Raw genomic sequence first — 144,179 nt, 5'->3', positions numbered from 1 at the left:
AGCTCAGAAGGCCTTTCCTGCTCTGGCCTCCCAGGTCACGGCCACACAAAGCAGCTGCTTCCCCACTGAGCTAGAATCTCCTCAGCTTTTCTTTCAAAAACCTCACCAGTAACATTGAGTGTTTTTGATGCCCAAGTCACAGGTATTTCTGTTTCTGTGACTGAGCACATGTGCACGCACACACACACACACACACACACACACACACACAGAGGTACAAAAGCAGCCAGCAAGGATTCAGGGCTGCTTCTGCTCAGGATGCCGGGTCCAGGGGGCAGGACCAGCCTTTGGGATGCTGATGTCCTTACAGGTAGAGCTTGTCCTGCACACCTGCCCTTCCCGGACACTCTTCCTCACCTCCAGCTCAAGGGTTCACCCTGGGAGGCAGACTCTGCTTCCTACTGGCTGCCTCCATCACCAACTGCCTGTGAGTGTGGGGGGTGTGAAACAGGCCCCAGACCACCAGCTGTCTCAGGTGGAGCCATCCCTCCCGGGGTTTGTGGAGCAGGGGAAGAGGCTTGTGAGTATCAGTGAGGCCAGCTGCACAGCATCCCGAGATGTAGGCAGCTGTTCCTCTCCATAAAGATCTACCCTCCAGACCTGTCAACAGAGCCACCGGAGAGGCACAGCCTTAGGTGGAACCTCACAATCGGCTTAGAAAGATGAGATCTAGTCACATGAGGATTTTCCCCGACACCACTGTGAGATGTAGGGGACTGACGCTGTGGCCTGAGGATCATGCAGGGCACACCCGTGGTCAGGGGCATGAACAGGAGTGTGGGATGAGCCCAAAGCCCCTGCAGAGCTCAAGGACAGCCCTGATGAGGACAGAGGTGGAGGGTCGGGGTCGTCACAGATACAGGCTCTGCTGAACAACCACCAAACCCACTTTTAAAATGCAGTGACCATGACACCTCTCTGCCCAGAGCCCTCCTATAGCTGCCATTTATACGTCTTTCAGCATCACACTGAGTCCGCCATCTGCTTCACCCACCACCCCAGCATGGCTACCACCAGTGTCCCTTGCATTCCACCTGCAATGCAGGTGACCCCAGTTCCATTCCTGGGTCAGGAAGATCCCCTGGAGAAGGGATGGGCTACCCACTCCAGTATTCTTGGGCTTTCCTGGTGGCTCAGCTGGTAAAGAACCCGCCTGCAATGTGGGAGACCTGGGTTTGATCCCTGGGTTGGGTAGATCCCCTGGAGAAGGGAAAGAATACCCACTCTAGTATTCTGGAGAATTCCATGGACTGTATAGTCCATGGGATGGCAGAGAGTCAGACATGACTGAGCAACTTTCACTTGCATTCTCAGACCTGTCCTGATTTGGAACTATTCCATGGTCACCCTACACTTGAGGCCACAGGTGATCTGACCCCTCCTATCCCTTCTCACCACTTGCCTGAGTCTGCAGTGAGCAAAACTTGCTGTCGCTCCCAACTGGACCGCTTGAGGTTCTACAAGCCCAGGGTGGACACTCTCACCTTTAGCCCATCTCGGGAAGCATCTTGTTTTCCTTGCTGAGGGAAACATGGAGCCCCTCCACCCATCTAAGCAGAGTTTAGTGCCAGGCCAGGCAGGGGTTCTCACCCAACAGAGCCAGGAGCTGGGCTTGAGGAGGCCCCGGGGAGAGCAGCCCGGAGGCTAGGGCTCCCTCTCCAGGCCAGGTGGAACCAGCAGAAACAAAGCCAGCAGCTCTCAACAGAAGCTGGTCTTGTAAACCAGGCCCCGGCTTTGGGGTGCAGGTGACAGGTGTAAATCAGGCATGTTTAACACGAACTGGTAACTCAGATCCTTCATCTTTGAGAAAAGCCTGGGCAGAGCGTGCCCTGTGGTGGGCCTGGGGAGGAGGGGCAGTGGGGAAGGAGGGAGGTGGGGTAGGATGCTCCTTGCTCCCTCAAGTCCTCCTCCAAAGTAGACCCAGCCTTGCAGTTGTCATGCACCCAATTCTTGCAAGACCAGGGTCCTTCCCTCAGAGCTGGCTGGCAGGGGAGGCAGGCTGGGGTGCCCAGAGGACACTGAGGGGGTGACCGGTCCAGAGAGGAGGAGAAGCAGGGGTGGGGATGGGGGAAGAATGGAGTGAGCCAGAGGACAGAGATGCAGAGGCCTTGGGACTGGGGCTGGGCCTGAACCCCCTGGTGGAGCATGGGGCAGGGACCGGGGACTGATGTGGAGGGCTCAGGGCGGAGGGACGGTATCTGTTGAGCCCTGTTGCACAAGGGGCCGTTGTCGGTTTTGAGAAGGGTCCCACCTGGTGTTTGCTTCACAAGGCAGCCCTGACCAGTGGCATGGACAGACACCACACGCAGAGGCTCTGAAAGAGGTGCTGCCTTTTCAATGTCTTGTTTCCGTTATTATTATTATTTTTTTTTAGGGAGAAGAGAAGAAAATGAACAAGTTTAAAGTAAAACAAAATAAAGAACTGTTTTAAACCACATGTTCAGCAGTCCAACACGGTTAGTCACCAGTCAGCACCCAGGGCGTGGGGGGCAGTGCTGGACCTTTGAGGACCAGAGACTTGCCCCGGCCTCCAGAGTTCACCGCCCGCAGGGAGACCGCCTCTGCGATGACAGGAAAAGCTGAGTTGTCATCAGTGCTTTGTTCTGGTAAACTCAGCCGGCTGATCACAGAGAACGCACAGATGATTACACATGAAATAAACAGGGAGCTTTAGCTCAAACGCCTTTATGAGTCAACATAAGTAAACACGTGGAGTTGGACGCGATGTGACTGCAGAAGAGGAAGCGCCCTCAGGCCCACGCGCGTCCTGAGGCTGTGCCTGGTTGTAACCGCGAGCACTTCGCGGATCCCTTACGGCGCTCATCTCCCAAACACTCACTTCCTGCTTGGATTCTCTGCGCGGGCAGCTCTCCCTGCAGCTTGTAAAACACGAGACCTGAGGAGCCGGAACCGGAATAGGAGTGGGAGAGGAAACCGGAAGAGGAAACGGAGGCTCGGCCTGGGCAGCATCGTTAGCCTGCCGGGCTCCGCACAGGGTTGGGGTCGGCGCTGTATGTGGGCGGCTGTGGCCAGAACGCGTGGGCGGGCAGGTGTCATGACGTCTGACGCCCTCACCTGGGCGCGGTCCCTGGGAATCTGCAGCTCCACCAGGTGCTTGCCCCACCAGGTGTTTGCAAACCCACTCTGCACCTCAGGCAGGGCTCACATTTTCTTCCCTTTGAGTAATATAAAAAATGTTCCTTTTAATTTTCCCATTTTCCTTACAGTTCTGTTTATGAAATGCTTTTTTGAAAATGCAATTTTAATGCCATCTTCTTAGAATTTAATTCCAAAGAAGATAGAAAAATAAAGTGCTGCATCTCCGGTTGGAGACCGAGACTGGGGACTCAGGAGATGGCTGTGGTGAAGATGAAGCGACAGGGACTGGGGAGCCCTGCTGGCTCTTCCTCAGGTGTTTACTCAAAGCAGCGTCCCTCAGCGCCAAGAGCTGCCTTCTTCTCTCTTCTCCTAGCTTCTCCACCAAACTACACGTTTTTGTTGCCTTCCCACTCAAACACTTTGCTCAGTCCAGATAAAAGTAGTGTATTCCCTCAACTCTCTGGAGACATTTCCCATACTGGGATTCCTTCCTCACCGTCCCTTCCTTAGTAATACTCAAGACCAGCCCATCATGAGCAAGCCACCTGGCAGTCACTTCTGCTCTTGTCCACCCTCTGCATCCCAGACACCTAGAGCCCAGAGAAGTGACCCATTAAGCCAGGTCTGAATGAGCTTGGTAAAGCTCCATGAAAGAAGAAATAATTTAGCAGTAAATTTAGAAACCAATGAAATTGTAACTTATTTTTGAAGTTAAAGTTCATGACACAGTTATGAGATGGCAGAGTGGAAGTATGTGTGCTCATCTTCTGCAAGAACTCCAGAACTGCAGCTAGCTGCTGAACATTCCATTACAGGAGAATCTTGGATCCCACCTTAAAAAGGTACTTCACACCCAAGGGCAAAGGAGAAGCCCCAACAAGACAGTAGGAGGGGCAAAACTGCGTTTAGAATCAAACCCCATACCCACCAGAGATGCTTGGAGGACTCAAATAAAACCTTGTGTGCACACCAGGACCAAGAGACCCCACAAGAGACTATGCCAGACCTGCCTTTGAGTGTTTGAGTGTCTCCTGTGGAGGCACAGATCAGCTGTGGTCTACTGCAGGGACAGTGGCTCTGGCTGCAGCAGACCAGGGAACTGTGTCATATGGCATAAACCCTCTTGGAGAAGGTCTCCATTAGCCCCACCATAGAACAACCGAGCAGACAACCCACAAACTGGAGAACAATGATATCGAAGAAATTCTTACACTGTTGCAAACTTCTAGGGCCTGCAACAGATTCCCCAGCCTGGGGATTGGCAGAGGGGCTGAGGCTCCCCAGGGAATTTGACTTTGAAGGTCAGTGGGATTTGATTACAGAATTTCCATAGGACTGGGGAAACAGACTCTTGGAGGTACAAACAAAACCATATGTGAACTAGGACCCAGGAGAAAGGAGCCATGACCCAAGAGACTGAGCCAGACTTGTCTGTGAGTGTCTAGGAGACTCTGGCAGAGGCATGGGTCAACAGTGGCCTGCTGCGGTGGCCTACAGCAGTCCTGGGCGCCACGGGGCATGCTGGCATAAGTCCTTTTGAAGGATGTTGCCATTACCACCATTACCCCTACCATAGGCCAAACTATAGGGAAGGAACACAGCCCCACCCTTCAACAAAAAATTGGATTAAAGATTTACTAAGCATGGCCCCACCCATCAGAGCAAGACCCAGATTCCCCTACAGCCAGTCCCTCCCATCAGGAAGTTTCCACAAGCCTCTTTTTCTTATCCATCAGAGGGCAGACAGAATGAAAAACACAGTCACAGAAAACTAACCAAACTGATCATGTGGATCACAGCCTTGTCTAACTCAATGAAACTATGAGCCAGGCCATGTAGGGCCACCCAAGGTGGATGGGTCATTGTGGAGAGTTCTGTCAAATCGTGGTCCACTGCAGAAGGGAATGGCAAACCACTTCAGTACTCCTGCCTTGAGAACACCATGAACAGTATGAAAAGGCAAGATATGATGCTGAAAGATGAACTTCCCAGGTCAGTAGGTGCCAATATGCTACTGGAGAAGAGTGGAGAAATAGCTCCAGAAAGAGTGAAGAGACAGAGTCAAAGAGAAAACAACGCCCAGTCATGAACATGACTGGTGATGGAAATAAAGTCCGATGCTGTAAAGAGCAATATTGCATAGGAGCCTGTAATGGTAGGTCCATGAATCAAGGCAAATTGAAAGTGTTCAAACAGGAGATGGGCAAGAGTGAACATTGACATTTTTAGGAATCAATGAACTAAAATGGACCAGAATCGGCAAATTTAAATCGGATGACCATTATATCTACTACTGTGGGCAAGAATCCCTTAGAAGAAATAGAGTAGCCTTCATAGTCAACAAAAGAGTCCAAAATGCAGTACTTCTGTGCAATCTCAAAAACAACAGAATGATCTCTGTTTGTTTCCAAGGCAAACCATTCAATACCACAGTAATCCAAATCTATGCCCCAACCAAGCACTAATGCAGAAAAGGCTGAAGTTGAATGGTTCTATGAAGACCTACAAAACACCTTCTAGAACTAACACCAAAAAAAGATGTCCTCTTCATCATAGGGGACTGAAATGAAAAAGTAGGAAGACGAGACACGTGGAGTAGCAAACAAGTTTGGCCTTGGAGTACAAAATGAAGCAGGGCAAAGGCTAATAGAATTTTGCCAAGAGAATGTACTGGTCATAGCTAACACCCTCTTCCAACAACACAAGAGACAACTCTACACATGGACATCATCAGATGATCAACACCAAAATCAGATTGATTATATTCTTTGCAGCCAAAGGTGGAGAAACTCTACACAGTCAGCAAAATAAGACCAGGAGCTGACTGTGGCTCAGATCTTGAACTCCTTATTGCAAAATTCAGATTTATATTGAAGAAAGTAGAGAAAACCACTAGACCATTCAGGTATGACCTAAATCAAATCCCTTATGATTATACAGTGGAAGTTACAAATAGACCCAAGGGATTAGATCTGATAAATAGAGTGCCTGAAGAACCATGAATGAAAGTTCATAACATGGTACAGGAGGCCATTATCAAAACCACCCCTGAGAAAAAGAAACACAAAAAGGCAAAATGGCTGCCTGGGGAGGCCTTACAAATAGCTGAGAAAGTAAGAGAAGGGAAAGACAAAGGAGAAAAGGAAATATACACCCATCTGAATACCAAGTTCCAACTAATAGCAAGGAGAGATAAGATAGATTTTGTAACTGATCAATGTAAAGAAATAGAGGAAAATAATAGAATGGGAAAGACTAGGGATCTCTTCAAGAGAATTAGAGATACCAAGGGAACTTTTCATGCAAATATGGGCACAATGAAGGACAGAAATGGTATGAACCTAACAGAAGCAGAAGAGGTGGCAAGAATAAACAGGACTGTACAAAAAAAGCTCTTCATGACCCAGATAACCATGATGGTGTGATCACTCACCTAGAGTCAGACATCCTGGAATGTGAAATCAAGTGGGCCTTAGTAAGTGTCACTATGAACAAAGCTAGTGGAGGTGATGGAATTCCCACTGAGCTATTTAAAATCCTAAAAGATGATGCTGTGACAGTGCTGCACTCAATATGCCAGCAAATTTGGAAAACTCAGCAGTGGCCACAGGACTGGAAAAGGTCAGTTTTCTTTCAAATCCCCCCAAAAGGCAATGCCAAAGAATGCTCAAACTACTGCACAATTGCACTCATCTCACACACTAGCAAAATAATCCTGAAAATTCTCCAAGCTAGGCTTCAACAGTACGTGAACTGAGAACTTCCAGTTGTTCAAGCTGGATTTAGCAAAGGCAGAGGAGCAAAAGATCAAATTACCAACATCTGTTGGAGCATAGAAAAAGCAAGAGTGTTCCAGAAAAATATTTACTTCTGCTTCATTGACTACACTAAACCCTTTAACTGTGTTGATCACAACAAACTGGAAAATTCTTCAAGAGATGGGAATACAAGACCACTTTACCTGTCTCCTGAGAAATCTGTATGCAGGTCAAGAAGCAACAGTTAGAACTGGACATGGAACAACAGACTGGTTTCAAATTGGGAAAGGAGTATGTCAAGGCTGTATATTGTCACCCTGCTTATTTAACTTATATGCAGAGCACATCGTGTGAAATCCCAGACTGGGTGAAGCTCAAGCTGGAATCAAGACTGGAAATATCAATAACCTCAGATATGCAGATGACACCACCCTTATGTCAGAAAGTGAAGAGGAACTGATGAGCCTCTTGGTGAAAGTGAAAGAAGACAGTGAAAAAGCAGGCTTAAAACTCAACATTCAAAAAACTAAGATCATGGCATCTGGTCCGATCACTTCATGGCAAATAGATGGGGAAACAATGAAAATAGTGACAGGGTTTATTTTTGGGGGCTCTAAAACCACTGCAGATGGTGGTTGTAGCCATGAAATTAAAAGTTACTTGCTCCTTGGAAGAAAAGCTATGACCAAACTAGAAAGCATGTTAAGAAGCAGAGACATTGTTTTACCAACAAACGTCTGGCTACTTAAAGCTGTGTTTTTTCCAGTAGTCATGTATGGATATGAGAATTGGACCATAAAGTAAAACTGAGTGCCGAAGAATTGATGCTTTTGAGATGTGATGTTGGAGAAGACTCTTCAGAGTCCCTTGGACTGCAAGGAGATCAAACTAGTCTATCCTAAAGGAAATCAGTCCTGAATATTCATCGGAAGAACTGAAGCTAATGCTGAAGTTCTAATACTGATGTGGTGACATGATGTGAAGAGCTGACTCATGTGAAAAGACCCCGATGCTGGGAAAGATTGAAGGTGGGAGGAGAAGAGGATGACAGAGGATGAGATGGTTGGAGGGCATCACTGACTCAATGGACATCAGTTTGAGTAAACTCTGGGAGTGGTTGATGGACACTCCTGAGGCTTATGTCACGTATCACAGAAGGAGCGCAGACAGCAGGGAAGTCTGGTGTGCTGCAGTCCATGGGGTCGCAAAAAGTCAGACACAACTGAGAGACTGAGCTGAATGGAAAGTTCATGAAATAATTTTGCTCTTTAAATTTTTATTCACTGTATTTTTATATCGCCTGCCAATTTGCCCTTAAAAGTCAAATGTGACTTATTTTTACTGTTTAAGATCTGGGTTACTATGGTTTCCACCTGGTTCTCCTGGGACACTCCGTTGGGGAGCCAGAGAGGGAGGCCATGTGAGGAGTTATCCTGAGCCATCCGCAATGATTTGGGCCTCTGTTCCACGCCCAGAGAAACCCCAGGAGTAAGCTCCCACCATGGGCATCTGGCTCCAGGGCCAAAATTGGTCTTCTCTGCCCACTGAACGAGAATGAAAAATATGGAGACCGAGTTTGGAGGAAATAGAAAGGTGGCTTTAGTTCTCAGCGGACCAAGAGGGGAACCCAGCAGGCTCATGCCCCAAGAACTGTGCCCTGCCATGAGGAGTCTAGGGGCTTAGAGAAGGCAGGGCTCGCAGGCAGGAGTCAGTGATGAGGACCAAAGGGGATGGTATCTATTTCTCCCTCTTGCATTGTTTCAAAGACAGTCATAAACTGTCAGTAGTAACCCAGTAATTGAGTCTGGCAGTTTGGTGGCTCTGCGGCCTTCTTTCTGATATGGAACTACAAGGGGAAGAGTGTTGTAAGGGTGAACACCAGATAGGGGATGTACTTAGCATAGAGTCAAGGAAAATAAGTGCGAAGTGCAGCTCCTGCAGAGTCAGGCGGCAGAAAAGCAAATTTAGTTATAGACATGCAGAGTTAAGAGCACTTAGAGTAAAAAAAAGGAGTGTTCAGGCCTGCTCACTGTTCTCTGTATATTCTTTGTTCTCGGGAAAGGGAGGAGAAAAACTCATTCCTCTTTTTTCCTTTTCATTGTAACAGGCCCTCAAACAACTGTGGCCTCAGCTGCCAATGGAGCATAAATACATTAAAGATCCTAAGTGAGAGGTGCACAGCTATATTCCTACCAAATTCCTGACCCTCAGTTTTGTGTAAAAGCAACATCAAGTACTTGTTTGAAGCCCCTAAGGTTTGAAGTAATTCCTTCTACAAAAGTAGCTAAATCTTAGTGATGTTGAACATCTTGCAGCTGCAAAGAAACTTGACGGATGATGCCTTTCCTCCCCCGACCTTCAGAGAGGAGTCCTGCTAGGGCCACAAACACAGAGCCTGCAGGTGAGCAGGGAGCACAAACCAGCACCTTCATCAGGTCAGCCTCTGGGTCAGCCTCTGGTCCAGATGCAGCCCCGAAGATGTCACCCTCATGCCTCAAGCTAGAAGTCCTTAAAAAGAAGACTCGCCTGTAACTAGAGCCATTGGTTGCCAGGGGGGTCATTGATCAAGGCCTTCACTGCACCCATGTATCATGGTCTCTAAGAGGGGAGCTGAGAACCTTGGTCTTCACTTTGCTGGAGGAGCTGACAGAGCCCACAGCTGTCCGATTGGAGGTCCTGCTCAGCTCCCACAATGCCCACTCCTGAGGCTTATGTCACTTATCACAGGAGGAGTGCAGATGGCAGGATGTCACTGAGCCCCAGGCAGAGATCCTAGTGCCTCTTCTGAGATGAAACCAGTGGTTAGGTGTCTATTCCCTGCCGTATTCTGCACTCAGAAAAACACGTGGGTGGACAGCGCCCCACCCCACCAGAGCGTGTTCTGGTTATTTACTGCTCTGTAACAAACTACCACAAAAGTTAGGGCATTAACACAGCTGTTTTCTCTTGCACATGGCTTCGGGTCAGACATGCAGGAAGGACAAGACTGCTGTCTGACCCTCTTGGCTAAGGCCAGAGGAGCGACCACTAACACGGCTTCTCACCCGAGTGTCCGGCCTCTCTGTCTCTCTTGGGGTCTCTCCTGCCCACGGCCTCTTCAAGTCCCTGAGCTGGGGGGTGGGCGGTGCTGAGAGTCTTGCCCGGAGGAATGGGTCCACCTGGTGCTGCCTGGGGCAGAGAGGAGGGAGGCCAAGATGCTTCCCCCCGCAGAAGCTGCTGGAGTTGGATTTGCATGGGCCTTTCTACAGCCCATCACGCATGCCCCTCAGGTTCATGTCGGCCAGGAGCCTGCTCTTCATTTCTCTTTGCTTCACCAAGGGGATAATCCACGTCAGGCCTGCCTGGCACAAGTCCCAGAGGTCACCGTGGGAATATGCTGGGTCACAGGGAGGTTGTGTTTGGGCAGCAAGGTGCTCTGGAAATTGGAACAGAAGCTGTTTTCTGAGAGACAGGTGAGGCGGGAGGGAATCTGAGGCCCCATGTCTATAAGTCAAGTGCGGTAGCCTCGAGCTGTGAACTCCTACACAAGAGAGACCCTGTGCCCAGCACGTCCACGTGATCCGCCACAGTCACACGCCGATAGGACCACAGATGACCGGGGCAGAGGCTCTGTGCTGGCAGACCAGGCCGGGCTGTTTTCAAGCAAGCTCTCAAGGGTGGGTTTCAGCGGTTCAGCATTTATGACCATTTGGACACAGGACGGCTCATTGTCAGCTCATTACCTTAAGAACTTTCAGGGTGACATTCTTGAGCAAGGAAATTCATTTTTGAAACTTTCAGGTAATTTTTGAAAATGAGATGTATTTGACATCTATTATTTTTCATAGACCATTTTTGTTGAAGGCATAATGATACCACTTTAAAGGCAGAACGTGAAGAGGAACTAAAGAGTCTGTTGAAGGTGAAAGAGGAGAGTGGAAAAACTGGCTTAAAACTCAACATCCAAAAAACTAAGACCATGCCATCCAGTCCCATCACTTCATGGCAAATAGGTGGGGAAAAAGTGGAAATGGTGTCAGATTTCATTTTCTTGGGCTTTAAAATCAATGCAGACTGTGACTGCAGCCATGAAATTAAAAGATGCTTGCTCCTCAGAAGAAAAGCTTTGACAAATCTAGACTACTGGAAAAACCATATCTTTGTTGGCAAAGTGATGCTTCTGCTTTTTAATGCACTGTGTAGTTTGTCATAGCTTTTCTTCCAAGAAGCAAGCAGCTTTTAATTTCGTGATGTGATCTGAGACAAGATGGACATGAGTTTGAGCAAAATCTGGGAGGTGGTAAAGGACACGCAAGCCCGGCCTGCCACAGTCCATGGGGTCACGAAGAGTCAGACCTGACTTAGTGACTGAACAACAGCTTAATGTTATATAATACATTATATAGAATATATATATATATATATATGTATATATGTATATTATATATACATGTTATAGAATTAAAACCATGTGTTCTTCACTTGCTTTCAAAAGAGGATACCTAAGTGGCTAATGAGCATATGGAAGTGTGATTAAATTACTTACTCATCATTATTTATCAAAGAAAAGTTCTATATACTCAAAGAAATGGCTGAAATTAAAAACACCAACAGAACCAAGTCTTAGCAAGGAGGTGGGGTAGGGAACTCACATTGTTTGTTGGTAAGAGCGTAAGTTGGTACAAGCCCTTTGGAAAACCGTTTGGAGTAGCTACCGAAGACCAGACCTACGTCTGTGGGTAACCCGCTGGCTCCATCTATGGTGACACTGAGATGAATGTGTGTGTGTGTGTGTGTGTGTGTCCACTGCAGCACATGTACAATACTCTTGGCAGTCTTTTAATAGCATCCCTAAATTAAAAGCAATCTCATTTCATCAGTAATAGGAAAGATAGGTAACCTGTGCTATTGTTGTGCCCTGGGATAATCTACAGCAACAAAGAGAACTGACATACATGATGTGACAAATGGGGAGGAAAGCAGACCCAGGACTGTCCAAGAAGGATGAGCCTGGAGGCATCAGGCGTGAAAACACGATGCTCACTGTGGTGACAGAGGTCAGAGTTGAGATCCTTTGAGGGTCGGGGGTGTCAGAAAGGTTCTGTGTGTTGATCTGGTAGTTGGATCCAGGAGGATGTGTGTGTATAAAATGCATTGAGTCATGTACTTAAAATTCACTCAATTTATGTGCATCAATGTTTCCCCATGAGTTTGAAGCAGGGATTTATTTTTATTGCCACACAAAAGTGGCTTCATCTCCCAGACCATGGGGTCCACTCAAGGCCACCTGGAGAAGGACTGAGAACTCTAACATTTAACTTTTGGAACCCTTTTCAGTCAGTTAACTGGATTTTTAAAAAATGTGCATGTTTTATACACTCATATCTTCACATGGCTTTGAGTGAAGCTCAAAGCTTCATTTTGACAGTGAAAATGCTACAAAAGTCAATCAAAAAATAGTCGGTACTGATGAAGCTATTTGTAGGGCAGGAATAGAGACACAGGCATAGAGCGCAGACTGGCAGGAGGAGAGGGAGGGCCACACTGTGAGAGTAGCATTGACATCTACACACTCCCATGTGTGAAATACACAGCCGGCGGGAGGCTGCTCCATGGACACGGAACTCAAGTGCTCTGTGACAGCCTAGAGGCGCGAAGGTGGGAGAGGCTCAAAAGGGAGGGGCATATGTAATCATGCTCATTCACATTGTTGTATGGCAGAAGCCAGCACAGTATTGTAGGACAATTATCCTCCTATTAAAAATAAGTTTTTAAAAAACTAAAAGCTTTGGGTTAAAAAAACCCCAAAGAACAGTCCTTGAAGAAAATAGCAGGCACTGTTTCTTAACAACACCCTTCTTGGTTCCATCAGGAGGAGATTACAACTTTCTCTCTCTGTCACAAATAACTGCAGCTAACTCTGAGCAGCCAGTTTGTTCAGGAGGTGGCCCCGGAGTTGATGGGGTCATGGGGAGGAGACACGGGGAAGAGAAGGTCATTAATAAGCAGATCATTGCGGTGAACACCTGGGGTGTGCCCCAGAATTGCCCCGTCCCGGGGCATGAACGCCAAGGCCTTCATCCTTCCGTTCTCCTGTGCCACCGGGGCTGCCTTGAGGTCCCAGGTGGAGGCTTGGAGTCGCCTGGGGGCAGGGGGCGGCGTACCCGGGGAGAGGCGCTGAGGTCACGGGAGCGCTTCCGATGCACCTGTGTTCAGACACCAGCGGATCATCCAGATTGACCCCTTTCCCTTCATCACTTTTTCTTTAGTCACAGATTAGGTGTTTGAAACTGAAATGAAGTAGAGATAGTTACTCAGATATTTCAGGCAATATTTCTCTACCCCTGATGTAAAAAAGAAGGAGAGTTTGGAGCAAATGCAGTCCTTTCCTGGACATCTCACTTATGGGGGGCGATGGGGTGTCCGCCTCTTCTCCCCACTCCGGGCCTCCCTTCCACTCAGAGTTTCCAGTGCCTCCCACAGCAAGGTGAAACCATTAGGACTCAGTGAAGACCTTCTCCCAGCCTCAAGTTTTATTTACTTCCAGGAGAGGCAAACATTTTGAAAATTAAAAAGAATTTTTTTCTGTTTGCTCTTACAACCAGAACTCAGTTCAGACTGTGTGTACCTGCCATGTGTAGAACATGGCCCCCACTGCAGGAGGTCTGGCAGGACCTGGACCAAGGGCAAAGGCCAGAAGTACAAGCCGCTGCTCAAGTTTATCTCTCAGGCCAGTTTCCAAAAGACGTCTGTGTGGCTGGAAACTGCAGCGATGCAGCTGTTGGCACTGCTGCCGGTTCCCAAACTGACATCGTCGCGTCCTGGGGTAAACTTAGAGGCAGCACATAAAGCTCCCTTCCATCCTCTAAAATGAAACCAAGGATCTGATGCTAACCCTGGTACTTAAGTCTATTTTTCTAGCGATGGAGATGGATTTGCACATGGCCTTTCCTATGGCATTGGCTGTGACTTTCAGTGTCATTGAGAGTCATTTATAAAGATTTTCCCCTGAGAGACAATAGTCTGAGGAGTTAGCATTGGGGAGAATCATTGCATTTGCCTGCTTTGGCAATGGAGTGGAGCATGCCTTTTGGCCCAGAACATAACCTGAGTTTATCCAACACTGTCTGGTTCCTGTGTGTTGCCATGTACAAGGCAGCGGTCCTGGGCTGCAAAAGGAAAGACAGTAATAATATCATTGACATAGGCTGCTGTGAAGGTCAAATAAAATGAAGCCTAAGTAAGAATGGTCCAGGCACAGAGCAAGGACCGGCGGGAGTCAGCAGTCGCAGACAGGGGTCTAGCTTCTGTTAACAGCCCTGCTCTGTTTCCCCACCTGCATCCTCCCCACCTGTTCCAGGACTTCCGCCTGGATCTTCCTTACGCTGAGCCTTTCCCAAACATCCCTCAACTGGACAAGCTTCAATCCAACAAAATCTTCAACATCAAGCTCTTAATGGTGGTCACAGTTTAATACCAGCTTCCAAGGCTTTAACCTAGAGCTGCTGCTACTGCTGCTAAGTGGCTTCAGTCGTGTCCGACTCTGTGCGGCCCCATAGACGGCAGCCCACCAGGCTGCCCCGTCCTTGGGATTCTCCAGGCAGGAACACTGGAGTGGGTTGCCATTTCCTTCTCCAATGCATGAAAGTGAGAAGTGAAAGTGAAGTCGCTGAGTTGTGCCTGACTCTTCACTACCCCATGGACTGCAGCCTACCAGGCTTCTCTGTCCATGGGATTTTCCAGGCAACAATACTGGAGTGGGTTGCCATTGGCTTCTCCATAACCTAGAGCAGTGTGTTTTAAAACTTAAAGCCAGAAGAGGAAACTACGGTAGTCTTGCTCATGTATCAAGCTTCAGGATTTCACTCTGATCTTGGAAAACTTCCTCCCTACCAGCCCGGCTGAGTCCGACACAGTCTTTGCTGCAGGGCCGCTATCTCAGCTTTAAGCCTGTCGGCCCAGTTGTGCTTGTGGGACGCTGTGCCCTCCGGCTCCTTGTCTGTCAGATAAAATGAAGAGAGCTGGAACTGGCCCACACGTCTGGAGGATCACAGCAAATTATTTCACCTCCCTGGGCCTCATCAACAGAGCAAGGGGCTTGGTCCCTGCTGGTTTCCATCTTCCCTGAAAAGCAGTGGATTGCTGGAAGCCTCGTCTAAGCCAGAAACCACTACACACCAAGCCAAGGAGAGTGCTTCTGAACTTCCTTTGGGTGGACTGACACACAGCCAGGATTTATGATTTTATTTTCCAGACAGAAGAAATTCTGGCTTCACAACATCTGTGGATTTTCCATCCAAGAAAGCAGGAGACTCTTGATGTATTGGAGTCAGTCATGGGCACAATTCTGAGCAGGTCATCATGACTTCTGGCTCTTGAGCCTTTCTTCTCAGAGCTACTCAGGACACCTGTGCAGGCTGAACTGCCTGCGGCCTCAGGGTGTCCCCAGGGGAAGCCCACCCTGCCCTGCATGTTCCCTCTCATCTCTCGGGGTCCATCACAACTCTCTCCTGCTTAGGAAATTGAGGAGACTGGGACTACTAGACTACTAAAAAGTGAAAGCAAAATCGCTCAGTCGTGTCTGACTCTGTGGCCCCAGGGACTGTAGCCTGTGAGCTTCCTCCATCCATGGAATTTTCCAGGCAACAGTGCTGAAGTGGGTTGCTGTTTTTTTCTCCAGGGGGTCTTCCTGACCCAGGGATTGAACCCCGGTCTCCAGCATTGCAAGCAGATGATTTTACTGTCTGAGCCGCCAGGGAAGCTCCTGGTGAGGACATGAGGAAACAGACTAGTCTACTAAAGCTCTGCAAGAACACTCATTGTTGAGATTTAAGTGTCTGTCGTGACTTACTATCATGGTTTCTGATTGAGCCTCAAAGGGCATTGGCCAGAGTGGCTTACCGTTTCTCTGCCTGCTTCTTCCCATGTTAAGATAAGGACACTTGAACCATGACCAGGCAGATCACTCTCGGCCCCCAGGTCTGTCTTGCAGAGGCGGCGTCCTTGGCAGGTGCAGCCGAGCACACAGGCGCCGTGTTTTCCTCCCCGGGAGGAGAGCTGCCCTCACTCGGCATCCTCCTCCTGCACCACGTCACAGAAGCCTCGCCCCCCTTGGCTCCCACCTGGAGGAGGGAAGCCTTCCCCGGCACGGCAGGCTGACCCCGGGGTCCGCACCCCAGCTCCCTCGTTCCCCTCCAGGCGCCCACTTGCAGAGCATGGGTGTTGCTGCGGGAAGAGAAGTCCGCTCTCCACCCCTGCGCTGGTGCAGCGGGACTGGAGGAGGCAGGGCACGCTGTGGGGGAGTCCCGCCCGCGGGGGAACAGGAGCCTGGAGGGCCTTGTCAAAGGCGGAGTCAGTAACTATGGGGGTCTGGGCAGGGGGAAGCTACCGCGGGGCTGGTAGCGCCTCAGTGTGAGCAAGGCGGCAGAGCTGCCAGAAGCTTCTCAGACGGCTCGGAGGGAAGGGGCGAGGCTGGATGTGGCTGAGCCTGGCACGTGTCCTGAGCAGCAGACGCGAAAGCGTTTCCCGCCACACACAGACCATCACCAGGGCAGGAGTCACACTGGGATGAGGGTCTTGTGACCAAACTGACCAAGTCGCCCTGACCCGGGGTGGCTCCTAGGGAGCCGGGCCTGTGAGGAACGGCAGACTGCTCGTGCTCCCGCTGCGTCCCTCGGGAGAGGTCAGCGAGGACGAGCACGGGCCGCCGCCCGCTGGGCGAGCGGGGGGTCAGCGAGGACGAGCACGGGCCGCCGCCCGCTGGGCGAGCGGGGGGTCAGCGAGGACGAGCACGGGCCGCCGCCCGCTGGGACGAGCACGGGCCGCCGCCCGCTGGGCGAGCGGGGGGTCAGCGAGGACGAGCACGGGCCGCCGCCCGCTGGGCGAGCGGGGGGTCAGCGAGGACGAGCACGGGCCGCCGCCCGCTGGGCGAGCGGGGGGTCAGCGAGGACGAGCACGGGCCGCCGCCCGCTGGGCGAGCGGGGGGTCAGCGAGGACGAGCACGGGCCGCCGCCCGCTGGGCGAGCGGGGGGTCAGCGAGGACGAGCACGGGCTGCCCCTCGCTGGGCGAGCGGGGGGTCAGCGAGGACGAGCACGGGCCGCCGCCCGCTGGGCGAGCGGGGGGTCAGCGAGGACGAGCACGGGCCGCCGCCCGCTGGGCGAGCGGGGGGTCAGCGAGGACGAGCACGGGCCGCCGCCCGCTGGGCGAGCGGGGGGTCAGCGAGGACGAGCACAGGGTGCCGCCCACTGGGCGAGCGGGGGGTCAGCGAGGACGAGCACAGGGTGCCACCCGCTGGGCGAGCGGGGGGTCAGCGAGGACGAGCACGGGCCGCCGCCCGCTGGGACGAGCACGGGCCGCCGCCCGCTGGGTGAGCGGGGGGTCAGCGAGGACGAGCACGGGCTGCCCCTCGCTGGGCGAGCGGGGGGTCAGCGAGGACGAGCACGGGCCGCCGCCCGCTGGGCGAGCGGGGGGTCAGCGAGGACGAGCACGGGCCGCCGCCCGCTGGGCGAGCGGGGGGTCAGCGAGGACGAGCACGGGCTGCCCCTCGCTGGGCGAGCGGGGGGTCAGCGAGGACGAGCACGGGCCGCCGCCCGCTGGGCGAGCGGGGGGTCAGCGAGGACGAGCACGGGCCGCCGCCCGCTGGGCGAGCGGGGCGTCAGCGAGGACGAGCACAGGGTGCCGCCCGCTGGGCGAGCGGGGGGTCAGCGAGGACGAGCACGGGCCGCCGCCCGCTGGGCGAGCGGGGGGTCAGCGAGGACGAGCACGGGCCGCCGCCCGCTGGGTGAGCGGGGGGTCAGCGAGGACGAGCACAGGGTGCCGCCCGCTGGGCGAGCGGGGGGTCAGCGAGGACGAGCACGGGCCGCCGCCCGCTGGGATGAGCACGGGCCGCCGCCCGCTGGGCGAGCGGGGGGTCAGCGAGGACGAGCACGGGCTGCCCCTCGCTGGGCGAGCGGGGGGTCAGCGAGGACGAGCACGGGCCGCCGCCCGCTGGGCGAGCGGGGGGTCAGCGAGGACGAGCACGGGCCGCCGCCCGCTGGGCGAGCGGGGGGTCAGCGAGGACGAGCACGGGCCGCCGCCCGCTGGGCGAGCGGGGGGTCAGCGAGGACGAGCACGGGCCGCCGCCCGCTGGGCGAGCGGGGGGTCAGCGAGGACGAGCACGGGCCGCCGCCCGCTGGGTGAGCGGGGGGTCAGCGAGGACGAGCACGGGCCGCCGCCCGCTGGGTGAGCGGGGGGTCAGCGAGGACGAGCACGGGCCGCCGCCCGCTGGGTGAGCGGGGGGTCAGCGAGGACGAGCACGGGCCGCCGCCCGTTGGGCGAGCGGGGGCAGAGGAGGCGGGCTCGGTGAGCTGCCCCAGTCGTGCAGCGTGTTACAGGGGGGAGAGTGTCACTGACCTAAACACAGCCATCGGCCAAAACGTGACCTGGGCTGACCCAGGGGTGAAACTTCCGTAGCCTGACTAGAAGATGGCGGAAATCTGGTTGGAGATACTAGTGGTTGCACTCGATGTCCAGGGGCAAGCTGGTGGGGAGACGGAGATTAGAGGACTGGTTCAGCCAAGAACAAGACAAACAGCCAAGCAAACACCACCAGAGGTGAGTCAGTATTCAGAGTTGCTACAATAGATTATCTGAAATCCTGTTTTCAACCAAAAATTCTGAGATGTGCAACGAATGGGAAAGTGTGGTCCATACACAGGGCAAGAGAAGAAAAGCAGGCAAGAGAAACTGCCTCTGAGGGGCCCAGAGTGTAGACTTAGAGACTTCAATGCAGCTGCAATAAAGATGTTCAAAGCACCAAATGGAACCCTGCCTAAGAAACTCAAGCAGGATGACAATGTCTCATTAAATAGAGAATATGATTCAAGAGAAATCATTGTAAAGAATAAAGTGAAAATGTTGGCGATGCAAATGATAATAACCAAACGAGAATGTCCCTAGAGGCTCACCAGTAGGTCTGCGCTGGCAGAAGGAAGACCAGGAGCGATCACGCAGAGAGGGGATGAAGAAAGATTTGAGGCTTGATCAGGCGCATAGCAAATGTGCAGTGGAACCAATAGAGGAGAAGAGAAAGAAAGTGAGATAAGTGTTCAGAGAGATAATGACAACTTCCCAAATATGATCAAAAATATTGATCTACTCATCAGAAAAATTAAAGGAAAAGAAAAGATAAAAACCAAGAAATCCACGTGTAGCTATATCACAACCAAAATGTTGGCAGCCCAAGACAGCCTCAAACTTGAAAGCAGACTGAGAAAGTCTACTCACCCTAAAACATTCAGATACTGCTAACATCTCTTCAGAAACAGTCGAGGCCAGAGGAGGCAAAATGACACATTCAAAGTGTGGAAACTAAAAATAGTTCAGCAAAACTAGCTTTAAAATGAAGTCAGGATATAGACCTTGGTAGATAAAGAAAAATAGGCAGAAGACCTAAATAAGACTTTTCTCCAAAAGAACATACAGATGGCCAATAGGCGCATGAAAAGAAGTTCAACCTTGCTACTTGTTAGAGAAATGCAGAACAAAACTACACTGAGATATCACCTCACACCGGTCAGAAGGGCTATCATCAAAAGAATCCACAAACAACAAATGCTGGAGAGGGTATGGAGAGAAGGAAACCCTCCCACACGGTTGGTGAGAATGCACATTGGTACAGCCACTCTGGAGAATGGTGTGGGAATATAAAAGCTGCTACTTTCTCAAGGGGACTGTTCTGTCTTCCCCTTTCCTTATCTGCCTTTCTCATGCTCTTAAGATAGACACCTTGGTGACATGTCAGCCTCAGCAGATGTTCTGCGTATGGAACAAGCTCCCTTATCTTCAAAGCTTTCCTGTTGCTTTGCTGAGCTGTGCTGCCGAATGCCAGATAAGTTCTCAATGAGTTTGCGCTCAGCATTTCCCAGGGAGTTGGTCTTGCACAGGCTCTCCCTGCGCTGTCTCTCATGATGCTGTGTGTTTGTGAGAATTAAGTCAGGGTGACATGGCCACAGAACAGTATAGAGAGTCCCTAAAAAGCTAAAAGTGGAGCTACCATATGACCCTATAATTCAACTCCTGGGCATCTATCTGGAGAAAAACATGATCCAAAAGGGTACCTGCACCCAAATGTTCATCACAGCACTGTTTACAGCAGCCAAGGCATGGAAGCCACCGAGATGTCCATCAACAGAGGACTGGATCAAGAAGATGTGGTGTATATATATGATCGAGTATTACTCAGCCATTAACAAGGATGAAACAGTTTCATTTACAGCAACATGGATGGACCCAAAGAATGTCAAACTGAGTGAAATAAGTCAGATAGAGGAGAAATATTGTCTGACATCCCTTGTATACCAAGTCTAAAAAAAATGATACAGATGAACTTACTTATAAAACAGAAAGTCGCAAAGACTTAGAAAATGAACTTATGATTGCCGAGGGGAAGAGACAGTTAGAAAGTTTGGGAAGGTCATGTACACATTGCTATATTTAAAATGGATAACCAACAAGGACCCATTGTGTAGCACATGGAGCTCTACTCAATGTTATGTGCCAGCCTGGATGGGAGCAGGGTTTGAGGGAGGCTGGATACATATATGTGTATGGCTAAGTCCCTTTGATGTTCACCTGAAGCTACCACAACAATGTTAATCGCCTATTGTTATTGTTGTTCAGTTGTTATCATGTCTGAGTCTTTGCAACTCCATGGCCTGCAGCACACCAGGCTTCCCTGTCCTTCACCATCTCTCAGAGTTTCTTCAAACTCATGCCCACTGAGTCTATGATGCCATCCAACCATCTCATCCTCTGCTGTCCCCTTCTCCTCCCGCCCTCAATCTTTCCCAGCATCAGGGTCTTTTCCAATGAGTCAGCTCTTCACACCAGTTCTGCGCCACAGTTCAGACTTCTCATGGGGTGGCAGACTGAACCCTCTGCTGCTCGGCAGAGAGGTGATGTGTGTGCCGATCAAGGGCGAGACCGACCTCAGAGCCCGAGTTCAGGTTGCAGTTCTGTGAGGACCCACGCCCACCTCAGTTCTGAGCTGAAATCGGGGTGTAAGAGCAGCAGGTGGGGCAGGGCTGTGACGCTGAAGGACGCGGAGCACTCACAGCGGAGCCTGTAGGGACCAGCTGGCCGGGCACCTGGCGTTACTCTGATTCTCCCTGGGATGTCTCAGCCCCAGCTCATCCAAGGCCGAGTCCTCACCTGCGTTCTGGGCACCAGGACCCCATCCTGCCCAGCCCATCCCCCATCACACACAAGGCCTGCCAGTCCCGCCTCTCTGCCCTCGTGGTCTCAGCCTTGCCACAGGGACCCTCGACTCGTCTCCCTGGACTCTGAGAGCAGAGCTCCCTGCCTGGTTTTCAGGTTCTAAGCCACCCCCACTCTGGATGTGCTTTTCCCAAAGCAAATCTCTTGTTCTCGCTCTCCTCCACTTAAATCCTACAGCAGCTTTAATCACCTGCACGGTAAAATCCAAACTCAGCGCCACATGGGAGGACCCTGCCTTTCTCTGAGCCTCAGTCTTAGCTGAGCCCAGGATTCACAACTTACACAACAGGAATGGGCTCCTCGCCTGCCAAGCAAACACCTCCTCATCCTTCGAAATCTATATACTAAGGCCTACAATCTGAGAAGGAGTCCATGAGCTCACCCCACCCAAGACAGACTAGATCACTCCTCTCCTTGAACTGTTCTTTCCTTGGAATGAACCATCTTCATTACTGTTTTGAGGTCAGATTTGTAGAGAAATCATCTTTTTATATTCAGTGTTCAACATCAGACCTAGAACAGCAGCCCCCAACCTCTGGGACCTAATGCCCGATGATCTGAGTTGGAGCTGATGTAATAATAACAGAAATAAAGTGCATAATAAGTGCAATGGCCTTAAACCAAAGCAGCCACCCCTACCAACCCAGGTTGTGGAAAAATTGTCTTCCTCAAAACCAGTTCCTGGTGCCAAAAATGTTGGGGACCACTGACCTAGAGCATAGCAGGTACTTACAATTGAAAAAAATGATTATGAAAATAACTAAAATTAGCACGCTTCGTAACTGAAGCCATTTTCTACTAAGTTAGGCCTGATTTAGCCCTCCTCTGCATTTCGGTCTCCAGGCTCTCCCCTGTTATAACTCTGGAAACTCCCATGTATCTAGGGAAAAGGCTACAGCTTCTGGAGGGTGGGCTCTGCGTTAAGCCCAGGGCCTCCTTCCATGAGGGGTGGGGGGAGTCCTGCTCCCACCCACACAGTAAGCTCCCAGGGCCCCAGAGCCCGGAAGGACAAATGGCAGTTAAGTGAGGCGGGGCTCAGGGGGGGAAGCCTGGAGCCTCTGTTCCCGCAGCCGCTGGACTAGCTGCCCCGGTGGTGGGGCGGGGCGGACGAAGCCCCCCAGGATCAGGTGTCTGCCTCACCTCTGCTCACTTGCACCAGCCAGCGGCCCTCCAACAGCCCCAGCTGGGTGCGCAGGCTCTCCCGGCAGCTGCATGCTCAGTTAAACTCTGGAGTAAGAGAAGGGAAGGGTTCTGGTGGAAATGGGCTCTGTCTCAAGTTACTTTGGCTGGAGTTACTGAAGAAGTTGACAGTAAATTTAAGATTTAAGATTCATGTTTACCTACAAATGCAGTGCTTTTCATAACAAAGTTCAAAATTACATTCACTTTATCACCCAAGTGAGCATTTTCATATTTTTGTATACTTGTCAAAAATTCCATGAAAATAACTGTTGTGTCTGTTCGGTTCCTTCACACAAATACCAGGACACACAAACCCTGCAGGTCTGTGTGTATAACCAGCCATAAGGCAGTCACGGATGAGAAAGAGGAAAAGCTAATTAGTTGAGATGATAGCATTGTCTCTGTGGTGATAATTTCCAAAATAGGCCATTTCACACATACCAGCCTTTTTTCATATTTTTTTTATGACAACAAACATTCCACTTTTTCCTACTTAATTTTTTTAAGTGTCTGCAAGAAACTTTTCTGTGGATAAGTTTCAGCATATTTTATATGGAGAGCTGGCTTTCTTCTGGCCCCGTTTTCACAGTTACCTCTAGTAATGGGAGATTATGCTTCAAAGTAAAATTTATAAGCAAAACATTTTCTGCCTGCATCTCTCAAGTCAGGTTTCCCTTCATGAAGTTTCCTTCTTGGAAAACGGTGAACTTTTGTAACAAATACTTTTCCCATCTGGCAATGTAATGATAAAACCTGTTGGAAGGGTAGAAAAAATGTTTAAATCATCATAATTTTCCTCTGCATCAAACACTTTGGTTTGGTTTCTGACTCCCCAGTGGCAAAGATTCCACTGACTGCTTTCCTTGTTGTTTTCCAGTTCTGAGGATTTTTTGAGTGGTTTTCCACAGCATGATCTGGAAATCCTCCATCTCAGTTCTCAAACTCTTGACAAGTGTGTTAAAGCAGAGCACACCAGAATAAGGTGATTCAGGTGGCAACTCATGGCTTAGACCAGTCCTTGGATGACTTCAATTATCAGAATAATTACATATTTATCATTCTTTGTAGGGTATTCTCTGATAGCTCAGTTGGTAAAGAATCTGCCTGCAATGCAGGAGACCCTGGTTCTATTCCTGGGTCAGGAAGATCCGCTGGAGAAGGGATAGGCTACCCACTCCAGTATTCTCAGGATTCCCTTGTGGCTCAGCTGGTAAAGAATCCACCTGCAATGTGGGAGACCTGGGTTCGATTCCTGGGTTAGGAAGATCCCTTGCAGAAGGGAAAGGCTACCCACTCAATTATCGGACTTCAATTATCAGAATAATTAAATATTTATCAGGTTCATTCTTTGTAAGTTTTCAGCAAATAGAATCCAGTCATTTTGCCTTGTTTTCAAGGGCCTGTTCAATCACACACCAACCAAGTCTTCCAGCCACATTCCCCCACTGGTCCTCAACTGGAATCCTGCTGCTTGTTCTACCAGTGTGTTCAGCTACCTGGTCATAAATATGTCTTTAATCTGCTCATTGCTTCATTCCCTCTTTTTTGCATATGTAAATCCTACCCCTCATTCAAGGTAAAGCTGAAATTCTTCATCTCTCACTAAAACTTCAAGTAACTCACAGGCCCCTAACTACCTCCTGTGAGTTTTAGTATTACTTATGATTTAATGTCACTTATTTGGTAATCACCAAGTCCCACTTTTGTTAGCTATTCTTTTAATTAATGCATGGAGATAACCTCCCTGGGGGCATTTTAGGCACAGGTTACAGAAAGCAAGAGAGGTTTAGGTAAGACAGGTCTTTACTGCTCGGCAACATCCCAGAAGTCCCGAAGCGGTCAACTGAACATTGTCCCGACAGCTGCAGGGACACAGAGCCGGGCTCCTCTCATTCTGCTGTGTTGTCCTGACGGGCTTCCACTGCCAAGGTCGCTCCAGTGTCCACGGCGGCTGAAAGGGGCTCCAGCCATTGCGTCTCCATTCTGGATAGTAGCATGGGAGAAGAAATGGAAAAGTGTGTGTCCTTTCCTTTCAGGACACTGCCTGGAAATCACACATACATCCCACTGACTAAACACTACTCAAGCACACCTACCTCTGAGAAAGACTTGAAAAATTAGGTTATTTTAGGTGGCTGTATACCCATCAAAAGAGACAGATGTTGTATTCATGGAAATTAAAGGGCAAGTGAATATTTATTGTCTCTGTCCCATAGGGTAAAAATTGTATTTTTTCAGCACTGCAATGTGGCTAATGCAGAATCTTATAACTAATACAATCACCATGCAATACATTTGGAAGTTTCCTAAGTTACATTTAAAAGTTATTTTGGGGGAATTCCACTTTTGTTAGTGGTAGGCTAGGTAACAAGAAAAAGCCTCCTGACAACAACTAGAAAAGCTGGACAAAGATAAAAAATACTTGCTTGAAATCCTCAGAGAGCCAAAGATATGGGGCCAAGACTGGGAAAAAGGAGGTAATCCAGTGATGTTTTTCTATAGGAACACTTTCCTCATTCTGAGACTGCAAAGGGAAATGAAAGACTTCAAAGCTTAGCAGAGCCTTTAAGGGAAAGAGGGGTGAAAATTGGAATATAGTGTCTACCAAGAAGATGACAGAAAAAGGGCAGAAGACAGAGTCAAATCCTCTCAATCCTTAGAAATACCTTAGTTAAGGTGCTCTGGAATTGTTATAGCTCTTAATCTAGCTGACTGCTAAAAATAAAGAAAAATTCTCTCAAAAAGCATTTCATCCTAGGCCTTAAGCATTCTGTTTTTTTCCCATATAAAATGCACATCCATAAAAAATAAACTTGTCCCCCCCCCAAAAAAAAATCTTGTCTCAAGGAGACAGATAATGTGATTGAAAAAATAAAAGAGGTAATACACAATAACTAGAGACACATGACTTTAAAATAGCTACCTCATAATAAGATGATAATTAAAGACAAGGTTGATATTTTGGCAGAGAAATGGAAATAAGACTTAACCAAATGGAAATTCTAGAATTAAAAAGTACTACAACCCAAACTAAGAAATTAATGGATGAGATTATTAATAATCAAAACATAGCTAAACAGACAATTACTGGAATTGAAAGATAATTTAGAAAAAATAAAAGAATGAAGAAACAAAAATATGGAATATAGAAAAAAGAGATTAAGAGTCATAAGGAAAATAACAAAAACAGTAAAAATCTAGCATGGCTACAATGGTAATTGTGGAAGGAGAGTGGAGAGAGAATGAAGCAAAAAGAGAACCTAAAAAATATTACTAAGAATTTTCAAAATATGTTCAGTTCAATTTAGTCCAGTCTCTCAGTCGTGACCAACTCTTTGTGACCTCATGGACTGCAGCATGCCAGGCCTCCCTGTTCATCACCAACTCTCAGAGCTTACTCAAACTCATGTCCCTTGAGTCGGTGATGCCATCCAACCATCTCATCCTCTGTCATCCCCTTCTCTTCCAGCCTTAAATATTTCCCAGCATCGGGGTCTTTTCAAATGAGTCAGTTCCTCAAATCAGGTGCCCAGAGTATTGGAGCTTTAGCTTCAGCATCAGTCCTTCCAATGAACCCCCAGGTCTGATTTCCTTTAGGATGGACTGGTTGGATGTCCTTGCGGTCCAAGGGACTCTCAAGAGTCCTCTCCAACACCACAGTTCAAAAGCATCAATTCTTCAGTGTTCAGCTTTCTTTATGGTCCAACTCTCACATCCATACATGACCACTGGAAAAACCATAGCTTTGACGAGATGAACCTTTGTTGGCAAAGTAATGTCTCTGCTTTTTAATATGCTGTCTAGGTTGGTCATAACTTTTCTTCCAAGGAGCAAGCGTCTTTTAATTTCAAGGCTGCAGTCACCATCTGCAGTGATTTTGGAGCCCCAAAAAGAAATTCTGCCACTGTTTCCACTGTTTCCCCATCTGTTTGCCATGAAGTGATGGGACCAGATGCCATGATCTTAGTCTTCTGAATGTTGAGCTTTAAGCCAACTTTGTAACTCTCCTCTTTCACTTTCATCAAGAGGCTCTTTAGTTCTTCACTTTCTGCCATAAGGGTGGTGTCATCTGCTCATCTGAGGTTATTGATATATCTCCTGGCAATCTTGATTCCAGCTTGTGCTTCCTCCATCCCAGCGTTTCTCATGATGTACTCTGCATGTAAGTTAAATAAGCAGGGTGAGAATATACAGCCTTGACTTACTCCTTTTCCTATTTGGAACCAGTCTGTCGTTCCATGTCCAGTTCTAACTGTTGCTTCCTGATCTGCATATGGATTTCTCAGGAGGAAGATCAGGTGGCCAGGTATTCCCATCTCTTTCAGAATTTTCTACAGGTTGTTGTGATACACACAGTCAAAGGCTTTGGCATAGTCAATTAAGCAGAAATAGATGTTTTTCTGGAACTCTCTTGCTTTATTGATGATCCAATGGATGTTGAGAATTTGATCTCTTGTTCCTCTGCCTTTTCTTAGTCAAGCTTGAACATCTGGAAATTCTTGGCTCATGTATTGTTGAAGCCTAGCTTGAAGAATTTTGAGCATTACTTTACTAGCATGTGAGATGAGTGCAATTTGTGGTAGTTCGAGCATTCTTTGGATTGCCTTTCTTTGGGATTGGAATGAAAGCTGACCTTTTCCAGTCCTGTGGCCACTGCTGAGTTTTCCAAATTTGCTGGTATAGTGAGTGCAGCACTTTCACAGCATCATCTTTTAGGATTTGAAATAGCTCAGCTGGAATTCCATCACCTCCACTAGCTTTGTTCATAGTGATGCTTCCTAAGGCCCACTTGACTTCACACTCCAGGATGTCTAGCTCTAGGTGAGTGATCACACCATCGTGATTATCTGGGTAGTGAAGATCTTTTTGTACAGTTCTTCTGTGTATTCTTGCCACCTCTTCTTAATATCTTCTACTTTTGTTAGGTCCATACCATTTCTGTCCTTTATTGAGCCCATCTTTGCATGAAATTTTCCCTTGGTATCTCTAATTTTCTTGAGGAGATCTCCAGTCTTTTCCATTTTATTTTTTCCTCTATTTCTTTGCATTGATCTCTGAGGAAGGCTTTCTTATCTCTCCTTGTTAGTCTTTGTAACTCTGCATTCAAATGAGTATATCTTTCCTTTTTTGCTTTGCTTTTGACTTCTCTTCTTTTCTCAGCTATATGTAAGGCCTCCTCAGACAGCCATTTTGCTTTTTTGCATTCCTTTTTCTTGGGGATAGTCTTGATTCCTGTCTCCTGTACAATGTCATAAACCTCCATCCATAGTTCATCAGGCACTCTGTCATTCAGATCTAGTCCCTTGAATCTATTTGTCACTTCCACTGTATAATTCTAAAGGATTTGATTTAGGTCAAACCTGAATGGTCTAGTGGTTTCCCCTACTTTCTTCAATTTCGGTATGAATTTTGCAATAAGGAGTTCATGATCTGAGCCACAGTCAGCTCCCGGTCTTGTTTTTGCTGACTGTATAGAGCTTCTCCATCTTTGGCTGCAAAAAGTATAATCAATCTGATTTCGGTGTTGACCATCTGGTGATGTCCATGTGCAGAGTCTTCTCTTGTGTTGTTGGAAGAGGGTGTTTGCTATGACCAAGGTGTTCTCTTGGCAAAACTCTATGTTAAACATATTTTAACAAAATATGTTAAAAGACATGAAATCTTAAATTTGATTCACTATAAATCCCAAACAAAATCACATTTACACATATTATAGTAAAACTTGTCAAAACTAATGTTAAGAAGAAACTCTCCAGTATTCTTGCCTTGAAAATTTCATAGACAGATGAGCCTGCCAGCTGCAGTCCTTGGGGTCACACGACTGAGCACACATGCATGAGGGAGATGAAGGGAGGTGGGTTGGTAGCAATAAACAGAGGTAGAACAACAACAAAAAGGTCTTCCAAGCAGTAAACTATTGAGACAATATTAAATGGGATGATAATTAGAAGATACTCTACCTCTCAGGAAAAAAAAGTCCAGAACAAAATAGAATTCTATTGCTAAGTGCAAAAAGAAATAAAAATACCAAGCTGAAATTTTATATTCAGTAAAATATTATTTAATAATAAAATTAAATGTTAAATTATAAATCTAATTTTAAATTTATTTAATTTAAAATAAAAAATATTAAAACTTTGACAAACAAATTTGAGAGATTTTTTACAAGAAGATCTAATTCTCTAAAGAAAATATATACAGTCTGTTTAAATATTTTAAGTAGAAGTACAGTGATACTAGATAATAGCATCTCAGAAATTCAGGGAGGAATAAAGAATAGTGAGAAAAAGAGTGTATATGTATGGTAAATCTGCATGAAGATAATTTTTAAAATAACAACAACAGCAATAATGTATGGAGAGTCTCAAAAAAATATATGATATGAACAGCATTTGATTTGTGAGGTGGCAAATGAAGTAAAATTATTCAAAGTTCCTCCAAATTTTAAGAGGAAATATACTAATTTAAATTTGAATTTTCTAACTAAAAGATGCTGGTGGTAGTCTCAAGTATAATCAGAAAGAGAATAGTAATAGAATCTATAATTACTAATAGTTAAAAGGATAAAAGAAAAGAACAAAAAAATAATCAATCTTATGGAACATGAATAGAGAAGTAGAGGAATATAAATCATATGTGACAAGTTGAAAGCAATTAATAAGTTGGTAGATTTCAAATAAAATAAATCAATTACATTACATGTAAATAGAACAAATATTTAATTATAAAATAAAGTTAAAATCCAAAACTTACATGCTTCTTCCAAGAGACATATATAAAATGTAAAGATAATGCCGGTTGAAAGTAACAGGCTGGGAAAGAATTTGATGCAAGCCTAAACCAAAACAAAGACTATGTAGCTGTATATCAAAGCGGACTTTATGGAAAAACAGGTTACTTGAGATAAAGAGATGGACTTCTTTTTCTAATCATTTTATTTGTTTATTCATTTCTTCGCTCGCGGCTCTGCTGGGTCTTTGTTGCTACACAGGCTTTTCTCTGGTAGCAGTGAGCTGGGCTGCTCTTCACCGCGGTGCTTGGCCTTCGCGTCTGGTGGATCCCCTTGCAGCGGAGCATGGGGCTCCAGGGCCCACGAGTTTCAGCCGCTGCGGCTCCAGGGCTCCGGAGCGCAGGTTCGGCACCCGCGGCCCATGGGCTCAGCTGCTCCGTGGCGTGCGGGACTTCCCTGGGTCTGGGGCGGAGTGCGCGTCTCCAGCACTGGCGGGTGGGTTCTTTACCACGGAGCCACGGGCGAAGCCCCAGACATCTTAGTCAAAGTACAGTTCACTGGTTCACTCTAGTAATTACAAATGTGAATGCCCCAAATAACATAGATTCAAAATATATAAGGAAAAACTATACAGAACTACAAAAGAAAAAGCCCTGAAACCTGTAATGATATTGGGAAGTTTTCAAATACCTCTCTCAGTTCCTGATAGAAGAAGCAACCTAAAAATAATAGAATATAGTTTAATAAACTACGCCTAATTAACATATGTTAATTAGAAAGTATTTTGGACTAAATGAAAATAAAAATAAGACATGTAAAAACTTAAGGGATCTGGCTAAACTGATTGCTAGAGGGAAAATTTCTAGCGTTAAATATCTATATATATATTTAATATCTTATTAGAAAAATAGAAAAAAATTCACCTAGGAAAAGAGAACTTTAAACACAAAGGAAGACAAAGGAAAAAATATGAAATAAAAAATCAGTAATATTGAAAACAAAAACAATACAGAAAATCACTGAACTCAAAAAGCTTATACTTTGCAAAAGGTCATTGCAATAGATAAACCTCTAGGTGGACTGTTCCACAAATAACAAGAAAAGACACAGATTATCATTATCAAAACTTAATAAAAGGATATTACTAAAGAACCTAAGGACATTAAAAGGAAAATAAGTGACTGCTATAGACATCTCTATGCCCATAAATTTGACAGTTAGGCTAAATAGACCAGTTTATTAACAGGTACAGACTACCAAAGCTCATTCAAGAAACGGCAGGTAGTCTGTCAACCTGGACTGCCACGTTCAACAGTCTGAAGTGTTTGCGTTGTTCATCCTTCCCTCCTGAACGGTTACCTCCGTAACCGGCTGAAGCTCCTTTGAGGCAGGGACTAAGAAAATCAAATCCATGTTCTCTTGCGACACTGTATCCGATTCCTTCCAGCTGGAGGACTGGTGACTCCTTTAGATAGTGGGGTTTGGGGTCCCCAAACTGCGGTTCATCAGTGGACATCCTTGATTTGAGCTCACTGTGCCCTTGCTTAGCGCTTTTGTCGACTGTCCGTCTATCTGGTGCATGGGGACCCTTCTCTGCCGCACGCCCCCAGCAACGTCTGTGAGTCAATCATGGGAATCCCCATGATTCTGCAGCTCGTAGGTCCCGAGCTCTGCCCTCTGCTCCTGGGGGTGCTGTGAAGCCACTTGGTGAGAGAGGCAATTCCTAGGCAGGTTGATAAGAAGTCCGGGGGTCCCCAAGGAGAGAGGGGTCTGGAATTCTCAAGGAGGAGGGAGGACAAACTTTTTTTCCTCTACATTCCTTAGGATTATATAACAATAATGTATCCTGCTTGAGGAGTTTCTGGAAAAAACCTTCTGGCTAATCCTGTTATCTTGAAACGTAAATTACGGGAGTGGATCTAGTGATGTCTTTACAACCTCCAGACATTCTTTTGATTCACTGTAATAACTAATTAGAAAGTATATAACTCCATCGCTAACACGAGCAGGGTGACATGCTTTCTGCCTCCTTTTGATGTCTTTGTCAGAAGCTTTCTCTGTCTCTTTTATACTTTAATAAAACTTTATTACACAAAAGCTCTGGGCGATTAAGCCTTGTCTCTGGCCCCTGACTGAATTCTTCTCCTCCGGAGGCCAAATATCCCGGCATCCTTTGGGTTCAGCAACAACCTTTCACTGGCCGGCACTGTCCAGGGTCCTGTGACCCCACTTCTGTCAGAGCCCAGCTCAGTTGTGCCTCTGCTCCCGTCAGCCCAGCCTGCTCAGACGGCCACCACTCTTCCTTCTGCTGGCGAGTTCTGCTGCCCTTTGGTCGGTGGGGTACCCTCTGGGCGCTTGTCTGTTGGGCAAGCCCACCTCTCTGAGTCCACCCATCCCTCCTTCACCATCTCTAAGGCAGTTAGGGCATTTGCATCTCCCCTATGGCAGAAGCGGGCAGAGGGCAAATCTGAGCTGGGACACAGTCTCAAGAGGCCTCAGCTGACCACACAGAAGATGGTGAGGCTGGGATGGCCCTTTGCAGCGGCCCCTCGTGAGAGACTTTTACCCCCATCTGGATCCATCAGGAGTTGTGAGGTGCCCCGGTGTGCTGGGCCAGCCCTGCACAGATCATGACTGTGGGCCCTCTGCCAACAGCACTCCCAGTGGCTGGGAGAATCAAAGCAGGAAGGACAGCTGAGTGGATCATCACAGCAGACGCTCATCAAGCCAGCCAATAAGCCAGACCCAAAGGAATGCATGGTGTCCCTCCCACAAGGTTAGAAGCCAGGCAACGCTGGACTGGTGCTCTTGGACCGGGGAGCAGCTGCCTTGCGGGAACAGGGCTGGGGCAGTCTTGGGGGCAAGGATCAGGCAACCGACTGGTTTCCACGTGGGTGATACTTCCCTGGACTGCACATCTGTGATTTGTACACTTTTCCATTTGTGTTCTACTTCAAACAACGTGAAATTATTTGGGAGAGGAGGAGTGTTTCTGAGATCTGGCAAGCACAGTTGTTTGAACTACAGCTTACCTCTTGTGGATATAGACACAACCTGGAATTTCCTGGGTTGCTGGTTGAGGAATACTTTTCCCAGGTGCAACACATCTGCTCTCACTTTCCGCTCATTGAATTTGGGTGATTCAGATGCTAAATTGGACTCTTTTCCTTTATTTATTTATTTTCTGGTTGACGTGAGTAAAGCAATGTGTGTGTTTTTAGAATGGAAAGCTTTGGCTAACTGAAACCAAAATTATTCCTTTCAAATCACAGGGCAAGTTGCCTGCATGCTGTAATAAACTTACTATTAAAGTTTGGGTATGCATCTATGTAGAGTGATTTTGCTTTGGGATGAATCAACATAATGTCTTGTTTCTGATATTTTAGAAAGCTTTTCATAGCAAGAAGGAATTTACTGACTTTGGAACATTAGCAGTGAGGGTAGGATGGTTCAAAATCATTCAGTTTTGATAATTCTAAGAATAAGGTTTCTAGTACAAGGGAAGCAAAGCCCATGTCAAGTGTTCCCAAGACACCAAGGGAGCCTGAGTTCCTGTGCATTTCAAGGATGTCCATTCTAAGGGTCTGTCTCATTCCCCAAGCAGGCAGAAGAGCGTTGCGAGGAGCCCCTTGACACACAGTCTCACCCTAGACTTGATACCTCAAACCACATGATCTGATCCAGACCTTTCATTCCACACTGAGAAAAAATGCTTTGAAAGTCAGCAACCTTGGCAAAGCTAACATGGCAGTTGCTTCTGTGCACAACTTGAAAAATCATGGAAATTGTGCATGTGATGGTACTGTTCAGTTCTATGGAAGAGGTGAAAAAGTAGGGTGACACCAGTAGAAAAGATAGATGAGTATCTTCCAGACCTGGACATCTGGAAATGTCATCCTGGACATCTGGAAATGTCATCCTGGACATCCAGCAAAAGAGTTCTTAAATAATCCCAAAGGTGTTGTTGATAATAGCAACTCAAGTTACCTTAAGGAAATTGAAAACATCACAGAATGGGAGCAGATATGTGGATCATATAATCAACAAAGAATTAGTATGCAGAATTCCAAGAACCGCTTTTTTCATTTTATCCTCTCCCTTCTCTTGTGAGTTTTCTCACTAGCAAAGAGCAGAACTCTGAGAAGCCATACCTTGGAACTGCATCTACACCCAGAGAGGGAGTGACCTTTCTCAGAAATGGAAATCCAGTGGCCCCAAGAACTGTTTTAAATCAATAAGAAAAGGACTAGTTATGTCCCAAAGCAGCAGCACTTCACAGAAATGTACACAAAAGACATGAAGGGGAATGCTTAATGTGATAGCAAAAATCTGGAATGACCACCAACAGGAGAAAAGGTAAACTGTCATACATCCAAACAGTGAATTGTTTTTAACACCCCAAATTAGGCAAAATGCTGGGCTGGATGAAGCACAAGCTGGAATCAAGATTGCAGGGAGAAATATCAATAACCTCAGATACACAGATGACATCAACCTAATGGCAGAAAATGAAGAGAAACTAAAGAGTTTCTCAATGAAAGTGAAGGAGGAGAGTGAAAAGCTGGCTTAAAGCTCAACATTAAAAAAACAAAGATCATGGCCTCCGGTCCTATCACTTCATGACAAATAGATGGGGAAACAATGGAAACAGTGACAGACTTTGTTTTATTGGGCTCCAAAATCACTGCAGATGGTGACCGCCACCATGAAATTAAAAGGTGCTTACTCCTTGGAAGAAATGCTATGACAAATCCAGACAGCATATTAAAAAGCAGAGACATTACTTTGCCAACAAAGGTCCATCTGATCAAAGCTATGGTTTTTCCAGTTTTCATGTATGGTTATGAGAGTTGGACTATAAAAAAAGCTGAGTGCTGAAGAATTGATGCTTTTGAGCTGTGGTGTTGGAGAAGACTCTTGAGAGTCCCTTGGACAGCAAGGAGATCAAACCAGTCAATTCTAAAAATCCATCCTGAATATTCATTGGAGGGACTGATGTTGAAGCTGAAGCCCCAATCTTTTGACCCCCTGATATGAAGAACTGACTCATTTGAAAAGTCCCTGATGCTGGAAAAGATTGAAGGTGGGAGGAGAAGAGGATGACAGAGGATGAGATGGTTGGATGGCATCACCTACTTGATGGATATGAGTTTGAGAAAGCTCCAGAAGTTGGTGATGGACAGGGAAGTCTGGCATGCTGCAGTCCATGGGGTTGCAAAGAGTTGGACACAACTGAGTGATTGAACTGAACTGAAATTAGGAACCACAGATCTATGCAAGCAGATGTATGAGTTTCAGCAATTTTGTTTTGAGTGCTAAATGAAGATCTCCAAAGAATTAAAAACAAGTAACACCAAAGTGAAGTGAAGTTGTTCAGTCGTGCCTGACTCTTTGCGACCCCATGGACTTAGCCTATCAGACTCGTCTGTCCATGAGATTTTCCAGGCAAGAGCACTGGAGTAGGTTGCCATTTCCTTCTCCAAGTAAAGCCACATGTATATAGGCTAGAGAGACATGGACAGAAAGGCAAGTAGCACGAGATAACATCTAAGGGGAGGAGTGGATTGGGGGCTGTTATGGCAGAGGTAGTAGTTTTATAAGGTCCCCATTTTTATTTTGGGCAGTACTTTCCTGGATGTTTGCTAAATTATTTAAGCAAATTAATTTTAAAAAGTAGGCATTTCATAAGCAATAATGAGAATACATTAGAAACTGAAGTTTCAATTAGAAGGAAAAAAGTAACAGGAGAAGATAACCATGCGATTGAAGTAGTCAAGCAGAAGGAGTTCACTGACAAGTGGGAGAGCAGTGAGAAACAGAGACGTGTGCGCGGGGCGGTGTGAGGCGAGCGGGGCGGTGTGAGGCGGGCGCGAACTCGGCTCTGATGTGCGCGGGGCGGTGTGAGGTGAGCGCGAACTCGGCCCTGATGTGCGCGGGGCGGTGTGAGGTGAGCGTGGTGGTGTGAGGCGAGCACGAACTTGGCTCTGATGTGAGCGGGGAGGTGTGAGGCGAGCGCGAACTCGGCTCTGACGTCAGCGGGGCGGTGTGAGGTGAGCGCGAACTCGGCCCTGATGTGCGCGGGGCGGTGTGAGGTGACAGCGAGCTCGGCCCTGATGTGCGCGGGGCGGTGTGAGGCGAGCGCGAACTCGGCTCTGATGTGCGCGGGGCGGTGTGAGGTGAGCGCGAGCTCGGCCCTGATGTGCGCGGGGCGGTGTGAGGCGAGCGCGAACTCGGCTCTGACGTCAGCGGGGCGGTGTGAGGCGAGCGCGAACTCGGCTCTGACGTCAGCGGGGCGGTGTGAGGTGAGCGCGAGCTCGGCTCTGATGTGCGCGGGGCGGTGTGAGGTGAGCGCGAGCTCGGCCCTGATGTGCGCGGGGCGGTGTGAGGCGAGCGCGAACTCGGCTCTGATGTGCGCGGGGCGGTGTGAGGTGAGCGCGAGCTCGGCCCTGATGTGCGCGGGGCGGTGTGAGGCGAGCGCGAACTCGGCTCTGACGTCAGCGGGGCGGTGTGAGGTGAGCGCGAACTCGGCTCTGATGTGCGCGGGGCGGTGTGAGGCGAGCGCGAACTCGGCCCTGATGTGCGCGGGGCGGTGTGAGGTGAGCGTGGTGGTGTGAGGCGAGCACGAACTCGGCCCTGATGTGCACGGGGCGGTGTGAGGTGAGCGCGAACTCGGCCCTGATGTGCGCGGGGCGGTGTGAGGTGAGCGTGGTGGTGTGAGGCGAGCACGAACTCGGCCCTGATGTGCGCGGGGCGGTGTGAGGTGAGCGCGAACTCGGCTCTGATGTGAGCGGGGCGGTGTGAGGCGAGTGTGAACCCGGCCCTGATGTCAGCGGGGCGGTATGAGGTGAGCGCGAACTCGGCCCTAATGTGAGCGGGGCGGTGTGAGGTGGGTGCGAACTCGGCTTTGATGTGCGCGGGGTGGTGTGAGGTGAGCGCGAACTCGGCCCTAATGTGCGCGGGGCGGTGTGAGGTGAGCGCGAACTCGGCCCTGATGTGAGCGGGGCGGTGTGAGGTGAGCGCGAACTCGGCCCTGATGTGCGCGGGGCGGTGCGGTGAGCGGTGTGAGGTGAGCGCGAACTCGGCCCTAATGTGTGCGGGGCGGTGTGAGGTGAGCGCGAACTCGGCCCTGATGTCAGCGGGGCGGTGTGAGGTGAGCGCGAACTCGGCCCTGATGTCAGCGGGGCGGTGTGAGGTGAGCGCGAGCTCGGCCCTGATGTGCGCGGGGCGGTGTGAGGTGAGCGCGAACTCGGCTCTGATGTGCGCGGGGTGGTGTGAGGTGAGCGCGAACTCGGCTCTGATGTGAGCGGGGAGGTGTGAGGCGAGCGCGAACTCGGCTCTGACGTCAGCGGGGCGGTGTGAGGCGAGCGCGAACTCGGCTCTGATGTGCGCGGGGCGGTGTGAGGCGAGTGCGAACTCGGCTCTGATGTCAGCCGGGCGGTGTGGGAGTGGCTGAGCTAGGAGGGTTCCCCTTCTCCTCGTATGTGCGTTAGCTGCGCGCTCGGTCGGCCATGATAGAGGGGAGGTCTTGGTCAGGGTAATACGAGTAGCTGCATCCTGTGACGTCAACAGCTCAGCTCTTGGAATGTCTGCCTAGGTGGTGTTAGTCAAGTGCTGGACAGGGTGAGAGCGCGGCCTCAGAGCAGCCGCGGGCCGTCTGCAGGTGAGTCGCCGCCTCCTTGGCCAGGTGGGGAGTGAGCGGGAACTCGGCTCTGACGAGTCTGCCGGCGGGTCAGTATGGACCGTGTTGAGTAGTGGCGGTTGCAGGTGAGCGCACTGCTGCTCGGGGCTGCTTGTGGAGGGGTGAAGGAAGCAGCCGCCGGCTCTGACGGACGATGTGGTTCCGACGCAACCTCGACGCTCACTGTTACGGCGTCGGCGGAGTTAGGTAGCCGCTGTCCTGTCTCTTGTTTGTGCAGGCAGGTTTGAGAGTCGAACGTCAGGCTTATCAATGTCGTGTTTGAGCAAGCGCCAGAACAGGCTCTGATGTAGCTGGTGTCAGGCGAGCGCGAATCGGTTGACTTGCAGTGGCTGTTTTTGAGGTCTGCGAACTCGTCTGATTGATGTTTGAGGATTATCGCCTCTTAACGCTTAAACTGGCTCTGTGTATCTGAGAATTTGTTCGGGGCGGTGTGAGGCAGGGGCGCGAACTCGGCTCTGATGTGCGCGGGGAGGTGTGAGGTGAGCGCGAACTCCGCTCTGATGTCAGCGGGGCGGTGTGAGGTGGGCGCGAACTCGGCTCTGATGTGCGCGGGGAGGTGTGAGGTGAGCGCGAACTCGGCTCTGATGTGCGCGGGAGGTGTGAGGTGGCGCGAACTCGGCTCTGATGTGGGCGGGGAGTGTGAGGTGGAGCGCGAACTCGGCTCTGATGTGCGCGCGGGAGGTGTGAGGTGAGCGCGAACTCGGCTCTGATGTGCGTGGGGGTGTGAGGTGAGCGCGAACTCCGCTCTGATGTGAGCGGGGAGGTGTGAGGTGGGCGCGAACTCGGCTCTGATGTGCGCGGGGAGGTGTGAGGTGAGCGCGAACTCGGCTCTGATGTGCGCGGGGAGGTGTGAGGTGGGCGCGAACTCGGCTCTGATGTGCGCGGGGAGGTGTGAGGTGGGCGCGAACTCGGCTCTGATGTGCGCGGGGAGGTGTGAGGTGAGCGCGAACTCGGCTCTGATGTGCGCGGGGCGGTGTGAGGTGAGCGCGAACTCGGCTCTGATGTGGGCGGGGAGGTGTGAGGTGGGCGCGAACTCGGCTCTGATGTGCGCGGGGCGGTGTGAGGCGAGCGCGAACTCGGCTCTGACGTCAGCGGGGCGGTGTGAGGTGAGCGCGAACTCGGTCCTGATGTGCGCGGGGTGGTTTGAGGTGAGCGCGAACTCGGCTCTGATGTGAGCGGGGCGGTGTGAGGTGAGCGCGAACTCGGCTCTGATGTGAGCGGGGAGGTGTGAGGCGAGCGCGAACTCGGCTCTGACGTCAGCGGGGCGGTGTGAGGCGAGCGCGAACTCGGCTCTGATGTGAGCGGGGCGGTGTGAGGCGAGCGCGAACTCGGCTCTGATGTGCGCGGGGCAGTGTGAGGTGAGCGCGAACTTGGCTCTGACGTCAGCGGGGCGGTGTGAGGCGAGCGCGAACTCGGCTCTGATGTGAGCGGGGAGGTGTGAGGCGAGTGTGAACTCGGCTCTGATGTGAGCGGGGCGGTGTGAGGCGAGCGCAAACTCGACTCTGATGTCAGCCGGGCGGTGTGAGGTGAGCGTAAACTTGGCTCTGATGTCGTGCTGAGGACCAGCCCTGAGACACATGCTCATTCTGGTCAAATTCCAGAGAAGCTGTTTTTCTAAACAATTTTGTCTCCTTTTGGGAGGACTTAAAGTTGCAGTTTCCCCTGCAGAGACATGTGCTTTCTGCCTTGCACCTTGGGGTGCAGGTGGCTATGAAATCCTTGAAGAGGTTAAGGTTTTCATCTTGGCTGCTTGCCCAGGACTCACTTTAACAGGACTAGGAAATGGTACTTTCACAGTGTATTTTCTGGAAGCTTTCATAAGGTCATAAAATCAGTAGAAAAATTCACACAGCCTGCTCCCTCATAGCACTTCTGTGATAGACATGGGTTTCCATTAATACTTCATGTGAAAATTTTAGTCTAAACATGACACACTCAAATACTCTTCAGAGGATGTGAGGGCGATCTGGTTGCGACATCTGTCACCCCATTGATCGCCAGGGTTGATTCGGCTGATCTGGCTGGCTAGGAGGGTGTCCCCTTCCTCCCTCACCGCTCCATGTGCGTCCCTCCCAAAGCTGCGCGCTCGGTCGAAGAGGACAACCATCCCCGATAGAGGAGGACCGGTCTTCGGTCAAGGGTATACGAGTAGCTGCACTCCCCTGCTAGAACCTCCAAACAAGCTCTCAAATACTCTTCAGAGAAATGACCTCTGTCACTAATGGTGGTGGTTTAGTCTCTAAGTCGCGTGGACAGAGGAAGGCAGAAGCGGGGCGAAGCCTTCAGAGCCCACGGCCGCGGGCCCCCCCGTCCCTGCCCAGGTGCAGTCAGCCCGCCTCCTTGGCCAGGTGGGGACTGGCCGGGACACACGGCTCTGAGCGGCAGGGCCTCAACTCGCCCCCGGCCCGTGGCCTCTCAGCCTTATTTGGACCGTGTGGAGAGTGGCAGGTTTGCAGAGGGTGTGGCCACTGCTGCTGCTGAGGGGCCTGCTTTGCTGCGGGTAGGTTAGAAGGAACAGCCTAGGCCGGCTGCTGGGACGATCTGCATCTCTTCCCGCACCACCAGCATCCCTGTCAGACAGCTCAACTGTTTCTAAAGGCCAAGCTTGGCGGCAGTTAAGGTATTCATTTCCCGCATTCGTGTCCTGTCATCCTCTGTGCTTAGGTCAGATTAACAAGGCAAGAAGCCTTTTTGTTCACGTCAAAGGCTTTAAATGTTGGTGTTTGCAGCATCCTTTCCAAGCATGCCCATGGACAGTTGCTTTTTCGTAAATTTTTGTTTAGTTCTGGTTGCAGAATGACAGAGTTATACGTGTTTAAGTATGTCCACTTTGCAATGGACTACTTGTATATTTTTGGTAGCTTGTCTACACTATACTTTCTCTGATTAGATTGATTGAAGTATTATTATCTGCCTCTTCTAGCTAATAAAAACCTGGACTTGCTTTTGTTTTTTCTGATAATTTGTTTCCATTGTCTTTTGTAACAGTGTTGGTCTGAATGGCTTGGAAACTGGGAATATAATCAAGTCTCCTACAGGTAGGTTAGGAAGCACTTTGGGGTACCCACAGTGAGCCCTGAGCCCTGAGCACATATCTGGGTCAACAGTCCTGTGAGGTGAGCAGTTCCACAATCTGGACCTCTTGATGCAAGACTTAAGAACTTGGAAAATATCCTTTGGGTGCCCATAAGGGAGCCAAGCCTACTATCTAGCAATTTAGCTATAAAACATTTCAGGGAACTTCAGCTTATGAGTCCAATCACACAGAAATTTCTTTTAAAGGAATGGGACTTACTTGACTTTTAAGAGAGAGGCAGATGACATGAAAATAAACTGCTCACCGAGAATTACCAGAGATATAAGAAGAAGAGATTAGGCACCTGACTTACATTGACTGACTGGAGCCTTGCTAAAACACTTCACGGCATATTTCTTGACAGGCCAGAGGCTAGAGGACTCAGCCGGGGTGGCCACAGCCCCCTCAGGGTCAGCAGGAGAGGCCTGTCTGGGGATGTGGGCCGAGGTTGCAGCGCTCAGGTCTCTGGTGGAGAGGGAGCAGACGAGAGTGGTGAAGGGGACCCAGAGTGGCTGCAGACAGCCTGTGCCACAGAGGCGTGGCTGGGCCAGGCGGGGCGGGAGGGATGCCGGTGGCCCGAGAGGGCCGTGAGAGAGGGGGAGAAACCCCTTTGCCATTGACATAAATTCTACACAAATTTCAAGTTTGCACCACTGTGTACATTATATAGTCAGTTCAGTCTCCCAGTCATGTCGCAAAGTCATGTCTTTGCAACCCTATGGCCTGCAGCATGCCAGGCCTCCCTGTCTGTCACCAACTCCTGGAGATCACCCAGACTCATGTCCATTGAGTTGGTGATGCCATCCAACCATCTCATCCTCTGTCGTCCCCTTCTCCTCCCGCCTTCAATCTTTCCCAGCATCAGGGTCTTTTCCAATGAGTTGGCTCTTCACATCAGGTGACCTAAGAATTGGAGCTTCAGCTTCAGCATCAGTCCTTCCAATGAATATTCAGGACTGATTTCCTTTAGGATGGACTGGTTGGATCTTACTGTTCAAGGGACCTTCAAGAGTCTTCTCCAGCACCACAGCTCAAAGGCATCAATTCTTTGATGCTCAGCTTTCTTTATAGTCCAACTCTCACATTCATTCATGACTACTGGAAAAACCATAGCCTTGACTAGACGGACCTTTGTCAGCAAAGTGATGTCTCTGCTTTTTAATATGCTGTCTAATTTTGTCATAGCTTTTCTTCCAAGGAGCAACCATTTTTTAATTTCATGGCTGCAGTCACCATCTGCAGAGATTTTGGAGCCCAAGAAAATAAAGTCTATCACTGTTTCCATTGTTTCCCCATCTATTTACCATGAAGTGATGGGACTAGATGTCATGATCTTAGTTTTCTGAATGTTGAGCTTTAAGCCAACTTTTTCACTCTCTTCTTTCACTTTCATCAAGAGGGTCTTTAGTTCTTCTTCACTTTCTGCCATAAGGGTGGTGTCATTTGCATACAAGCATCAAATAATATTATTCATAAATCTGACCTTTGAGAGAACTGGCAATCATTTAGTCCTGCAAACAAGCTCATCAAATACAACAGAAGGAAACACAGAAGCGTCTGTGCTGAAGATGGGGGCAGCTATAGTTGCAACACAAGGTCAAGAACTCCTGTAACTCCTTGTTGTGCCCTAGAGATCGGCTCCATATCCTCCTTCCAACACACCCTGGAAGAAAGCCTGGGAGGCTGGAGGGAGCAGGGACAATCTGAGGGTTATTTTATCCCTCCTAAATGCTTGTTTTGCAGTGAACTACAAAACTGGAACAAGAATCTGTAATTAGACCTTCAGCAATGTCAGGATTTGGATCTGGCTTTTATGTATATTCAAAGGAGACAGGCAAGAAGGAAGGTAAAGAAGCACATTTGATGTAAGAGTTTTAAAAGAATGGTTCTAGAATTCCAGTGTATGGAAGGCGGGAAAGACTGCCTCTTTTTTTAGAGCTGGGAGGCACCCTGGTGAGAGCAAGCCTCCTCCTTGCACAGGTTTGGGGCACAGAGAGGCTGAGAAACTTTCTAATGTCACACAGGTTGTGTCAAAGCAGGGGCCAGCAGCCAGGCCAGCATTTTCTCCATTGAACTGCTTTGGTTTAGATGTCTGGTTTTTAAAAATTTCAGCTTGAAAGCAGCCCCCACACCCATTCCACCAAGTTTATGCATGTCCCCTCTTTGAGTGACCCTTCTCATAAGGAGCTCGACCAGCAGCACGCTTCTCCTTGGATGTCCTTGGGAACCAGGGCCGGGGACAAGTGTGTGGTGTGCGTCCTCATCCGCCCACAGGCTGGAAAACGTGTGCCGTGCTCACACCTGCTAACGGGGAGGCCACGGGGGCTCCCAGCTCTCAGGGCCGAGAGCCACGTGTGACCGCTCCACCGATAGCAGACGGGCCACATTCGCACATTAAGACCTCAAGGCACTTGCGGAGGCTCGCCTCTCCAGCCAGGGATGCTGGCATCCCTGGCCTGTTTTACAGAAAGACGATGCAAAGTGAAGGCTCCATGGAGCTGGGCATGGGCCACTGCTCCTGTGGGTTTATGATAAATTTTCTCTCTATAAGGGACTTGCTTAAAGAGAGTCTTTAAGGCACTTCCAGCCAGACCATCATCTCAGAGGGCCCACTTTACCAAAGGCTTTGGGTTCAATTCCAAGGTCTGTTTTCTTACTAATTTCTTTCTTTAAGGGTTATGGGGATTCTGACATGCAGTGACTTGAGGGAATACAGAGTAAAAGATTTGTGCTCCCAGGCCTTTCAATGTTGCCTGGAGTCCTGCAGGTGCTGCCGGCTACCCAGACATCATCTGATGGTCTGTGTATCTGGGTGGAACAAGGACGGAGCCACACAGACATGCACTTGCCCAAGGCCACATCAGACAATTGCAAACATTTGTGTTTTTCCCATATTTGATCCCCAAAGAGCCTCCGAAACTTGAATTTATACTACAAATTCTGTCATGAGAATATAGGCACCAGCTAAATCCTCAAAGGACTTGCAGTTTACCAAGGAGGATAAATAGCAAACTCAGGACCTGGGTCTGGGGAAGGCCTTCTAGAAGAGCCAGCATTAAGCTGAGACCCAAGTGATGATAGGGACATAGACAAGATTGTTGCAGACAGTGGAAGGACCCTGCTGCAGCCCAGAGGAGGAAGGGGGATCTGAGAGCTGCAAGCAGCCGTGATGCTGGGACATGGGTGAGGAGGAGAAGGCGGGAGGGGCCTGTGGGCAAGACCGAGAATGTGGATTCTGTGCACGAAAATAGGGGCCCTGGGGGAGGGGTACCAGATGGGACCACGCAGCCGTCCTGGCGAGAAGATGGTGCCGTCAGGGGTGGGAAGAAACAGCGAGGTGAGGGAAGCATCAGGGGTTGCACACAGCAGAACGTGGTGACTAACTGCCATTCTGGGGACCAGTGAGGGGGCTCTGTCACTGGAGTGGGGTCAGGAAAGAGGGCGGGCAGTGCTGCTTGAGGCGGCGTTTCTCCGAGGGTCCTGCATTCCTGATGCCTGGACCCCTTGGGATGCTGGTGAGGATGCTGGTCTTTCTGCTCTAAAGGGGGAAGAGGTGACAATGAAGACCCAGAGTCCTGGTCAGGCAAGTGGTGAGCCCAGCAGCAGTGTGTGGGGCTGTGGAAGCTGCCAGGAGTTCATTCAGCTGGGGGACTGAGGTGTGTCCACTGGATTTGCCAGCGTGAAACCGTCTTCCCCGACCCTGGCAAGGTCGGACTCAAAGGAGAGGTGCAAACACAGGCCAGGCTGACTGGTCCGGGAGGTGCATTCAAGATGCTGTAATGCACACTGAGTCTGGAGGATGTTTCCGTGACCCTTGGTGGGAGTATCAGCAGCTGGAGGAGATGCGAGGCCTGAGCAACATCAGGGTTTGGGTTTCTGTTTGTTTTTAGGGTGAGAGAAACTTGAATCGTGGTGGGAAGGACCTCATAGAGAAACAGATTGGAGCTGGTTGGCCAAGTAAGTCCTTTAGAAGGACAGGATCCCCCGCACAGGGGGAGAGCAGCTTCACACAGCAGAGGAATCAGAATTGCTCAGTGCTCATCCAGGTTCTTCTTGAACACTTCTGTGCTGAGAAATACCTGATGCCTTTCAACCAAAGGCGACCCAGGCTACCTTTGATAGTTCTCAGTGAGCCAAAATTCCTTCTTGCATTTTCTCTTCATGGTCCTAACTTAACCCTGGGTCCTCTAGAATAGACACAATCCTTCTTCCACATTATGGAAATTCAAATACCATATTTCCCTGCATCTTCCCTTTAATGCCCTAAATCCCTTTATTGCTGGCGATTCTGTGCCCTCACTGGGCACCCAGAGCTCAACGTCCTGCCGAGTCTCACTGGCTTCTTCACCCCAAAGCTAACACTCCTGACCTCTATCTAGAGATGTGCGTTGTTTCTGCTTCTGGATGTGTAACTCCAAATGTCATTTAATACTTGATTACTATAAAATAATGAACAAAAGGAAGGAAAATTAGGGCCTCCGCTCCTCATTTAATATTTGATTACTATAAAATAATGAACAAAAGGAAGGAAAATTAGGGCCTCCGCTCCAAAATTTGAATGGTATTAAGAGAACTCAGTGACTCTGGAGTCATTCAGAATAAATTTTCCAAGCTTGTTTCCTTATTTTTTCAGATTTGTGAAAAAAATACACATAGCTACAATAGCTTGTTGTACAAATAAAAATTTTAAAAACATTAGAGTACTGTATAAACCAGTATTAAAAGTCATTAGGTCATTAGCTTTGTGTATAATCCTGAATGCAAGTGATATTAAGATAAACTGTATACTATGATTTGGCAGCAAAGCATTGTTGATAGAAAAAGCTTTATTCTAAGTATGTGTTTTAAAAGACATCAAAAGGGGCTACAAGTGAACTTTAACAGTCCACCTTTCCAGTTTTTGCGTTTCCAGATGTTAATTCCAGGAGAAAAGGTTAATTAATTTGGCCCCGAGAAAGTTTGACTAGTTTGGTTTAAGTCTCTTTTACAGATGGGCCTGGATGGAAAAACCAGAGGGCTGGAAGGGACAAGAGACTGGGGCGGGTTGTCTCGTGGCTTCACCCTCTACCTCCAGTCTACAGGAGACCACTGAAGAACAACTATCTCCCTCTTCTCTGAAATCCTCAACACCCTCTAGACCTTAAGCATGTGGTTCTTTGCCTGAGGCCTGAGCCGACACCACTGGTAACTGTATTTGCCACAGGGACCACTTTTCCTGTTGTGGGCATTCTGATTTTTGACTGTCCAGCATCCATCCCTTTCAAGGGTGTCAGACCCTGTCTTTGGGAAAACACCTATTCTCTGCATTTTCCAGGAGTGAGGGGACCCAGCTCTCGCCATTCAAGAGTTGCAGCCCCCTGGCTGTGGGCATGCGGTGCTTGGGGACCCGGGAGACCTCCCTCCTGGCTCTGTCGCAGCCCATAGGCCAGGGGGCACTCCTAGTTTCTGCCACAAGTGTTCAGAGAACGCATGTGAGCCTGAGCTGAGGGCGGAGCTAAGACCGTAGAAGAGAAAGGGAGACAAACTGAGACTGAGTCTTGATTTCGTGGTCACCCACAATCTCTCACGCTGCCAGACTTGTCAGCTCTGTGCCTCTCAAGCTCAGTTCTGGTCAACTGGATTTAGCGTGATCGCTATCATCTGCTGCAGAAGCGTCTGGACTGTGTGTTCTGCTCTGCACTCGTGCCATGGGTCTGGGCTCCAAGCTCCCCCACTTACATGTCCCGCAGCCCCTGGACGTGATGGCTGGCGATGCTCTTCTGAGGTCAACCTTGGCTACTCCTCAGCCTACAGCTTGTATCCCTGTTGGCCTCCGTCTAATTCTGGCTGCTCTGGGTAACGATCAACATGATCCAAGTTTAGCTGGTGTTACTGCTCTGTCGCCCAGGGAACTACAGGCAGACAGAGAAAGTTCACAGCTGCCTTGAGCAAAGTATTCTCATGTCTCTCAGAACCAAAAGAAGTTCTTAATTTCTTAACTAAAATAATCACGGATGAAAAACATGCAATCATCAGTTAAAGGCAGCTTTTCTAAACAAGTGTTCTCTAACATAACACACTGACCATGTTCTCGTTGTGCGTCAGCCTCTCTTAGTTCTGGCCTCTGAATTTGCCATCCCAGGCCCTCGGCTCCAGTCTAGTTAAGTCAGGGCTCAGTGCTGCATGGTTGAGAAATCAAGAATTATTCTATCTGCATGCCACACTCCTGCTCAAGAACTCTGAATGTGCCCAATAATGACCAAATTGAGCTGAGCTTCTGCTGAGTTAGGAGGTTATGCCTGGGTTCACAGGTTCTGCCTGGGGTCAGAGGTCCTGCTGGACTTGAAGGTCCTTCACACCTGCCTCCATCCCCAGTTTCCATGTTTTTTGTTGGATGGTCTCCCCCACTATTTTCACCTCCCCCCCAACCACACCCTCGAAAACTGGATAAAACTGGTTCCTTCCCATTCACTCAAATGAAGCTGGAACCGACATAAGCCTTGAAGAATAGACCCTAAAATCCTTGTGCTGAACACCATTGCCTAGTTTTAAGAATTAGAAATAGGGGTGCAGAAAGGAGAAGCAGTGACTCCAGATGGTGGGGCTGGAGACCCCCTTCCTTGGGAAGATTGGAGGGGACCCTCCAGGAGCCAGTGAACTTACCTGCCCAGAGGGAGCCACGTGGCAGTGGGCCACACTTCATGGGATCTTGGATCGACAGGGTGCAGATAAAAAGTGGTTTCAACACAGGATTTGTATCAGTTTGTGACATAATTATGATCCACAAGGGCATGTGCCATGTGGGACTCAGATCCACCATAAGCTTAATATTTAATATATAACTTAAATTGCCATTTTGTCCCCAGGGGTCTGTTTTCAGTCTAAAGATTAGGTTGACCTTGAGACCCTTTCTTGAACCAGTTAACAGAAAGCAAGAAAGATGGTTTGACTTTGAAGTGTGACTTTTCTTCTCTGTATTCAGTGTCTTTGCTTCAAAGGAAGCTGAGTGTAACTATCAATGGTTAAGACATTAACAATCTTTTTCAGAGATTTAAAAGATGTGATCTTCTTGGATTCAGTAGTCCTTAGTCAGGCAGACCTGGGTACACAACTCAGGAGCAGTGATTGCACAAGAACTCAGAAGTGTTTTCTATTATTGATACTAAGTTGATGTATGTCTCAGGATAGGCTCAATTCAAAGTCAATCTAGACTAAAAAAGCTAATAGCTGGCATCTTTGGAGGAAATTCTTACTCTTGAACTGGCCAATGGTAGAATTATTCTCTCTGAAGAACAAAAAAGGAAAACTATTATCCCTGCATCGTGACTAATTTTAAGTAGGGAGATTGGCTTTTTGCAGAACTATTATCCATGGAGAGTTGAATGTCCATGTAAATGAAAGACCTAAATATAACATCATAAGGTCTCCAGGTGTGGCACTGGTCTTTTTATCTTTGAAGTGAGCAGGGATGAAATGCAGGCTGCAAACCTGCAAGCCTGCACTTTGAGGAGTGGTTCCTGTCTGCATGCGCAGCAGTACTGATGGACCAGCAGTTACGAGAGTGTCCCTGGTCCAAAATACAAAGGTAGGAGTGGACTGCAGAAGTCTAACTGTTGGTGAAGGAAGGCTCTGTCACTCAAAGTGGTATCAGGCCTGTGTTATCCTGGAAGCCCCAAACTGGTTTGGCTGTTTGGCTGTTGCTATTGGAATAGTCCTGTCCTGGGGGACAAGTAGGCTTCTTTAGTCATGGATAGCTGTGGGTGGACCCTTGGCCTGTCCCTGATTCACCCTTTGGAGAAGATGAGGACCTGAAAGCTCATAGACGTCTACATCCTATTTTCTATTTAATCATCAAGACATTCCTGGAGATCAGTGGTTTTAAACCTTAGAAAAAGTTCATGATCCATGGTCCATTTGAAGTCACTCTGCCAGGCATGTGATATTCCTGGTGGCTAACAGCACTGGGAAACCTGCTGATTGATCTGGAGGGACCACAAGCAAGCCATCATCTGCGCTCTCAGGAGGCTGGTTGGGGGCCTGCAGGCCCTCACAGAGCATGTGCTCCACGCACCCAACCCCACCACCCGGGGGTTGGGAAAGCCCGAGAAGTGGGGGCCCCTCTGAGGTGAGCACGTGTTTCAGGGGGCTGGGGCTTCAGCTTCTCTGCGACCAGGGCCTCTGACTCTGATTCCACTTCCAGGGTGAAAAGAATCTCCTGGAAGTCTTCAGAGAGGTGCATTTCCCACAATCATCTGTCAGCTGTGGGAGTTTTAAATCGTCTCTTTCTCTTTACCTCCAGCCCCAACAAAACTGAGCCCTCTTTCTGCAGACACAGAGGTGCTGAATGGCCTCTGCACGCAGGAGAAGTGCGGGATGCTGTGCCCGTGACTGCTCGATGAGAAAGTCACTTTTTACATCACTTTACCCTCTTACACCTCAGTGAAGAGGGTAATTCACATCATATTTTTAGATGGAGGGTAAAGGCAACCACGTTAAAATAGGATGACAAAGAGGCTGGTAATATAGCAGTGTTGGTACAATTTCACACCTCTGAAATCACCAGACTCCTGATAGGGAGATAATGCATTTCAGTTTTCATGTTTTCCCAAAACAAATTCTGGTTTTAAATGCACCTTGAGCTATGATATCTCAAACAAACAAAGCTAGTAAACATTTCTAACAGGAGGTGCTGCTCCCTACACCTCTGGCGCCGGTTGCAGGTGGGCCTCGGCAGTGTGTCGTCCACGCCTGGCTCGCATCTTGGGGCTTGCTCTTGCAACGTGAGTGATGAGTCTCGGCTTGGGGAGCGGGTGTTTGTCTAGTCGATAGCTTCTTTGTTTTCCTCCTTCTTCAGGACTTCTGCTTTTGCTACTTCTCTGCCAGTTTAGTGGTCCTAACTACACACATTGTAGTAGTTAACCACTTTTCACTAGGTAAGTATGCATTATTTTAAAATTTACATGTGTGGATTAAACAATGCTCCCAGAATGGTGGAGTAAAGGCCTTGAAAATCTGTTCTTCCATAAAAACAATGAGAATATTGGCAAAAATGTCAAAATAAACTTTTTCAATAGTTTAGAAATTAACTAGAGCCTTGCAACAATGCAAGGAATTTTTTAAAATTAAAAATTTATTTTAATTGGAAGCGAGTTACTTTACAATATTGTAGTGGTTTTTGCCATACATTGACATGAGTCAGCCTTGGGTGTCCATGTGTTCCCCATCCTGAACCCCCTCCCACACCTCCCTCCCCATCCCCGCCCTCTGGGTCATCCCAGTGCACCAACAAGGAATGTTTTTTCAAGAAAAATGGCTGTGTCTTGGTGAGCTCTTGGTGGCGCTGTAACTTTCCCCGTTCTGGCCCTCCTGCCCCAGCTTGGCCATGACATTGAAACCTGCAGCCTCACAGTGAGGGCAGCTGTGTAGCTAGCAGAGGGCCCAGAAGTCTTTGAAGCTCCCCAGACCCTGTGCCCAGATCAGCGCACTATTTGGCAAGGCTGGCAGTTCTCTGGAAACCTGCACTCAAGGACTTGTCTTTATTTGACCTGACTCAGAGCTTACTCAGTGTAAACAGTCCTTCCCTGGGGTGTTTGTTGGAAAAAGTCAGTGGCAATTACTTAATATAACAGCCACACGGAGCAGCAATAGCATTTGGGGCAAACAAGAAAATGACCAAAACAACAGCAGGAAAGTCTAAGGAATAATGTGTCCAGAGGGGCTTTGGAAAGCTCAACACATCCTGGGACTAAAGCACGTCACCCACTGAATGCCTAGAAAAGGCCTGGGAAGGCCCAGTTCTCTCACTGCATGTCCTCCTCCTCCGCGAGCAGGAGGCGATGGGTGAACCCGTGTTGTAATCCGCCCGCCAGAGCATCGACACAGAACACAAGGCCCACAGCAAAGGCCGGGAGACCTGCTGCTCGAGGCTGCCAGGGCAATTTCAGCTCTGTCATTAGCAGCAACCAAGGCAAGTGACCAGAGGTGTCAGTGCACACATGTAACAGAGAACACAGACTTACATGATGAATTTGAAAGTGAAAGCGAAAGTCGCTTGGTCATGCCTGACGCTTTGCGACCCCATGGACTGTAGCCTGCCAGGCTTCTTTGTCCAGGGAATTCTCCAGGCCAGAATACTGGAGAGGGTAGCCGTTCCCTTCAGCAGGGGATCTTCCCAACTCAGGGATCGAACTCAGGTCACCCATATTGCAGACAGATTCTTCACCAGCTGAGCCACGAGGGAAGCCCACATGGATGAATTTAGCAAAGTCAAAAGCAGCAGTAACAACAAACAAAACGACTCCTTTGGAGCAGTGGAATGGTCTCACTTCCAGAACTGCCATATTTTATGTTAGGAAAAAAAGCAACAAAAACAGTTTTCAACAAAAAGTTTGGGATATCCATACCACAAAAGAATTGCCAATATAAATTCCCTGTGAGTAATCTGAGACATTAAATTTAACAGGCAAAGACATTAAATTAGTTATAGTGACTATGTCTAGGAACTAATATTATGCCTGGTTTGGAGTCTGTAGAACTAAGGAAGAGCATAAGAGTGATGTTATACCAAATAGATAGTATTAATAACAGATGATAGTTCTAAAATAGTACCAAAGAGAACTTCTAAAGTTGAGAAATAGGACTAAAATGGAAAACTTCCATGCAGGAACTCAACAACAGTTTGGGCTGGCAGAAGAAAGAGACAGAGAACTTGAAGATAAGTCAAGTGAGCTGATCTAGTCTCACTTGCTCAAGTGAGAAAAAAAAGGAAACAGAAAGAAAGAAAAACAAACCCCAACATACACATGATAGAGCCTCAAAGAGAGGAGAAACAGAAAGAGGTAGAGATAAAATTTAAGGAAGTAATGTCCCAACTTCCCAAATCTGATGAAAAACATTAATCTACACATCTATAAAGCACAAATAAATTCCAAGAAAGAAAAATTCAAGGTGATTTACACCTAAAAAAGTAAAACTATCAAAAGTCACATAGAATCTTGGAAGCAGCAGGAGAGAAGAGACTCATTGTGAACAATGTATCTACAATAATAGTAAAGCTGATTTTTCATCAGAAACCACATTGATCACAAAACAGTGGGACGACATATTCAAAGCACTGACAGATACACTCTGAAGAGTCAAAAACGCATTCAACAAGGATTTGCGCGAGTGTGTTCATTATAGCTCTTTGTGCTCAGTTGCTTCCGTTGTGTCCAGCTGTTTGCAACATCATGGACTGTAGCCCACCAGGCTCCTCTGCCCATGGAATCTTCCAGGCAAGAATACCAGAGTGGGTTGCCACTTCCTCCTCCAGGGAATCTTCCTGACCCAGGGACTGAACCCATGTCTCTTTCATCTCCAGTGTTAGTAGGCAGGTTCTTTACCACTAGTGTCACCTGGAAGCCTTATAGCTCTAGAAGTGAAAGTGAAAGTTGCTCAGTCGTGTCCGACTCTTTGTGACCCCATGGACTGGAATTCTCCAGGCCAGAACACTGGAGTGGGTAGCCTTTCCCTTCTCCAGGGGATCTTACACAACTGCCAAAATGTAAAAACAACTCAAATTTCCATCAAGAGATGAATGGATAAAAAAAATGCAGTATATTGATATAATGGAATTTTTATAGGGCTAGACAAAAGAAGGAAGTCCTGACATACTACACAGATGAACCGTGAAAAGTTTATGCTGAGGAGTCAGACACGAAGGACTGCATATTCTGTAATTCCATTTTCCTTGTCCAGAAAAGGCAGATCCACAGAGATAGAAAGCAGAACAGTGGTTCCAGGAGCTGGGGGGTGGGGAGGGAGTGGAGAGTGTGTGCTGAGGGTTAGGAATCTCCCTGAGGGTGGGCATGAAGACCTGCCTGATTAGAAGTGCTGATGGTTGGAAAGCCATGCAAATACACCAAAGCTGATTGAACTGTACACTTTAAAATTGCGAATTTTAGATTTTAAGAATGGAATTAAGTCTGGAAAGTATATCTGACCTGAGATTCTATAATTCAAAGGAGACACAAATATTGTCTTTCTCTATAAACTCTGTAGAAAACCAAGAACAATTTATCTAAGTTCTTGACTGAAACTTCAACTATACAGAACACAGCTGAGAGCCAAGTGAAAAAAAGCCAAACTACAGCATTCAGTATGCTCACTCAAGCTCACAGACTTGGCTCATCAGGTGTGCTTGCAGTCCTCACTTCTACTCTGTATAACATTTAACAAGTCTGGGGATCTAGTTTCCCAGAAATAAGAAATTTTAGGATAATAAATAAAATAGTAAGTGTTATATGATAATTACATCTCGATAAACAAGAATGTTGCAAGTTTATCTTCCATGCTATTGTTGTCCAGTTGCTCAGTTTTGTCTGACTCTTTGCAACCCCACAGACTGCAGTAGGACAGGCTTCCCTATCCTTCACTGTCTCCTGGAGTTCAGACTCATGTCCATCCAACCATCTCATCCTCTGTCATCCCCTTCTCCTCCTGCCTTCAGTCTTTCCCAACATCAGGGTCTTTTCAAATGAGTCAGTTCTTCGCATCAGGTGACCAAACATACAGGGTTGATTTCCTTTAAGATTGACTGGTTTGATCTCTTTGCTCTCCAAGGCACTCTCAAGAGTCTTCTGCAACACCACAGTTTGAAAGTGTCAGTTCTTTGGTGCTCAGCCTTCTTTATGGCCCAAGTCTCACATATGTACATGACTACTGGAGAAGCCATAGCTTTGACTAGACTGAACTTTGTTGGCAAAATAATGTCTCTGCTTTTTAATACACTGTCTAGGTTTGTCACAGCTTTTCTTCCAAGGAGCAAGTGTTTTTAAATTTCATGCCTGAAATCAGTGTCCATAGTGATTTTGGAGCCCAAGAAAACGAAGTCTGCTACTGTTTCCATTGTTTCCCCATCTATTTGCCATGAAGTCATGGGATCGGATACCATGATCTTAGTTTTTTGAATGTTGAGCTTTAAGACAACTTTTTCACTCTCCTCTTTCACTTTCATCAAGAGGCTCTTTAGTTCCCCTTCGCTTTCTGCCATTAGGGAGGTGTCATCTGCATATCTGAGGTTACTGATGTCTTCCATAATGACTATCAATGTAAAATATACACTTCATTAATAGAGCACCTATTTAATCGATCACCATCAGCTCTGGGTATTGTCTTACTCTTTAGTCTTTGCCAATCTGAAAGTTATAAAATAATATATTATTAGCTCAAATGCAACTTATTTGATTGAAATAAAGTGGCACATTTTTTCTTGTTCACTGGTCAGTGTTTCTTTTTCTAATTATTCATTCATATTTGCTGCCATTTTTATGTTATTCATCATATTGTTTTACTCATTTGTAAAGGTTCTTCTTAAATTATTAATTTTACCTCTTTGGCTGTCATATAGGCTGCACTTTTTCTCACATTTTTCTTGTATCAGGTGCAAATCACTAGTTTCTTTTTCATATTTATTAGTTTTTCCATTATAACTTGATCTTGGTATAATATTTAGACTTTACATTTTTAAAGATTATAAGACATTCTCCTCTACATTCCTCTTACAGATTTATGAATTTAAGAATTACCTGTTCCCTCTGAATCTGAAAGAACTACAGAATTATGAGTCTTGGTAGGGGATGGAGAAATTATAGACATCTGGCAGCTTTTCCTCCTAATTAAGTTGATGCACAATATGTAATTTTAGTTTTAAGTCTGACACTTTTAAAGTCTGACAACTGCATAACAGTCAATGTCTGCTATTTTTTAATTTAAACAAAGAAATACTATCAAAGAGAAGTTGTCACAGCTACAAAAGGGCTACTTTTTATAAGCTTTAATAGTTTTAGCACAATATTCAAATATGTAGTGAATTATTGCTTGCACATAAGTGGGTAAATTTATGTGCAGATAAGCCAGAACCTTGGAGATTCAAGAAGCACATTTCCTACTGTTACTGTTCAGTCACTCAGTCGTGTCCGACTCTTTGCGACCCCGTGGACTGCAGCACACCAGGCTTCCCTGTCCATCACCAACTCTCGGAGCTTGCTCAAACTCATGTCCATTGAGTCAGTGATGCCATCCAACCATCTCATCCTCTCATCCCTTTCTCCTCCTGCCCTCAATCTTTCCCAGAATCGAGGTCTTTTACAATGAGTCAGCTCTTCACATTGGGTGGTCAAAGTATTGGAGCTTCAGCTTCAGCATCAGTCCTTCCAATGAACACTCAGGACTGATCTCCTTTAGGATGGAGTGGTTGGATCTCCTTGCAGTCCAAGGGACTCTGAAGAGTCTTCTCCAGCACCACAGCTCAAAAGCATCGATTCTTTGGTGCTCAGCCTTCTGTATGGTTCGACTCTCATGTCCATACATGGTGGTGGTGGTGGTTTAGTTGCTAAGTCGTGTTTGACTCTTGCAACCCCATAGACTGTAGTCAGCCAGGCTTCTCTGTCCATGGGATTCTCCAGGTAAGAATACTGGAATGGGTTGCCATTTCCTCCTCCATATGTGACTCCATACATCCATACATGACTACTGGAAAAACCATAGCTTTGATATGGACCTTTGTTGACAAAGCAATGTCTCTGCTTTTTAATATGCCATCTAGGTTTGTCACAGCTTTTCTTCCAAGGGGCTTTCTAAGCACTTCTGATACAGACTCATATATAAATGATATAGAGACTTTTAATTTTATGTAAGAGTTGAACATAACTTGATATATCTTAATTTATATGATAGTCATCACAAGTTCTCTCTCCACAGTAATGGGTGTAAGTTCTAAAACCTATTTCTCTTTCTGTTGGGTACCTGAGCTACCAAATGGGATGAGTTTCCTCTTTGCTGTAGTTACATGTTAAAATATGTTAATGTAAAAAGAATGTATCACATCAAAATACAACTTAAGAGTTCATTTGGTTTTTATGAACACACACTTATGAGATTTACTCTTTATATTCTGAGTGCTATATGTGACTAAACTATAATAAAGTCCCCTAGGATTCAGTCTCTACTTGTACTTTTTATTGCTGAAAAATAATGGGAACACTTTCTACATGTCAGTTTCAAAATGCTAATAGTATATTCTGAATAGTCATAACTTTGAATAAGAAATAAAAAAGTTACAAATCTATTCATATCTTTATTGAAATTATATATATATTTTTGATTTTTTGAAATTATACTTTTATATTTAAAATCTCTTATTAGTAAGAAATATTGTAGATTTACTAAGTTTGTGTACAGAAAATATTTTCCTTACAACTATCTACTTTGAATTTTAATATCTTCATCTTCTTCCTGTAAATATTTATTTTTGGAAAAAATATTCAGTCAAAATGCATGTTGGGTTTCTTTTAAAACTTCATAGATCATCGACACTAAATTTGTTGCCCATAGCCTGGATGGCTGTCCTCATCTGGTCATCTCTCAACAGGTTTAAACATTTCAATTAACATTTTCTCTCAACCATTATTAATCAACCATCTGATTATAAGATATTCATTCATTTAACAAATACTTAGAGTGTCAGATAGTTTGATAGACCTTAAACACATAGATGTATAGACCAAAGTCTTTCGTTCAATGAACTGTCACCTGCTTAAATTACCTAATATGCTACTAACAAGGTATGGTTCTGATCATTGAATTAAATAGTTTACATTCTGAGAAAAGAAAGTCTAAAGCACCTGTATTAGTCAGGGTTCTCCAGAGGAAGAAACCCAAGATAGACAGGTGATAGATAGACAGATAGGGAAGAAACTGGCTCACAAGAGTGTGGTACTGTCAAGTCTGATTCTGCAGGTCAGGTCACATTAGCAGGCCGGATAGTCAGGGAAGAGCTGGTGCTGCAGTTAGTCTCAAGTCTGTCTGGAGGCAGAATTTCTTCCTAGGAGAATCTGAGTATCTTTCTCTTAAGACTTTCAACTGAGTCAGTGAGACCACCCACATTCTGGGGGCAATCTACTTTACTTAAAGTCTGCTGATTCAAATGTTAATCTCATCTAAAAATACCTTCAGAGCAACATCTGTGCTGATGTTTGGCCAAATATGTGGTTACTATGGCTGAGCCAAGTTGACACATAAAACTAACTACACACCTGAAAGAACAGTGAGTAACATAACTATTGTTGTTGTTCAGTCTCAGTCCTGTCCAGCTCTTTGCGACCCCGTGGACTGCAGCACACCAGGCTTCCGTGTCCTTCACCACCTCCCGGAGCTTGCTCAAACTCGTGTTCGTTGAGTTGATGATGCCATCCAACCATCTCATCCTTTGTCAATCCTTTCTCCTCCTGCTGTCTATCTTCTCCAGCATCAGGGTCTTGTCCAGTGAGTTGGCTCTTTGCATCAGGTGGCAAAAGTATTGGCATTTCAGCGCCAACATCAGTGCTTCCAAAGAATATTCAGGGTTGATTTCTTTTAAGATTGACTGGTTTTATTTCCTTGAAGTACAGGGACTCTCAAGAGTCTTCTCCAACACCACAGTTCAAAAGCATCAAATCTTCAGTGCTCAGCTTTCTTTATAGTCCAACTCTCACATCCATACGACTACCGGAAAAACCATAGCTTTGACTAGACTGACCTTTATCGGCAAAGTAATGTCTCTGCTTTTTAATATGCTGTCTAGGTTAGGGCATAAGTTTTCTTCCAAGGAGCAAGTGTCTTCTAATTTCATAGCTGCAGTCACCACCTGCAGAGATTTTGGAGCCCAAGAAAATAAAGTCTGTCACTGTTTCTATTATTTTCCCCTCTATTTGCCATGAAATGATGGGACTGGATGCCATGATCTTAGTTTTTTGAATGTTGAGTTTTGAGCCAGCTTTATCACTCTCCTCTTTCACTTTCATCAAGAGGCTCTTTAGCTCTTCTTAGCTTTTAAGGGTGGTGTTCTGCATATCTGAGGTTACTGATATTTCTCCCAGAAATCTTGATTCCAGCTTGTGCTTCATCCAGCCTGGCATTTTGCATGTTGTATTCTGCATATAAGTTAAATAAGCAGGGTGACAATATACAGCTTTGATGTACTCCTTTCCCAATTTGGAAACAGTTTGTTGTTCCGTGTCCGATTCTAACTGCTGCTTCTTGATCTGCAAACAGATTTTTCAGGAGGCAGGTAAGGTGGTCTGGTATTCCCATTTCTTTAAGAATTTTCCAGTTTGTTGTGATCCACACAGTCAAAGGCTTTGGCGTAGTCAATAAAGCAGAAACAGATGTTTTTGTGGAACTCTCGTGCTTTTTCGATGATCCAATGGATGTTGAGAATTTGATCTCTTTTGGTTCCTCTGCCTTTTCTAAATCCAGCTTGAACATCTGGAAGTTCACAGTTCATATATTGCTAAAGCCTGGCCTGGAGAATTTTGAGCATTACTTTGCTAACATGTGAGATGAGTACAATTGTGGGGTAGTTTGGACATTCTTTGGCATTGCCTTTCTTTGGGATTGGAAAGAAAACTGACCTTTTTCAGTCCTGTGGCCACTGCAAAGTTTTCCAAACTTGCTGGCATAGTGCGTGCAGCACTTTCACAGAATCATTTTTTAGGATTTGAAATAGCTCAGCTGGAATTCCATCACCTCCACTAGCTTTGCTTGCAGTGGTGCTTTCTAAGGCCCACCTGACTTCACATTCCAGGATGTCTGGCTCTAGGTGAGTGATCACACCATTGTGATTATCTGGGTCATGAAGATCTTTTTTGTATAGTTCTTCTGTGTATTCTTGCCACCTCTTCTTGATATCTTCTGCTTCTGTTAGGTCCATACCATTTCTGTCCTTTATTGAGCCCATCTTTGCATGAAATATTCCCTACTTTGTACGAAATGTTCTCTACAAGGCTCTACTCATCAGCAAAGCCCTCTGGGTCAGGGTATTCTACAGGTTGATCTGGCTGATCCTGAATCAGTGTAGATGTCAGATTCATTATAGATTCCACCTGGTCTTGAGAGACAATTTTGGTGTTATAATCCAGAACATTACTAAGCACATAACAACTCATGCTCTTTCTGGACTTATTGTCAAAGTTCTCAAAGAGTGGGTGAAAATATTTTAACTTCAAGACTGTTAAAATATTGTTGTGTCAACGGGTATCTTCAAAAGTCTTGTGAGTTTATGGTGAAACTGCACTACTGGTAGCAATATATTAATGGTTGAGTTTATTAAATATTTCCACTGTTGCTTCTAGAACTTTATCAACATAGTCCACAAGATCAGGGTAACACTTCATATTGAGATTAATGAGAGAGACTTGTAAAGATGCAACATCCTCTGAAGGCATGTCTTGTCTCGACTGTATTACTGTAGCCACCTACTGTGAATATATGTCAAGAAGTTTAATATCTGTTGGGATTCCAGGTCCATCTTCAGGGTGAGCAAATAAAGCTAATCTAGCAATTAAAGAAATGATTATTTTTTCACATTTACATATTGGTGTAACTCAGCACAAGCCCAAAGAAAAGGATTCAAAGTTTGAAGGTGAAATTCTTCAGGGAAAAACCTGAATAATGTACTCCATAAGACATTCCTGAGCCAAAGCATCTCTGCAGTTCACCACTTGCTCCAATATGCTGGTCAAAACAATCTGTAATGTTCCACATGTACACTTTTCGGCTGACTAAGGCACACCGAATTTCTTCCTGCTAAAATTCTCAGTTCTTGTCTTTCTTGTTCTCTTTTTTCTTTTTCTCAGTTCTGTTGCTGATGCTGCTTTCAAACCCAGAGCTTGTTCATTTCTGCAAAGCTGAGTAGTACAAAATCCATGGAATCACTGATATTACCAGTTGCTGCTTCAGCTGTCGGCTCTCCTTCTTCAGGTAAGATACCTGTGGTACACTGAAGTAGATAATAGGCATGGCAAGTCCCCTAAGCCTGCAGCAAGCAGCACCCACGTGGATCCTCCCACTGTCCTATATTTCTTAAAGGGACTAGACAAGGTGGTAAAAGTCAGGGCATGAACAATTGCAGTATTTTGGACATACAATTATTTTTCAGTAGTCACGTTTCAAAAAAATAATTTACTACACATGTTGAACAAAACTCTTATTTCCTAATCATATTTATGTATATATAATAGGCACTGAGACTTTCATTCCCCAAGTGGAATTGTCCTGATTAATAGAGATATAATATATGATTCCTACAATTTACCGAGTTAAATATTAATGGTTACAAAAGGCCCTTTCAATCTCTCTGGGTCTCAAAAATGAGAGGAGACTCCTGCTTCTTGACAAGATGAAATAACAGAGATTATATTTACCATTAAGTCTGAAACAACTGAAAAGCAGCCAAAATGTATGAAACAATAATTTTAAGACCCTGGAATCAAGCACTGAAGGACCGTGACCACTGAAAGACGAGAAACAAACATAAGTTGGCCCAGCTCACCCACCAGAGAGGTGGGAGGGGAAATCCAGGCAGGAGCAGGGCGTCCCCCCGGGGTTCAGGAGATGGAGCTGACGGCTCGCCTTAGTGAGTAGATAAACTAGCCAAACGGAGCGAGAGAAAAGACTGCAGACACAAACTACCAGCATCAGAAATGAGAGAGGCGACGTTACTTCGGATTGTACTGGTAATAAAAGGAAAATAAGGGAGCATTTTGGATTACTTTATGCCAATAAATTGTATATCTTAGATAAAAGGGACAAATTTCCCCGAAAAGGGTGAATTCTTTGGATGACAAAAAAGAAATAGATTACCCGAACAGTCCTGAATAATGTACCTACTGATGAAACTGAATTTTTAGTGACCAAGCAAACAAAACCTTCTCACAATGGAACCACCAAGCTCAGATGGCTTTTTTGGTGATTTCTATCAAATATTTCAGGAAGAAATATTATTTTAAACCTTTTAAACTAAATAACTTCTAGAAAAAATAAACAAAAGATCTTGTTTGACCTGTTTCTTAGGTATGATATCAAAAGCATGGCCCATTAAAGAAAAAAGTGGATAAATTTAAGCTAATTAACATAAAACATTGATGCTGCTTGAAGGACTACTAGGAGAATAAAAATAGAAGCCAGGGAGAAATTATTTGCAAGTCATGAACTTGTACCTAGGCTATATAATGACCATTCAAAGCTCAATAATAAAAAAAACCAAAACAACCAACTACAAAATGGACGAAAGATTTGAACCACAGAAGAAGTCAGAGTGGCAAGTAAACACATGAAAGTACATTCGATACCGTTATTTACTGGTTAAGCACAAAGTTAAACCACGGAAGGTTGGCTACAGGTAAAAAGACCAACTGGAACTCTCACTTGGGTGGTGGGCAGGCGGAAGGGGAGGGCAAAATGGTATAGCTGCTTTGGAAGGCAATTTGCAGAGTTTCTAAAAGATGAGCACACAACTTCAGTGTGTTCAATCATTCTACACCTAGGTGTTTACTAAGAAAAATAAAAGCATATGTTAACACAAAGTCATGCATGAATGCTCAGGGCAGCTTTATATGTCATAGCCAGAATTGGAAGCACACATGTGTCTATCTGTAAGTGAATGGATAACCTGTTATACAGTCCCACAATGGGACACTACTCAGCAATAAAGAGGAAAGAGGTGCTGACATATGCTGGTAAAATGATGTCTTGATATAATCAGGCTGATGAAACAATCCAGACAAAAAGTGTACACATTGGATGATTCAACTGATATAAAATTCTAGAAAATGAAAACTACTCAATTGTGATGAATTTTTGCCTGGGTACTGGAGGAGGGGAGGGCCACAGGGGAGAGATTAAAAACCAGCAGGAAGAAACTTCTGGAAATGATGGACACATTTATTATAATAATGAGTGGTGCTTTCCTGAGTGAATACAGATGTCAAAATGTTAAACTGTACATACTTGATATGTGTGTTTATGTTATGTCAATTATGGGCTTCTGTGGTAGCTCAGATGGTAAGGATTCAGCCTGCAGTGCAGGATGCTGGGGTTGGATCCCTGGGTCGGGAAGATCCTTGGAAGAAGGGAATGGCTACCCGCTCCAGTATCTTGCCTAGAGAATTCCATGGACAGAGGAGCCTGGTTGGCTGCAGTCCATGGGATCACAGAGTCAGACACAACAGAGCGACTTAGGTTTTCACTTTCACTTTCTTATACCTCTGTAAAACTGCTTAAAAAAAAACCAAAAAACAAAAAAACGAATGTGGCTCTATAGCCCTTTCTCTCAGTATCTTGTAAAAACTAGGGTTTGAAGAATAGGATCACAGTCTGTAGTATTGTTGAATGAAACTCAAAATCATGAAATCTTATGTTAGAATAAACCCAAGGCCTTTGGTAGATCAATTTCCCAGTCAAACAGAAATTCTTTGTATATCATCTTAGGTTACAGGTTACCTAGTATTTCCTTAGTCTGTTTAACTCCAGAGCATTCATTATTTCATTGTTATTTGTTTGAAAACCCATATGTTGTGAAGAAATCTGCTTCCTTCTGACTTTTCTTTACAGGATATTGTGTTTAATGCCTACTGAATATATGGTATTTAGTGGTAGAAAAATAATAACTTGATCCCTTGGACAATTTTTTTTTTAATTTTATTTTTTGCTAGAAAGGGAACTTATAAACCACTTGCTCTGCCCTTTATTTTGCCTGCAGAAAAACTAACACTTGCAAGTGTACACAGCAGGCCCAGTTCTGCCAAGTCCTCCTGTCAGTGTACCCCAACAACTCTGTGCAGAACCTGCCTGTGTGATGGAAAAACATAACTTGACCAACACAGTCTAAACAGATGCTCTGTCATAAAATGCAGTCCATTCCGACCCCCTATTGTGGAAATGGAGTCGCTCAGAGGTAGTCTTTATTCCATCCAGGAATATCTGACACCACGGTGTCTGACTTGCTTTCTTTTAAAATAATTTGTATACATGGAATCTTAGCAGTCGTTTCATTATTGCTATACAAGGAACTTAATGTTCTTCATTATTTAGAAATAATTTGCATCAGCTCAGTTCAGTCGCTCAGTCATGTCCAACTTTTTGCCACCCCACGGACTGCAGCATGCCAGGATTCCATGTGCATCACCAACTCCTGGAGTTCACCCAAACTCAAGTCCCTTGAGTCAGTGATGCCATCCAACCATCTCACCCCTTGTCATCCCCTTCTCTTCCTACCTTCAATGTTTTCCAGCATGAGGGTCTTTCCAAATGAGTCAGCTCTTCACATCAGGTGGCCAAAGTATTGGAGTTTCAGTTTCACCATTGGTCCTTCCAATGAATATTGAGGACTGATTTCCTTCAGGATGGACTGGTTGGATTTCCTTGCAGTCCAAGGGACTCTCAAGAGTTTCCTCCAACACCACAGTTCAAAAGCATCAATTCTTCGGCACTCAGCTTCCTTTATAGTCCAACTCTCACATCCATACATGACCATTGGAAAAACCATAGCCTTGACTAGATGGACTTTGGTGGCAGAGTAATGTCTCCGCTTTTTAATATGCTGTCTAGTTTGGTCATAACTTTCCTTCCAAAGAGCAAGTGTCTTAATTTTATGGCTGCAGTCACCACCTGCAGTGATTTTGGAGCCCAGAGAAATAAAGTCAGCCACTGTTTACACTGTTTCCCCATCTTCCCCATCTATTTGCCATGAAGTGATGGGACCGAATGCCATGATCTTAGTTTTCTGAATGTTGAGCTTTAAGCCAACTTTTTCAGTCTCCTCTTTCCTTTGCATCAAGAGGCTCTTTAGTTCCTCTTCACTTTCTGACATAAGGGTGGTGTCATCTGCATATCTGAGGTTATTGATATTTCTCCCAGCAATATTGATTCCAGCTGTGCTTCACCCAGCCTAGCATTTCTCATGATGTACTCTGCATATAAGTTAAATAAGCAGGGTGACAATATACAGCCTTGACATACTCCTTTCCGAATTTGGAACCAGTCTTTTTTTCCATGTCCAGTTCTAACTGTTGTTTCCTGACCTGCATACAGGTTTCTCAAGAGACAGGTCAGATGGTCTGGTATTCCCATCTCTTTAAGAATTTTCCACAGTTTATTGTGATCCACACAGTCAAAGGCTTTGGCATAGTCAATAAAGCAGAAATAGATGTTTTTCTGGAACTCTCTTGCTTTTTCAATGATCCAGCAGATATTGGCAATTTGATCTCTGGTTCCTCTGCCTTTTCTAAAACCTGCTTGAACATCTGGAAGTTCATAGTTCTATAATTTGCATAGAAATAATTATAAAACTTACTGTAAACAGAGCATTGTTATGAAAGTAGCTTTCCAAGGCCCCAGCTACCAATCCCATCACTGAATTGCACACTTGAATGTTTTACTCCTTTCAAAATATTCTGAACAAACATTGGGGCTTCCCCTGTTATTCCAAGTTAAAATTGTGACTTCCCTTAGCCAGGAACCCCTCAAGTATCTAGAGCATCACAGTGTCCTTGTGGACGGAAACACTGCCTCACATTTGCATGGTGTCTGTAAAATGACCACTTTACTTGGTGCACATTATGACTAGTTTTTGGCACCCAGACTAAAAGCATTTCTGAATGGTTTTAGAAGAACAGTCAGGCCATTGTGACAGAAGGGCTATAAGACATTAAAGAAGAGATCTCACATAATGTCATGAAAAGTTATCTGCTACTAAATGCTCACTAAATTCTATTTTAATAGAAATACAATTTATAATTCTTAGAAGCTTAACTTGCAAAACAATAAGAATTTTGTAAGTCTTTGTCAGTTCTGTCATTAATTAACTTTTCAGGTGTGTTTACTGTTTCATGAGATGAAGTAGATGAACTATCTTACAAATCAGATCTGGAGCATCCCATTACCATGGTGACATCCAACCCATTCAGGACTGTCCAAGGCATCAGATGAGGCCTAAGTTCACTTGCACTGATTGACTCTTCCCAAGTATTTGGATAGAACTTGGCCTCCACAGGAGAGTTATATAGTGTTCTTTCCCATTAAAAATTCTGACATTTTATGTTGTTTAGGCATGCCCAGTGACCTAGGAAAAGTGAATGTAATATACTCTGTAACTAGCCAATTTAGCAGGAATGCTCTTTCAAAGAAATCAGTCATGTCCAAAACTAAACTAATTTCCAAGATCTTTCATTTTGATTATCCAACCAAGCTCAATGGAGGCCTAAGCACATGGGGAAGAAGGAAAAGGCAAACACTCACGGCAGGACCCTGTTTGTTCTCACTGATCCCAGAGCGGGTGACCACTGGCACTTTCCGAAGGAAGACTCCAAGGAGCCTCAGTCCGCCACGGCGGATGTCACCGGGGGAGGTAAGGAGGGCACCTGCTCCTGGGCGCGGAGTCTCAGTCACATCTCTGGGCAGAGGAGAGGGTCTTCCCTGCCCGGCCTTGGCCTCCACCTGTGTTTCTCTTTAATCTTTCTGTGGGGATCCTTCCCAGCTTCCGACATTTCTCTCATATGCAGCGAGGAAGTGATACAGTGAGGGACTGCAATGCTGGCAACAGCGTTGATTCCTCCCGGGTTTCAGGTGTGAACAATACCGAACACTGTCGAGGCAAATTTTAAAAAATTCTGAATGTGTCTCTCCCTTTTTCTTTCCACGATTAGCACATTTTGCTCAACTGTGAGCCTACCTGGTAAATTATATGAAGCATGTTCTGCTTCCACTCAGGACTTCTGAAACTTTTTGAAGATTATAAATGTAGTTAATACTCTGACATAACCAAAAATGTTTCTCAAGTTTTGTCTTTACACAGTGATCATTGCAGTGTTAAATTGTGTGTGTAATCCTGTATACCTGTGTTGAAGAGTCTTTCAGCCCTAAGATCCTCCATACCCAGACCAAAAACTCCAAATCCAAAGCAATCCAATCTAATTGATATTTCGCTGGGACCACAAATGGTAGGCAGTCCAGGAAGCAAGTATTTTTCAACCTGAAAGTCACATTCAAATCAGTCAAAAGAAAAGCCTTGAAGGGCCTTTAATATTTTTTGGGACGTTTTCAAATTTGGAAATTCTTCTCTGGTATTGAAGTAAGCATTAAGGTAAATACAGCATTAGAAATTAATTTTGAAATACATGATGGATTATGATTTGTAAACAATTAGAAAAATTCTAGTAAGCTAGCATTTTCATATGCACTAGAGAATGCATTGTTATTCTAGGAAACTCTGAACTGAAAAAATAAATTCTGTATGTATTATTTATAAATATTTATGATGATTTATGAGTATTATCTTTTCTGGTGGCTCAGTTGGAAAAGAATCTGCCTGCAATGCCTGAGACCCAGGTTCAGTTCCTGGGTCGGGAAGATCCCCTGGAGAAGGAAATGGCAGCCCACTCCAATGTTCTTGCCTGGAGAATCCCATGGACAGAGGAGCCTGGTGGGCTACAGTCCCTGGGGTGGCAAAGGGTCAGACACGACTGAGCACCTGAGCATATGGTTATTTATGTTACACGTGCGTGTGTTCGAAGTCGTTTCAGTTGTGTCTGACTCTTGTGACCGCATAGACTGTAGGCTGCCAGGCTCCTCTGATACATGTGTATGTGCAAATAGAAGATTCGCCCACAACAGTAATATCTTTATTTCATTATTTCATTATAAACATGCAAATAGCAGATGAATGCTATATTTTATAAAATCTCAAATAATTTAAGGGCGACATCTCCCTTGATGAGGGAAAACTGCCTTGTTTGTTTTTGTCTGTGCCATGTGGCTTATGGGATCTGAATTTCTTGACCAGGGATTGATCCCAGGTGACAGCGGTGAAAGTGCCAAGTCCTAACCACTGGACTGCCAGGGAATTTTCCAAAATTGCTTTTTATGACCATAAACTTTGCATTTGCTGAACCTATCTTCCCATCAGCTCTGCTTTCTCCCGCCTTCATGCCCAGGGGCTGAGGTGTCCTGGAGGGTGGATTTAGGTGCCCGCCAGCAGCCAAGGGTGACTCTGGGGGACCTAGGGCCCCCGAGCCCTCATTTCTTGCTTGTGGAGTCAGTCTGCACCTGTTTCCTAGGAGCTGGCTTCTGTCTAAGGACTTTTGACATGCCCACGTGCAGGTGCGGAGACAGTGAGAGCATTGGCTAAAGTGTATTTAGAAAACCATCCCCGGGCCCTTCTCCAAACACATACACTGCTGATTCACATTCTGAAATTACACCTCTAATTATTTAAGTACCTATGTAATTAAACTACATGGCACATTTCACATTATAAATTACATAAGTCTGGGAAAGACTGAGGGCAAGAAGAGAGGAGGGCAGCAGAGGATGAGATGGTTGGACGGCATCGCTGACTCAATGGACTGAGTTTGAGCAAGCTCCAGGAGATGGTGAAGGACAGGGAAGCCAGGACTGAGTGCTACAGCTCATGGGGTCACAAAGAGTTGGACACGACCTAGAGACTGAACAGCAATAACATACACAAATGTAAAATAATATATAGAACTATGTGCGTGTGTACATATAAGTATGTGCATATGTAACTACGTTTGCACAAAATGATAAAGTGTGACCAGTGTCTGTGTTTATCCTGCTGTCTAGACTGTGAGTTGCATATGTGGAGATCACACCTCTTCTCTTCTGTAGTGTACCTCTGAGTTTACAACAGTGCAGCAGGCGCTCAGCGAGCAGTTGTTGAATGGGTTGTTCAGTGAGTGGATGAGAGGGGATGAGAGGTTGTCAGTGGTGGGCAGCCTTCTTATGCACAGGCTGCACCTCAACTGTTGTGAAGTCTGATATTAGAAAGTCCTTCCTTGCTCCAGGATTCTGTTGGTGGGATTCTTCCATGTGACGGTCCTTCATATTTGTAATGATAGCTGCCCTCTGAGCCCCAGCTATCCCAGCAAACAGAATGAAGGACATACCACATGGGGTTTCCTGCTTCTAACCATGGTGGGGGTGGATTAAGTTGCTGATAGTATTTGGATCAAATTATTTGATGCTGATGTGATTGATCACAGAATCATTGAGTGATTCTGTATGGTTTTGTTGGAAGAGGGTGTTTGCTATGACCATTGGGTTCTCTTGGCAAAACTCTATTAGCCTTTGCCCTGCTTCATTCTGTACTCCAAAGTCAAATTTGCCTGTTATTCCAGGTGTTTCCTGACTTTCTACTTTTGCATTCCAGTCCCCTATAATGAAAAGGACATCTTTTTTGGGTGTTAATTCTAAAAGGTCTTGTAGGTCTTCATAGAACTGTTCAACGCCAGCTTCTTCAGCATTGCTGGTTGGGGCATAGGCTTGGATTACCGTGACATTGAATGGTTTGCCTTGGAAATGAACAGAGATAATTCTGTCATTTTTGAGATTGCATCCAAGTACTGCATTTCAGACTCTTTTGTTGACCATGATGGCTACTCCATTTTTTCTAAGGGATTCTAGCCCACAGTAGCAGATATAATGGTCATCTGAGTTAAATTCACCCATTCCAGTCCATTTTAGTTTGCTGATTCCTAGAATGTTGACGTTCACTCTTGCCATCTCCTGTTTGATCACTTCCAATTTGCCTTGATTCATGGACCTAACATTCCAGGTTGCTATGCAACATTGCTCTTTATAGCATTGGACCTTGCTTCTATCACCAGTCACATCCACAACTGGGTATTGTTTTTGCTTTGGCTCCATCCTTTCATTCTTTCAGGAGTTATTTCTCCACCGGTCTCCAGTAGTATATTGGGCACCTACCGATCTGGGGAGTTCCTGTTTCAGTGTCCTATCTTTTTGCCTTTTCATACTGTTCATGGGGCTCTCAAGGCAAAAATACTCAAGTGCTTTGCCATTCCCTTCTCCAGTGGACCACATTCTGTCAGACCTCGCCACCATGACCTGTCCATCTTGCGTGGACCCACACAGCATGGCTTAGTTTCACTGAGTTAGACAAGGTGTGGTCTGTGTGATCAGATTGGCTAGTTTTCTGTGACTGTGGTTTCAGTATGTCTGCCCTCTGATGCCCTCGTGCAACACCTACCGTCTTACTTGGGTTTCTCTTACCTTGGTCGTGGGGTATCTCTTCACGGCTGCTCCAGCGAAGCGCAGCCGCTGCTCCTTACCTTGGACGAGGGGTATCTCCTCACGGTCACCCCTCCTGACCTTGAACACTGAGTAGCTCCTCTCGGCCCTCCTGCGCCCGCACGGCTGCCACTCCTCAGGTGTGGGGTAGCTCCTCTCGGCCGCCGCCCCTGACCTTGGGCGTGGGACAACACAAGAGAAGACTCTACACATGGACTTCACCAGATGGTCAAAACCTAAATCAGATTGATTATATTCTTTGCAGCCAAAGATGGAGAAGCTCTATACAGTCAGCAAAAACAAGACCAGGAGCTGACTGTGGCTCAGACCATGAACTCCTTATTGCCAAATTCAGACTTATATTGAAGAAAGTAGGGAAAACCACTGGACCATTCAGGTATGACCTAAATCAAATTCCATATGATTATACAGTGGAAGTGAGAAATAGACTTAAGGGACCAGATCTGATGAACTATGAATGCCTGATGAACCATGGATAGAGGTTCATGACATTGTACAGGAAACAGGGATTAAGACCATCCCCATGGAAAAGAAATGCAAAAAAGCAAAATGGCTGTCTAAGGAGGCCATACAAATAGCTATGAAAAGAAGAGAAGCGAAAAGCAAAGGAGAAAAAGAAAGATAGTCCCCTCTGAATGCAGAGTTCCAAAGAATAGCAAGGAAAGATTAAAAAAAAAAAGCCTTCATCAGTGATCAGTGCAAAGAAATAGAGGAAAACAACAGAATGGGAAAGACTAAAGATCTCTTCAAGAAAATTAGAGATACCAAGGGAACATTTCATGCAAAGATGGGCTCGATAAAGGACAGAAATGGTATGAACCTAACAGAAGCAGAAGATATTAAGAAGAAGTGGTAAGAATACATAGAAGAACTGTACAAAAAATATCTTCATGACCCAGATAATCATGATGGTGTGATCACTCACTTAGAGCCGGACATCCTGGAATGTGAAGTCAAGTGCGCCTTAGAAAGCATCACTAGAACAAAGCTAGTGGAGGTGACGGAATTCCAGTTGAGCTATTTTAAATCCCGAAAGATGATGCTGTGAATAATCATATTTGCTGGTACTCAATATGCCAGCAAATTTGGAAAACTCAGCAGTGGCCACAGGACCAGAAAAGGTCAGCTTTCATTCCAATCCCAAAGAAAGGCAATGCCAAAGAATGATCAAACTACTGCACAATTGCACTCATCTCACACACTAGCAAAATAATCCTGAAAATTCTCCAAGCTAGGCTTCAGCGATACGTGAACTGTGAACTTCCAGGTGTTCAAGCTGGTTTTAGAAAAGGCAGAGGAACCAGAAATCAAATTGCCAATATCTGCTGGATCATTGAAAAAGCAAGAGAGTTCCAGAAAAACATCTATTTCTGCTTTATTGACTATACCAAAGCCTTTGACTGTGTGGATCACAATAAACTGTGGAAAATTCTGAAGGAGATGGGAATAGCAGACCACCTGACCCGCATCTTAAGAAACCTGTATGCAAGTCAGGAAGAAACAGTTAGAACTGGACATGGAACAAAAGACTGGTTCCAAATTCGGAAAGGAGTATGTCAAGGCTGTATATTGTCACCCTGCTTATTTAACTTATATGCAGAGTACATCATGAGAAATGCTGGGCTGGAAGAAGCACAAGCTGGAATCAAGCTTGCCTGGAGAATTATCAATAACCTCAGATATGCAGATGACACCACCCTTATGGCAGAAAGTGAAGAAGAACTAAAGAGCCTCTTGATGAAAGTGAAGGAGGACAGTGAAAAAGTTGGCTTAAAGCTCAACATTCAGAAAACTAAGATCATGGCATCTGGGCAAACAGATGGGGAAACAGTGGAAACAGTGTCAGACTTTATTTTTGGAGGCTCCAAAATCACTGCAGATGGTGATTGCAGCCATGAAATTAAAAGATGCTTACTCCTTGGAAGGAAAGTTATGACCAACCTGGATAACATATTTAAAAGCAGAGACATTACTTTGCCAACAAAGGTCCATCTAGTCAAGGCTATGGTTTTTCCAGTGGTCATGTATGGATGTGAGAGTTGGACTCTAAAGAAAGCTGAGCGCCAAAGAATTGACGCTTTTGAACTGTGGTATTGGAGAAGTCTCTTGAGTCTCTTGGACTGCAAGAAGATAAAATCAGTCCATCCTAAAGGAGATCAGTCCTGGGTGTTCATTGGAAGGACTGATGTTGAAGCTGAAACTCCAATACTTTTGCCACCACATGCGAAGAGCTGACTCATTGGAAAAGACCCTGATGCTGGGAGGGATTGGGGGCAGGAGGAGAAGGGGATGACAGAGGATGAGATGGCTGGATGGCATCACCAACTCAATGGACATGGGTTTGGGTGGACTCTGGGAGTTGGTGATGGACAGGGAGGCCTGGCATGCTGTGATTTATGGGGTGGCAAAGAGTCGGACATGACTGAGCGACTGAACTGAACTATGGTTTTCTGTGATGCTCTTTCTTGTGGTGACATTTTTAGCCTTAGGAGGCATTTGTCTTGACTGCATTGGGTCTTCTGTTCCTTCATATACATTTTAGAACTGACTTACTAAAGACCACCAAAAAGAAAAAATGCTCTCAGGATTGTGATTGGTATTGAACTAAACTTATAATTTATTTGTATGGAAAATTTAATGATTTTGCCTTCCTACCCTTGAACATAATGCATTTTTGGGTCCTTTTAATGAATTTTGATTAAATGATATCATTTTCTCCATAAGAATTTTACACATAATTTGTTAGATTTATTTCTAGATAGCTCATAGTTTTATTGCAATTATTTATGTAGCTCTTAGAAATTGCATTTAACTGTTGTTGGTGTTTACAGCAGCAGTAAGTTCTATAAGATGTTGAGTGTAAGCCTGAGGTGTTTCTGAAAATCTTTGTTAGGGTTCTAGTCTTTCTCTGAAAGACCGCCTCCACCTGTTCCTCTACCTCTTAAGTGAGCACTAAAAATACCTCTTGGAATCAAAGTTAAAGAGTGGGTATATGTTTTGGACTTAAAAACAATGAAACTAATTTATGACCATGGCTATCGAATCTGAGAAAATAGTAGAAATATGGAACTAGGAAAAACATCTGGAGTTGTGCATGTGTTCAAGGGCTGTGTTCTGGAATACAGCAGGGCCCTTGGGAACAGCACAAGGAAAACCGCTACTATTTTTCAGTGACTGTCTCAGTTCCAAGTCACTTAAACTCACAGTAGCATCTTATTTATTGGCATAATTGCAGCAAATTTAGAAAGCAAAGACAAAGAAGAAAACAATCTTCAGTAACTGGGCAAACTCTGGAGAACCCACTGATAACTTACATGCCTTTCTATCAGTTAGCAACTGGTGTTTGAAACAGAAATGTTCACTTCCTGTAGCATATTATTGACTGAAAGTCAATAGATCTTGGCTGTTCAGTGGGTGAGCTGAACAGCCGTGAGCTGGCTGGGTCAACACTTCCCCTGCAATGACCGAAGCCTGGACGACAAGCCCCACATCAAGCCTCTGGTACCATCATCTCTGCTGCAGTCCTACTGGCCAGCAGGAGGCACTGGCCAAGGCCAACAGCCATGTGGAGAAAGTACACCTGCCTCTAACATAAGGAGCTGCAAAGTCCCCTGGCAGAGAGTGCGCATACAGAAGGAGGTGATGGTTTGGAGCCATAGTTCAATCTACCACAGTGTATTTGTGGTTTCTGGTCCAACAGTAGAACGCTATCATATAGTACTGTTGGTTTGAACGCATATGGTCTCACCACTTCAGTGTTCTACTGATGGATGGGGCAGGAAGACGGGTACATTTTTAAATTCCATTTGGTTGACTGATGTACCTGTATATTTGCCTATAGATTGGGCTGACTCCGCAAGTCCTGTGGAGGCTCCATAAATGATTTTACTTGCTGTTTGTTGAGTGAAAATAACCGTCTACTTGCATGTCTGAGCACTTTTTGCAGATGTAAGATTTCTCACCAAGTGCACCATCTGATATGATGTCTGAAATCCCATCCCTTCTGGCCTCATTATTTTGGATCTTAAGCATTTCTGGAGACTGCAAGTCTTTAGGTCCTAAGCTGCTGACAACCTGATGATGAGAAGTGGCTTTTGAGGAGCTGACAGCAGCCCCAGGGAGGCTGGGCTTCCTACTCTGTCTCATGCTAGGCGGGCTTGTCCCGTTTCATCTTGAACAAGCACACCTTTCTCCGGAGAGCTGCTCTCTGTTGTGTGTACAAATCAATAGACCAATATGAAGAATTGGGGTTTAAAAAATAATTGTGGATTCTTAATTGGAACAAGTGCTAGAAGGTGGCAAGGTCACTGAGCTGGGAAACGCGCTAGCGGATCCCACTGCAGAGAAGTTGCAGGATTTGTCCTGCCCAAGCGCTAGTCTCAGCTGAATCATCATGTCATCCTTCCCATGACTTCGCCACTCTGATGATGATAAAGGAAGCAGGATGGTTTGACATATCAGCAGCACTAATGAGGCATCCCTGACATGAACAAGATAATACCGTCTCAAAATCACTGCGGAGGGGAATTAATAGAAGTCAGATGATTTCGTGTGGGCTGCGTCCAAGCTCATTGGGACAACCGAGTCCTTCCAGATGTTAAGTGATGAATAAATAAAGCAAGTCTGACGGAGTCCAGGCTGTGACTGAGGAACTGGTAATTTGGCAGAGAATCTGGTCTCACATTATCACTTGTGGATGTGATTTTTAAGTAACCTTGGGAAACACTTATGAGTTAAGCAACGGTTTGTGCCCTTGAAACTTCTGGGCTATTCTCAGCTCCTAAGTGCTGGCGTGAGCAGGAGGTGAGCGGAGTGGACGGGAGGCCTCGGATCCGAACAGTGGTAGAAGTGGCAGCAGGCTCACAAGGAAGAAGACTCCGTTTTAACAGATCTACATCACGTTCTACTAAAATCATCTTTGCAGTAGATCGTGTTTCCCCGCTAAGCTGTAAACTTCGTTTGCTCTGCTCGGAATCGTGCCCCCAGAGGCCGGCAGGGCTGCGGGGGTCAGCAGCGATTCGCGGGTGGGGGCCCGGGCACGAAGGCCAGGCGGAAGAGGCTGCCGTGGGCGGGCGGGGCGCAGTGGGGAGCTCTCACGGCTTCTCGGGTCCCTTCAGCTCGGTCTTGCCTGAAGGGGCACAGGGCTGGGACGAATAGCCGTAAAATAAAATAAAGCGATAAAATGAAAACAAAAATAAACCATGAGATTGCTTCGGTCTGCGGGGACAGGAGCGGAGGTCTGGAAGCGGGGAACCAGCCGGGCTGCTCGTCTGTTCTCAGGCTCACGGTCACACACGTGCCCTCCCACCCCAAGTGATGAGCCCTCTGACCTCTTATTTACTTACAGGGCAATCACCCTTCACTCCCCAGAACACCCAAGCACCCAGGTTACAGCGCACGATGGTAAAGCTACCCCTGCAATCCAAGTCAGCAGGAATTTGAAGGAGTTCTTGTTTTAACTCAGGGAACCCAGAAAGCTTTTGCAGTCCAACCAAAAATCTCAAAAAGTTTAAATGATTGCTTCTCTGCCTTACTTTTAAAAGTATAACATATTTGAATTGTATTTTATTTTTGAGAAATAGTTTTATTCACTAAAGAGAATGCTTATGTGTTTTAGCAAAAGAACATTTACACAAAACACAAATCCTGATTGTATTTCTCAAACTTATAAAACAATGTGCCACTCTGACAAATGCCACAGTTTATGAGCTTTCTTAATGATGTTTTACATTTTCAAACAAACAACATAACTAAAAACAAATCAAAGCAGGAGACAAAGCAACTCATTTCCCCCCAGACATTCTCTCTTACTCCTTTGAGAAGTCTGCATTGCATGATTTGACCCCTAGCAAACCTGTGAAGTGGCTGAAGCTCTATTTCCATCTTTCAGCTGAGCCACAAGGGAAGCCCCATTTCCATCTTTCAGCAGAGCAGGAACAAATTACTAGAACCAACCAGAGACTCAACACTGAGGCTCTGCATGGGAGTAGGACCCTGGTTTTAAATTCCTGGCTCAGCCTACTGTGGTTTCTAATAATTGAAGTTGAATGTTATGGGGTTGAATGAATTCCTGTCACTAAAATGTGAGGTCAATAGTGAGATGTCTCCTGGAAACATCTCTTTACTTTTAAAATAAAGAATTCCTACAGTGACTTTTTTCTTACAGTCATTATTTCTAATTCAGGTTAATGAAGGAACTTGAGTATCTACATTTTTGACTGTGTATATTTAAGAATTTTTTTTTTTAATAAAGGGATCTTTTGTGTTCATAGCTAGCAATCAAGCTAAGCCTAGAGAGTAATATGAGAGCCAGTTACCTTAAAGAAGTGACTTTTTCTTCCCTTAAATGATGATTAGGAATATAGAGAAAAATTGTAAACAAAATCATTTATGCAGGTCAAGCAGCTGAAACTCATGACGATGAGCACACATGTGGAGAGCAGCCCAGAGTCCCCACGAGAGGCTGTCAGTGTCCCTTCTTAGAGGGCTATCTTGAAAGAATCTACAGCCTCCTGCTAAATAGCAGAGTCAGTCCTTTCACTGCTTGTGGGGCCTCTGTGTTCTGCTTCTGCAGCTGTGAACTGACTCCCCCCCGGGGCTGCTGTGGGCCCCACTTCTCAGCTTTAGGTTAATCCCAGCACACAATGTCCTGGGTGAGTGGCTCTAGAGTTATCTGAGACAAAATGCAAACATGTTGAGTGAGGGGAAGGAGAAGGAAAAGGTGGGCCCAAAAGTGAGGAAATACACTGATTGAGAAAAATATGGAGTTAAGAGTAGAACCAAATTTTTCAACACTTACTTGGAAGTGTCAGAGGAGAGGAAACTTCTCTTTCAGCTTTTCTGCTACCATCTCTAATTGCATAGCCTCTCAAAGAGACCTTCTTAGAAAATCCCACTTCACAGAGAAATTAGCATCCCCATGACTTATCCCACTGTTTATATGAAGAAGAGTAATGAACATTGTTGAGTAATAATACAAAAGTGATGGGTAATATTTACTGAGCACTTACCATGTGCAAGATACTATGCCAGATACTTTTCTCGCACCATCTGTCTCATTTAATTCCTACAATAATTATAAGAGGTAGACATCATCATCCCTACATCAGGGACAGAATAAATAGAATTCTGGAATTCAGACCATGGCTGGTCTGACTCCAAAGGTTACTATTTTCTCTATATATGAATGCTGCTCAAACTGTTGGATAGGGGTCGGGGGTGAACACGGGCTGTGCATTAAGGCAGGTACATCTTGAAAGGGCAATTCTCTTGAAGGATTTGGTGAAAAGGTTTTGAATTTTTGAGCTCTTAAAGTGCAACCTAGACAGCACATTAAAAAACAGAGACATTACTTTGCCAACAAAGGTCCATTTAGTCAAGGCTATAGTTTTTCCAGTGGTCAAGTATGGATGTGAGAGTTGGACTGTAAAGAAAGCTGAGCACCGAAGAATTGATGCTTTTGAGCTGCGGTGTTGGAGAAGACTCTTGAGAGTCTCTTGGACTTAAAGGAGATCCAACCAATCCATTCTAAAGGAGAGCAGTCCTGGGTGTTCATTGGAAGGATTGATGCTGAAGCTGAAACTCCAATACTTTGGGCACCTGATGCAAGAGCTGACTCATTTGAAAAGACCCTCATTTGAGAAGACCCTGACCCTGAAAAGATTGAAGGCAGGAGGAGAAGGGGATGACAGAGAATGAGATGGTTGGATGGCATCACTGACTCAATAGACATGAGTTTGAGCAAGCTCTGGGAGTTGGTGGTGGTCAGGGAAGCCTGGCGTGCTGCAGTCCGCGGGGTTGCAAAGAGTCAGACACAACTGAGCAACTGAACTGAACTGAACTGAAAGTGCAAGCGTTGCAAGTGTTAGTCGCTCAGTCATGCCTGACTCTTTGCGACCCCGTGGACTGCAGCATGCCAGGCTCCTCTGTCCATGGGACTTTCCAGGCACAGATACTGGAGTGTGTTGCCATTTCCTTCTTCAGGTGATCTTCCTGACCCAGGGGTTGAAGCCAGGTCTTCTTCACTGCAGGCAGATTCTTTACCATCTGAGCTGCGAGGGAAGACTTGAGCTCTTAAAAACGTTGTCAAATAAGTTGAAAGCAAAATCACAACTCTTGCCTTGACAGGTGGCTCAACACATTTGTCTAATAAGACTCAGGGGATTGAAAACTTTATGTTCAGCAGTCACAAAGTTGTCTTTTTCAGTTTGTTAATTTGGTAGTAGCTGTGGTAAGAGCATGTTCAAGAGGTTAGAAAGACTTTTTGACTAGTCAGTCCACTGAAATACATGAGCATAAACTGAAATCCTTGGCAAATTTGGCCAAAATTAAATGTTTATTTTCTCAAAAGTGTAGAGTTTTCCTCTTGCAGAAGAGTGGGACTTTCTTCTTTTATTAAACATTGGTTCCCACTGGAATATAATCTCCCTGAAAGCACAAACTTGTCTGTTTTGTTTCACTACTCTATCCTCAGAACATTTTCCAGAGTGCACCACATGTTTGATAGACATATGCTGAGTGAAATAAATGAATTAAAATTATACAAAATGTTAGCAGTTCAACTTCCTGCCACAGCTGTGTTCCACCAAATAGTTTGTTTGTAAACAGATACTATGTCAAATTTTACTTCTGTCTGCAAGGAGTTTCCTGATACCAAAAGACTAAAAATATGGGGTAGAAACTTTACAGTCAGTTTTCATTTACCTTGTCTAGTTGAACTTTAAACTGGAAAAATGGATCAGTGTTTGAAGGCAGGAAATTTGACTGTGAGAAATTGATGAAAATATACAACATAATAAGAAACATTCAGAAGATTCTAACAACACAGGAAGTGAAGATATAAATATAGATATATAGATATAACAATTTCCCTTGGATTCTCCACAATGAACCCCCACACCCTAACTGTAACTAGCTAATAAGGCCGTGAGCAGCATTAGTTAATCTAAAACTGTGTGACATATCAACACAGGAGGATGGGGAAATTACTCTTTTTGAATCATGAGCTGTTCAACCAGAGTGCCAAGACCATTCAATTGGGAATGTTCTTTCAACAAAACGTGTTGGGAAGACCTGATACACACATGCAAAAAAAAAAAAAAAAAATGAAGCTTGACCCCTACAGGATACAACAGAAAAAATTAACTCAAAATGGATCAAAGTATTAAACATAAGTGCAAAAACTATAAAACTCTCAGAGGGAAACATAGGGAGAAAGATTCATGACATTTGATTTGACAATGATTCTTTGGACAGCAAAGGCACAGGCAACCTAAGAAAAATAGACAAGGTGGACTCCATCAAAATTAAAAACTTATATACAGCAAAGGATATGATCAGCAGAGTAAAACGGCAACCCATAGCAAGGGAGAAAATATTTGCAAATTATTTTTCTAAAAAGGAATTGATATCCAAAATATATAAAGAACTTGTACAACAAAATGTTTAAAAACAGGTAAAAGATTTGAATAAAAATTTCTCCAAAGAAGGTATATCAATGGCCATTAAGTATGTAAAAGATGTTTAACATCACTTGTCTCTGGGGAAATGTAAGTCAAAACCTCAATGAGACAACACGTTACACCATTTGGCTAGGTATTATCAAAAACCAAAAAATGCAAGTGTTGGGAAGGATGAGGAGAAATCCAAAGTCTGGGGCATTATTGTGGGAATGCAAAATGGTGCAGCTGCTGTGGAACAAGATATGCATGCACGTGTGCTCAGTCGTGTCTAACTCTGCGACCCCATGGACTGCAGCCCACCAGGCTCCTCTGCCCATGGGATTATCCAGGCAAGACTACTGGAGTGGGTTGACATTTCCTACTCCAGGGGATCTTTCCGACCCGGGGATCAAACCCACGTCTTTTGCATCTCCTGCATTGGCAAATGGATTCTCTACCACCTGGGAAACCCCCATGGAAAATGATATGGCAATTCCTCAAATAATTCAACATAGAATTATTGATCTATGATATGATCATAGCAATTGATCATATATGATCCAGCAATTCCCATCCTGGGGTTATAGCCCAAAGAAATGAAAGCAGAGACCAGAACAACTATTTGAACGCCTATGTTCATAAGCAACATTATTCACAGTAGCCAAAATGTGGAAGCAACTCATGTGCCCATCAATTGATGACAGATAAACAACATGTAGGACATACATACCATGGAACATTATACTATGAATAAATGATATGAGATTCAAACAAGTCTTGTTGTGGATATAGCTTTTGAGTTCTCTTTCTTCAATACCAAGAGGGGAGTACCTAAATCATTGGATAAGTTATGTTTTTAATTTTATAAGAAACTGCTGCCCTTCTTCTAAAACTGACTTCAGAATCTTGTACTTCATGAGCAATGTATGAAAGTTCTAGAAGCCTCACTTCTCAATGCAAGGCCATGCTTGATTTTTAGATTATTGCCTATTGTTATAGGTGTGAAGTGATACTGCATTGTGATTTTTGATTGTCTTCAATGACTAATGCTGACATGCAAGTTATTATGTGCTTACTGGCCATTCATATATCTTATGTTGTGAAATGTCTGCTCAAATTTTTACTCATTTTAGTCCGATTGTTTGTCTTTTTGTTACAGATTGATTCAGTTTCTTATATATTTTAGAGTACTTTGTTAGTTATATGCATTGTAAATATTTTCTTCCAGTCTGTTTTATCTTTTCATTCTCTTAAAGTGCATTTTTACGAACAGAAGTTGTTGACTTTGATGAACTTGAGTTTATCACATTTCATTTTGTGGTTGCTAGATTTTTTTTTTTATTGTTGCTTTGTTTTTGTTTCATGTCTAGAGACATTTTTGCCTACCTCAAGTTCAGAAAGATATATTTTCTATGTTTTCTTCTAGAAGATTTAGAGCTTATGGTTTTATATTTAGGTGTAAAATCTATCTTGTATGACCAGTAAGACTTTGGCAAGGAATCAGAAGACAGAAAGCACAGAACACAGGTGAGGAGTCACAAAACTTAGTGATGGGCGGTTTGCAAAGTTTTCTGGGTTACTCAGGCTCCTTCGGAAGTTCTTATAATGGGCTAGTGAGAGGAATGAAGACAGGGGTGGGGGCCAGCTTCTCAAGCTTTTGGAAGACAGTGATTACCACTGCCCATCGCAGAGGATCCCCACCCTTACTGCCTGTGGAAGTGGTCCCAGTTTTAAAAACAGCCGTGAACACCCCAGAGGCTGAGACACAAATGGCACCGCGGGTGGTGCACGACCTCCCCCTTCTCCGTGTGGGCTCGGGGGTGTGGAGCGGCGGCCGCTAAGGAGGGACAGACGAGAATCTGAGTGTCTGCAGACCAGAGCCGGCAGAGTGACCTCGCCCTCAGGACTGTAGACGAAGAAAAATCTTCCCAGGGGAGGGCTTCCTGGCTGGGGAAGCAGCCTCTGAGCCTGAGAACCGCGTGGAGGGGCCGTGAGAGGGTACCGGCTGCCACCAAGGGCTTTAGGGGTTCCATGGAGATAGCAGCAGCCCTCGTGGTCCTCGGGTGGGCCCAGGACCGGGGCTGTGGCCTCGACTCCAGGGCGGTAACGGCCCGACCCAAAGTCGGTGGGTGGGGCTGCTCCACACCACTTTTAGATCCAGCCTCTGGATTTGACTCGACCAGCCAGAATGTTTCCAAAATTTGTCTGTGCCCCCAAATAGGGGAATGTCCACCCAGACAAAGCACCAAATAAACAAACTGCAGGATGTCAGCTGGACTTTGTTTACTGCCGTGACTTCTACTGGGCGGAGTGGGGAGCCCGAAATGCTGTGTTTCTGCGGAGTTTGAGCCTAAGGAGGATTTCAGTCTTGAGTGTTACGTAACAGCCTGGAAGCTAGTCCCGGAAAGAGCTGGCGCCCTGTCCCAGGCAGCACAGCGTCCATGCATCGCTGTGTTCAGCCTCAGACCTGGACATTCCAAAGGGGGCCGCTTTACTCATCTTTGCATTCCTCCTGCCTGGCACGTTCTCAAACTCGGTAGATATTTGAGCTCATTAATCAAAGGATGACTAAACAGTCAGGTGGCTGCCAGACTTGCGTGCTAATTAAGAATGTGCTTTGAGACCTTTCAGAGTCTTCTTTTTTTAGAAGTTATTATGTGAGGAAAGTCTCTCCAGATCCCCTTGACCCTGGGGACCATTAGTTGGCTTTTGAGAAGAGCTGACCACCTCTCTGTGAGCACACAAGTTCATCCTGGTCCTCTTTTCTTGGACTGTGACCATAAATGCTTTGCAGACTGTGATCTCATTTGGAAAGATGCTAATTTTAGAAATAAATCTATTTCTCCAGAAACTTGAGTTTTGGTTCTGGAGGATATTTTGGCCAAAATCTCCATTTGCTTAGGCACTTTTTTGGCTATGGCTTTTTGGCTTTGGTGATTCAGTAATGAGACGTGAGATGCTGGGGACAGACCTGCATTCAGACTTGGCAGACATGGGAGAACTGCTTTGTCTGAGTGATAAACAGGGAGAAGGAGACTCATTCCGACTCTTGAGTTTGGACATCTCAAAGCATAAACATTCAGCACTATCCCTGGCAGGCCCTAGGCCTGGGGCATGAGAAGTCTGTAAACAAGTTTGCAATGGAGAGAGACAGCTCACCGCTCCAGTGATGCTGACAACCGCCACATGGGCTCGCAGGCCTCTGCCTCCAGACGGCGTGTGGCCACCCTCAGCACTTTGCAGGGCACTGGGCAGTGGGCTGGTGCTCTCCCAGAGTCACCCGGGATCCTGACTGAGCCCAGAGCTGACTCGGGCAAGAGGCAAATCCACTTTCAGTGTTTTCTCTCCACTTTCACTTCTCCAAAGAATTGTTAATAATATTACACCACCTTATATTTTTTGCAACTTTATAATTTATTTAGCACTGTCACATATGTTGCACATTAATATTTTGAAAATATTAAACTGATAGTCTTTTTAAAACCTCTTCTCTCCCACAAAGACTGCCCTCCAGATGTCATTCTGTTTTCATGGAATCAGGTAAGGGAGGTTCGCAAATGCTTCGGGGAGGAGATAGGCAGAGAAATGCCTCTCTGCGTGCAGAGAACGTGAGCAGGGCCTCTGGCCGGAATGGAGGAGGAGGAGGAGCATGAAGTCAGCCAGCATCTTGGCTCCTGTTTCTCACTCAGTTTGAGTTGAAATGCCAGAAGCCAGGGGAGGGGATTGGAGAGGTTGTGGATAAAGCCAGATGCTTCAGGATGTGTGCTCCAACCCCCCTCAGGACTCTGAGAGCATTCATTCCCCATGTTGGCAGGCCCCAGCCAGTGTGAGTGACCTCCAGCAGGAAGAGCTGGGGTAGTCGGCACTTACCTCCTACGGCCATTGTGTGCTGTAGAAAGAGCCAGAAGCAGGCACAGCCTTGGGGACACAGAAAGTAACTGAGCTAGAATGCAGTGGGCTTCCAGCGCAGAGACAGTCATAGACCTCAATTTGCACTCTTTCTTCCGTGGTTGTGCCATGGCAGAAAGTGCCCAACACAGACACTCTGAGAATAGGAAGGATATAACCCTTGGATACCCTTGGTCTGGCCATGTGAACTATGGCCAAATATGGAAGCAAATATGGAAGGAATAGCCTTTACTACTCTCAGGTGCTCCCCAGGAGAACCTCCCACCTGTGGGGCTCCGTGTTCTTATTTCCTCTAATGGGCAAACGTCAACACTATGAGCAAAGTTGGAAGCCAAGTGTTAAAGAAGCTGAGGTGACAGAGTGCCCATCGGTCAGTCTTTGAGCTGGTTATTTACATGATTAACTGCATGTTAAATGTTAGAGTACATCATGGGACATGCCGGGTTGGACTAAGCACAAGCTGGAATCAAGATTGCTGGGAGAAATATCAATAACCTCAGACACACAGATGACACCACCCTTATGGCAAAAAGCAAAGAAGATCTAAAGAGCCTCTTGACGAAAGTGAAAGAGGAGAGTGAAAAAGTTGGCTTAAAACTCAACATTCAGAAAACTAAGATGATGGCATCCGGTCCCATCACTTCCTGGCAAATAGACAGGGAAACAATGAGACTATTTTTGGGGGCTCCAAAATCACTGCAGATGGTGACTGCAGCCATGAAATTAAAAGACGCTTGCTCCTTGGAAGAAAAGCTATGACCAACCTAGACAGCATATTAAAAAGCAGAGGCATTACTTTGTTGACAAAAGTCCATCTAGTCCTATGGTTTTTCCAGTAGTCATGTATGGACATGATAGTTGGATAAAGAAGGTTAAGCACTGAAGAATTGATGCTTTTGAACTGTGGTGTTGGAGAAGACTCTTCAGAGTCCCTTGGACTGCAAGGAGATCAAACCAGTGAATCCTAAAGGAAATCAGCCCTGAATATTCATTGGAAGGACTGATGCTGAAGCTGAAACTCCAAGACTTTGGCCACTCAGTGTGAAGAACTGACTCATTGGAAAATACCCTGATGCTGGGAAAGATTGAAGGCAGAATAAGAAGGGGACGACAGAGGATGAGATGGTTGGATGGCATCACTGACTCAAGGGACATGAGTTTGAGTAAGCTCTGAGAGTTGGTGATGGACAGGGAGGCCTGGTGTGCTGCAGTCCATGGGGTGGCAAAAAGTCATACACAATTGAGTGACTGAACTGCATGTTAAAGACACACTTTTCCTGATGGCCAGGGACCCACTTAGTCATCTGTTAATTCAGTTAAAAATAAAATTTCATTGTTTTAAAGTGCTGGCAATTTGTGGTTTATTTGTAATAGTACCCAGCATTACCTTAACTAATACAACCAGGCACTAATCATGCCTTTTGGTTTCAAAGATTAACAAATAGCAGAGCTACACTCAAAGAACACAGCCTAATGAGGAGGACAAGCAGATAAGTAAACAGCTTTTTCTACAGTGCATCAAGTATAGTGAAACAACTGTGAAGAGGGTGGTGGTAGGTTGCCCAAGAGGGAAATCTAACAGAACTGGGAGTTGCCAGCCTTGGAAGCAGCACAGAGACTAGTGGAGGAGGTCTAAAGCATGCATGGGAATTCAGCACAAAGCACCCAGGGCACAAACAACATGGATGAATTTTAGATGCTCCGCTCTAGATGAAAGAAGTCAGATTAAGGCTCAGTTTTCTATAATTCCTCTAATATGACACCTGCAGTAGGCAAATTGCCAAATAGAGACTGATAAATTTTGACCAGGGGCTAGGGATACAAGAAGGTGTTGACTCCAAAGGACCATGAAGGAATTTTAGAAATGTTTCTACAAATGTTGATGGCAATGTTCTACATCTGATATTGATAGTGGTTACATGTCAGTATGTGCTTGTCAAAGTTCATAGAAATGTATACTTAAATGGGTGAATTTAAATTATTATAACTCAATTTTTAAAATGCTCTGCAAAAAGGAAAATTTCATGTCTTTTTTAAAATAAAAAAGTAAAAATTATACCATGCAAACACTAATCAAAAGCAATCTGAATCAACAATTTTAATATCAAAATAGACCTCAGAAAAGAGAACACTGTCAGGTAAAAAGTGAGATATTTCATAATGACAAATAAAATCATTCCATATAGAATATCCATCCTAGATAAGCATTCATGAAACAATAAAGCTTCAGAATATGTGCAGCAAAATCTAAAAGAGCTTAAATGACAAATAAATGTGGTCAAAAAAAATTCTCCAATGATGAGAAACTTAAAAAGTAAGAGAAATTAAACACACACTAATCAGAGAAAGAAAAAATTAAAATAGCAGAAACCAGTGGAGTAGAAATAAAACAAAAGAGAAAGTCAAAATAAAAAATTTGACTCTTTGAAATGAACAATAAAGTAATAAACCTCTAGCCACATGGGTAAGGAAAAGCAACCAAAAAGCACAGATTACCCACTGGGGAACAGAGGGGACAACACTGCAGATGCTATATATATAAAAGATTAACAAGCGACACTGTGAATGCTAATCAATTTGAAAGCAAGTGGACAAACTCTTTGAAAAACATAAATTACTAAAATGTGCTCAATGTATGACTTTGATATCCTGCTATCTATTAAAATTAGAGAAAACGAATTCATGGTAAAATATTATAAAAAAGAAAAACCCTATTCCAGTCCCTAGTAAACTCTACCAAACAGTGAAAAAAAAAAATAAAAACCCTTCTACACAACCCCTTCTGGAAAAGGGAAGAGGAAAGAACACTTAACTACTGCTTTGTGAGAATAACATTATCCTAACACCAAAAGCAAATTGAAGCATCACTAGAAAACTATAGAAAACAATATCTGTCATGAACATAAATAGAAAAGTCCTCACCAAAATATAAGCAAAGTGAATAAGCAGTACATAAAAGGGAGAATTTGCTATGACTAACTAGAGTCTTCCCAAGTTATGCAAGTTTGTTTTAACAGTCAAAACTGGGGGAATGCAGTTCACCATATTGAGAGACTAAAAGAAAACAAAACAAAACAAAACACACAATAGAATGAAAAGGCACAGATAACATTTTTTTCCCCACAAAATTCAACATCAGTGCAATGTGATTTCCCCACATCAGTGCAATGTAGCTAATCATAAATAGAAGGAAATTTTTGAAACACCTGCAGCTAACACTCTACTGAACAGTGATAGGTAATTATTTTCCCTTTAAGGTCAGGACTAAGGCAATTTAGTCACCTTTGTCACCACTTCTATTCAGTATTGCATGGTGGCCCTTTCCAGAGCATTAAGGGGGAAAAAATTAACCCATACAGATTCAAAAGAAATTAGTAGAACTGACTTTTTTCACAAACAACGTAACTGTCTATCCTTTGTTGTTATTCACTCACCACGTTGTGTCTGATTCTTCATGACCCCATGGACTGCAACATGCCAGGCTTTCCTGTCCCTCACCATCTCCCAGAGTTTGCCCAAGTTCGTGTCCATTGAAGCAGTGATTCCATCCAACCATCTCATCCTCTGTTGTCCCCTTCTCCTTCTGCCTTCAATCTTTCCCAGCATCAGGGTCTTTTCCAATGAGCCGGCTCTTCTCATCAGGTGGCCAGAGTATTTGAGCTTCAGCTTCAGCATCAGTCCTTCCAAAGAATATTCAGGGTTGATCTCCTTTAAGATGGACTGGTTTGATTTCTTTGCTTTCCAAGGGACTCTTAGGAGTCTTCTCCAGCACCACAGTACAAAAGCATCAATTCTTCAGCACTCTGCCTTCTCTATTGTCTGGCTCTCACATCTGTATATGACTACTGGGAAGACCATAGCCTTAATTATACAGACCTTTGTCGGCAAAGTGATGTCTTTGCTTTTTAACACTCTGTCTAGGTTTGTCATAGCTTTTCTTCCAAGGAGCAATTGTCTTCTAATTTCATGACTGCAGTCACCATCTGCAGTGATTTTAGAGCCAAGATAAGGAAATCTGTCATCATGCACACCTTCCCCCTTCTATTTGCCATGAAGTCATGGGACTGGATACCATGATCTTAGTGTTTTTTTAATATTGAATTTTAAGCTTTTTTTTTTCACTCTCCTCCTTTACCCTAATCAAGAGGCTCTTTAGTTCCTCTTCACTTTCTGCCATTAGAGTGATATCATCCGCATTATCTAAGGTTGTTGATATTTCTCCCAACAATCTTGATTTCAGCTTGTAATTCATCCAGCCCAACATTTCGCATGATGTGCCCTGCATTGTGGTGAAGGGGCGTGAGTAACTCAGTGAAGCTATGAAACATGCCATGTAGGGCCACCCAAGACAGACAGGTCATAATGGAGAGTTCTGACAAAACGTGATCCACTGGTATGGCAAACCACTCCAGTATAGTAAACATGAGGACCCCATGTACTTATATAAAAAATAAAAACTATCTATCTAGTATATCTTAAAAAATCAATTTTAAAAGTTAATATAATTAAAAAGTAAGCTTAGGAATGTCTTAGGGTTAGTTAGTTAGTTCAGTCTCTCAGTCATGTCCGACTCTTTGTGACCCCATGAATCGCAGCACGCCAGGCCTCCCTGTCCATCACCAACTCCCGGAGTTTACCCAAACCCATGTCCATTGAGTCAGTGATGCCATCCAGCCATCTCATCCTCTGTCGTCCCCTTCTCCTCCTGCCCCCAATCCTTCCCAGCATCAGGGTCTTTTCCAGTGAGTCAACTCTTTGTTCACATGAGGTGGCCAAAGTACTGGAGTTTCAGCTTCAACATCAGTCCTTCCAATGAACACCCAGGACTGATCTCCTTCAGGATGGACTGGTTGGATCTCCTTGCAGTTCAAGGGACTCTCAAGAGTCTTCTCCAACACCACAGTTCAAAAGCATCAATTCTTCGGTGCTCAGCTTTCTTCACCATCCAACTCTCGCATCCATACATGACTACTGGAAAAACCATAGCTTTGACTAGACGGACCTTTGTTGGCAAAGTGATGTCTCTGCTTTTTAATATGCTGTCTAGGTTGGTCATAACTTTCCTTTCAAGGAGTAAGCATCTTTTAATTTCATGGCTGCACTCACCATCTGCAGTGATTTTGGAGCCCCCCAAAATAAAGTCAGACACTGTTTCCACTGTTTCCCCATCTATTTGCCATGAAGTGATGGGACCAGATGCCATGATCTTAGTTTTCTGAATGTTGAGCTTTAAGCCAACTTTTTCACTCTCCTCCTTCACTTTCATCAAGAGGCTTTTTAGTTCCTCTTCACTTTCTGCCGTAAGGGTGGTGTCGTCTGCATATCTGAGGTTATTGATATTTCTCCCGGCAATCTTAGGGTACAAGGTCAATATTCAAAAATCAATTGTGTATTTACATACTAACAATAAACAATTGGAAATTAAAATAGAAATGATAACATCAAATGTAATAGCATAGTAAAACATGAACTACACAAGGACAGATTTAATGAAATATCACAACATCCATACACTGAAAACCACAGACATTACTGAAAGAATTTAAAGAAGACTTAAATAAATAGATGCCATGTCAATTCATTGAAAGTCTTATTGTGAAAAATGTCAGTTATTTTCAAAGTGGTTTTGAGATTCAATAAGATTCCAATCAAAATTCCAAGAGAGTGAGTATTTTGTATAATTTTATAAACTGATTATAAAATTTCACATTAGTTTAAAAGGTGTAGACAGCCAAAACAATTTTGACAAATTTAAAATTTGGAGAACTTAAAATACATGACTTAAAAGTGCATAATAAAATTATACTAATCAAGACAATGAGATTTTACTATAAGGTTAGCTATAGAGACCAAAATGGAGTCCAGAAGTAAATCCACATAATTTATTTTTGACAAAGGAGCTAAGGTAATTTTACAGAGAAAAGATTATCTTTTTGACATATATTATAAAAAATATTGAATGTCTATATGGATAAAAACAATATTTACCCTTATTTCACACCATATAGTAAAAAAATTTAACTGGAAATGCATCATAGATGTAAACTTTAACATAAAGCTATAAAACTTCTGCACAAAAAAGTAGGAGTAAATCTTTGTGACCTTGGTGGGAAAGATAAACAAGATATGATACCAAAAGAACAAATCATAACAGAAATAATTGATAGTTGGTCTTTCTTCAAAATTAAAATACTTTACCCTTTCAAAGATACTCTTTAAAAATACTGAAAAGGCAAGGTTCAGACTGGGAGAAAAATATATCTGATAAAGCACTTATATCCAGACTAAGTAAAGAACTCTCAAAAGTCTTTAATAAGACATGCAATCTGATTTAAAATATTTGTGGAAGATTTGAACAGACACTTTAACATAAAAAGGTATATGCATTAGAAAAATGAAGATGAAAATGAAAAACAGAAACAGAAATAATTACCTAAGTAACAGAATACCTAAAATGGAAAGACTGGTAGAACTGAGTATTGAAGAGGATATAAATAAATGGAAATTTGCATATTTTGCTGTTGGGAATGCACAATGGTGCACTTTAAAAAATAGTTTAAGAATTTCTTACAAAATTGAAAGTACACTTACCATTTAACTCAGCAATTCTACTCCAGGTTTTTACAAAGTCCTGTGTAAAAATTTCACAATAGCTTTTTTCACAATTGCCAAACCTGGAAACAGTTAAATGTCTTTCACTTGGTAAATGGATAAGCAAAATATGGTATATCTGTATAATGTTATATGATTAAGCAATAAAAGGGAGTGAACTCAAAATAGATTAAAGATCTAAATGTAAGACCAGAAACTATAAAACTCTTAGAGGAAAACATAGGCAGAACAGTCTCTGAATAAATCACAGCAAGATCCTCCATGACCCACCTCTCAGAGTAATGGAAATAAAAACAAAAATAAGCAAATGGGACATAATTAAACTTAAAAGCTTTTGCACAATGAAGGAAGCTATAAGTAAGGTGAAAAGGCAGGCTTCAGAATGGGAGAAAATAATAGTAAATGAAGCAACTGACAAAGAATTAATCTCTAAAATATACAAACAGCTCATTCAGCTCAATACCAGAAAAATAAAGGACCCAATCAAAAAGTGAGCCAAAGAACTAAACAGACATTTCTCCAAAGAAGACATACTGATGGCTCACAAAGGCATGAAAAATGCTCAACATAAGCCATTATCAGAGAAATGCAAATCAAAACCACAATGAGGTACCATCTCACACTGGTCAGAATGCCTGCCATCAAAAAGTCTACAAACAATAAATGCTGGAGAGGGTGTGGAGAAAAGGGAACCCTCCCACAATTGATATCCATTTGGAAAGAAACTTTTTTTTTTAACATAGCAAAGTTAACTCCAAACAGATGAGAGATATAAATGCAAAGAATCAAACCATATAAATATCAGATGAAAACATGGGTACATTTTCTTATAGTCTGGAACTGAGGAAAGCCTTTGTAACTCTGTCTCTGAATCCAGAAACAAAGACATGTGACTATATACAAAAACAGATAACTTTCACATGGCAAGCAAAACAAAGCACCATAAACAACATTAAAAGATAAATGACAAACTGGAAGAATATATTTACAACTCACACCACAGATAAAGGGCTCATCTTTGCAAAATATAAAGAACTCTTTATATAGACCCACTAATCACACTTGTAGGATAGGTCCTAAAGATGTTGTTGGTGTGTGGTCACTAAGTTGTGTCTGACTCTTTGTGACCCCATGGACTGTGACTTTTCAGGTTCCTTTGTCCATGGGCTTCCCAAACAAGAATACTTGAGTGGATTGCCATTCTGTCTCTAAAAATAAAAAGAAGGATAAGCAAAAAAAAAAAAAAAAAAAGAAAAGAAAAGAAAAACATAAAGAGATACAATTACCTAGATAATAGAATACCTAAAGTGAAAAAGACTGGCAAAACTGAGTATTGAAGATGATATGAACAAATGGGAACTTGCATATTTTGCTGTTGGGAATGCAAAATGGTGCAGTCACTTTGAAAAACAGCTCAGGAATTTCTTACAAAATTGAAAGTAAACTTATCATTTAACCCAGCAATTCTACTCCAGGTTTTTACAACGTCTTGTGTAAAAATTTCATAGAAGCTTTTCTGATAATTGCCAAACTTGGAAACAGCTAAAACTCTTTCACTTGGTAAATGAATAAACAGAATATGGTATATCTGTATAATGTTATATGATTAAGCAATAAAAGGGAGTGAACTCATAAACACAGCAGTGTGAATGAATGAGTCTCAGAAGTACATGTTACATGAAGAAGAAAAAACAAAGACTACTTAATGTATGATCCCAGTAACATGAAATTCTAGAAAAGGCAAAATTAAATCAGGAAGCAGGCCTGTGGCTGCCTGAAGAAGGTATGATGGTGAAAAGCAAGGACAGGCTTGAGAGGTGGTGGAAATGGGCTCTATCTTTATGGTGCCAGTGTTGACACGACTGCACACAGTTTGCAAAACTCATTGAATTTCATACTTCAAATAAGTGAATTTTATTGTGTTCACACTAAAGAGCAGTGCAATAGGTTATAAAAGAAAGAACATACACTCCTGTAGGAAATAAGAGTATATATTTGCTTCTCTTAAATGAAAATAATCTGAAAAAATTTCTAACAATTTGATGCATAGTCTTCTGGATTGCCAACAAAGGTCCATCTAGTCAAAGCCATGGTCTTTCCAGTAGTCATGTACGGATGTGAGAGTTGGACCATGAAGAAGGCTGAGTGCTGTAGAATTGATGCTTTTGAACTGTGGTGTTGGAGAAGACTCTTGAGAGTCCCTTGGACTGCAAGGAGATCAAACCAGTCCATCCTAAAGGAAATCAATTCTGAATTGGAAGTACTGATGAGCTGAAGCTCCAATACTTTCGCTATCTGTTGTGAAGAACTGACTCATTGGGAAAGACCCTGATGCTGGGAAAGATTGAAGGCAGGAGGAGAAGGGGATGACAGAGGATGGGATGGTTGGATGGCATCACCGACTCAATGGACATGAGTTTGAGTAAGCTCTGGGAGTTGGTGATGGACAGGAAGGCCTGGAGTGCTGCAGTCCATGGGATCACAAAGAGCCGGACCCGACTGAGCAACTGAACAACAAAAACAACAACAGCAATCTTCTGGATTGCTTTTTATCGACATGTACTAAGTATATTTCTTCATAAACTTTTTCATATGATTGCACATTGTGAACATCTTTATATGTCAATAAATGCATCCTGTACTATCTTTTTAAAGTTCAGTTTGTAAACAAGTATTTAACAAATCACCCATGTTTGGCTAATTGAGTAATTTTTCATTTTTCAGTGTTAAAGACTATGTTATAGTTTCAAATACTCTGATTTTAGTGCAGTAATTTTGGTCAGATTTAGCTTACAGTTTCGTGAGCTTGATAATGGCTATGAAAAGTTTGGCAGAGGAATGGTGAAAGTCCTGTTTGGGTCATGGGGCTGACTCATGGATTTCAAAGTGAGATTACAGACAACTATGGTTGTCAATGGAAGACACATTGTTGGTTAGTGAAGATTTTTATATTCTTCTATAGACCACTGTGTAGAAGTGACCACTTCAACCGTGGCTTGTGAAGGCAACTCTAACAGAGAGAGACCTTATTACCAGCTGACATTTGAATGTAAGCCAGTCTTGCTGGGAGATGAAGGTCCATAGAGTTACAAGTCCTCGTCTTCAGCCCCACCCTTTACAATTAAAAGATCAAATTGTGATGAAAGAACAAGGTTTTCTGCAGTGATGTTCAGGAGATTTTGAGTTTTATTCCTCTGTCTCTGGTCGCTAGATGGTAACAACACCTGACATCCCTATGCCTGGTTCACTAAGGACTTTTGTGTCCATCAGTTCCTCCACTACTTGTTACAACCAACCCATGAACAAATGAGGAACCCAAAGCAGAAGCAAATGAGACTCATGCTCAGGTAACTAGCTCATGGGTGAAGGAGCCAGGGTGAGCAGTGCAGATTTCTTATGTCAGATTGATAGTCCTGATGTAGGCATTCCCGGTGAGCGTGGTTGCCTGTGGGTAGAGTTAATGGTACCATGAATCTGCACTTTGGGTAAAAGGACTTTGGGCGGCATACATGCCTGTGCCCGTCGTCCTGGCTTTGACATTTGTTACAACACACAGGACCTCTCTGTACCCTCTGTGCAACTTCTTATGAATCTAGAGTTATTTAAAACTTTTTCAAAATCAGTAGCAAGTCGAATTACTATGAAATGAATAATAAACAAGAAACAATTCTTTAAAAATATCCAGCCATTCTATACTCAATTCAGGTTTCCCAGGTGGCTCAGTGGTAGAGAATCTGCCTTCCAATGCAGGAGTCCCAGGAAACGTAGGTTTGATCGCTCAGTTGGGAAGATGTCCTGGAGGAGGAAATGGTAACCCACTCTAGTGATCTTGTCTGGATAATCCCTTGGACAGAGGAGCCTGGTGGGCTACAGTCCATGGGGTCACAGAGAGTCAGACACGACTGAGACAACTGAGCATGAACACACAGACACACCCAATTCAGGGGCCCAGAAACTCCAATCACTGCTCTTAGTTTCATAGAAACCATTAAAACTGAAAGCAGTTCTACATAAGTGAAAAGCTTTATGGATCACCGTTTTGTTTCAAGATGGTCAATTTACTCACATGATGCTTTTAGGTAGATTTATCTGCCTTTTATTCCAATTTAAGTTCAAGGAGTTTGTTTAAGATTTGGAATGAGGAGAGTATATCATCTCATCTACCCTCTTGATAACCCCAAGATGTACTCCAATCTTATCACAGATTACAGGTGGATAAACTACTCATTTAAGGAAAAATTTCCACACTATTCCAGTTTTTATATCCTAGCGATTTCAATCTAATTTTATTCAAAGCCCATGTTGTCTTTCAGGGAACCAGCTCAGGCAATTTCAGTACTGGTGGCTCAGAGGAACAAAGCATTTATTTTGGACTTGCATTGTCTTGAAGCCTCGACATGCCAAATCACATGCACTTGTTTGAAACAGCAGTGCAGTCATCAGCGGGGAGCTGCTCCTCCTTCCCAGGGAAGGGGCAGCTCAAGGCTTGCCCTCAAGTAGAAGAGTGGATGGCAGTAAAGGTGAGCTTAGATCATTTTGTTCAACAAATCTGAGGAATCATGGCCTTTCTGGCTGCCAGGCAGGGACCAATGGGAAATTTGCACATAATCCTACAATTCAGTCAACTTCTCAGAGGACAGACGAGGAAACTTTTGGGCAGCCAACCCAAGATTCTGAGGCATTAGTGCTGACCCCAAATCCTGACTCTTCTTTGTTCTTGTCACAGGAGACAGAGCAGTTGCCCCACACAAATGTGGTTCCTTCCCACAGACCTTTAGCCTGCTTTGCCTGGGAGAACTTCAGACAAGATCCCATTTTCCCCAAGAGATTCACTGTCTGCTTTGTCCTGTGGTTGCCCTGTAAAATAAATCACAACACATGATTGTTCCACAGGATTCTCACATCTTGCGTATTTATGAATCATCTAGACAGCAAATCTGAAGGGAACCTGGAGCGGGTAGCCAGATACAGGCTCTACATTTACTTATTGAAAATAAAAAAGAAAAATCCAGCTTATGTTTAAAACAGAGAAGAACCATGAAAAAACTTTTTTACTTGTTGAGTTTGCAAATGTCTTTATTGTAGTCTTTTCCTTTGACAAGAGGAATTAGCACTCAAATGTTAGCTGAGTCTCACTTCCGATAAAAGAAAAAAGCAAAAGCCATAAACTAGCCAAATCAAATTCTGTTTTAGTCTATCAAAACCAGAACTTTACTGAAACAAGTGATTGCATTTGGCAATAAGATGTAAAATAAAAAATGATTGATTTTTATCCTTAACTTACTGCTATAGACATTGATTTTCAACTGCAAGTTATGATTCTCATCATATAAACAATGAGAAATAAGTCTTCCAGAAAAGCTGTGAAAAAATAAAGCTAGAAGTAGAGTTTTTCTTTTGTTCACTCAACTGTAAGTACACATTCAAACACAATAAACCAATACGACATTCCCTCTATGAGTTTGAAGTTCATGATGTAGAGATATCCATTGTAACAGACCAGAAATGAAACAGAATCTACTCTGGAAAAACAATGGTTCTCCTGAGATAATCATTAACTCTGCAGAGAGTGCAAAGTCGGATAAAAGACTCCCTTTCTGGAAAGGCTACAGTGAGTTAAGTGAAACTCTGGCAGCCTGATTTGAGAAGGAATGCTCTGTTTTCATTCTGGGGAGAGAACTAGAGCACCATTGCCTGTAAGCTATATGTTTTAGTTTTCAAACACATCAGCTCCATTTCTGCTTAAATAGCCTGAACAAAACTTCCAGTGTACCTCAAGGTATCTTTTGGGCTCCAAGTATTTGTGACTGGCACAAGTAAGACTGGCTGATGACTGACCTTAAAAATATTTAAAGACATAATAATGGTAGGGCTGCAAGAAACTTTTCCAAGTAAATCAACTTGAACTTCATTGACCACATTTAATTTATTTTCTCTCTGTGTATTCATGGCTAGAAAATTGAATACTCATGGAATATTTGTTTCTATTTCATTTTTCCATGCCATCCTATTGTTTGCCACATTGTTTTCCCATATAGCCATAATTTCTGTAGGTGCTACACCATGAATAACTGGTCATGGGTTAGGAATAATGCATAAACTGTGTTTAGACTTGGATGATGAAAGAATCAATGTATAACATTTGAACTATGCATATGTGTTTTGTCTATACAAATCTAAGTGTTATTACCAGTATGTTATGGTAAATTATACTTTCTTTTTAAAAATTGAATAGTAAAAACAAAAGTGAATTGGTGTGTTCTAAATTTCAAATAGTATATCCTTCGTATTATGAAACATGCTAAGCCCTACCCAGCTAAACTTTTCTTTAATGCTTGTGCTGGCCTCAGGACACTTTCTTGGCTTCAGCTCCATCTCTTTGTATTATTCCTGGATGTCCTTATGATTTGCCAACCAGTTTTTCTTCTCCAGGTCTATGGCTGGCTTGTCTTCTTAATCCTTACCACATTTCTGAATTTCCACTCTCAAAATAGAGACACACAATGCTCTCAATCTGCTAATTTCTCATGACTCATCTGGAACCTCTTTCTCCTAGGATATTGAGCATCCATTTTATTGCTCTGTCTCTTTAAGAAGCTAGACCATTTTCTCCTAAATATTCTAACCTACCCAACATAACACAACAGTTTATAAATAGGATTAGTGGCCTCTTCGTAATGAATGTGATATTATTATTTGCAGACTTTATGCCCCAAGTTTTTGTCCCACTCTATTACCAACAGTGGTAACCCCACCTCACTCCTGTAGGTTTGTGTCCAGTCATTGAACTGACTCTTGTCAATGTTATCCTTTTGCTAAATGATGCTAAATAATGACCCCCTTTTGCTAAATCCACTAGTCACCTCCTTGTCTCCAGCTGTTACTCAGCCTCTCAGCAAGGTTCAACACCATTGGCCACTCTGTCCTTTTATATTTTCTCTCCACTTAAAGCACTTTCTTCTCAACAACATTGTTATGCCCGATGTCCGAATCCCCGAGTGGGAAGAGAGAAGGCCTCCAAGACAATGCAACTCGCAAAAAGGGAAGTTTATTGCTGACTCAAGTCAGGGCTCCTGCCGCATCCAACGCAGTGGTGCGAGGGTCAGAAAGCCCCGAGCCCAAGCTGTTACACAAATTTATAGGGTGAGCACACGCCATTGGTAGTTGGTTTAAGCGGATTGGTTACAAGTTTGCAAAGCAATTTCATTGGTCAAACACACTTAAAACTTTCGTGCGCACAGGACTTTCCCGGGGGTTTCTGCCCTGTTCCTAATTGGCAAACAGCGGTCAGTGTTAAGCTGATTGGTTGTATCTAGGCGGCCTGATAATCTTACCACCCAGAAGTAGGAAGGCCTGCTCCTAATCTAAGCTGCCTGCCATGGCATTACTTCTGCTCGCCTCACAAACATGATCTTTGGGGACTTCCTCTGGCCTCACTGGCTGTGCCTTCACAGTATCCTTGCCTAGATTCTTCTCCTCCATAGCGGTTAGAGGTCACCAGAGCATGTCATGTGCACCCACCTCTGTCTTCCCTGCCTGCAGGGTCTCTCCAGGAATTCTCATCCAAGGGTGTGATATCAAGCGACACGGAAGTGTTTATTAAATCTGTGCCTCCACCTCGTCTGACAGCCTAGGCTTGACCACCAGATGTGTATCAGATTCCCAGTGTGGCCCGTCCTAGGGAGAATGCTCACTCCCTCCACAGCCTGCTCTTCTCCCTGGCCCCCTGGCGATTCTTGGTGCCAGCATCCTCTAAGCTCCTTGACCTAGAAATATGGAAATTATCCTTGGTTCTTATTCCCATCCTACCTGGCATCCAGTCTTGCAGCAAATTCCATCATCTCCACTGGCAGACACACCCCTGGTCCTTCCACCCACCTCCCCTCCCCTCCTGGCCTGGGCCATGACCCCCTAGCTCACCTTGATTATTCAAAGTCTTCAGGCTGCCTTCCTGTACCTATGTTTGCTACTTAATCCTGTTTTCTACAGTACAAAGTGACCTTTTGAAAACACAAGATAGCAGTCACAACAACTTGATTCTCTGTTCCCTAACCCAAACAACACGCTAAGTAAGCCATTTACCTGTTTCTGCACTGGGAACACAAGTGACTCCCATCGCCTGACACAGACCTCTGGGCTTTGCTTGCTCTTTTCAGCCATTTTGGACACTTTGTTCTAAAGTTTGGTGCCACCACCTGGTCCCTGCCATTCTGGAGCCCTGTAATCCTAAATTATACAAGAAAACCCAAGAAAACCCAATTCAGCTTCATCTCATACTGTCAACCCCAGACTTCAGTATTCACACATTATCATATGATGTCAGTATCTCTTTATCAATAGACTTGTTAGCCTTATGGAAGGGGACGCTCTCCATGGTGTCTCAAAGGAGTATATTGGTATCATGTGATAAATCTGCTTTAATATTCCGGCCTCTCCAAAACCATGGTCTTTCCTCAACACTTGAGCAAGGTCGATCTGCCATCTCTGCTCTTTCCTGGAGGACGTCAGTGCTCTGGGAGCCACCCTCACAACACTCAAGAACCAGCCACAGGGGTTCTTGGCTGGGTTGCTAATTCCTAGGCCAATTAATCTGTTTTTCAAGTTTTCCAAGCAGTTAACATAAGCCAGCCCTGTCCATGATCATTTCCCTTATGTTGTTCCTAAATTGTCTAACTCCCAGAGTCCAATAAGGCCCGTGTTTCAACTGCTTCCATTCCAGTTACCAAGGAAGAGTCCTAGTAGGGATGCGAGTGCATGGCCTTTGCTAGCAGCTCAGCTGGGAAAGAATCCGCCTGCAGTGCGGGAGACCCCGGTTTGATTCCTGGGTTGTTGGGAAGATCCCCTGAAGGAGGGAACAGCTACCCATTCCAGTATTCTTGGGCTTCCCTGGTGGTTCAGCTGGTAAAGAATCCTCCTACAATGCAGGAGACCTGGGTTCGACCCCTGGAGAAGGGGAAGATCACCCACTCCAGTATTCTGGCCTGGAGAATCCCACGTATTGTATAGTCTGTGGGGTCACAAAGAATCAGACACGACTGAGCCACTTTCACTTCACTCTGCTCACAATGGGGTCCTCATTGCTTAGACCTGGCTCCAAAATCTCCCATTTTAAGGGCCCATTTTAGTCTACACTTTCTCAAAACAGAACCAAAGGCAAGATTTTACATGCACACTACCTCAGAAGTGACTTTGGAAGCAGAAATGAAAGACCAAGGAAAGTGAAGCGGGAAAGCAGGGATAGTTTACACAAGAGGGCAGTATCTGTTGGTCACTAGGACCTTCTGCAGTGCATATAAAATGCCTCCCAAAATCAGCTGCTAAAGAGGTGAAGGCAAGGGGCATCAGCTCCTTCCCTGCTCGCACTGGCAGGGAGATGGCCTCCCTGCACTTTCGGCTTGTGTGTGCGTGAACGCAGGGCAGGCATCAAGAAGCCTCAAGGTGGAAAGGTAGCTCAAGCCTGAGCCGAGGCACAGGCCTCAGGCGGGCAGCACTGTGGAGACGACCTGATGCTCTAAGGTGGGGCTGGGTGTGAGGTCTGCCGGCGGAACAGCCGGGCCTGAGCAAAGGCAGTCCGCCAGCAGCGGGAGGGACAGAGGGACGTCGGATCCTTTCTGCTATGACACTTCAGACAGTCGCTAAAGTTCCCTGGCCCTTACTCAGCTTATTCATTTGAAAAATGTGAAATGTGGGCTAAATTTGTGGCTCCAAAACCTATCTTTAGAACAGAGCTACATCGGGAATTCTTAAAGTCACATGAATTTGGGCCCCCAAAATCCTGTTTCAGGGAGTCCTGGCTATAGTACAAGAAATCCTGTTTCATAAGCCTCCAGAGTGATTCCAGTGTAGTTAGTCTCTATAACCACTTCTAGGGTCCTTTTTCATCCTGTGACTTGGTGGATTATTTAGCCATTGGATAAATGATGTTGGAATTTCAAGATAAATATAGCATGGTATTATTTAATTTACAGGTCTTTCATTTGGATGAGATTTACACAAAAGAGGCAATAAGTTAGTAACATAAGACAATATCTAACCAGATATTGCAGATCACACACAACTTTCACCTGTGGAGGTAGTTTTTTAGCAATTATCAAACTGTTCTCTTCATTCTTTTTAACCCAAAGTAACAAATACTTGCTAAACACATTCTATCTAGTAGATTGTCCTGTTTGTTGATATTGATCTGGTGCTATTATAAAAAGACAAATAAGACAATGTCCTTGTCTGAAAGAAGTGTGTTACAACAGGACAGATAAAGAATTGAGGCAGAATGAGATGTCATGGTCAGGGGGTGGGCTGAGATACAAAACCTGTAGATTTTTCCAAGAAGGAAGCAATCACTCTTTACCCAATAAAGAATGCGAGACTTTTTGGCTATAGTCTATTAATTTCTCCAGCTATGTTCAGCAACCAAGGACAGCACACTACTGCTGCTGCTGCTAAGTCGCATCAGTCATGTCCAACTGTGTAAGATCCCATGGACAGCAGCCCACCAGGCTCCTCTGTCCCTGGGATTCTCCAGGCAAGAATACTGGAGTGGGTTAAGGCCAGCGTAGAAGAAAGCAGAATTTGAGGAAGATGGACATGGAAGTAAAGATAGTGAAGGGTCCTCAGGGTCCCCAAGAACATCGTTGCACTGAGTTGGAGGCCAGTGACGCTAGAGTCAGAGGACATGGAATGCCCTGGAGAGACCAAGAAAGAAAACATCATGATGCGGGGAAGTGAGCACAAGTTTAAGGTACAGTGAGGGACAGACTTCAACAAAGTTCTGGGTGTGAATGAGGAATTTACAGTTCACAAGCTCGAATGGTTGGCAGCTTCAAATAATGGGTGTGGTCTGAAGGTTGCCCTAGACCATGGTCGAGGCTTCCTGAGGGGTAGGAACCATCCTACTGATGTGGACCTGACAGGTGTGACTTCAGGACGGTGCACGCTAGGCCAACCAGACACAGGCTTCAGGAGTAAGAGGCTTCTTGTCCTCACTCTATCTTATGATACCATTAAAATGCAGGCTATGAATTGAAAGTCAAGGACAATCTCTGACACCAGGACTTGGAGGTTTCTAATTTTCAGTGGCAGAAGCATTGAGTGCAGTTCATTTGTTTGCTCCACTTAACTGAAATTCTCAGCAACCCGGCCTCTTGACCCCACACTCCCAGTGGCCCTTAGGATGCTGCCACGCCAGCAACTCGCAGCTCAGGGACCTCCAGATGAGTGGGCTTACTCACTCGTTTGGCCCCAGCGCTCTGGGCCAAGTGTGACCGCTGGTCTTTCGCACCCCCGGGCACACCTTCTCTCCTCCTTAGATCTGGGTTTTAGGACGGGTCAGTGCAGACTCTGCTGCAGGCATGCACACTTGGCTTCTGTTTCCAAGCATCCAGATCAACTTGGTGACCCTGAGGGAGCCAAAAAGTGTCTGTTAACTAGTTGGCAGTCAGCAGCCCTGACCCTGATGAACAGCAGAGTGTGGCCAGGCTGTTCCAGGAAGCCTGGCCTCTGTTTGGAACACTGGAGATCACAAGTGTTCTCCATGTGCAAGCCCTCCAGTTCACTCCATCAACTGGAGAATAACTGCCCTCAAACTGTCACTCCTCTTCCTGAATCATCCATTTTCTTGGAAAAAATAATTAGACCCATAAGAAGAAGAAAAGAAAAGAAAACAGTATGAAAGGCAAGATAAGCCAAAATGAGCAAAATGTTTCCAGTCAAAGGGAAGGGAAAGTAAGACTTGTCAGCAACTCCTCAGAAATAATATGGTTATGTTTTATTGTCCCCTTCTTTTTTTCCTGGCATTTCTGATGTAAATACTTTGTATACATTAGAGAAGTTGTAAAAAAAAAAAATTCAGAGTTCTGTAGCTTCCTACTGGGGACAATGTAAGTCTAATCTTGCCAGCAGGCAACAGACAGATTACTACACACACGCCAAGCTTTCTGTGACACTTAAAAATAGATGCCCAGAGGGGTCTTTCCGTCTGGCTCCCGCGCGCGTCTCTCCACTTCGGGTTTTTCCGTGTCCCGCTCGGAGGTACTCGGCTCTCGCTCGGCCTCCCGCATCCCCCGGTAACGGTCGCTGTCTGTTGCCAGAATCGGCCAAACTGGAACACAGTCTGTCAGTCGAGAGGTCACTCCAATTCTTGTTGCACAGACTCAGAGTTCTGGCCCACAAACAAGTACAACGCCTCAGGTATTGAGCCCCACTATCACATCTCCCCCAAATGCACTGCCTCGAAGAAGTTCACGACTTTTTACTAGTCACAGCTCTACAACCAAGGAGAATAGCAACAAATTAAAAATGAAGTTTCCACCTAAAATCCCAAATAGAAAAACAAAAAGTAAAACTAATAAAGGAGGAATAATTCAACCTAACATAAATGATAGCCTGGAAATCACAAAATTAGATTCTTCAATCATTTCAGAAGGAAAAATCTCTACAATTACACCTCAGATCCAGGCATTTAATCTACAGAAAGCAGCAGCAGGTTTGATGAGCCTTCTTCGTGAAATGGGGAAAGGTTATTTAGCTTTGTGTTCATACAACTGCAAAGAAGCTATTAATATCTTGAGCCACCTACCTTCTCACCACTACAATACTGGTTGGGTGCTGTGCCAAGTTGGAAGGGACTATTTCGAACTTTCAGAGTACATGCAAGCTGAAAGAATATTCTCAGAAGTTAGGAGAATTGAAAATTACAGAGTCGAAGGCATGGAGATCTACTCTACAACACTTTGGCATCTTCAAAAGGATGTTGCTCTTTCAGTTCTTTCAAAAGACTTAACAGATATGGATAAAAATTCACCAGAGGCCTGGTGTGCTGCAGGGAACTGTTTCAGTTTGCAGCGGGAACATGATATTGCAATTAAATTCTTCCAGAGAGCTATCCAGGTTGATCCAAATTATGCTTATGCCTATACTCTATTAGGGCACGAGTTTGTGTTAACTGAAAAATTAGACAAAGAATTAGCTTGTTTTCGAAATGCTATCAGAGTCAGTCCTAGACATTATAATGCATGGTATGGTTTAGGAATGATTTATTACAAGCAAGAAAAATTCAGCCTTGCAGAAATGCATTTCCAGAAAGCACTTGACATCAACCCTCAAAGTTCAGTTTTCCTTTGCCACATTGGAGTAGTTCAGCATGCACTGAAAAAATCTGAGAAGGCTTTGGATACCCTAAACAAAGCCATTGTTATTGATCCTAAGAACCCTCTATGCAAATTTCACAGAGCCTTAGTTTTATTTGCAAATGAAAAATATAAGTCTGCTTTACAAGAACTTGAAGAATTGAAACAAATTGTTCCCAAAGAATCCCTCATTTACTTCTTAATAGGAAAGATCCTAAAGGAGCCAATAACCAGATTAAAGAGGCAATTGATAAACGCTACCTTCCAGATGATGAAGAGCCAATAACCCAAGAAGAACAGATTATGGGAACAGATGAATCCCAGGAGAGCAGCATGACCGATGCGGATGACACACAACTTCATGCAGCTGAAAGTGATGAATTTTAACTTCCGGAAATCAGACCTTTGCAACTGGATGTGTGACTTGTGCTGACATGTTTCTTGTCCTTCCATATACTGAATTTTCACTCTTGAGCCAGCAATGTCATCATCCATCACTTATATCCTGAGTGTGCCACTTTCATTGGACCCTGACTGTACACAGAATGAAAGGCAGTGCAATATTTAGCTGCTAACAAGACTGGCTCTTTCACCAGTATGAATGACAGTTTAGAGGGTATAGGGTGGGAAACTTTCTTTTTCTTTCTTTTTTTTTTTTTTCTTTAATCTCCCTTTGTTGGAAAGCTATCATGGAAGGAAGAGTTATGTTTTATCCTGAAGGAACCATTAGATATGGAAAATAGTGATGAACCAGAATCTCTTGGTCATTTTTCCAAAAATTTGTTTTTACTTGGTTCTCTTCCTGATAAACAAAGTGACTGACCTTCATTTCTAGGTTCTTCAAGAATGGTGTTAGCAAGTGCCAGATGGAACAATAAAAGACATTGCCTATAACAGAGTAACCTGATTGCCAAGGAATGTAAATTAAACTTCAATGTCTCCCATAAACAAATATAATGAGCATATAGGAACTCATATGTAGGAATCAATATTCCTCCATACAGTGTACACTTATTCTTGGCAAGAATACTCTAATGTCTAACCAAGAATTTTCATTTATTCATCTTTCCTCAAAGTGTTGATCATTGTTATCTTGGTATTACAAACTTTAAAATTGGTCCTTAACATTTTTCCTCTTCTCTTTGAGCTCTGTGGGATCACCTTTAACTTTCAGAGATGATAGAGGGGTTGCCCACTGAAAAGCCAAAACAAGGCTCTTAATAACAATATAAGTTCACCAGAAGAATCAAATGAGAACACTAAATGGAAAGACTTTAAGAGATCATGATAGTGGAAGCCTTAATACAATCAGAATCGTACCATAACCTTGAATTTATATTTGTTCAAGACAGGTATCCCTTTGACTTTCCTTAAGTGTTTAAGCAAGGTGCAAGAAAGTGTGGTTACCTTTGGTGAGGTCATTTCCATTCTTTTCTGCTCTCTGCTTCAGATTATTTCCAGTAGTGTGAGCCACCAAAACATGTACTGGGAGTGATTGGGTTTAGAATATTAGAAATGTTTAGCTGCAAAAATAAAAACAAAAAACCACCTACTCTTATGAAGGAGACAAGTTCTCTCTTGAGTTTATCATAATATAGATTGATGTCTTTGGGGAATAACCACAGTTTTAAAGATCTAATTATGCATAATAAAATGGGAATTATTGGAATTTCACAATAACTGATTTAAAGTTTTAAATTGTGTATCTCCTTTATTGTAATGTTTGAAATTTTTAGAGAAACTTTAGTTGTTAACATTTTATTAAGTGCCAATATCAGAATATAACGAATTTATAGTTTCTTACAAATGACAGACCTACAGTTATTGTTGTGGATTATTTGATGAAGGACGAACTTATCTACTGGTTACCTGTATTTTGTTAGTCAAGCTGTGAAAATAAGGTGGATTACAGAAGATGTGGAGAAATTTTAGCCCGTAGTCTCAGTAATTTTCTATCATTTACTATTAATATGCTTATTTGAATGCGGATTAAATTGCATTATAAACTAATTCAAGTCAGAGTGTTAGATTGGGTATTGGGGTGCCAGAGAGGTATTTAACAAAATTTCCTACCTAAATCTGTTTATGTGCTGCCTAAAAAAATAATTTATAAGAAAAAGGACTAAACAAAAAAAAAAAAAAGAAAAAGGAAAGATTGGGAGTCAATGAATATCATTAAGGATTCCCCAAGGCTAGCACTTGAATTCTAACAAATATTCCATTTTATTATCCATTAGTTCTGTAATATTTAATTTTATATTCTTTAATTTTTTTAATTGGCAAATCATAAGCCAGCTGTATAACAGTATCAAATATAGAGTTTCATAGAAAGCTTTGATCTGAGCTCTTTGTTACAGAGCTTGGAGAGAGCTATGCTCAGAAAACAATTTGCTGATGTATAATTAGTTATGTTGTGTAGTAGGAATTTATGTCCTGTGCCAGAAGTCTTTGTGGTACTATTTGGAGACCAAGAATAAAAGGATAGCTGCGGGCGGCACAGCGTGGAGATGGTCGGTGGATCGATGATCAGCCCGGGACTATCTGATTGCATTCTCCTCACACCTCCACTTTCACGGTCATTTGGCTGTCGGAAGCATGTCCTCCCCACTTACTGTTTCTGGCTTTCTCTTCTTTCTCTTTTGTGTAGTATGGGGATCAAATAACCAGAAGAAGAGACGCATTTTAATCAAACGAAATGTTTGCTTCAAATTTCAGAAGTATTTTGAAGGAAATCAGAAATACTAAGTACTTCAACATCATTTTTTCTCCTTAAGCCTTTCACACGTGTGTATACAGACACACACACACTCGTTCAGAAGTTATGTTGTGGCATTGGATATTTTCCCCCTTGGAAATGGTTCTTAACTCTGGGATTTTAGAAGGTTGGAAATATTTTTTCAAGAGAACAATGGTACTCAAAATAATGAAAGGTGGTCCTACTTTTTCTGTATTTCATTACTTTGAAATTTTTATTTTTTTCCAAGAACTGCAAGTAATATTTGAACCATGCTGCTGTTGTACCTTAAACAAAAACTCAGTGATAACCAGTATTTAGTCTATTAAAAATGCTCTTTTTGAAGAAAAAAGTTTGCAAGTCTCTGTTTAGCCAGAGTATAGTATGGGCCTTCAAGAGAAATATGGTGACCTGTTTTCTTTGTGAAAACCTGGGAAAATGCAAGTGTGGGTGTGATGTGTGTGTTATATATGCATTGAAACAATGTAATTTTGTGTCTTCTTTTTTTGCTTTTCCTGACTTATTTCAGAAATTGTACAGTCTTGGGGGGGGTAAAGTCTTTTCTGTTAATATATTTGCAATTCATTAAAGGATATGGAAAATCCAAATAAATTACTTTTGAAAGCAAAAAAAAAAAAAATAGATGCTGAGAAAAGTTTCTGAATGCTTCTTCTCAGGAACATAAGAAATGTTGAAATCATTATATGATCATTCAAAATATAGGCTGCCATGTAATCCAAATAATAGAATTTGCTTTGTTTATTTCATTTTTAAGGCATAATCAGCATAAATATATTCTACTCTAATGACTTTGTGTTGCTATACATAAAAGGCATAAATAGGAATTTTGGAAACAGTGTGTTTTCACTTGGTTAAAACAAAGGAAGAGTCCCAAATGTGAAAATGAACCAAATAAAAATTGAGATTGACCTCTTCATGAAAAAAAGGATGAATACGTTTGTGAATTTAAAAATGAGCTGACAGATTATTAAAGACTTTCATATTTATCATTATCTTCTGGATAATAAACACAGAATTAAATTTAGTTCCTATAACATACACATTTACTGTAAAGGGAAAGCATTAATAAAAGAAATAATATCACACAAAATATCTCAGATAAATAAGTTTTATGGTTGCAGATTATAGCTTGTGTTGAGGTTCTTTGTCTTAGAAATCTGTCAAGCTTTCTGTACTCAAAAGACACGGCCAATGTGGAGAAAGCTCTAGATACTGTGCTCTGGGAAGTATTCCATTCAAGGAATGGAGCAGGGAGCAGTGGAGAAGTGGATTCCAGGAGCGGGTCTCCTGTGTGCTCTGCACATTGAGGGCTTGGGGGAAACCTGCCTGCTGCAGCTCCTATCAGCAATACACACCTTTTAGATATTTTTGACAGACACCAGACACCATGTGAGAAAACCAGAAAGGGCGTCTCCACAGGACCTGGCATTCATGAATTAGCCTAATGATGAAAGGCAGAACTGTCTGCAGATAAAGGAATCAAGGTGTTGACAAGTGGCAGGTGTGGAGAAAAGAGAAGATTTGGGGTCGACCAGGAGGCAGGAGAGGAGCCCGGAGCGGCAGAGGTTGCTGCTGAGTCCTGTGAGCGCTGCTGGACTCAGGGCCTTGGAGGCAAATGAAAGATCCATCTGCTGAGTTTTGTTTTGAAAAGCCAGATCTAAAGTTTCAATTCCAGCTCTCACTGATGAATTAGGTTATACATATTTTAATATTGTCCACAGTTTCAAGTAATAAAAAATTAAAAACTACTTATAGGAGCCATTGGCTGAGCACTCATGCCGCGCTTTACATCCGCTTTAGAATCTGTCCTCCGAGCAATCACACTATCACATTTTGTATGGAGAACTGAGGGCTAAGAGAGAAGGCATACCTTGCCCAGTGTCATGCAGGAATATTAATACCAAAATTGAGTTTGAACCCAGTTCTTCCTGACTCTGAAGACCATGCAATTAAATGTGACATTATGCCAAATTATTTCACTTCAAAGATTAAAAAATAATGCTATTTTTGGTCCTAAATTCAACTTGATTCAAGTCTCCAGCAATTTATTCAGAATGACTGTATTTCAGGTATGTGCATTATACTCACAGACACACACACACACACACACAGAAGCCTAATTGCTCATCTTCTGATATCTGCCTACACCCTTGTAATTGAGCGAACTATCTACAATCTGATTTTTTAAAATAAAGAATATCCCACAGAAGAAAAAAAGTCGTCATTTTCCATATAAAATTTGATAGAGTTAGGTTTACTCCATGGCGTGGTAAAGGAAGATGTCTTGTTCTTTTCGTAAATTGCTTTCCAGTGTTCAGACATCCTGCCTTCAGCTTGCCCTTCAGATAACACCTCTCAGATCTTCATCTGTCACAGTACTATTATGGCACTCCTTATTTATAATCGATTAGGGGAAAATGTAGAGAATGATCTGCTTCAAATGTTTTTTGAAGTAGCGCCAAATCTTCACCTATGTTCCTGGCAGATTAATCCTCTCTGCAGAAGGGTATCAGCACACGAGACTTCCTCATGTGACAAATTCAGTTACACTCTACTTTCCTGCTAACTAAAAGAGACCAAATGACTACTTTTGGCCTCACAACTACCGAATCTACAATTGAGCGCAGAGCACCCTTATTTTCTGATGCTGCTTTCAAGAAATCGAGGGCCTTGAAGAGAGTTCACTCAAGGCTGAAAGTCTTTCTCAGCTGTGAGATGGGGCTGTCACTCCTCACAGAATTGCTGTGCCCCCTCAAACTCTCGCAAGGAGTTGTGTCCCCTAAATCTGCCACCAAGCTCACAGAGGCTTCATTCTTCCAAAAGAAAATGTAAACCGTACAGGAAAATGATAAATCTGTTACTCCCTGAATGTGTCTTCACCATTAACACAGAAGTGTTTCTGACTCAACCATCCTAGTGCACCCTTCCTCCAAAACTGACAATTCCATTTTGGTAGGTCAACTGAGCCCAAATGGTCATTCACCAGCTACTAACAATTGTCTATGTATGTGGAAGCTATGATATCTGATAATTATTGCTGGAGCTCTTGATAGAAAAATTTAAAATGCCTAGACAATTCTGAGAAAAATATGTATCAATAAGTTCAGATATAAAAGACCTAAAGAGATGCTTCCCAAAAGTAGACACACAAATTGCAAATAGGTCTATGAGAAGATGCTAAACATCATTGGTCATCAAGTAAATGCAAATTAAATCCATGAAATTCTACTTTTACATGCTTTAAATTGGCTAAAATAAAAAAGACAATACAAATCTTGGTGAGAATATGGAGCACCTGGAACTCTCATGCACTGCTGATGTAAAATGGTGCAACTATTTAGCAAAACAGTTTAGCAGTTTCTTTAAAAGTTAACATACTCCTCAGTTCAGTTCAGTCACTCAGTCATGTCTGACTCTTTGTGACCCCATTGACTGTACCATGCCAGGCTTCCCTGTCCATCACCAACTCCCAGAGTTTACTCACACACATGTCCATCAAGTCAGTGATGCCATCCAACCATTGCATTCTCTGTCGTCCCTTTCTCTTCCCACATTCAATCTTTCCCAGCATCAGGGTCTTTTCAAATGAGTCAGTTCTTCCCATCAGGTGGCCAAAGTATTGGAGCTTCAGCTTCAGCATCAGTCCTTCCAATGAACACCCAGGACTGATCTCCTTTAGGATGGACTGGTTGGATCTCCTTGCACTCCAAGGGACTCTCAAGAGTCTTCTCCAACACCACAGTTCAAAAGCATAGATTCTTCAGTGCTCAGCTTTCTTTACGGTCCAACTCTCACATCCATACCTGACTACTGGAAAAACCATAGTCTTGACTAGATGGACCTTTGTCAGCAAAGTAATGTCTCTGCTTTTTCATATGTTGTCTAGGTTTGTCATAACTTTTCTTCCAAGGAGGAAATGTCTTTTAATTTCATGGCTGCAGTCAGCACCTGCAGTGATTTTGGAGCCCCCCACACACACAAAAAAATGAAGTCTCTCACTGTTTCCATTGTTTCCTACTATACAGCAGAAATATTCCACTCCTGGAGCTTTAATCTAACACACACACACACACACACACACACACACACATATCATACATGACTGCTCATTCCAGGATTTTTGTTTTTGTTTTTGGCAATAGCTTCAAACTAGAAGCAATCCAAAAGCCCATAAACAGGTGAATGGGAAGCAAATTGCTTTACTTCATACAGTGGAATGCTCTCCAGCAATAAAAAGGAGTGAATCATTGATAGATGGTACCACATGGATAAATCCCCAAAACCACTAAGCTGAGTGAAAAAAGTGAAACAAAATGGGTACATACTGCATGGTGCACTTACAAAACATCTATAAAATGCAAATTCTGACTCCCCAAGAGGATATTTGTGGAGGACAGTGTTCCTAACACTTACGCAGAACCAAGAGAATGCCCAAACACTCTAACACGTCACATGCAGAAAAGGCATTTCTTGAAATATAAGGCCCATTCATTATTTGTAAAGCATATTTTAAACAACTCCAGTTTCAACATCCCAAATATTACTCATCTTTCAAGCTCCAATCAAGCCTAGAATTCTTTTCTAACCCTTTCTTTAAGACATGGAGTGAGCAACTATTGATCAGTTGCATGGCTACTTCCATTTGGTCTCCCCAGAACTGATGCTCACACCTAGGAGTGGTCCTGACTCCCAGGCCACGGCCTGTCAGTCCAACCTGACTGGGACCAAATTCCAGTGTCCTCAGCATCTCTGAACACTGGAATCTGCTCTGTGCCGGCCTCCCATGGCCTCCCTGAATCTACTCAGGGCCCCACGCATCTGCCACTCTGAGTAAGCCAAGGGCACACGAAAACCACACAGACTTCTGGACTCCCTTCCCTGCAGCTCTGTGCTGTCCCTTCCCTAAATCACAGCCATTTAGCACAGAGCTCTGCCTCCGTTTTTCTGTCCAGAGAGCCTTGGTCTCCATGTGGGCTCCAACCCCTGCGCTAGAGTCTGGAAGATGCTCTCAGGGAGAAGCAAGGATGAACGTGAGGCTCTTTTCTCAAATGTGTGCTGCTTTTCTCCCGGGGACCACAGCCTGGGTTTGCTCTCAAAAGCCTGCAAAGAGCAGCTTTGCATATTTTATTCAGCTTTTTCACTTGTTAGTGGCAGGATAATAAGCCCAATATCACCCATTCCATCATGGGCAGAGCATGGTGAGATCTTTTTTTATGTTGAGACTATTATACTTGAAAACTAGTTGTAGAAATAATTTGTGTCTTAGGAAGACACTGTCTTCTCTCTCAGGGGTATTGTTTTTTTTGCTCAGCCATGTGTCAGGTTTCCAGGGCTGAGCTGGGTCACAGCTAGGTGGTGGCAACCATTTCAGTCAGTAGTTACTTCCATGTCCCCTTGTTCCTGCAGGACTGATGCTGTAGCCCTCTGAGGCCTGGACTTCGGTGCCCTCCAGCCCAGGGGAGGAAAGGGCCCAGAACCTGGGCACATCTCGGGATCCCATCCTCTCAGGGAAGTTGTATATATCAACCTACATGTACATCAAATGTATACATCAACTCAGCTTTTCTACTCATCTTCAACAGGGGATTGTCCAGTGATCTAGACCAAGGGTTGGTCTAGAGTGGAGTGTCCAGCTGCACACGTGAGCCTGTGGGACGTACTCTGCACCACCCCCCTCGACCGTACTGCGCAGAACCAGGTCAGCACAGAAATGCATGAGTGCTTCTGTGCTCCCGCAAACCATCACGTGTGTTCAGGCGCGGGCCAGAGGCCAGTGTTCCCTTATCCAGGTGGCTGCTACCAAGGTCCCGCTTCTTACCTCGTTTGTTGATATGGCCTCCTCGTCTGTGAATTAGTTGAGGAATGAACCCTGTTTCCTGTTTCTCTGGCATCTCCTTTAAGCTGACATTCAGGATGACACATGCCATCTCTTGTGAACACTGTTAACTGTTCAGGAAGACAGGAGGGTACAGGTGTCCAGCTGTGGTTAGAATCTAGACTGAGAAAAGTGTGTGTGATGGGAAATCAAGTTTTAAATGGTCAAGGCAAGATCTTTTTCAAGTTTTTGAAACCTCAGGGATTAAAACTCTCAAGGAGTAATCCTGTTCTTTAGATTTGAACCAATTAAACTTCAAGAAGGAAGAGTAGGCATTAAAATGTACTCTAAAGGTTTCTTATCACAAGGTTTGAAACACATGTAGTCATACATTTACCTTCAGTTGTTTGTAGTTTACTGGTTTAGGAGTTATCAGCTCCAATCAGATACCAATTGCATTTCTAAAGACTGAAATGCTTCCAGAACTACATTATAAGTGTGAATAATGTCCGTACTTCTTTCCTTGGATAAATTCAGTGGTTAAAATACATTCAGACTACAAAATTGGATAGAAAAGATACTGTTAGTGCTGCTTATAAAGTGAAAGAGGACTAATGTGCAACATTTTCAAATGGGACCCGATAAAGTGGGTATAATTGATATCTCTTTGAATCCAAAAAATGTTTACAAGATTTAAAAGCATTGAGCTAGCTTGGTATTGAAATATTTACCTAAACAAAAAGAGCTATAATGCAGTGAAAATTCTTGAATTAATATGAATCATTTTTTCTTGTCATGATAGTGATGAGGCAGAACATGGCTTAAAACCTAAATGCATTTTCAAACTCTAAATCCTTGCTATTTATCTTAATTTGTTTTTACTTAGTTTTGCTACTTCTATTTTGTAGCTTAAAATAAGGCTATTGAAAATGTTAGAAGTGTTGGCTTTAATGTTTCTTTTTTTTTTGGCTATGAAAATGGAAAATATTGGAATAAAGTAATATTCAGCATTAGCGTTTGAGTGAACACTCTGACACATGGATGTAATCTTTCTGCAGAACAATTTGTTAGGGCATAGCAAAAGTCTTAAAAATAAATCGTAGGCTCTTTTACCCAAATTTATTATTTCTAGGCATATATCCTAAGGAAACATCAAGGAAATTTAGTTTAAATAATAATATTATACAACCATAAAATGATACCATAGAGGTGTGTTTAATAATCTGAACAGACCTTGTGTAGGTTAGCTCACTCTTCATCACTCTGTGCTTTTATTATTAGATACAGAAATGAGAAATCAGTTAGATGTCCAGACTCCTTTTCAGCTAGGGATCCACATATAACTTAAGCTCTGCCAAGAAAGTCCACCCGTCCTGAACTGGATGTAGGAGGGAGTGATGGGAAGGGACACAATGAAATGTCAGCAGTGTTGACACTTGCTTGTCTCTGAACCTGTGTGGCTGGCTGGCTTCATAAGCAGCTTACAGAGTATGGTCAAGATCATCTCCATTCCAACTACAGGAAACTCCGTGTCCATGAAACACGTGGTAATCCACATAGTCTGCAATTCTTTTGATTGAAGTCAATGCCAGATTCCATCAGCACAGCGGATAACAGAATTAGAGCATTGTACCTCCAGGAAGGCTGCACCAGTGACTCAGTCTGGAGGTAGAAAGTGGAGAACTGACCAGCTGTGCCCCACGGGCCTAAGTCATATGGACAGTTCCGAGTCACCAGCTCGTGACAGCTTTCTCTTCAAGTTTACAAAGTGGAGTCAAAGTTTAAACCAGAACAGGAGGAGGGTGCGGCAGTGCTCAGGAGAGGAAGACTTCATGATAGACTCTAGTCACCAACAAGCGACCTGGCAGCTCCCCACCTGCTGCAGCACGTGATGCAAACCCTCTGCCTAGGCACCCAGCCCATGTGTGCCTGAGTGTGTGTGAGCATGCACTTGTGTGTGTGTGCATGCACTCGTGTGTGAGCATGCGCTCGTGTGTGAGCATGCACTCGTGTGTGTGTGTGGGGGGGGGGTTTTGTGCACATGCACCCAGACTCAATTTGAGAAATGGTTTTCAACACTAAACTGTTATAAATCTGGCCAGAGTTTCAGTTAATGATTTTTCTCTAGAGGGCCCTTCTGATAACTGACAATTTCTCAGAATACCACCCTCCTTACTGGGAAATGATGCAGTATGGAGGGGTTTCCTCTTCATTATGAAAACTGGATTTTTATAACAATACTGTATATAAAACAGATAGCTAGTAAGGATCTACTGTATAGCACAGGGAACTCTACCTAACATTCTGTAATGGCTTATGTGGGAAAAGAATCTAAAAACTAGTGGATATGTGTATGTTGTTGTTGTTCAGTTGCTAAGCTGTGTCTGACTCTTTGTGACCCCATGAATTGCAGCACTCCAGGCCTCCCTGTCCATCACCATCTCCTGGAGCTTGCTCAAACTCATGTCCATTGAGTCAGTGGATGCCATCCAACCATCTCATCCTCTGTCATCCCCTTCTCCTCCTGCCTTCAATCTTTCCCAGCATCAAGGTCTTTTCTAAAGAGTCAGCTCTTTGCACCAGGTGGCCAAAGTATTGGAGCTTCAGCATCAGTCCTTCCAATGAATATTCATGATTGATTTCCTTTATGATTAATTGGTTTGATCTCCTTGGAGTCCAAGGGACTCTCAAGAGTCTTCTCCAAACCACTGTTCAAAAGCTTTTTTTTTTTTTCAGCACTCAGCCTCCGTTATGGTCCAACTCTCACATCCATACATGACTACTGCAAAGACCATCACTCTGACTATACAGACCTTTGTTGGCAAAGTGATATCTGTGCTTTTTAATACACTAAGTTGGTCATAGCTTTTCTTCCAAGGAGCGAGCGTTTTTTAATTTCACAGCTGCAGTCACCGACTGCAGTGATTTTTGAGCCCAAGAAAATAAAATCTGTTATTTCTTCCACTTTTTCCCCTTCTATTTGCCATGAAGTGATGGGACTGGTTGCCATGATCATTCTTTTTTTAATGTTGAGTTTCATGCAAACTTTTTCATTCTCCTCTTCTATGCTCATCAAGATGCTCTTCAGTTTCTCTTCACTTTCTGGCATTAGGGTGATATCATCTGCATATCTGAAGTTGTTGACATTTCTCACAGTGATCTTAATTCCAGCTTGTGGTTCATCCAGTCCAACATTTTGCATGTTGTACTCTGCATATAAGTTACATAAGCAGGCATACATATTATAACTGATTCACTGTGCTATACTGCAGAAAGTCACACAATATTGTGAATCAACTATACCACAATAAAAAGTTAAAATAATAATGATACTTAACAGTTATCAAATGGATCCTTTGTATCTGAAGATGTTCCAAGTGCATACCTAATAATTTCTGCAGCATTAATAACAGCCTTGAAGTAAGTAGCATTATTACTCCCTTCCAGATGAGAAATGCCTCGCCTGAGGTCCCAGGCTTACTAAAGAGCAGGGCTAGCTTCCTCCCACATCTGGAAGGCACACTGCTCACTGTGACTATGCCCAAGCAGGATGTGAAGGAAGCCTCGCAGACCCCACATGTTCCTTGTAGAGCCGTTTCCACCCCCAAGACCCAGACAGCCTTTCTCACAAGTGCTTCCGACACATCCTGAGGACAGCTCTAATTGGAGCTAGTTCCCCTCTTCCTTTCTAGAAGGAACAGGGAGCTGCCCACCAGGCCCTCCTATCCCCAGGTCACTGGGCTCCACTCCTCTGACTCTAGGTAACCCTGACCTGGTAGATGTCAGGCTGCAACGTGCCGAGTGGTCTCACTCCACCTCTGCCACAAACCATACACGTTCTCCACCCCCAAGGCCACCGTCACCCCACTTCTGCCTCAGGACGCCACCACACCATTTCCTGTGCCTGACCCAAGCAATGTCTTACTTTTATTTCACAAATGAAACAAGAGCACTCAGACTGGAAGCTTATCTTCCAACCAAGAATCTGCCATCTGGTTGTACCCAAGCCCACTGTTGTATTCACCACCACACTGCAGGCTTGACATGGGGACCCTGGGAAAGAAAGTGCATTTCCCAAGAGGAGTGCATGTGCCTAGGGAGTTACTATGTGCTGGACTTCTCTGTCATATATATTTTTGCATCAAGAGACAAGGCCAAAAATTTTTTTAAGGTATTTACAACCAGTTTATCCTGAAAGTTATAAAGCTTGAAATAATGTACTTTCTCTAAATGGCAATCCACTCCAGCATTCTTGCCTGGAGAGTCCCACAGATGGAGGAGCCTGGCAGGCTATTGTCCATAGGGTTGAAAAGAGTTGGACATGACTGAGTAACTTAGCACTTTGAGACACATAAAACTAATCTTGCAGCTGATGCAGACTATGGAGGGATTTTGAAAGCAAATTATTATCCTGGAATTAGTTCTTTGCTTTTGGTTAATAAAAATTTATATTTTACATTTCCAACAAGCTTTAGATTGGAACTCCCCCAAAAGATATAAACAAATTAAATCTCACACATAACCTCGGTTCTTGAGAACCAACCCAGTGTCAGAACATGACATGCCCACCTCCAGAACATGGTTCTACGGGTGATGCCTCAAGGCAACAGTCTCCCCGGGCCTTTATTCACAATGCCCAGCATCATTGCTGGGCCCTGCTGAAGTAAATCTTAGGTATTTATGGTCCATTTTTCATGAAAATTAAACTAGGAGTGAGTTGTTTGGGGGGAAATAGCTATATTATTGCATTATTTATGATAAGAATTTTTTGTTTAACAGCATATTCCTCTTCTACATAAGAGAATTTTCCAAAAAACCAGGGCATATTTCCACTCATGTACATGCAAGTCTTCTCCATCAGAGAATACTGATCATACTTTGAACTTTCCTTATAGCTCACAGTCATTATAATTTAAATTTTTTATAAAACTATAATTTTATTTTTTATAACTTTTAATTAGGCATTGAGTATTAATAAAATGCAAACTTAATTAACTGTTTAGTTTAGTTTAATGGTGAGACCCTTTCCATTGATATAGTTGCTGCAGCAAGTCTCAACTGAGAGAGAAAAGCTAGGAACAGGCAGGAGAAGCTTAGACTCTGGACATGGAGAATGAAGAGGATGTAGTGCAATCCAGGAAAATGTCACCAGCTTAAAATTTGCTTCAGGTGGGTGGGGTGAGAGGGGTTCATAAAAGAACCCAGAGAGGAGGCAGGTGGCAGATCAAGCAGTGTCACTGTCAAATTCTCCAAGGATCTAAAAGAGTTTTTGTTTCCAAGATGGGCACATTTCCCCTGAACTAGAGCCTTCAATCACTCAATGGTGCAGTTAGTTTCTTCCATGTTAGTTGCTCCACAACCTCCCCATTGTTAGATATGTACAAAAAGATACATAAAGCCAAAAAACAGGAGCTTGGGCAACAATAGTGGCATCCTATATTTAAATGGGATTTACATACTTTAAATGCATTTTAGTAAACTCATGAGCTTCCTATTTCCTAAACTCTATCTAATAAGCATGAAAACCTGCAACATGATAGAACATCTTTGTAACTGAGAAGCTAATCACACTATCTATACTGCATAAAATGCTGTATACTGTTCTAGAGTGTATGAAAATTAATGATGCAAAAAATGAAGCTCTTCCTTCAAATAGCTTGTGACTGACTTCATTGATGAAATAACAGAGAGAAGAAAGCAAAAAGGCAAAATTAATAGATTAGTTTACGGTAAGTCCTGTGGGTACCGTCTTAGGATGAGCTTCCTCCAGAAGCAACCCGGAGACAAACGGGCGTGCCAGCAATGTGTTTGGAACATGTTCACAGGAACCCCAGGTGGGAGGGGCAAAGTGAAAAGTGGGCGGGAAGAAGAGCCTCTGGGGGACTTTGGGAGCTGCTGCAGAGCGGCTCCCAGCTCCCAGACAAGGTGCTGCAGCTGGAGCATTCACCCTAGCTCAAGCCACTTCTGGGGTGGAGCTGTGCCCAGGACTGGTGGGGGGATCCCAGAAGCCAGACAAAGGCTCTGGGGGCCGTGAGGACCCACAGGGTCTGCCTCCAGGTGCTCCCTAACAAAGAAAAAGTATCTCAGAGCTTGGATCATTGAGGAAGTCTTCTTGGGGACTTACACCTTAAAAAACAGTTCAGATTCTGAGCAGAAAGAAGAGCAAGGACAACAGTTTGGACCGCTGGCTGGTGAGAGCCAAAGTCGGCAGCCGCAGGCAGCATCTTGCTAGGGTTCTCGTGGAGACCAGAAGGAACTGAGGGGACCTGGAGGAACCTGAGTTCACATGTGTCGGTGGGCAACTTAAAGACTGAAAGTAGACCTCCAGCTCCTGCACTGAGACACTGGCAGAACTGCTGATATGTCTCATACCGGGAATGAGACTACATCAGGGATTATTTTACGGTTGAGTTGCTTTCAAAATTCTCAGACTACAGGGGCTGGCAATGGGCCTTGCAGAGCTGGGCGCTACCTTTCAGAGGTACTAGGCCATACGTCTGAGAGGCCTGTATGTTTTTAAAGTGCCTTTTACTGGTAGATGTACGTCTGAGGGTCTTCCCAGGTTCCACTAGCAGTAAAGAACCTGCCTGCCAATGCAGGAGACATGAGACATGGGTTCGATCCCTAGGTCAGGAAGATCCCCTGGAGGAGGGCATGGCAACCCACTCCAGTGTTCCTGCCTGGAGAATCCCACGGACAGTGGAGCCTGGTGGGCTACAGTCCATGAGGTCACAGAGAGTGGGACACGGCTGAAGCAACTAAGCACACACACAGGTCTGAGAATTCAGGAGCACTAGGAATCTGAGTTGGAAACCTGTTTTAATATACTAGCAGAGGGCTGTCTTTAGCCTCTGAGTCGAAAAGAGAAGCAGAGGCTGGGGGTGGGGAGCTTTCCCAGGCTCAGCTCAACATCTCCATCCACAGCGTACCCCAGAAACAAGCAGTGACCATGACTTCAGCCTCCAGATCTGCCCCTATTTTCTTCACATTAATTTTTGTTTTTGTAGTGTTTGTTTTTTCTCTTGTAGCAACTGAATTGACTGTGGGAAGCAGTTATTTTTAGAGCATCACAAGGTTTTCTTTGGAGCCAATTCAGTGACTTGAAGTTCCCCAGTATCCAAACCAGGAGGAAAAAATCTGCTTCTCTTTGTTGGGGGCACCTGCTGAGAGGCCAGCTCCATGTCCTTGGATTACGTCTCTACCATACTCTCTTCCGGCTGACTCACCCCAGAGGTGGAAGCTTCCAATCCCTATGCCTCTGGAGTCTGAGCTACTGAGGCCCTTGGCACACAGCTGAGCTAGAAGAAGGTTGCAGGGGCCCCAATCTCATTTGCCCCCTGCTGTGACCTCAGCACAGTTCCGGGCATGGTTGTCATCCAGACTGGATGAAGCACAAGCTGGAATCAAGATTGCCAGGAGAAATATCAATAACCTCAGATACGCAGATGACACCACCCTTATGGCAGAAAGCAAAGAAGAACTAAAGAGCCTCTTGATGAAAGTGAAAGAGGAGAGTGAAAAAGTTGGCTTAAAGCCAACATTCAGAAAACTAAGATCATGGCATCCAGTCCCATCACTTCATGGCAAATAAATAGGGAAACAAAGGAAACAGTGAGAGGCTTTATTTTTTTGAGCTCCAAAATCACTGCAGATGGTGACTGCAGTCATGAAATTAAAAGGTGCTTCCTCCTTGGAAGAAAAGCTATGACAAACCTAGATAGCATATTAAAAAGCAGAGACATTACTTTGTTGACAAAGGTCCATCTAGTCAAAGTTATGGCTTTTCCAGTAGTCATGTATGGATGTGAGAGTTGGACCATAAAGAAAGCTGAGCACTGAAGAATTGATGCTTTTGAACTGTGGTGTTGGAGAAGACTCTTGAGAGTCCCTTGGACTGCAAGGAGATCCAACCAGTCCATCCTAAAGGAAATCAGTCCTGGATATTCATTGGAAGGACTGATGCTGAAGCTGAAACTCCAATACTTTGGCTGCCTGATGGGAAGAACTGACTCATTGGAAAAGACCCTGATGTTGGGCAAGATAGAAGGCAGGAGGAGAAGGGGACTACAGAGGAGAAGATGGTTGGATGGCATCACCCACTCGATGGACATGAGTTTGAGCAAACTCTGGGAGTTGGTGATGGACAGGGAGGCCTGGCGTGCTGGAATCCATAAGGTCACAAAGAATCAGACATGACTGAGCAACTTAACTGAACTGAACTGATGAATGGGAACATGGTCTGTGTGAGGACAGAGATAAGGAAAGAGGTCTTAGGACATGGAACCTGAGCCAAGGACCCCAGTGAGATGATTTATCCAGGAAGGATTCTGGGAGTGAGCAGGGAGGGAAGGAGCAGGGCAGGGTGAGAGGTCAGAGAAGCTCAGAACATGACAGGGCAGTTGGGCTCAGAGTAGGTCCTGCCTCTGGGCAAAAGCACTGGCATCTTGTTCCCTCATATCAGATGGTGCCCGGTGTAGGGAGGAGGTAAGTGGAAATTCCCAGAAGAGTTTTCTTCTTTGGGTGATGCAACTTCACACCAGGAACATCTTCTGAGTGAACAGCCACAGCACCCAGGGTGGGACAAGCAGGGTTTTCGGGGGCCTGGGTGGGGTGAGCAGTTCTGCTTGGAGCTTCTGTTTAGAATTTGTGGGGATTTATTGAAGTATAGTTCATATGCCTATTACATTAGCTTCAGGTGCACATAGACACTCACTGTATGTTGATTACCGCTTTACATCTAGTAACAGCTGACTTCCATACAGTTCTTACCGCATTACTGACTCTGCCTCGTGCTATATATTCTACCCCTGTGACTTGCTTATATTCTAACTGTAAATTCGTGTCTCTTCATCTTCTTCATTTATTTCATGCCCCCGCCTTCCTCCTGTGTATGATCTTGCCTCCTTTGTTGTAGATTAATTAACCATGTACCTGTGCATTTATTTTAGGCTCCCTAGTCTGCTCCATTGCGGTCTCTTTTGCTCCAGTGACAGAGTGTCTTGACTACTGTAACTTTGCAGTATAGGCTGAAGTCAGGGCTCTTGGTATCGCCAGCTCTGCTCTTCTTTCTCAAGATTGTTTTGGTTATTCAGGGTCTTTTGTGCCTATTCTAAATCTTTTAGAATTATTTGCTCCAGTTCTATGAAAAATGCCATTTGCTATTTTGATAGGAATTGCATTGAATTTGTGGATTTCCTTGGGTAGTATGTTCATATTAATTCTTCCAATCCACCAGCATAGTTTATCTTTCCCTTTATTTTTGTCATCTTCAAATTCTTTCATCAGGTCTTACAGACATGTCTTATAGTCATAGAGTACAAGTCTTTTAGCTCTTTGGTTAGATTTATTCCTAGGTGTTTTCTTCTGTTTGATGCAACTGTAAATGAAATTATTTTCTTAATTTCTCTGTCAGTTTGTTATTATTGTAAAGAAATATTACAGATTTCTGTGTATTAATCTTGTATCCTGCAACTTTACTGAGTCCATTTATTAATTCTAATAGGTTTTCTGGTGGGGTCTCTAAGATGCTACATATGCTGTTGTTGTTCAGTCACTGAGTCTGTCTGACTGTTTGAGACCCAGTGGACGGCGGCACGCTAGGCCTGCCTGTCCTGCACCATCTCCTGGAGTTTGCTCAGACTCCTGTCCATGGAATCAGTGCTGCCATCCAGCCATCTCACCCTCTGTCGTCCCCTTCTCCTCCTGCCCTCAATCTTTCCCAGCATCAGGGTCTTTTCCAATGAGCCGGCTCTGTGTGTGTGCGTGTGTGTGGCATATTGTCATCTACAAGCAATGACAGTGTTATTTTTTCCTTTCCAGTTTGGATTCATTTTATTTCTATCTCTTTTTTTTATGGTCTGATTGCTGTGACTAGCACATCTAGTACTATGTTGAATAAAAGTGGTGAGAGTGGGCATCCTTGTCTTGTCCCCAGTCTTAGAGGAAATGTCTTCAGCTTTTCACCATTGATGATGTTTGCTGTGGGTTTGTCATATATTGTTTTTATTATGCTGAGGTTTGTTCCCTCTATACATAGTTTCTTGATAATTTTTGTAATAAATAGATGTAGAATTTTGTCAGAAGCTTTTCTTGCATCTCTTATATGACCATATGATTTTTATTCTTTAATTTTTTAATTTAGTGTATCTCACTGATTGATTTACAGATGATAAACCTGCATCTCGGAGATAAATGTCATTTGATCATGGTATATGATCCTTTTAATGTATTACTGAATTTAGTATGCTAATATTTTGTTAAGGACTTTTCAAGTGAACACTGATGCACCTGTGTTCATCAGTATTATTAGTCTGTAATTTTCTTTTTTCATTTCTTTTTTGGTGTCTTTGTCTAGTTTTGGTATCAGGGTTATGATGGCCTCACGAATGAGCTTGGAAGCATTCCTGCTCTTCAATTTTTCTGAACTAGTTTGAGAAGGACAAGTGATAACTCTTCATTAAGTATTTTGTAGTATTTACCTGTGAGGTCATCTGGTCCTGGACTTTTGTTTGTTGGGAGTTTTTTGATTATTGATTCAATTTCATTACCAGTAGTTGGTCTGTCCATGTTTTCTCTTTCTTCCTGAGTAAGTGGGAGACTACACATATCTAGAAATTTATTTATTCCTTGCAGGTTGTCCATTTTATTGGCATATTTGTATTTCTGTGGTGTCAGCTGTAACTTCTCTTTTTTCATTTCTAATCAGCTGCCCAAGACATTGGATAACAGTGGGGCAAACAACAGGCTGACCAGAAGCATAAAAGGAAAAGCGGCCCATAAGAGGCCCACAGGGGCTTTCTAAAGCTCTGTGAGGACCTTCCTGGGAATCTAGAAGGCCACATGCGTGCCCAGGGCTGTGGACATGCTCAGAATGAACCTGAGCCTCTGAGCCCGTGGGAGGTGAAGCCGCGGTGGAGTTCCTGACTGCCTGGCTGAGGGCTTGCCACTGCACAGAACCTTTGCAGGGCCTGGAGACTTTGAGGTTCCAGGTGTTCAAGAAAACTGGTCCAGTTGTTTTTGACCACTAAGCTAGCTGAGCAGAGACTTTAGTGGCCACACAAGAGTGAGAAAATAGGTTTACAGAATTAGTTCAGAAAAGTCACTAGAAAAGCAAACAGCAATGAAAAGCACTACTACTGAACAAAAGGCGACAACAACAAACGCTGTGGAGGGGATGAACCTGATTCCAGTGTTTCCATGTTGTATTTCTCAAAATGTCGGTCTATAAGACGTGCAAAGAAGCAAGAAAGTACAGCCCATACACAGGGAAAGGAGCACTCCACAGAAACTCCTGGAGGGTGCCTATGGTAGAATTACTAGTCAAAGACTTAAGTCAGATATTTTAAATATATTAAAAAAATAAAGAAAACCATGCCTAAACAACTAAACCATGCCTAAACTGACCATTATGCCTCACCACAATGGAGAATATTAATAGTGAGATTGAAATTGTAAATATATATTTAAAATTTAAATTGTATGTTTAAAAGTTTTTTAAATTTGAAAGTTAATATAAAATATAAAAATACATATTAAATAAGTGAAAGAATATAAATACATGTTTCAAAATAGAAATTCTGGAGTTAAAAATACAATAGCTGAAATGAAAAATAATAAACATCTTGCACATAAATCCTCACAATTTATCATTGCTTTGCCTCAAGCTTCAACAGTTAGAAGTTCATTTATTTTTTGTGATATATTCACTTTTTAAAGTGTAAACATTCGGAGTCGGTTAAGCCACCCATCAGCCCTGCCATGTGCGTGAGTCAGCTTCTGCAGGGCACAGAGGCTGAGGGCCCTGGGACTCGGTGCTGGGGGGACCCGAGGGAGGGGGTGAGGGAATTCTCGGTGCAGAACGCCCTCTCCCGAGGACGCCAGCCATTAACCGCTCCAGGAACAGGAGGGCACCCAGTGGGAAACTGAGCTGTAAAGCGGGAAAGAACACAAGGAGTCCGCGCTGGAGCACCAGGGAGAGGAACAAGTCTGCCAGAAGCTGTGGTAATTAGACCGTGTGAGCTCACATTTAGCTCCATTAGTGTAAAGTAAACACAAGGAGAACAGACATCCATAAACATAAAGTAGTCTCTTCCCCAAATATAGCATAAGGCAAATATTTAAAGTTTCCAGTTGGAAGTGCTGTGCACTGCCATGGAGAGGTGGGCTTGGGTCACAGGTGGGCTTGGGTGACGACAAGGCATTCTAAGAAGCCACCCTTCATTTTCTGTCCTTGGAGCCCTCAGCGTTTCTAAGCATTATGGGTGAGCCTAACAGAGCGGGTAAAATGTGTTTGTGGAGAAAAGCCAAAGCCGAATCCTGAGAACAGCTTATTTATATGTCATAGGTGAATACCTATGCTCTGTGTTTGTTTCACTGTTGACAACCTCCTGCCGAAAGACATTAGATTACAGAGGTTAAATGCTTGATTCAGTTCTGACCTCCGTCAGCTGTGTGACGTAGGCACACTAATCAAGGTTTCTGAGAGTCTATTTTCCCATCCACCCCCAAAAAGAAATACTCATCTCCTAAGGTTCCTATAAAATAAGAACTTAAATGATATGTTGTTTAAAAAGAACGTAGGCCAGAGGCTGGTGTAAATACAGACTCAAAGACTGGTGATGCTGTTACTGTTCAGAATGGTGTATCCACCAGTTTTTCCTGAGTGCCTGAAACACGCAATGCCACAGAGCTACTGTGCTGGGCCTGTACGCTTTCCCCCAGAATTTCTGTTTTAAAATGTAAATAAGTTTAGGAGGTGATAATTTATCTAGCCAGTTTAATTAGTAATACCTTGGTATTTCTTAATAGCTGAAAGTTTGATCTCCAATTATTTAGAAAAAAGCCAAGCTCTGGAAAAATTTAAACACAAGTCCAATAAGCTTTTATGGAAGTGAAATCTGTTTTGACCATCTCCTGCCTAGGAGATGGGAACATATTGTGATCCCCTGGACAGTCAGGGACCAGTGTGGAAATGCTGATAGCCTGGAGTGGAAGGGGGGGATGAAGATGGAGCAAAGGGTGGTATATCCATCCCTTTGTAGCTCTGGAAGCCCATGGTCATGGAGCAAATCTTGCATAAGATGGAACATGGGTTTAATAAAATTGAAGATTCACAGAGTGTGAGTCCAGAGAGTACAAGAAATTACACAAAGCAACAGAAGACAGAAACAGACCAAGAGAAAGACACCAAACCCAAACCACGTCTCAGAAAACCAATGGCAGTCAGTGGAAACCCGCCTGAGGGTGAGGGGACTCTGTGTGGTCTGTGACTCAGTGCACCATCTGGACCTCAGCCAAGTCTTGAAATGCAGACACAGTCAAGCTATAGCTCTTGACCCAGGCTGAACTCCAGAGCATTCCCCAGTGTTGAACTGACAAGCTCAAGTCTTGTTTCAACAAATCAGTTTTCCCTTGTCAATTCTCATGACTTTGCCCTCATGAGTCGGAGGCTTTGGGTAGCGAGGTCATTCTCTCCAGGGCTTCTCCCACCACTGGTCTCTGTGCAGTTAGTCCTGCATGCTCCTCACTGACACCCCCCCCCGCCCCCGCCCTGAGTCCCACTTTGTTGGTCACTCTGCAAGCATCGGTGTGGAGAAACTCATCTCTGCCATGAAGTCAGGACCTCTAGCCAGTGGTAAGCTTGGGTTAACACTGCTAAGTCTCAGAGTCTCTCCACCTGAAAATATCAGTTCCTGCATCTGCCTCCCTCATTAGAGATGTGTCCTAAGGGGGTTGTGAATGTCATCTTGCCACTATTTAGAAGTGTATCAAAGCACAGATAGTCTGTAGAAGCAATTTTGTCATTGAGTCAGCATGGAGCATTGCCCTTTAATCAGCGGACTCTAGCGGGAATACGCAGAGTGAGGTAGAAAGCACAGACGGTGAGGTCAGAGCAAAGACAAAGCGAGGAAAGCTGCAAAGCAGCAAGCGGGTAAGAATGTTCCAGCAGAGTCGTTTCTCACACTCACCGTCCATGCGTTTAGCTTTTCTCCATTTGAAAGTTCTCTCAAAGCAAGGGCACGCTGGCACACACACCAGGAATCCAACCTGACTGCTCATGTGCTCTGCTCCACAAATTCGTAAATCTTCTGTATCATTTTTACAGACACTTCAGTCTAGAATATTTAAAATGTCTCAACAGTTGCTTTCAAACAAGTGAAACCTTTGTTCTGTCTGGGCATTTCCCACTTCCTTGCTTTATAAGATCAAGAGAAATTGAATACAAAAATAAGTAACCTGGAATGCTCAAGTGTTGACTGTAAGTCATAGAGTTCAGTTCAGTTCAGTTTCTCATTCATGTCCAACTCTTTGAGACCCCATGGACCTCAGCACACCAGGCCTCCCTGTCCGTCACCAACTCCTGGAGTTCACTCAAACTCATGTCCATTGAGTCGGTGATGCCATCCAACCATCTCATCCTCTGTTGTCCCCTTCTCCTCCTGCCTTCAATATTTCCCAGCATCAGGGTCTTTTCCAATGAGTTGGTTCTTTGCATCAGGTGGCCAAAGTATTGGAGTTTCAGCCTCAGCATCAGTCCTTCCAATGAACATCCAGGACTGATTTCCTTTAGGGTGGACTGGTGTCCTTGCAGTCCAAGGGACTCAAGAGTCTTCTCTAACACCACAGTTCAAAAGCACCAATTCTTTGGCAACAGACAGAGTGTCTGAGGAACTATGGATGGAGGTTTGTGATATTGTACAGGAGGCAGGGATTAAGACTATCCCCAAGAAAAAGAAATGCAAAAAGGCAAAATGGTTGTCTGACGAATCTTTATAAACAGCTGAGAAAAGAAGAGGAGTGAAAGGCAAAGGAGAGAAGAGAAAATATACCCATTTGAATGCAGAGTTCCAAAGAATAGCAAGGAGAGATAAGAAAGACTTCCTCAGTGATCAGTGCAAAGAAATAGAGAAAAACAATAGAATGGGAAAGACTAGAGACCTCTTCAAGAAAATTAGAGATAGTAAGGGAACATTTCATGCAAAGTTGAGCACAATAAAGGATAGAAATGGTATGGACCTAACAGAAGCAGAAGATATTAAGAAGAGGTGGCAAGAATACACAGAAGAACTTTACAAAAAAAGATCTTCATGACCCAGATAACCACGATGTTGTGATCAGTCACCTAGAGCCAGACATCTTGGAAGTTGAAGTCAAGGGGGCTTAGGAAGCATCACTATGAACAAAGCTAGTGGAGGTGATAAAAATCCAGTAGAGCTATTTCAAATCCTAAAAGATGATGCTGTGAAAGTGCTGCACTCAATATGCCAGCAAATTTGGAAAACTCAGCAGTGGCCACAGGACTGGAAAAGGTGAGTTTTCATTCCAATCCCAAAGAAAGGCAATGCCAAAGAATGTTCAAACTACCACACAATTGCACTCATCTCACGCTCTAGCAAAGTAATGCTCCAGTCATACATCTGCATATATTCAAGGTATCTATATTGTTTATATGGACATTTGTATAAATTAAAATGAAAATACCTGTCAATAGCAACTGGGATTGCAAGACCATGTAAAATTGCCTGTCTTTTGGCAGATTTTCACTTGGTTTCATTATTTGCAATACTTAAGCTAGACAATGGTGGTGTTGGCTGTGATTGGTAATCTGTGACTGCCTGTCATTTTAATGAAGCTCAGAAAAACATATTATGACAAAAACAGAACCCAACCAAAAAACACTGAAATAGATTTATGACTGTAGCCGAGATATTTATAACTGAAATAATTATAACTATATTTATGACTGATATAATTTCTAATTGTAGCTGAGTCACAAATTGTAACTTAGAGAAAGCTAGAGCTGAATTTCACTATCATTGTGAAAGTGGAAAATGTTTTATTTTCCCAATAATTTGCTTGACATTCATCAGTCAAAGCTAATGAACATCTATTAATAGCACTCTGTGGCCAGGAATTGTGGGAAATTCAATGTCTGAACATCAGAGTCTTGGGTTTTAGGCCAGTTTGGTCACTGACCATTCGTGCAGACCTTGCAAAGCCTTCCTCTGTGATGATCTGCTCACCACGTTTTCACAACCAAAATAAAACACAGTAAAGGAATTCCCAAATAATTATGTTTAAAAATAAAAGATAAAAAAGTAAAGCTGCAAGATTGTGGTTTCCAAACACTGCCTTGAGAAATCCTCAGGGTTGGGGAGAGAGGAAGTGTTCGGGCCCCAGTTAGTTAAAAGCTGCCAACAGCTTCCCAGTCTCCGCTCACGACCCGCTTCTCCCCAGCCCCACCCTAGGCCTGCTCACGGCGTTCTTCCTCTGAGGTTTCCACAGCGCACACTTCCCTCTCTCTTTATGGTCAGTCAAAAATTATTGCACATAAGTAGTAAACACATGGCATTTTCTCTCCACATTGAAGAAGGCTTCTGTCTACTTGGGGATGCAAAGGCTTTTATTACATGAACTGATTATAGAGGATGAGATAGATGGTAAGATAGCACTACTGACTCAATGGACATTGACCAAACTCCGGGAGACAGGGGAGGACAGAAGAGTCTGGTGTGCTGCAGTCCATGGGGTTGCAAAGAGTTGAACACAACTTAGTGATTGAGCATGTACATAGTAAACAGACAGAACTGTCTCCCCACATTGAAGGGGGCTTCTGTCTTCTTGGCAATGCAAAGGCTTTTAATTACAGAGTCTTTAAATGCTAAACCTGTCAGATCTGAAAGTTCAGACAAAGAAGGATGAAGACAGGTTGGAATACTTGGGCGACTGCTGCTGGAACAATGTGGTTTGAGATGAGAAAAGTCAGTGGAGAATGCCGCACTCTGAGTCAGAACAGCATGCCCCACCCTGGAGAAGCCTTTCTCGGGACCTGCTGCCCCTGCTGGGGGAGCAGGAGCCCCTGCATGCGCTGCCATTCTGGACCAGCTTCTTTAATTGTGGAAGGTCAACTTTCTCATGCCCCTTCTCTGAAGACTCTAACCAGTTAGGCTGACTTACTTGCCTTTTAGCAAGATAAATCAACACCTAAATAACACATTTTTCTTGAAAAGTAAGCACGTATCCCAAGAAGCTGGGGCGCAGAGCCAAAGGTCCTGACATGGCACCTAAGTCAAAACTACTTAATATTCATGCTTTATCTTTAAAGACCATGAAAAATAAACTTGCTCTGTTGCTCTTCCCCAGATAGCCATGCACACACCTTGCTCCCCCTTCACTGGGTCTTGGTTCAAATGCCACCTTCTCAGAAGGCCTCCAACCTGGCGTTTCTGTGCAGGGCTGCCCCTTGTGTGCAGGCCCCTGAGCCTGTATCACTCTGCAGGAATTCCTTCCTACCGCCCACTGGTTCTTCCTGCCTCACACTATTTGCACAAAGCGGACACTCGGTGTTTGTTAATTAAATAGGTTTTACTCTGTGATATGCATGGCTTTCTTTTTAAACAAATATAGCAGAATTTTAGTAGTGAACTTTTATCTACCCAGCGCATATCTGAAGGAACCTGACACTCCCAGAGCATGTGTCTGTTGACCCTGTGGTTTTGTGACCTTCTGCACCCGGTGCTCCTATCCTGAACTGCCCAGGGCTCAGGCTGTACCTGTGAAGCACAGCTTAGGACCTACGGGTGAGCTCTGTGAGGCCCTGGGATGCCTGGGGGTTCCATCCTGCTGGATGCTAGGTGTCCCGGGGGGGTAGGACTGAGCTGGCACCCGCCTCCATCCGGCTGCATCTTCCATCTCCCTCCTCCCTCTGCTGATGTGTGGGTTTCCCACCACCCAGGGGTGGCCTCACACCTTGACACAGATGTGGCTGAGGACTCTATCCACCTCACCAGCTCGTCACAACCATCTGGGAGGTTTCTCTGAGGCTGCCTTCTCCTTCCGTGTGGAGAGTCACCACGTGGGTGATTTCAGCTCTAGTAAAGCCACTCTGGGGGCTTCCCAGGTGGCTCAGCGATAAAGAATCTTCCTGCAATATCGGAGCTGCAGGAGTTGCAAGTTTAATCCCTGGGTCGGGAAGATCCCCTGGAGGAGGGCGTGGCAACCCACTCCAGCATTCTTGCCTGGAGAGTCCCACAGACAGAGCCTGGCGGGCTGCAGTCCATGGGGTCGTAACGAGTCAGATAGGACTGAGCACGCATGCAAAGCCACTCTGGGGACCTGGCGGAGGCCCCTCGGATCTCAGCACAGCTCAGCCACCAACTTCCAGTACAACTGTATGCAACTACTTATTTTGAGCTTTGGGCTCTTCGCTTGCAGAATTAGGGAATGCTTTAGGTGAACATATCTATTCCGCAGGTATTTCTTGACCTACTTTTAGGTTTCAGGCCTGTTCCAGAGTTGCCTCCACCTCTCGAGTTCTGACTCCACCCTCCCCTCCTGTCCTGATCCCTCTGTCTACACCAAGGCCCCTGAGAAGCTCCCAGCGCCACATCAGGCCAGCACGTGTCTCTGCAGGGGGCGCCGGCATGCCTCTTGTCTTGGCTGAAGGACTGAACTTTGGTGCTTTGTTGCTCTGAACTCAAACCCAAGGCTTTGGCTGGTCTGCCTCATGCCGTCTCAACAGCAGCACCTGGATCAGGTCTTCTTCGCAGCAGGTGCAGGACGGGCTTGCTGGGCTCCGCCTGGGTCCAGAACTCCAGCCCCGACCCTGGGCATGCTCCTAGCCCCCGACTAACTAATGCGATGCAGCCAGTGATTATAAATCACTGTGGAAGATGTGAAGCTCTGGTTTCACAGAGGACAGAATTAAAGAGCAGAATGTGAGTTCCAAGAAGCTAGATGGAGAAGCCAAGATGGGTCTGGGAGGAAGTGACCGTGTGTACACAGGGTGTGAGCCCTGCCTGACCGACGACCCCCGGGGGCCTCCGGGAGCGCTCAAGCTACCGATGACCTGCAGATTCAGCCCTCCAGCCCTGCTGGTGAAAGGTCAGTTACTCCTGTAAGCACTCTGGCTAACTTCTCTTCTGTGGTTATGGATTCTTGTTACAATCTCTTCTGACCAGGACTAGTTTGCATGGTTTTCACACTGTTCAGTAAGTTCAGTTCAGTTCAATCACTCAGTCAGGTCCGACTCTTCCCGACACCATGGACTGCAGCACACCAGGCCTCCCTGTCCATCACAAACTCCCGGAGTTTACTCAGACTCAGTCCATTGAGTCAGTGATGCCGTCCAACCATCTCATCCTCTGTCCTCCCCTTCTCCTCCTGCCCTTAAGCTTTCCCAGCATCAGGGTGTTTTCAAATGACTCAGCTCTTCACATCAGGTGGCCAAAGTTTGGAGTTTCAGCTTCAACATCAGTCTTCCAATGAACACCCAGGACTGATCTCTTTTAGGTTGGACTGGTTGGATCTCCATGCAGTCCAAGGGACTCTCAAGAGTCTTCTCCAACACTACAGTTCAAAAGCATCAATTCTTTGGTGCTCAGCTTTCTTTATAGTCTAACTCTCACAGCCATACATGACTACTGGAAAAAACATAGCCTTAACTAGATGGATCTTTGTTGGTAAAGTGATGTCTCTGATTTTTAATATGCTTTCAAGGTTGGTCATAACTTTCCTTCCAAGGAGTAAGCATCTTTTAATTTCATGGCTGCAATCACCATCTGCAGTGATTTTGGAGCCCCTCAAAATAAAGTCTGACACTGTTTCCACTGTTTCCCCATCTATTTGCCATGAAGTGATGTGACCGGATGCCATGATCTTAGTTTTCTGAATGTTGAGCTTTAAGCCAACTTTTTCACTCTCCTCTTTCACTTTCATCAAGAGACTCTTTAGTTCTTCTTCACTTTCTGCCATAAGGGTGGTGTCATCTGCATATCTGAGGTTATTGATATTTCTACCAGCAATCTTGATTCCAGCTGTGCTTCCTCCAGCCCAGCATTCCTCATGATGTACTCTGCATATAAGTTAAATAATCAGGGTGACAATATACAGCCTTGATGCACTCCTTTCCCAATTTGGAACCAGTCTGTTGTTTCATGTCCAGTTCTAACTATTGCTTCCTGACCTGCATACAGATTTCTCAAGAGTCAGGTCAGGGGGTCTGATAATCCCATATCCTTCAGAATTTTCCACAGTTTATTGTGATCTACACAGTCAAAGTCTTTGGCATAGTCAATTAAGTAGAAATAGATGTTTTTCTGGAACTCTCTTGCTTTTTCCATGATCCAGCAGCTGTTGGCAATTTGATCTCTGGTTCCTCTGCCTTTTCTAAAACCAGCTTGAACATCAAGAAGTTCATGGTTCATGTATTGTTGAAGCCTGGCTTGGAGAATTTTGAGCATTACTTTGCTAACATGTGAGATGAGTGCAATTGTGCAGTAGTTTGAGCATTCTTTGGCATTGCCTTTCTTTGGGATTGGAATGAAAACTGACCTTTTCCAGTCCTGTGGCCACTGCTGAGTTTTCCAAATTTGATGGCATATTGAGTGCAGCACTTTCACGGCATCATCTTTTAAGATTTGAAATAGCTCAACTGGAATTCCATCACCTCGACTAGCTTTGTTCATAGTGATGCTTCCTAAGGTCCCCTTGATTTCACATTCCAGGATGTCTGGCTCTAGGTGACTGATCACACCATCATGATTATCTGGGTCGTGAAGATCTTTTTTGTATAATTCTTCTGTGTATTCTTGCCACCTCTTCTTAATATCTTCTGCTTCTGTTAGGTTCATACCATTTCTGTCCTTTATTGTGCCCATCGTTGCATGAAATGTTCCCTTGCTATCTCCTAATTTTCTTGAAGAGATCTCGTCTTTCCCATTCTATTGTTTTCCTCTATTTCTTTGCATTGATTTCTCTGCTTGTTATTCTTTGGAACTCTGCATTCAAATGAGTAGATGTTTCCTTTTCTCCTTTGCTTTTGGCTTCTCTTCTTTTCACAGCTATTTGTAAGGCCTCCTCAGACAGCCAGTTTGCTTTTCTGCATTCCTTTTCCTTGGGGATGGTCTTGATCCCTGTCTCCTGTACAATGTCATGAACCTCTGTCCATAGTTCATCAGGCACTCTGTCTATCAGATCTAGTCCCTTAAATCTATTTGTTACTTCCACTATATAATTGTAAGGGATTTAATTTAGGTCATACCTGAATGGTCTAGTGATTTCCCCCACTTTCTTCAATTCAAGTCTGAATTTGGCAATAAGGAGTTCATGATCTGAGCCACAGTCAGCTCCCAGTCTTGTTTTTGCTGACTTGTATAGAGCTTCTCCATCATTGGCTGCAAAGAATATAATCAATCTGATTTCAGTATTGATCATCTGGTGATGTCCATGTGTAGAGTCTTCCCTTGTGTTGTTGGAAGAGGGATGTTTGCTATGACTAGTGCGTTCTCTTGGCAGACCTCTATTAGGATTTGCCCTGCTTCATTCTGTACTCCAAGGCCAAATTTGCCTATTACTCCAGGTGTTTCCTGACTTCCTACTTTTGCATTCTAGTCTCCTATAATGAAAAGGACATCTTTTTTGGGTGTTAGTTCTAAAAGGTCTTGTAGGTCTTCATAGAACCATTCAACTGCAGCTTCTTCATCGTTACTGGTTGGGGCGTAGGCTTGGATTACAATGATATTGAATGGTTTGCCTTGGAAACAGAGATCATTCTGTCATTTTTGAGACTGCATCCAAGTACTGCATTTCGGACTCTTTTGTTGACTATGATGGTTACTCCATTTCTTCTAAGGGATTCTTGCCCACAATAGTAGATATAATGGTCATCTGAGTTAAATTCAGCCATTCCAATCCATTTTAGTTCACTGATTCCTAAAATGTTAACGTTCACTCTTGTCATCTCCTGTTTGACCACTTCCAATTTTCCTTGATTCATGGACCTAACATTCCAGGTTCCTATGCAATATTGCTCTTTACAGCATTGGACTTTACTTCCATCACCAGTCACATGCACAACTGGGTGTTGTTTTTGCTTTGGCTCCATCCCATCATTCTTCCTGGAGTTATTTCTCCACTGATCTTCGGTAGCATATTGGGCACCTACCGACCTGGGGAGTTCATCTTTCAGTGTCCTATCTTTTTGCCTTTTCATATTGTTCATGGGGTTTTCAAGGCAAGAATACTGAAGTGGTTTGCCATTCCCTTCTCCAGTGGACCACATTTTTTCAGAACTCTCCACCAAGACCTGTCTGTCTTGGGTGGCCCTACACAGCATGGCTTAGTTTCATTGAGTTAGACAGGGCTGTGGTCCGTGTGATCAGGTTGGTTAGTTTTCTGTGGTTGTGGTTTCCGTTGTGGCATGCCCTCATGCCCTCTCTCAGTGCCTACCGCCTTACTTGGGTTTCTCTCACCTTGGACGTGGGATATCTCCTCTCCACCACTTGCCGATCCAGCGCTTGACACAAATTCTTTCTGAAAATAAATGGGCTATAAATCATAGTTTTTTCCTAATTAAACCTGAATATATTCAATTAGAATTTAAAACACATATTAATAATTTAGCAGTTTCCAAATATTTGGGGTTTTTTTTTTTAATCAACAAAGTCATACTTGTAATAGTCTATAACAATAATCTGTAGATATTGAATGAGTCGAGTTTTAACTCAAGAAGAGCTGGCTTTGTGTCAGGGTCGTGCTAATGTTTATTAACTGTCGCCCTCATGTGGCCATTTCTAGACAGCATTCTGCAGAATTGGTTACCACTTCATGGCTGGCTCAGACGGTAAAGCGTCTGCCTGCAGTGCGGAAAATCTGGGTTCGATCCCTGGGTTGGGAAGATTCCCTGGAGAAGGACATGGCAACCACTCCAGTACTCTTGCCTGGAAAGTCCCCCGGATGGAGGAGCCTGGTGGGCTGCAGTCCATGGGGTCGCCAAGCGTGGGACACGACTGAGCGACTTCACTTTCACTTTCTCACTCTTCACTTCTCACACGGTAAAGAATCTGCCTGCAGTGCAGGAGACCTGGGCTCCACCTCTGGGTTGGGAAGATCCCCTGGAGACGGGAACGGCACGCCACTCCAGTATTCTTCACTGGAGAACCGACAGAGCAGCTTGGGGGGCTACAGTCTATGGGCTTGAAGAGTCAGACATGACAAAGTGACTGACACTTTCACCTTTCACTTTTTCACCATCAAATTGAAGGGAGGATAAGAATAGGGTTGATCTCTGGATCTCCTGGCTCCTAAAACTCATCATACAGTTTATGAAATGTGTTGTGTGTTAGTCACTCAGTCATGTACGACTCTCTGCGATGCCATGGACTGCAGCCCACCAGGGTCCCCTGGCCACAGTATTCTCCAGGCAAGAATACTGGAGTGGATTGCCATTGACTTCTCCAATTTATAAAATGGCCATATTCAAATTCACGGTACATCTTTACTAGCAACATAACATATTTTGATTGATACATGTTTTAATTAAGATTTTAAAACTTATCTTTCCAATTTGAAGTGTCTCCAAACTTTAGATCCTCTAAAGGATCTAATAAATATGTCAACTATTTAGAGACAGTGTAGTTCATAGACTAAGCTCATGGGTTCCATAGTCAAATCATCTGGGTTTGAATAATGGTTCTGCTGCTTCCAGTACCTATCTCAGGAAAATAACTTGAAGATTAAATGAGGAAATACACTTCCAATACTATGAAAGGAATGTGTCTGGTGGCCAGTGGATAAGACTCCACACTGCTGACACAGGGAGCCCAAGTTCGATCCATGGTCAGGGAATTAGATTCCACATGCTGAGCCCCTGAGTGGAAAGTTGACTCTATAAGTAAACTAGTGTATTTAAAATAGCAAAACAGTTAAAAAAATAATTATAAAATGAGCACAAAATACAAAAAAATTAAACCTAAAAACCAAAAAAAAAAAAAAAAAAAAAAAAGGAAAAGGAAAACAAAAAGGCAAGGGAGAGAGAAAAGGAGCTGAAGAAAGGAATCCAAAGTTGAAGAAGCCTATGGCTGTCTGAAGGAGCTTGCTTTGGACCATGGCCTGAAGAGAGAAAAGCATATGTGCCACATTCGCGGCATCTTTCGGTGCTAGGACCCTGAACGCTAGAAGAGTGGCTAGTGAGAAAGCACAGAAATTGGAGTGGACCTCAGTCGAGGGCAAAGTTGAGGCAAGGGTTTATTGTTGTCCGGGGAGGGGTTGTCCTCAGGCAGGGGTCTGGGGTGGGGAGACCCCTCAAGGGGAGAGGGTAGGTGGGCAGACATATGTTTCCACAAGTGTGTTAGGATCTGAAGGGTGAGCCCACGGAATTCCTCCCCAGCCCGCATGTGTGTGCTGAACTTGGAAGCCCTGCAGTGACGCTCTAGCAGGCAAGTCTGGAAGGCCAAAGGCCCCCCGAATCATTTGCATCCTGAGCCCTTTGGTCCAGGGCCAGATCGGAAGTGCGTGCGGGGCTTCGTCATGGGGAATTCCCCGAGAAAAGTGTCGGTGGTGGGATGTCAGGAGTGGGAGTGAGCCCGCCCTCGGACGCCTCAGCCAATGAGGAGCTTGCGCGTGCGGGGGTGGGGCTGTGGGAAAGCCATCAAAGGACCGAGGGGGCGGGGCCCAGGCCCTTTCTCAAAGAAGCACCGTCTGAGGGAAGGAGGCGTCGTCGTGCAGCTGCAGGTAGGAGATGGAAACACTCGTGGGCCTTGTTTGCAGAGACCTGGGGGCTGCTTCTGCGCACGGGGGCGGTGCGTGTCCGTCTCCCTTCAACGTCTTACCCGGAGGGCAAGCTTGTTGGCCCAGCGCTGCTGCTGTGGATGCCCTTCGGGGACCCTCTGTCCCTGAGGGGCCATCACCGGCGGTTGGGCGGCCCCAGCGGGGTGACTTGGCTCCTGGGTCAGCAGGGCTGGCGCCTGGCCACCAAGTCGCCCTGAGTTGGAGGGGGCCGTGGGGGGTCGGTGCTGGGCTTCAGAATCTGGGGAACACCTGCTACGTGAATGCAGTGCTGCAGTGTCTGAGCCACACGCCACCCCTGGCCAGCTGGATGGTGTCCCAGCAGCACGCCACCCTCTGTCCGGCCCGAACCTCCTGCACGCTCTGTGCTGGGCGAGCTCACGTGACCCGAGCCCTCCTTCACCCGGGAGAGGTGATCCGGCCCCGCAAGGACCTGCTGGCGGGCTTCCACAGACACCAGCAGGAAGATGCCCACGAGTTTCTGATGTTCACTCTGAATCCCATGCAGCAAGGGTGCTTGAGTGCATCCCAGCCATCGGGCCATCCCTCCGAGGACACCACCCTCATCCGTCAGATCTTCGGCGGGACTTGGAGGTCTCAGATCCAGTGTGTCCACTGCCTCGGTGTCTCGGACACGTTCGACCCTTATCTGGACATCAGCCTGGATATCACGGCGGCTCAGAGTGTGGACCAAGCTCTGAGAGAGCTGGTGAAGCCCGAGAAGCTGGACGCTGAAAATGCCTATGACTGTGGCGTTTGTCTCCGGAAAGTGCCTGCCACCAAGAGGTTGACTTTGCACAGCACGTCCCAGGTGGTGGTGCTGGGGCTGAAGCAGTTCACACAGGTGAGCGGGGCCAAAAGGGCTCAGGAAGTGCGCTATCCCCAGTGCCTCAACCTGCAGCCCTACACGTCTGAGCGGAAGGCAGGGCCACTGGGCTACGTGCTCTATGCCGTGCTGGTGCACTCCGGGTGGAGTTGTGAGCGAGGACACTACTTTTCTTACGTGCGAGCGGGAAACGGCCAGTGGTATAAGATGGACGATGCCAAGGTGACCGCCTGTGAGGAGAGTGCTGCCCTGAGCCAGAGCGCCTACGTCCTCTCTTACTCCCGGGAGGGTGCGTGGCAAGGGGGTGCTGGGGGAGGGTCTGCGGCACCCCTCACGCTGACCCCACACACCCCGGGGAACCTGACCCTGCCGGCCCCGGGGAGCCTGCGGGAGACGCCAGCGGCAGAGCTCCTGGGTCACAGGTGTCCCCGGGGGACACAGAGGTCGAAGGAATCAGCTTAGAGCCGTGGAGACGCCTAAAAGAGCACAACCGGCCGAAGACGGCCTCCGACCTCCGGAAGATCCAGTCGGCCCTGCCTGCCGGCGCAGTCGTGATTCACCAGTCCAAACACGGAGCAGGGAGAAACGGCAAGCTGCCTGAAGAGGAGCACGACCGGCTCGACCGTCCCAGCACGGACAGCCCGCCTCCGGGCCCGACGAGCATTGGCAATGGCCCTTGTGCCAGCGGGAGGGCCCGAGCGACCAAGAGGAAGAACAAGAAGCCGCGGCCATCTCTGGGGCTGTGGCGGTAGGTAGGCTCTGAGGCACATGCCTGCAGAAGCCCAGGCACACTCTGCGTGCGGCACGCCCTGTGTGACCCACCAAGAGTTCCTGCGAGGAGCGAGTTCCTCTCGGCGGTGTGGCTGGTGCAGCCTCCTGGAAAAAGGCGGGGCCTGCAGTGTGCCCGGGGCCACGGTGTTCACCTGGATCGTGCTGAGCAGCCGAGCTCTCGAGGGCTGGCTCTGATGGGAAGTTACTGGAGAGGATGGGGTGCGTGACCGGGTCTGAGCACGGTCCGAGGCCTCGCACTTCTGCGGGGGTGGGAGAGTCCTCTCTGGCTGGGACGTTGGGTGTGGGTTTGCCTTTCTTTTCCCATCTGCCTTCTCTGGCCGCACCGCTGGCCTCTGGTGAGTGACGCGGCCTGGAGACGCCTTCACAGAACACCCACAGCCAGCCGAGCAAGGAGACAATCCCCTGAGCCCTTCCGGGGGCAGGGAGAAGCGGGTGCAGGTCCGTGAATCGTCTCCTTCCGGCCGGTCAGGCTCTCGAAAACGCCCCAAACGTCGAGCAGGGTCCGGGGAGAAGATGGGCGACCAGGCTCTATGGGTGGAATGTCCTTGGGAGGCGTTGTGCTACTGGGAAAGGGACCTCTGGCTGGAATAAGAGGCAGGACGCTCTTCCGCAGAGATCCCTGGGGCTCCATTTCTGGTGCAAGCAGTATGCACCTCTGGGCCTGAGCGAGTCTTGGAGACCGGATTCCGGCCCTCAGGAAGCCCTGGGCCTAAGAGGGACATCAGGCAAGACATAAGTGCCCCAGCTTGTGGCAGGTGCTCACTGAGAAAAGCCACACAGGACCAGAAGAAAGACAAGGAGTGACGGCACAGCCTGAGGGAGTCAGAGGAAATCAGCAGAGCGGTGGTTTTCAAGCCAAGGCCTCGGGGAAATGCAGTTCAGCAGCCAGGAACCCAGAGCCAGGGGCCAGCGGTAGGTGCAACAGAAGAGAAAGACCCCCTAAAAAGGCAGATGTGAAGGCAGAGAGTTCATCTAAACTCCTGGATGATGTCAAAGGTGGCGTCGACTGCGGGGTGGACGCAGGGGGTGAAGGCTGGCAGAGGAAGGGGGCAGGGGAGAGAGTGAAAGACCATCAGAGCCTGCCCGTGGATGCCACTCTCCTTCCAAGGGAGATACGAGTCACTCAGATGCTGTGAGTAGAGAACCAGTTAAAGCAGATGAGTAACCACAGGGAGAAAGCTAACAGGAGGCTGAGAGGCTGCAGCCAGAGGGCGGTCAGGAGCCCAGCAAAAGCGCCAGTGAGAGGAGCCCAGACTGAACTCAGGAGGTGGAGAGCAGGAGGGAGGAAGCCCATCAGAGCAGTCCTGGAGGAGAAGGAGGAGGCAGGACAGCAGGAACACGGAGAGCAGCTCCTACAGAAGCTGAGGACCCTTGTTGTTTGGGGATGAAGGGAAGATCAGAGAAGTCAGTCCCTGCAGGAGGAAAGACTTGAGCTCTAATCTCTGTCCAGTGTTTCCCCAGATGCTACTCTCCGTCAGTTCCCCAACGAAGGCTGTGTTTTAAAACTAACACGAGACTGCAAACAGGCCTCCGGGTTCTAGCTAAAGACTTCCTGAGACCCGACTGGCGGCGCGCGCTGGGGCCGCGGAGGGAAAAAGCGCGCCGTACCCGGGGAGATTGCGCCCAAGCCTCTGGCTGCCTGGGCCGCTCGCCGCGGAGGGAAAAGGCGCGCCGCACCCGGGGAGAGTGCGCCCAAGCCTCTGGCTGCCTGGGCCGCTCGCCGCGGAGGGAAAAAGCGCGCCGCACCTAGGGAGAATACGCCCAAGCGTCTGGCTGCCTGGGCCGCTCGCCGCGGAGGGAAAAGGCGTGCTGCACCCGGGAGAGTACGCGCAAGCCCCTGGCTGCCTGAACCGCTCAGGCCGGGGAAGGCACAAAACGCAGGAGCAACCGAATCCGCGCTTTTGTGGAGTACCCGAAAACTGGAACCGCACTCAACGCAGGGCCCGCTCCATATAGAGCAGCCGGGAGCCTGAGCAGTGTAGACGGTGAAAGCACAGACACCCGTGAGCGGGGAAACCCAGTGTGGCCGGAACACGGTGAGTGCTATCCACACAGAGCGGTGTCTGTCTGCAGCGCCCCGCCCTCCCCGTAGCAGGACTGAACTGAACTAGAGAACCTAAATAAGAGATCACCTCCGCCCGCCTGTGTCAGGGCGGAAATTAGACACCGAAGAGACGGCAAACAGAAGCAAAATAAGCAAAGGGAACCGCTTCAGAAAGGACCGGTGCAATAAATTAAAATCCCTGAAGGTAACACCGACTACACAGGAAGGGGCCTATAGATATTGAGAAGTGTAAGCTGGAAAGAAGTGCTATCTGAAATTGAACTGAACCTACACTGACCGCAACAGCTCCAGAGAAATTCCTAGATATATATGTATATTTTTTTTAATTAAAAAAAAATTTTTTTTCTTTCCTTTTTTTTTATTTTTCATTTTTTCTCTTTTATTTTCTTTTAAAATTCCCTATTACTCCCCCCATTACTCCTCAACTTCCATTTTCATATATTTTTACGATTTTTTTTAATTAGGGAAAAAAAATTTTTTTTTTCTTTTTTTTCTTTTTCTTGTTTTTCTCTCCTATTTCCTTTTAGAGTCTTCTAATACTCCTCTATTATTCCTTAATTTTCACTTTCATTTCACTATAACCTTGCCAAAAAAAAAAAAAAAAGAGAGAGAGAGAGAAACCCTATTTTAAAACCGAACTTCATATACAGTTCTAAATTTTTTTTGTTTTTGTTTTTAAATATTGTATTTCAAAGAGTCTAACCTCTACACTAGATTTTCAATCTTTGTTTTTCAGTAGTATGTGATATAAATTTTTGTCATTTAAGAATCCAATATTCAGTTCCCATTTCTATTCAGGAGTGTGGTGATACTCTCCCACTTTTGACTCTCTGTTTTCTACCTCAGAACACCTCTATTTCCTCCATTCCCCTTCTCCTCCCAATCCAACTCTGTGAATCTTTGTGGGTGTCTGGGCTACGGAGAACACTTTGGGAACAGATAACTTTGTAGATCTGTCTCTCTCCTCTTGAGTCCCTTTTTCTCCTCCTGCTCACCTCTATCTCCTTCCTCCCTCTCCTATTCTTCATGTAACTCTGTGAACCTCTCTGGTTGGCTCTCACGGTGGAGAATCTTTTCACCATTAACCTAGAAGTTTTATTATCAGTGCTGTATAGTTGGAGAAGTCTTGAGACTATTGGAAGAATAAAACTGAAATCCAGAGGCAGGAGACTTGAGCCCAAATCCTGAGAAAACCAGAAAACTCCTGACTACACGGAACATTAAGGAATAAGAGACCATCCAAAAGCCTCCATACCTACACCAAAACCAACCACCACCCAAGAGCAAATGAGCTCCAGTACAAGACATACCACGCAAATTCTTTAGCAACGCAGGAACATAGACCTGAGTGTCAACATACAGGCTCTCCAAAGTCACACCTAACACAGAGACCCATCGCAAAACTCATTACTGGACACTCCATTGCACTCCAGAGAGAAGAAATCCAATTCCACGCACCAGAACACTGACACAAGCTTCCCTAACCAGGAAACCTTGACAAACCAATCGTCCAACCCCACCCACTGGGTGAAACCTCCACAATAAAAAGGAACCTCAGACCACAAGAATACAGAAAGCCCACTCCAGACACAGCAATCTAAACAAGATGAAAAGGCAGAGAAATACCCAACAGCTAAAGGAACATGAAAAAAGCCCACCAAGTCAAACAAAAGAGGAGGAAATAGGGAATCTACCTGAAAAAGAATTTAGAATAATGATAATAAAAGTGATCCAAAATCTTGAAAACAAAATGGAGTTACAAATAAATAGCCTGGAGACAAAGATTGAGAACATGCAAGAAATGTTTAACAAGGACTTAGAAGAAATTAAAAAAGTCAATTAAAAATTAATAATGAAATAAATGAGATCAAAAACACTCTGGAGGGAACCATGAGTAGAATAACAGAGAGAAGATAGGATAAGTGAGTTAGAAGATAAAATGGTGGAAATAAATGAAGCAGAGAGGAAAAAAGAAAAAAGAATCAAAAGAAATGAGGACAACCTCAGGGACCTCTGGGACAATGTGAAACGCCCCAACATTCGAATCATAGGAGTCCCAGAAGAAGAAGACAAAAAGAAAGGCCATGAGAAGATACTCGAGGAGATAATAGCTGAAAACTTCCCTAAAATGGGGAAGGAAGTAGCCAACCAAGTCCAAGAAACCCAGAGAGTCCCAAACAGGATAAACCCAAGGCGAAACACCCCAAGACACATATTAATCAAATTAACAAAGATCAAACACAAAGAACAAATATTAAAAGCAGCAAGGGAGAAACAACAAATAACACACAAAGGGATTCCCATAAGGATAACAGCTGATCTATCAATAGAAACCCTTCAGGCCAGAAGGGAATGGCAGGACATACTTAAAGTAATGAAAGAGAATAACCTACAACCTAGATTACTCTACCCAGCAAGGATCTCATTCAGATATGAAGGAGAACTCAAAAGCTTTACAGACAAGCAAAAGCTGAGAGAATTCAGCACCACCAAACCAGCTCTTCAACAAATACTAAAGGATTTTCTCTAGACAGGAAACACAGAAAGGTGGTATAAACGTGAACCCCAAACAACAAAATAAATGGCAACGGGACCATACCTATCAATAATTACCTTCAATGTAAATGGGTTGAATGCCCCAACCAAAAGACAAAGGCTGGCTGAATGGATACAAAAGCAAGACCCCTATATATGCTGTCTACAAGAGACCCACCTCAAAGCAAGGGACACATACAGACTAAAAGTGAAGGGCTGGAAAAAAATATTCCACGCAAATGGAGACCAAAAGGAAGCAGGAGTCGCAATACTCATATCAGATAAAATAGACTTTCAAATTAAGTCTGTGAAAAGAGACAAAGATGGACACTACATAATGATCAAAGCATCAATCCAAGAAGAAGATATAACAATTATAAATATATATACACCCAACATAGGAGCACTGCAATATGTAAGGCAAACGCTAACGAGTATGAAAGAGGAAATTAATAGTAACACAATAATAGTAGGAGACTTTAATACCCCACTCACAACTATGGATAGATCAACTAAACAGAAAATGAACAAGGAAACACAAACTTTAATGGACACAATGGACCAGCTAGACCTAAATGACATCTGTAGGACGTTTCACCCCAAAACAATCAACTTCACCTTTTTCTCAAGTGCACAGGGAACCTTCTCCAGAATAGATCACATCCTGGGCCATAAATCTTGTCTTGGTAAATTCAAAAAGATTGAAATCATTCCAGTCATCTTTTCTGACCACAGTGCAGTAAGATTAGATCTCAATTACAGGAAAAAAATTATTAAAAATTCAAACATATGGAGGCTAAACAACACGCTTCTGAATAACCAACAAATCATAGAAGAAATCAAAAAAGAAATCAAAATATGCATAGAAATGAATGAAAATGAAAACACAACAACCCAAAACCTATGAGACACTGTAAAAGCAGTGCTAAGGGGAAGATTCATAGCATTACAGGCCTACCTCAAGAAACAAGAAAAAAGTCAAATAAATATCCTAACTCTACACCTAAAGCAACTACAGGAGGAAGAAATGAAGAACCCCAGGGTTAGTAGAAGGAAAGAAATCTTAAAAATTAGGGCAGAAATAAATGCAAAAGAAACTAAAGAGATCATAGCAAAAATTAACAAAGCTAAAAGCTGGTTTTTTGAAAAAATTAACAAAATTGACAAACCATTAGCAAGACTCATTAAGAAACAAAGGGAGAAGAACCAAATTAACGAAATTAGAAATGTAAATGGAGAGATCACAACAGACAACACTGAAATACAAAGGATCATAAGAGACTACTACCAGCAGCTCTATGCCAATAAAATGGACAACTTGGAAGAAATGGACAAGTTCTTAGAGAAGTATAACTTTCCAAAACTGAACCAGGGAGAAATAGAAGATCTTAACAAAATGATCACAAGCAAGGAAATCGAAACTGTAATCAGAAATCTTCCAACAAACAAAAGCCCAGGACCAGATGGCTTCACAGCTGAATTCTACCAAAAATTTAGAGAAGAGCTAACACCTATCTTACTCAAACTCTTCCAGAAAATTGCAGAAGAAGGTAAACTTCCAAACTCATTCTATGAGGCCACCATCACCCTAATTCCAAAACCAGATAAAGATGCCACCAAAAAAGAAAACTACAGGCCAATATCACTGATGAACATAGATGCAAAAATCCTTAACAAAATTCTAGCAAACAGAATCCAACAACATATTAAAAAAATCATACATCATGACTAAGTGGGCTTTATCCCAGGAATGCAAGGATTCTTTAATATCCACAAGTCAATCAATGTAATACACCACATTAACAAACTGAAAGATAAAAACCATATGATTATCTCAATAGATGCAGAAAAAGCCTTTGACAAAATTCAACATCCATTTATGATTAAAACTCTCCAGAAAGCAGGAATAGAAGGAACATACCTCAACATAATAAAAGCTATATATGACAAACCCACAGCAAGCATCACCCTCAATGGTGAAAAATTGAAAGCATTTCCCCTGAAATCAGGAACAAGACAAGGGTGCCCGCTCTCACCACTACTATTCAACATAGTTTTGGAAGTTTTGGCCACAGCAATCAGGGCAGAAAAAGAAGTAAAAGGAATCCAGATAGGAAAAGAAGAAGTGAAACTCTTGCTGTTTGCAGATGACATGATCCTCTACATAGAAAACCCTAAAGCCTCTACCAGAAAATTACTAGAGCTAATCAATGAATACAGTAAAGTTGCAGGATATAAAATTAACACACAGAAGTCTCTTGCATTCCTATACACTAACAATGAGAAAACAGAAAGAGAAATTAAGGAAACAATACCATTCACCATTGCAACATAAAGAATAAAATACTTAGGATTATATCTACCTAAAGAAACAAAAGACCTATACATAGAAAACTATAAAACACTGATGAAAGAAATCAAAGAGGACACAAACAGATGGAGAAATATACCGTGTTCATGGATTGGAAGAATCAATATTGTCAAAATGGCTATACTGCCCAAAGCAATCTATAGATTCAATGCAATCCCTATCAAACTACCAACGGTATTTTTCGCAGAACTAGAACAAATAATTTCACAATTTGTATGGAAATACAAAACACCTCGAATAGCCAAAGTAATCCTGAGAAAGAAGAATGGAACTGGAGGAATCAATCTGCCTGACTTCAGACTCTACTACAAAGCCACAGTCATCAAGACAGTATGGTAATGGCACAAAGACAGAAATATAGATCAATGGAACAGAATAGAAAGCCCAGAGATAAATCCACGAACCTATGGTCACCTTATCTTTGACAAAGGAGGCAAGGATATACAATGGAAAAAAGATAACCTCTTTAACAAGCGGTGCTGGGAAAACTGGTCAACCACCTGTAAAAGAATGAAACTAGAACACTTTCTAACACCATACACAAAAATAAACTCAAAATGGATTAAAGATCTAAATGTAAGACCAGAAACTATAAAACTCCTAGAGAACATAGGCAAAACACTCTCCAACATAAATCACAGCAGGATCCTCTATGACCCACATCCCAGAATTTTAGAAATAAAAGCAAAAATAAACAAATGGGACCTAATGAAACTAAAAAGCTTTTGCACAACAAAGGAAACTATAAGCAAGGTGAAAAGACAGCCCTCAGATTGGGAGAAAATAATAGCAAACGAAGCAACAGACAAAGGATTAATCTCAAAAATATACAAGCAACTCCTCCAGCTCAACTCCAGAAAAATAAATGACCCAATCAAAAAATGGGCCAAAGAACTCAACAGACATTTCTCCAAGGAAGACATACAGATGGCTAACAAACACATGAAAAGATGCTCAACATCACTCATTATCAGAGAAATGCAAATCAAAACCACAATGAGGTACCATTACACGCCAGTCAGGATGGCTGCTATCCAAAAGTCTACAAGCATTAAATGCTGGAGAGGGTGTGGAGAAAAGGGAACCCTCTTACACAGTTGGTGGGAATGCAAATTAGTACAGCCACTATGGAAAACAGTGTGGAGATTTCTTAAAAAGCTGGAAATAGAACTGCCATATTACCCAGCAATCCCACTTCTGGGCATACACACCAAGGAAACCAGATCTGAAAGAGACACGTGCACCCCAATGTTCATCGCAGCACTGTTTATAATAGCCAGGACATGGAAGCAACCCAGATGCCCATCAGTAGATGAATGGATGAGGAAGCTGTGGTACATATACACCATGGAATATTACTCAGCCATTAAAAAGAATTCATTTGAATCAGTTCTAATGAGATGGATGAAACTGGAGCCCATTATACAGAGTGAAGTAAGCCAGAAAGATAAAGACCATTACAGTATACTAACACATATATATGGAATATAGAAAAATGGTAACGATAACCTATATGCAAAACAGAAAAAGAGACTCAGGTGTATAGAACAGACTTGTGGACTCTGGGAGAAGGCGAGGGTGGGATGTTTCAAGAGAACAGCGTTGAAACATGTATATTATCTAGGGTGAAACAGATCACCAGCCCAGGTTGGGTGCATGAGACAAGTGCTCGGGCCTGGTGCACTGGG

At 44.5% G+C, this 144,179-nt stretch overlaps 2 protein-coding genes and 1 pseudogene across 2 annotated transcripts; 2 read left to right on the top strand and 1 right to left on the bottom strand.

Annotated features, from left to right (window-relative positions):
* Positions 1 to 39,031: 39,031 nt before the first annotated feature.
* Positions 39,032 to 99,700, bottom strand: LOC110132707 (vacuolar protein sorting-associated protein 35-like; annotated as a pseudogene).
* Positions 99,701 to 99,745: 45 nt separating this feature from the next.
* Positions 99,746 to 101,670, top strand: LOC110123011 (cell division cycle protein 27 homolog). Its single transcript, XM_020870693.2, is given in 2 exon segments — positions 99,746 to 100,974; positions 100,977 to 101,670. Coding segments are annotated over 2 exon segments (1,215 nt in total). The 5' UTR covers positions 99,746 to 99,938; the 3' UTR covers positions 101,156 to 101,670.
* Positions 101,671 to 133,855: 32,185 nt separating this feature from the next.
* LOC110123012 (ubiquitin carboxyl-terminal hydrolase 17-like protein 6) lies at positions 133,856 to 135,190 on the top strand. Its single transcript, XM_070477508.1, has one exon. The coding sequence runs from the start codon at positions 133,856 to 133,858 to the stop codon at positions 135,188 to 135,190; it is 1,335 nt and encodes a 444-aa protein (XP_070333609.1).
* Positions 135,191 to 144,179: the final 8,989 nt, after the last annotated feature.

The sequence above is a fragment of the Odocoileus virginianus genome, chromosome 1 (genome assembly GCF_023699985.2).
Source record: "Odocoileus virginianus isolate 20LAN1187 ecotype Illinois chromosome 1, Ovbor_1.2, whole genome shotgun sequence".
Taxonomy (NCBI): domain Eukaryota; kingdom Metazoa; phylum Chordata; class Mammalia; order Artiodactyla; family Cervidae; genus Odocoileus; species Odocoileus virginianus.
The sequence above is the reverse complement of the archived record's forward strand: the minus strand, read 5'-3'. Positions and strand labels throughout refer to the sequence as shown.

Excerpts from the sequence above, each read along its gene's own strand:
- LOC110123012 (XM_070477508.1), top strand. The coding sequence starts at position 133,856 with ATGGAAACACTCGTGGGCCTTGTTTGCAGAGACCTGGGGGCTGCTTCT.